Source organism: Hylobates moloch, unplaced genomic scaffold (genome assembly GCF_009828535.3).
Source record: "Hylobates moloch isolate HMO894 unplaced genomic scaffold, HMol_V3 SCAFFOLD_13, whole genome shotgun sequence".
In the NCBI taxonomy this organism is placed as follows: Eukaryota; Metazoa; Chordata; class Mammalia; order Primates; family Hylobatidae; genus Hylobates; species Hylobates moloch.
In genome coordinates this window covers 50045275-50184163 of record NW_026652288.1, presented here as the reverse complement: position 1 = coordinate 50184163, position 138889 = coordinate 50045275, and the positions used below count along the sequence as shown (strand labels likewise).

The 138889-nt window shown below is 46.1% G+C and overlaps 5 protein-coding genes across 9 annotated transcripts in view; 2 read left to right on the top strand and 3 right to left on the bottom strand.

The window, feature by feature from the left end:
• GTSF1 (gametocyte specific factor 1) overlaps window positions 1-11838 on the bottom strand; it is a 34604-nt gene extending 22766 nt beyond the window's left edge. Inside the window, exons 1-2 of one of the 2 annotated variants that reach the window (XM_058426823.1) lie at window positions 11722-11774; window positions 6503-6567 (exon numbers count right to left, since the gene is read on the bottom strand). In XM_058426823.1, the coding sequence (XP_058282806.1) occupies window positions 6503-6509 (7 nt within the window). In that variant the 5' untranslated portion in view covers window positions 6510-6567; window positions 11722-11774. Of the gene's footprint in view, window positions 1-6502; window positions 6568-11721 lie in introns of both variants that reach the window. The other variant, XM_058426827.1, reaches the window with a different exon arrangement.
• Window positions 11839-17264: 5426 nt separating this feature from the next.
• On the top strand, window positions 17265-68969 carry NCKAP1L (NCK associated protein 1 like). Its single transcript, XM_032173492.2, has 31 exons — window positions 17265-17413; window positions 18853-18963; window positions 19992-20084; window positions 27257-27313; window positions 27807-27949; window positions 29087-29177; window positions 29266-29403; window positions 32223-32271; window positions 32368-32524; window positions 36635-36691; window positions 37279-37375; window positions 37917-38026; window positions 38190-38322; window positions 39060-39141; window positions 39323-39381; window positions 39595-39740; window positions 41109-41241; window positions 41543-41662; window positions 43833-43978; window positions 44260-44391; window positions 46959-47177; window positions 48664-48794; window positions 51675-51772; window positions 51904-51997; window positions 52156-52238; window positions 52586-52666; window positions 55856-55949; window positions 56879-56995; window positions 57689-57798; window positions 59633-59722; window positions 63306-68969. Exons 1-31 carry the CDS (start codon window positions 17312-17314, stop codon window positions 63423-63425), a joined length of 3393 nt encoding a protein of 1130 aa, XP_032029383.1. The 5' UTR covers window positions 17265-17311; the 3' UTR covers window positions 63426-68969.
• Window positions 68970-69671: 702 nt separating this feature from the next.
• PDE1B (phosphodiesterase 1B) lies at window positions 69672-99919 on the top strand. Of its 2 annotated transcripts, XM_032173487.2 has the most exons (16): window positions 69672-70506; window positions 70594-70719; window positions 87600-87713; window positions 89856-90038; window positions 90218-90284; window positions 90918-91034; window positions 93291-93431; window positions 93836-93936; window positions 94043-94168; window positions 94296-94397; window positions 95788-95908; window positions 96241-96322; window positions 96666-96774; window positions 97246-97376; window positions 97896-98016; window positions 98535-99919. In XM_032173487.2, exons 2-15 carry the CDS (start codon window positions 70607-70609, stop codon window positions 97997-97999), a joined length of 1611 nt encoding a protein of 536 aa, XP_032029378.1. In that variant the 5' UTR covers window positions 69672-70506; window positions 70594-70606; the 3' UTR covers window positions 98000-98016; window positions 98535-99919. The 2 variants fall into 2 exon arrangements, with proteins under 2 accessions (XP_032029378.1, XP_032029379.1); XM_032173488.2 differs by lacking the exons at window positions 69672-70506; window positions 70594-70719 and adding an exon at window positions 82127-82299.
• A 70-nt stretch (window positions 99920-99989) lies between these two features.
• PPP1R1A (protein phosphatase 1 regulatory inhibitor subunit 1A) lies at window positions 99990-109366 on the bottom strand. Of its 3 annotated transcripts, XR_009209417.1 has the most exons (8): window positions 109112-109353; window positions 104977-105037; window positions 103929-103966; window positions 103411-103474; window positions 102655-102810; window positions 101619-101725; window positions 101379-101453; window positions 100934-101067 (listed from the first exon to the last, which is right to left on the bottom strand). XR_009209417.1 is itself a non-coding variant. In XM_032173491.3 (7 exons), the coding sequence occupies exons 1-7, from the start codon at window positions 109193-109195 to the stop codon at window positions 101062-101064; spliced, it is 516 nt and encodes a 171-aa protein (XP_032029382.1). In that variant the 5' UTR covers window positions 109196-109366; the 3' UTR covers window positions 99990-101061. The 3 variants fall into 3 exon arrangements, 1 of the variants encoding a protein (XP_032029382.1); XM_032173491.3 differs by lacking the exon at window positions 101379-101453 and having other exon boundaries at window positions 99990-101067; window positions 109112-109366; XR_009209418.1 differs by lacking the exons at window positions 104977-105037; window positions 109112-109353 and adding an exon at window positions 104229-104324.
• Window positions 109367-128896: 19530 nt separating this feature from the next.
• Window positions 128897-131018, bottom strand: LOC131380937 (glycosylation-dependent cell adhesion molecule 1-like). Its single transcript, XM_058426203.1, has 4 exons — window positions 130955-131018; window positions 130246-130290; window positions 129253-129462; window positions 128897-129000 (listed from the first exon to the last, which is right to left on the bottom strand). Exons 1-4 carry the CDS (start codon window positions 131016-131018, stop codon window positions 128897-128899), a joined length of 423 nt encoding a protein of 140 aa, XP_058282186.1.
• Between the last annotated feature and the right edge of the window lie 7871 nt (window positions 131019-138889).

The following is a 138889-nucleotide window of genomic DNA, read 5'->3' as shown; positions in this document are numbered from 1 at the left end:
TTTCCCCTCCCTCCCTCCCTCTCCTTCCTTCCTTCCTTCCTTCCTTCCTTCCTTCCTTTCTCCCCTTTCCCTTCCCTTTCCCTTTCTTTTTTTCTTGTCTCCACAGGGTTTTGCCATGTTGCCCAGGCTGGTCCCGAACTCTTGAGCTCAAGGCATTCCCCTGCCTTGGCCCCCCGAAGTGCTGACATTAAAGGCAGAAGCCACCGTGCCCAGCCCCAAATCCTTATATTTTCTTGTAATCTTCCTCCACCCTCCTATCCTCCCAGCACTGAAACTGTCCCTGACACCAGTAGCTCTTAAAGTGTGGTGCGTAGACCAGCAGCATCGGCATCACCTGGGATTTGAGGAAATGCACATTTTGGGCCCCATTACAGACCAACTGAATCAGAAACTCTGGGGGCTGAGGTGCCCTACAGTCTGTTTTAATAAGCCCTACAAATAATTTTAATATCCAATAAAGTTTGAGAACTATTACCCTATACTATAGTTGTCAACATTGTTCCCCAATAATGGACCATGGCCACTACAGTTTTTTTTTTTAATTGAGGTGATTGGCAGATAAATTACATATATTTAAGGTGTACAACATGGTGTTTTGATCCAAGTATACCTTTTGTAATGATTTCCACAATTGAACTAATTAACAAATCTATTGTCTGACACAGTTATCTTTTTTTGTGTGTGTGGTGAGAATGCTTAAGATCTATTCCCTTAGGAAATTTCAAGTATGTAATACATTATTATTAACTATAGTTACCATGCAGTACATTAGGTCTTTAGAACTTATTCATCTTAAACTGAATATTTGTACCTTTTCACCAACATCTATCTCCGTATTTCCCCCAATACACTACAGTTCTTAAGTAGTAACATAGTAGATACTTGATTATTTGACTTGAGAACAGGTATATTTTTTCAGGTGCTGCAGCAACTATATGACATCATCTATCTTGTGAAGAGCATAGGGGAAAAAGAGACTAAAATAATTAGGTTTTTTTGAGCCTGTTTTGTACTGCAGCTACTTGGAAAGACAGAGCAAAAAGGCCTATAAAGTATGGACCAACCACAGGATAGATAAAGATGTGGAACCAGTGGGATATGTTTTGGTGCATATTTTGGTGCATATCTGGGACATGAGTAATGGGCCTTAGCAATTTTTTCCCTTGTAGTTCATACTATGAGTGTAAGGGTTTAAATCTTAAAACCTAATTTTAGGGGATAAACTTTAAAGCCGGAAATTCTTTACTATTCCAGAAATATAACTTAAATTGCCATTTTTTTTGAGACAGGGTCACACTGTGTTGCCCAGCAGTGGCCAATCTCAGCTCACTGCAGCCTCAACTTTCTGAGCTCCATCGATCCTCCCACCTCAGTCTCTTGAGTAGCTGGGACCACAGGCACTCGCCACCATACCTGGCTAATTTTAAATTTTTTTGTTAGAGATGGAGTCTTGCCATGTTGCCTAGGCTGGTCTTGAACTCCTGGGCTCAAGGAACACTCATGCCTTGGCCTCCCAAAGTGCTGCGATTACGGGCATGAGCCACCGTGCCTGGCCTTAAATTACCTTAATAGAACTTATTATTTTATTTTATTTTGAGACAGGGTCTTGCTCTGTCCTTGAGGCTGCTGGAGTGCAGTGGCGTTAACACAGTTCACTGCAGCCTTGACCTCCTGGGTTCAAGTGATCCTCCTTCCTCAGCCTCCTGAGTAGGTGGGGCCATAGGTACATGCTACCATGCTGAGCTAATAGAACTTTTTTAGAGAAGAGAAACTGGTTACCAAAGTTTTTGAAAGGTTGATTTATTCTGATAGAAATATTTAGCCCAGGTTGGGTGGCAGTGGCTCACCCCTGTAATTCCAACACTTAGGGAAGCACAGGTGGGAGGATAGCTTGTGCCCAGGAGTTTGAAACCTGCCTGGACAACATAGCAAGACCTTGCAGTATTCTCCACAAGAAGTAAAGAAAAAAAGACAGAAAAGAGAGAAATATTTAGCTCGGACTACTGAGTCTTTTTTTATCCCATTGAGAAAATATAGATTCTCCACATTCAGCAATCTTGCTTGTAGGTACAGGATGACTACATAGTCAAGATCATACCTATCTTAAAGTGTCCTATAGCTTAACAATAATAAAGTGGAATGAAAGGTTATTTGGAGACATGAGCCTCCTGTTATGGGAACATGGGGGAATAGTTTAGGCTTTGGGAATTCTAGGAAGGCTTTGAGGTAATTACTTTTAAACTCTACTAAAAAAAAATGCATGTGCTTTTATTTTTTTTCCATAAGTTTATTTGGTCTTTCTTGAAGCTTTGACCAAATGTTATGTTAGAAGCCACAAAGTGATGTTTTAACTTCTATTATGCTTTCTTCCGAAGGCCTCAGAATTTCTTAAAGATTTGAGTAGTTCTGGCACCCGTATTTTGAATGACACAGTTGCCTAATAAATGATGTTTTTTTCTCTTAAGACTAGGGTGGCCAACCTGATTAGTCTGGTTGTCCCAGTATCATTATTTTTATTTTTTTTGAGATGGAGTCTTGCTCTGTCACCCAGGCTGGAGTGCAGTAGTGTGATCTTGGCTCACTGCAACCTCTGCCTCCTAGGTTCAAGCAGTTCTCCTGCCTCAGCCTCCAGAGTAGCTGGGATTATAGGCACACACCACCACACCTGGCTAATTTCTTAATTTTTTGTAGAGACAGGGTTTTGCCGTGTTGGCCAGGCTGGTCTCGAACTCCTGATCGCAGGTGATCCACCCTCCTTGGCCTCCCAAAGTACTGGGATTACAGGCAGGATAATTATTGATAGTGAGCCCTTTCATACTCAAAAGTATCCTCGTTTGGAAAAACAACATCATTGTGGTCACGTCAAATAAGACTGTATGGCCTTTTAAGGGAAGATTCTCTATACGTAAAATATGATAAAGAAAGACATTTGATGGGCCAGGTGCGGTGGCTCACGCCTGTAATCCCAGCCCTTTGGGAGGCTGAGGTGGGCAGATCACGAGGTCAGGAGTTCGAGACCAGCCTGACTAACATGGTAAAACCCAGTCTCTACTAAAAATACAAAAATTAGCCAGGCATGGTGACGCGTGCTTGTGATCCCAGCTACTTTGGAGGCTGAGGCACGAGAATCGCTTCAACCCGGGAGGTGGAGGTTGCAGTGAGCCGAGATTGCGCCATTGTACTCCAGCTTCGGCAACAGAGTGACACTCCATCTCAAAAAAAAAAAAAAAAGAAAGACATTTGATGATATTGGGTCGTTATTCTTAGGGAACTTTTTTTTTGTTTTTATAATGTGGTGTCGATATACCAAAGGATAATTTTAAAAACTGAAAATATGTGTAAGGCCTTAGTCAGGAGATGAAAGTAGGCCAGGTACAGTGGCTCGTGCCTGTAATCCCAGCACCCTGTCTCTACAAAAAATTAGCCTGGTGTGGTGGGGTGTGCCTGTAGTTCCAGCTACTCAGGAGGCTGAAGTGGAAGAATTACTTGAGCCCAGGAGGTGAAGTTGAAGTGAGCTGAGATTGCCCCATTGCACTTTTGCCTAGGTGACAGGTAAAGACCTGACTAAAAAAAAAAGAAAAAATTATAAAGTAAGAAGATTATTCTAGAAATAGCCTCCTAAGGGCATAAAATATTCAGCTGACTATAACTTCCTTTAATTGTAAATCTAAATACACCTGAAACAATCACTAAACTAAGCAAAAAAACCGTATCATTATTTTAAAAGGCTTAGCTAGCTCCAATAAAAAAACAATTATGGCTTCAGAGATTTTGGCCTGTCATAAATTGGGTCTTTTAAGCATTAAGTTTAAGCATCAAGTATTTCAATATCTACTAGATGCACAGCAGCAGACTAGTGATGTAACAAGTACAAAGCAACACACGATTCTGACTTCCCTCGTGAGGGTTTGTGGTATGGTTGAGGTTGGAGAAAATTGTCTATATTTAACTGCCATGATAGAAATCACTAAAGAAGATAGGGAAGGTTTAAATGAGGTGAGGAATAAGAGCTGGATTAAAAAAAAAAAAAGCTAGAACAGGAATTTAAACGATTGAAGGGCATGGGGTGACATTTAAAAATGAGCAGTGACAAAGAATAAGGCATATTTAAGATGGGTGTAAGTTGCCTGTTACAGAGTTAGGAAGGTACATTTAGAGCCATGTTCCAGACTCAGCTTTCTATAAAACGCTATCCTTTAAGCGTGGAAAGTTTTGTGTAGAGAACTGATTGAAGAATAATCTGACAGTCATATAGTAAGTGACTTGAAGAAAAAGCAATTGAAAGATGAAGAACCTCATTATGGAATAGCATTATAGCCCACATGACAAGATTTCCCCTACTAATAACAGAAATAGGCAAATAAGCCTTCCAGACTTTTGGTTGGCAAATGAAAATATAAAAACAAGGAAGAATTTAAAAAATCAAATGAAGCTTGTCATAGAAATTAAAATTTTTTAAAAATTTTAAACATTTTTTAGAGGCAGGGTCTCTGTCTATTGCCCAGATTGGAGTACAGTGTTACTGCAGCCTTGAACTCCTAGACTAAAGTGATTCTCCCACCTCAGCCTCTGGAGTAGCTGGGACTACAGGTGTGTGCCACCTTGCCTGGCTGATTTTTAAATTATTTTTATTTTTGTAGAGACAGAGTCTTGCTATGTTGGCCAGGCTGGTCTTGAACTCCTGCCCTCAAGTGATCCTCCCACTTTGGCGTCCCAAGGTGTTGGGATTACAGGCATGAGCCACGGCACCTGGCCAGGAAAAATATTCTTTATTTAAATAAATAAAATCGTGTTAAGATGCCAACAGTACCAAGAGTTGTTACCTAAAACATGCTAGTTAAGATTTCCCTGAAGTTTAAAAAAAACCTCAAAAATAAATATTTTGTCTGCTGGCTATTTAATCTACAACTTCTACATCACTTTTTCTGATTTGCGGGGGGAAAGAGAAGACTGAGGTAGTGTCATTTTGATGGCAAGTGTTTTTTTTGTGTGTATTTTTCTGAAATGAGGTTTCACTCTGTCACCTAGGCTGGAGTACAGTGGCATGAACACAGTTCACTGCAGCCTCAACCTCCTGGGCTCAAGCGATCCTCCTGCCTCAGCCTCTTGTGGGACCACAGGCCTGGCTATTACCCTGTCTGGCTGATTTTTTGATTTTTTTGTGGAGACAGAGGTCTCACGTTGTTGCCCAGGCTGATTTTGAACTCTTGGGCTCATGCAGTCCTCCTGCCTCAGCCTCCCAAAGTGCTGGGATTACAGGCCTGAGCCACTATGCCCAGCTGCAAGTGTTTTTGTGGAAGATCTAAGCTTGATGTGTGTTGGTTAGTAGCATTTCAAATAGATCCCTAGACAGCCCTTTCTCCTAAGACTAATTTAAAGCCATCAGGACTTTCCCTGCATTCTGTTGTAGGTGAAATAGGAAACTGAAATAGAAAATATGGTTTAATTTTTTTAAGATGAAAAGTTTGTCTAAGAATCTTTAAAGGCTTAGGATACATTAGTGATATTAGTTAAAACTATGACATCAGTTTTTTAAAAAAAATTATTTTATCTTTTCTCCAGGACTTGTTTTTAGGACGTTTATCACCCATGGCCTCTTTTTTTCCTTAGGTCTCTTGAGTCGTTGTAGGTGATGACTATAAGAGGAAAATTAGTTGGAATCCAGTACTGGAGAATTAATCTAGATAATCAATTATAGGAGATTAAAGTTACTCTATCAAATGTAATTGATATTACTAAATGTCAGAGTAGAAATCATTGATTTTTTTTTTTTTTTGCTTACTTCTGTTTTGTATAATTATTTTGCACTTTCCCATCTTCCTGTGATTGTGGCAGGTAACTCCATGAATGACTCCTATAACTCTTGGATGTGCCCTTCAAGCTTGTTTAGTTGGCAATCCTCACTTCCTTCATGTACAATATGCTTATTCTTTTCCCTTCACAGTTTTGGAAATTGGTCTTTCATTCTTTGAAAATCTTACACAGAATCAAGAATGTTGTGTATGCAAGTCCTTGATGGGATACAGTCTGAAGCGGAGCCCTTGAGAAGGAATGGAAGTACTCAGGGCTCACCAATACAGATCTTTTACATTCGTAATCGAAGCTTAGGCATCTGCTATGCCTAGGACCTGATGGCTGTCTCACTTTAAGAACCCAGGTTTAGGCCAGGTGCAGTAGCTCATGCCTGTAATCCCAGCACTTTGGGAGGCCGAGGTGGGCAGATAACCTAAGGTCAGGAGTTCAAGACCAGCCCGGCCAACATGGTGAAACCCTGTCTCTACTAAAAATACAAAAATTAACTGGGCATGGTGGCTGGTGCCTGTAATCCCAGCTACTTGGGAGGCTGAGGCAGGAGAATCGCTTGAACCCAGGAGGTGGAGGTTACAGTGAGCCGAGATCACGCCATTGCACTCTCTCTGTCTAAAAAAAAAAAAAAAAAAAAAATCCAGGTTTAAAGGTATTCTGCTCTCTCTTCCAACAATGAAAAGATGGCTTACCTTACCTTTCATAAACCAGCATTTTTGGAGCAAAAGTCTTAAGAAAAAAATGGCGTATGATGCATATTACCTAGAAAGAAGGAAGAAGTAACACAAGTACTTAGTATTTTTATATGTTTGTAGAGAAGGTTAGATGGTAGCAGAGATTTGAGTCTTCCTTCCATAGTTGTTGCTGAGGAGTGGGTGCTTTGCCACCTCCCTTACATTTAGTTATCGTCACATGACTAGTTTTGCCAATGGAACATGAATGAAAGTATTCTTTTCCAGGCTGAGGTGGTTGAAAGGCAGTTGCACCTTCTCCATTCCCTTTGTGGCAGCTTTGGAAGCCAAGTGTGGAAGGTGACACTCACAAGATGGAAAGAGCCTGTGTCCTCAAGTCACCACCACCCACTGAATACTTGTGTTGGGATTTATACAAGAAAACTTCTCTTGTTTTAAGCCATGATATTAACACAATTTGGAATTCATATATAGAAGCTAGCATTGCTCTAACCTACACGTGTATCTGTATTTAATATTAGTCACCCTTGTGAGGGTGATTGTGAGGCAGCCTTGTACAGATGAAGAATATGTGCTTAAGAAGTAACTTCCCTACTATGCAGCCATAAAAAGAATGAAATTATGTACTTTGCAGCAACATGTATGCAGCTAGAGGCCATCATTCAAAGGGAATTAGCACAGGAACAGAAAACCAAATACCACATGTTCTCATGTTTAAGTGGGAGCTAAACATTGAGTACACATGGACACAAAGATGAGAAAAATAGACACTGGGAACTAATATAGGGGGTCGGTTGGAAGGGAGGTGAGGGTTAGAAAACTATTGGGTACTGTGCTCATTTCCTGAGTGAGGGGATCATTCGTACACCAAACACCAGTGACACAAAATTCACCCATGTAACAAACCTGTACAGTGAACCTAAACCTAGACACTGAACCTTAAATAAAAGTCAAAAGGAAAAAAAAAGGGAAGTAACTTCCGTTAAGGTCAGAGCAGATAGTCAAACCTAGATCTGACTGAAGGCTAATGAGGTCTCCATTATAACATGCTGCATCTTAGAGAAAGAGATCACTGGAGATAAGACAAATCCCACCCTTTCGGATTACAAGTTTCAGTTTATACCAGTATTTTTTTTTATGGATAGGAAAGTGACCAGATATTGGTATGATAAGAAGAATCTTTTAAGTGTTCTAAATGATTTTAGATTTTAGTTAGATTCCTTTTTACTGGGTTGCCTCTCTAGAGACAGGTGATATTCTTAGATTTACTATTTTGATTGTTCTTGTGAAGGATTTTGTGGGAAGAATATTAAGACTTAAGTCTTCAGGGCTTTAGTACTTATTACTATGAAGGGCTTAGGGTCCAGGCCTTAATTCATGAGTATATTCACTGTTTCACCTTTGTTCACCTATATTCCAGACATCAGGGTCAGGAATCTGTCAGCATTAGAAAGCTTTTCATTTAGTCCTAAACTTGGAGAAATAACCTTTGGAAGATTAAACGGCTCTGAAATAAAGCAGACCACAAGTTATAGAAGTAGAGTAGGAACTTATTTTTGTTTTTTCTTCCTCTTGTTTGTAAGGCTTCCATAGCTATGCGATATTGGAGTGGGAAAGGAAGCGATAGAATTTTATGCCACTAATCTGCTCCCAAAATGAAAAACTTACCATCATCTACAGCAGTTCTGTTGACACAGCCTCATGTTCCTTGAGCCTTTTTTTTTTTTTTTTTTTTTGACACGGAGTCTTGCTCTGTCGCCCAGGCTGGAGTGCAGTGGCACGATCTCGGCTTACTGCAAGCTCTGCCTCCCGGGTTCAGGACATTCTCCTGCCTCAGCCTCCCAAGTAGCTGGGACTACAGGCGCCCGCCACCACGCCTGGCTAATTTTTTGTATTTTTTAGTAGAGATGGGGTTTCACCGTGTTAGCCAGGATGGTCTCTATCTCCTGACCTCGTGATCCGGCAGTCTCGGCCTCCCAAAGTGCTGGGATTACAGGCGTGAGCCATCGCGCCCAGCCTCCTTGAGCCATTTTATTGGGACCACATGGCTAGCATTATTTTTTCAGTTAGCCATCATTTTTAACTATCTTTGGATTTTTCTTTTTTTTCTTTTTTTTTTTTTTTGAGACAGAGTCTCGCTCTGTGTGGCCCAGGCTGGAGTGCAGTGGCGCAATCTCGGCTCACTGCAAGCTCCGCCTCCCGGGTTCAAGCAATTCTCCTGCCTCAGCCTCTCCGAGTAGCTGGGACTACAGGCGCCCGCCACCATGCCCGGCTAATTTTTTTGTATTTTTAGTAGAGACGGGGTTTCACCGTGGTCTCGATCTCCTGACCTCGTGATCCGCCCGCCTCGGCCTCCCAAAGTGCTGGGATTACAAGCGTGAGCCACCGCGCCCGGCCTCTTTGGATTTTTCTAGAAGGAAAAAGTTCTAGGTTTTTCCCTGTATTTCATCCTCCACCCCTTTCTGGAAATGCTGAAGAGATACCATGTTCCAACATTAAGAACTGCCAGGTGCTACATATGGTCAGAAGCTTGTTTATTTTTATTTATTTATTCATTTGAGATGGAGTCTTGCCCTGTCACCCAGGCTGGAGTGCAGTGGCGCAATCTCGGCTCACTGCAAGTTCCACCTCCCGGGTTCACGCCATTCTCCTGCCTCAGCCTCCCAAGTTGCTGGGACTCCAGGCGCCCGCCACCATGCCCGGGTAATTTTTTGTATTTTTTTTTTAGTAGAGACAGGGTTTCACCATGTTAGCTAGGATGGTCTCGATCTCCTGACCTGGTGATCCGCCCACCTCGGCCTCCCAAAGTGCTGGGATTACAGGCGTGAGACACAGTGCCTGGCCTATTTTTATTTTTTATTTTTAGAGATGAGGTCTTGCCATGTTGTCCAGGCTGGTCTTAAACTCCTGGCCTCAAGCAATCCTCCCACCTCGGCCTTCCAAGATGCTAGGATTACAGGTGTGACCCACTGCACGCAGCCTGATTTTTTTTTTTTTTTTAAACATTAACTTTTTATTTCTGAGGTTATTTTCTCCCTCTAGTGGCTTACAGTTCTTATCAGGAAAACTTACTCTTCTGCCTGACAGGTGGTACTGTAATCTGCTGGCTAGCCTCCTGCGGTTTGGGTCATAAGGACATATTTCTAAGGCTTCTGGCTCCATGAGGACTAAATGGCAGGAACCACAGGTTGTCAAAGAAAAAGACTGACATTTAAGATCAGGTAGTCTTGGCATAGACCTATTTTCTATTATCAAAACAAAAGTAGTATGAAAGATAGGAGTATCTCAAGTCTTACCTATGAAAGTTTCGAGTAACCAAAGCAATAGCCTAGCCAGTTAGATAGTAGGGGAAATTCACTGCTTCCATGCTTTGGAAGGCAAAAAATTAACATTTGAATATATCTTTAGTCTTATAAGTTGTGTTAGATAGAGTGCTTGTCTCTCAAATAAAGTATTAAACAGGCAAAGATCCTTGGAAAACTCATAGTCTGGAGTAAGAGGAATTTTTTTTTTTTTTTTTTTTTTAAGACTGTTTCGCTCTTGTTGGCCAGGCTGGAGTGCAATGGCATGATCTCGGCTCACCACAACCTCTGCCTCCCGGGTTGAAGCAATTCTCCTACCTCAGCCTCCCGAGTAGCTGGGATTACAGGCATGCGCCACGCCTGGCTAATTTTAAATTTTCATTAGAGACGGAGTTTCTCCATACTAGTCACGCTGGTCTTGAACTCCCGACCTCAGGTGATCTGCCTGCCTTGGCCTCCCAAAGTGTTGGGATTACAGGCATGAGCCACCGCGCCAAGCCGATGAAATTTAATACTGTAAGCTTGAGTGCTGGAGAAAGAAAGGCTGGGACAGCTGGTTGCTTTACTATTCAGCATTGGTCCCTCCATCCCTTCTCCAACTTACCTAAATTAAGCTCTTTGCCAGGGAAAGATGCTAATTGTCAGATAGGTCAGCATAGCCACTTTCGATAAAAAGGAATCTGAAGTACGAACAGTACAATGCTTAAGTTCAGGCTACTTTATAATTATAATAATTATTTTTTAGAGATGGGGCCAGGCTGGAGTGCAGTGGCTATTCACAGGTGTGATCATAGCACATGACAGCCTCAAACTCCTGGGCTCAAGCAATCCTCCTTCCTCAGCCTCCTGAGTGGCTGGGACTACAGGTACATGCCAACATGCCCATCTTGGGCTACTTTATAGTTACCTGAGAATGTCAGTCTCAAATTTCTAAAGTTGTAGGTATTAACATATGAAGACTCCTAGAAGTCATCCAAGAATATACCATCTCAAATCTGCTGCATTTTACTGCCAATATAAGGCCTACTTTCTTCCATGGCTAGCTGTCTTTAGCTATCCTAGCAGACTTTCATATTAAGGACTCTCAAGTTTCCAGGCAACAGCTACACCAAGATTTCCGCAAAGCATGGACAGTATAGTTTGATGGGGGAAAAATAAGATCAAGGCAGACTGGAATAAGCAGTAGGGATAGAAAAGTGCTTTAGAATAGTCCATTTCAATTCTGCTTTGCATCATGCCTAGGGCATAGATAAAGGGCACAGAGCTAGACTATTAAATGTCAGATTTTCCTGAGGGCATTTTGGTGACTAAATCCAGGGATTTAGACTCAGATACCTTTCAGGAATACAAGCCAGGGTAGTTGTTTAAAGCTTTCACTGCATATTAATGATTATATTAGAGCCATGAACCCTTATTATAAAGTGAATTGGCTCTCTGGAAAATAAAGGCTGCAGTATAATTCAATGTTGTATACAGCTATCTTTAGATTTTTAAAGATAATGGAAAAATATCTTCAATAACCCAAATGTAGTCTTCAGACAACCCCAAACTCTCATTTTGGCCAGCAGCCTAGAAAAGTATGAAGTTTGACCAGACTGATAAGGCTGGTCTTAATAAATGAAGACTGCTTTAGAATAGGTGGTGAGAATTGGTGACGCTGGGTTATTCACCTGATTATGGATAGCTGAATGGAAGCTAAGACCATTTCGTTTGATATATGTTAGACATGGCCAAAGTATTCCCAACCTTGGTGCCACCTTGACACTTAAACCTAGCCTAAAGGATCTCGAGACCTACCTTATTCTTGAAGCAGTGTCTGTCAAGAATCTGAAGGCAAGTGTGACTTGAAGGCAAAGATGATCCTTTGGTAAGACAAAAATAAGACAAATAGCTGAAGTTTGAGGAGAGGGAAAGCACAGTACCTTTTAGTCAGGTGATGTGAATCAACTTTCCATTCAAGCTACTCAATTCCTCTCTTCCCACCATACGTTCTATGATTTCTCAGAGGTTCGGAAATTTTTGATGTCATAGTTAAGTCTTAGAGAAATGGCTCTCAATCCTGATTGTTCATGAGAATCACTGAGTAGTTTTAAAGTGGCAGGTCCTTTGGTCCCACTCCAAAACTACTGGATCAGAATCTTCAAGAATGGGCTCTGGCTAACTGTGGCTTTAAGAGTGCCACAGGTCTGGCACAGTGACTCACACTTATAATTCTAGCACTTTGGGAGGCCGAGGTAGACAGATTGCTTGAGGCCAGAATTTTGAGACCAGCCTAGGTAACGTAGTGAGACCCCCATCTCTACAAAAACATTTAAAAAATTATCTTGGTGTGGTAGCGTGTGCCTGTAGTCCCAGCTACACGGGAGGCTGAGGCAGGAGGATCACTTGAGCCCAGGAGTTCAAAGCTGCAGTGAGCTATCATGACACAATTGCACTCCATCCTGAGCATCAGAGCAAGACTCTGTCTCTATTTAAAAAAAAAAAAAAAGGCTGGGCGCAGTGGCTCACGCCTGTAATCCCAGCACTTTGGGAGGCCGAGGCGGGCGGATCATGAGGTCAGGAGATCGAGACCATCCTGGCTAACATGGTGAAACCTCATCTCTAATAAAAATACAAAAAAATTAGCTGTGCGTGGTGGCGGGTGCCTGTAGTCCCAGCTGCTGGGGAGACTGAGGCAGGAGAATGGCGTGAACCTGGGAGGCAGAGCTTGTAGTGAGCCGAGATCGTGCCACTGCACTCCAGCCTGGGTGACAGAGTGAGACTCCGTCTCAAAAAAAAAAAAAAAAAGAAAGAGCTCTACAGGGGATTCTAATTTGCAGCTAGGGCTACCAGGCTGTACTTTGGGAATAATTAAGTACTTTTAGAAGGGTTCCTCCAGTTTATGGGAGAAACTGCTGAATGATCTTTTCAATAAGTTTCTCTAAAAACTACCAGTTGGCATAGTTACATTAAATTTTGTTTTTTGAGATGGAGTTTTGCTCTTGTTGTCCAAGCTGGGGTGCAATGGCATGGTCTCGGCTCACTGCAACCTTTGCCTTCCAGGTTCAAGCGATTCTCCTGCCTCAGCCTCCTGAGTAGCTGGGATTACAGGCATGCGCCACCATGCCTGGCTATTTTTTTGTATTTTTAGTAGAAATGAGGTTTCTCCATGTTAGCCAGCTGGTCTTGAACTCCTGACCTCACGTAATCCACCCACCTCGGCCTCCCAAAGTGCTGGGATTACAGGTGTGAGCCAAATTTTTTTTGGGACAGGGTTTTGCTTTGTCTCTCAGGCTGGAGTGCAATGGTGCAATCACAGCTCACTGTAGCCTCAACCTCCTGGGCTCAAGCAATCCTCCTGCCACAGCCTCCCGAGTAGCTGGGACTACAGGTGTGTGCCACCATGCCTGGCTAATTTATGTATTTTTTGTAGGGATGGAGATTCACTATGTTTCCCAGGTTGGTCTTGAACTCCTGGGCTCAAGCCATCTGCCTGCCTCAGCCTCCCAAAGTGCTGGGGTTATAGGTGTGAGCCACTGCGCCCGGCCTAGTTCCATTTTTAAACCTAGAGTTTTTCTTTGTAAGTGTCAAATAGAATCCACAGAAAGTGACAAAACAAGCTCACTACACACTCAAAGATCAAAAGACAAAGCAAAACCCTGTCCCAACTTTACTGTTGACATTCCTAATCCAATGTAGCAGGTCTTGAACCGAACCTTTACATATGCCATATTATTTCATCAGTTCCACAGTTGTATGAGGGATTACCACCGTTTTATAGATTAGGAAACAACTCAGTGGTGATAGATAGCTAAAGTTACAAAGCTAGTAAGTGTTTAGCATTATTAATATTAATCGAGGTAATACATGTTAGCTTGAGTGCTTATAGTACTTCAAATGCTTTGCATGTACAGAGTAAGTAACTAGGCTATAACTTTTAAAATATGCACAATAGCTCCGTGACATAGGAAGTATTATCGATATCATCTTTATTTTACAGACAGGATAAATAGGGTGTGAACTCAAGATATCTGGTTCTTGGTCATTAAATCATAAGGCTCAGCCCACTGTACTCAACTACACTTGAGTCAAATTCTGTCTGATAACAAAGTGTAGGCTTTTCCCATATACCAAGTGCAGGGGAATAAGTGTTTCCAGGTTTCAACAATCTTTTGGTTCAGCTGGCTGGGCAGTATTATATGAAATGGGCAGTTAAGGACAGAACCTGATTTAGATGTAAAGTATGTAGTATAGACCAAGTGTTGTGGGAGTTTGGCAAAACCTAGACTTGGCAATGTTGAGCTAGATCCTGAAGATTGACTAGGATTTGGGTAAGCAAGAAGGAAAGCATGCGTAAGTGAAGTCAGAGAGGCAGACATGAACATAGCACATTCACAGCAGGCTGAGAAGATGGTCCCCACCATGTTGGGGAGTATCTATTAAGGAGCAGAAAATGAGATTGGCCTGGGATGCAGAGTCTTCAGCCACACTTTCAGGATAAAGACAAGAAATTCAAGTGAGGTGGCTCACAAAAAATACAAAAATTAGCCAGACGTGGTGGCCTGCACCTGAAGTCCCAACTACTCAGGAGGCTGAAGTGAGAGGATCTCTTGAGCCTGGGAGGTCAAGGCTGCAGTGAGCCATGATAGCGCTACTGCACTCAAGCCTGGGCAACAGAGCGAGAGCTTGTCTCAGAAAAAAAAAAAAAAAAAAAAAAAAAAAGAATGCAAGTGAGAAAGAGCCGATAGAATTATACTAACCCCACGAAGACCGGTGCTATGCTGCTGCTAAGCTTCCTGGATGTTGGCCTCTTACTGCCTGCTCCATATTCTCCTTGGTAAAGGTAAAAGACCAGTAGAAATCCTACAAATTGCTTTAGTAAAACCTGGGTTTCTTTGATAACAGCAGGTGATTCAAATCTTCATGACCAAGCTCACATTACCTCGAGCCCATAGCTTTCTAGGGACCCAGTCTAGCAAATAGAATGGAAGGCAGATTCTATATTCCTAAAATGCAAATTCTACCTTAGAGGTATTTGAAATTTCATGCGTTAAGTGTTGCCATCTTGCTGCTTCTTTTAAAAATACATTCTCTTTGGAGCATGGATGTTAAGTTTCTTTTTAAAATTAAAAAACATTTAGATTCAGGTGATACACGTGCAGGTTTGTTACATGGGTATATTGTGTGATGCTGAGATTTGGGCTTCTAATGAACCCATCACCCATGCCCAAGTAGCGAACATAGTACTCAAGTTTCTTTTTCTTTCTTGCCTTTATTTATTTAGAGACAGAGTCTTGCTCTATTGACCAGGCTGGAGTGCGGTGTTGAACTCCTGGGCTCAAGCGACCCTCCCACCTCGGCCTCCTGAGGAGCTGGGACTACAGCCATGTACCACCACACCAGGCTAATTTGTTTTATTTTATCTGTAGAGGGGTGGGGGAAGGTCTCACAATGTTGCCCAGGCTGGTCTTGAACTCCTGGCTTCAAGCAATCCTTCTACCTTTGCCTCCCAAAGTGCTGGGATTCTAAGCATGAGCCACTTCACTTGGCCCCAGCTTCTTAAGTAATAATGCTGATCAGCCATGTCTCTCTTCTCCCACTCCCTAGAATTTACTGGGACAATGGGAACTCTGGATATGGAAAATGGGAATGATTGAAAACCCGAGAAAAGGAATTGGCAAGGTGGTGGAAATGAAGAGAACTCTTTTGGATTTATAATTTTTCCTAGGATCTTTCGCTTTGTGTCTTGAAAGAAAGTTGAAATAGAGTTGAAAATTTTCTTGAATTATGGAGTTAAGGCTCATTGGAATGGCAAGAATATTTTAATGCTGAAATTCATTCAAGTCTCTTAAGATTTAAGGGTGATTACTAATTTCCTCTTTTTAATCTTGATTAATTTGGTTCTTCTTCATGGGGCCTATTTCCTAATTTAGTCTTAATAATTCAACAAATAAACCAGCATATTTGTTGAGTGACTATTGTGTCCAAGAGGTATTGTTCTAGATCAGTGTTTTTCAGCATGGAATATTTGTACCAAAACCTCCTACAACAGTGCTTATATAAGTACAGACTTCTAGGCCCCACAACAGACTCGCCTACCTACCAATGCTAATCTCAGAGGACAGGGATTGATCTGTTTCTCAAGCATCCATAAATGCCATGGTACTAGAGCACTGGTTCTCAAACTTGAGTGTGCATTGGAATCACCTGGAGGGATTGTTAAAACACAGAGTGCCTGGACCCACCCCAGAATTTTGGATTCAGTGGTCTGGGGTGGGTCCTAAGAATTTGCATCTCTAACAAGTTTCCGGGTGATGCTGGATCACATTTTGAGAATTACTATGTACTTCTTGAGAATTACTTTGAGAATATTATGTACTGTAGAAGTACTATGCACAGTAGTAGAGCATTGTGAGAAATATAAAAAAGTATTAGAGGCCGGGCATGGTGGCTCATGCCTGTAATTCCAGTACTTTGGGAAGCTGTGGCGGGCGAGTCACCTGAGGTCAGGAGTTCGAGAGCAGCCTGGCCAACACGGTGAAACTCCGTCTCTACTAAAAATACAAAAATTAGCGAGGCGTGGTGGTGGGCGCCTGTAACCGCAGCTACTCTAGAGGCCGAGGCTGGAGAATTGCTTGAGCCTGGGAGGTGGAGGTTGTAGTGAGCAGAGATCATGCCATTGCACTCCAGCCTGGGCAACAAGAGTGGAACTCTGTTTCAAAAAAAAAAAAAAAAGAAAAAGAAAAAAAAGTATTGGATACAATTCCTGTCACTAAGGAGCTTATGCTGTAGTTGGGGGAGATACAACGTACACTATAAACATATAACAAGGAATATATGTATTTGACAATATAAAATATAATACAATATAATATTTGACATTGATGGGGTCTTTAGGAGAAGATGGGATTTGATCTGGGTACTAAAAGATGATGAGGCCGAAGGTTCATAGGCATTCTTGGATATAAAAAAAGGAAAATATAGAGGTGTACAGGGGTGGGGTGGTAGTTACTTGTTTATCTAGCTTAGGGCTTTTTATTTTTATTTTTTATAGAGATGGGGTCTTGCTATGTTGCCCAGGCTGGTCTGGAACTCCTGAGCTCAATGGATCCTCCCACCTTGTCCTTCCAAAGTGCTGGGATTACAGGTGTGAGCCACCACACCCAGCCTGGTATAGAGCTTCGTCTAGGACACTTATGGGGGCATAAGACCAAAAAGGTTGGTGCAGTCTGTGAAGAGCCTTGAAAGTCTGTCCTTCTCCTCAGCTCCACCCACTTCATAGCCTTACCAAAAGTGCTGCACAGCCAGAAAGAGGAAGTCTCCCCTGCTGAGTGTGTAAGAGGAAGCACAAGAAGGCTCTGAGGGCCTGTGAGCCATAATGACTGATTTCACCCGTGAGCCAATTGCAGAGGCAACGGAAGACCAGCGTACCAACCAGGCTGGGTCCCTCCGCCAGAGGGTGTCACCATCTAAGCTGAAAGTGTCTGGGGAGGTCAGACATTGCTGTCTGGTGCTCCTCTCTCAGTGGCCATCATGTCTTTGACATCTGCTTACCAGCATAAATTAGCAGAGAAGCTCACTATCCTGAACGATCGCGGTCAGGGGGTTCTCATCCGTATGTATAACATCAAGAAGGTAAGCATGAACAATGGGACTAGTACTGATTCTTCCAACAATTATAGGACAGGGAACCCTGAGGCGGCAGGTGCAGCAGTTAGACTCCCATCTTTTTTCCACTGCTTTTCCACTGACTATAATCTACATAATCACTCAGATTATATAGGCCAGCCAGTTCAGGAAGGCAGAAGTGGAGGCTTCTTTTCAAGGCTTCCCCTTTCTAGATACGATTCTTGCCCAAATGACGGCATCTGCTTTCCTCTGGGGATGGGGGTGAGGGTGGGGATGGGGAAACAGCAGTTGTATTCCGAGCGACTTGGATAAAGGTCTGGGGTCCAACCTTCTGGGTTTTATTATTTATTGTTGATCCTCTACACTCTGAAGAGATCTGAAGCTGGGTCTCTGGCAAAAACTTCTCTGTGGAAGTGCTTCCCTAAAAGGAAAAAAAATTAGATAATTAGCTATTTAGATTAAAAAGGGTAGGTGTCTTCTGAGCTGCTCCTGGGGTAGTTCATGCTGTGGTGGTTGTGTGTGTGTGTGTGTGTGTGTGTGTGTGTGTGTGTTTAGAATAGGAACTGAGGAATTGAAAGAAGCTGGTGACAAGAGGTGGGCTAGGGGCTGGGCAAACCGTAGGAAGTAGAGAGATAAAGACAGGGGTGTTTATGGGGAGTTCCTGGCATAGAAAATAGGGGACTTTGCGGAGGGAGCTTTTGTGTCTTTTGTAATAAAACAAATCACCAGGAACATGGTTTCTCTGTCACCATGAATCCTGTAAATGCCCTTTGGGATGAGATACTCACATAGTGAACAAAACTGTGACACTGAATCTTGTACAAAGTCTAACTCCTGAGCAGCTGCTTTTCTTGTTCCTTCCGGCTTCAGTTGAGGGGTGGGGAAACAGCTTCCTCTTTGTGCTGGGGCCAAGCAGGCATTAAACTCTACCCATCAAGACAAAATGCCTAGGTTGTTAATTTGCTCTTAGATACTTGGCTTAATGTCTTGGAATTTTTTCTTGACCTACTCTCATGCTTTTTATTTTTATTTATATTTATTTATTTATTTATTTATTTATTTTTGGAGTCTTGCTCTGTCGCCCAGGCTCACTGCAACCTCCGCCTCCTGGGTTCAAGCGATTCTCCTGCCTCAGCCTCTCAAGTACCTGGGACTACAGGTGTGCACCACCATGCCCAGCTAATTTTTGTATTTTTAGTAGAGACGGGGTTTCACCACGTTGGCCAGGCTGGTCTCGAACTCCTGACGTTGTGATCCGCCTGCCTCAGCCTCCCGAAGTGCTGGGATTACAGGTGTGAGCCGCTGCACCCGGCCTCTCATGCTTTTTAAATTAATTCCCAGGTTGCCTTTTCCTAAGACAGATTATGAGAATGAATGTTGCAAGAAGAGGTATGCTTCTGAAGAGGAGGAGAAAGGGTTGAAATATATATGGTTTCTCTCTGCAGACTTGTTCAGACCCCAAATCTAAGCCACCTTTCTTACTGGAAAAGTCCATGGAACCATCTCTCAAGTATATCAACAAGAAATTTCCCATCATAGATGTCCGAAACAGCACGGTGAGAACTTGGTCCTTCTCTCCTTTCTCTGAATAATTCTCTGCTTGAAAGGCTGAAATTCTCCTCTTTTGATGCCTGTCTTCAAACTTGGCAGGGGATGGAGTAGTCTTTTTTATTAATAGTTTTCCAAGGCTCAACCACAGGGCTTCAGGTTGTTGTAGAGCTTTAAGTCTTGAGCATTTTGAGATAAGATGGGATTCTTCCAGCGTAAGCTGGAGTGAATCATCACCCCTTTTCCATTGCAAGATTCATGGGAAAACATTGTTTTTGTACCAGACAGCTCTATCAACTCAGCAGGGTACATGCATTTTATTGTTTCTGTTTCCCACTCATTGTTTCCTTGCTGTTTGTCTTAGATTTATGCATCTAATGGGATATCTCTACTTTTCCCTTATTAAATGTTAACCCTAGATTTTTCACCCATCTTTGTAGCATCTTTGTATTCTGTTTCTTTTGACTTTGATATAAATAGTATATCTGTTCATCTGAAAGGGTCCTCTAGTCAGGATCACATGCAGCCATTCTACCTAGATAGGCAATCTCCTTTGTTTAAAGACCTTCAGAGCACTGAAGCGTTTCTAACTTCCTTTGTCAGTATATTTCAACCCTCTTTCTTTTTATTTTATTTTATTTTTTGAGATGGAGTCTCGCTCTGTCACCCAGGCTGGAGTGCAGTAGCACAATCTTGGCTCACTGCAACCTCTGCTTCCCAGGTTCAAGTGATTCTTCTGACTCAGCCTCTCGAGTAGCTGGGATTACAGGCGCCTGCCACCACACCCAGCTAATTTTTGTATTTTTAATAGAGACGGGGTTTCACCATGTTGGCCAGGGTGGTCTTGAACCCCTGACCTCAGGTGATCCACCTGCCTTGGCCTCCCAAAGTGCTGGGATTACAGGCGTGAGCCACTGCGCCCAGCCTCAACCCTCTTTAAGAATGTTTTGGGTATAACCACTGTTCTTCTTGAGTTATTTGGATCAATTGTCTTATTTTGCACTTTTTATATTGTTTTGTTCTGTGTTTCCCTCAGCAACATTTAGGACCAGTACATCGTGAAAAAGCCGAGATAATTAGATTCCTCACCAACTACTACCAGTCATTTGTGGATGTCATGGAATTTCGGGTGAGCTCTCTTGAGCCCTTTCCAACATAGGCAAGCTCTTTCAGAGGCTATTCTTTCTTTAGATGTTCATGTATTTGCTTAAAACAAGTTCTTGAAAAAATGAGAGAGATGTACTAATATGGAAAGATATCTAAGTTGTATTGTTAAATGAAAGCAAATTTCAAAATAGTATATGATACATCACATTTCTGTTTTAAAAGAGTATATATGTATATGTATTTAGTAAATACCTAGGAAAGATCTAGAATACTTTACATTAAACTGTTAAAAATAACTACCTTTGGGGACTGATTATGACTGGCTTCAATTTACTACGCTATGCATATTTTTTCTATTTTAAAAATTGTGGTAAAATACACGTAACATAAAATTTACCATCTTAACCATTTTTAAGTATACAGTTCAGTGGTACTAAGTATATTAATAATGCAACCATCTTTTCATCTTGTAAACCTGAAACTCTCTGCCCTTTATGCAATAATTCCCCATTTCCCTTTCTCCTCGGCCCCTTGCCATCTCAATTCTACTTTGTTTCTGTGATTTTGACTATTCTAAGTACCTTATGTAAGTAGAATCATAAAGCATTTGTCTTTTTGTGACTGGCTTATTTCATCAGCCTAGTGTCCTTAAGGTTCATCCCTGTTGTAGCATATTGTAGAATTTCCTTTTTAAGCTAAATAATATTCCATTGTATGATTACACTATATTTTGCTTATCTGATTGTATGCTGATGGACATTTAGGTTGCTTCCAAGTTTTAGTTATTGTAAATGATGCTGCTATGAACGTGGGTGTACAAATATATCTTCAAAACCCTACTTTCAATTCTTTTGATTATAAACATGGAAGTGGAAATGCTGGATCATATGATAATTCTATTATTATTATTTTTTGAGATAGGGTCTCACTCTGTTGCCCAGGCTGGAGTGTAGTGGTGCAATCACAGCTCACTGCTGCCTCGACCTCCTGGGCTCAGGTGATCCTCCCACCTCAGCCTCTTGAGTAGCTAGGGCTAAAGGCACATGCCACCACACCTGGCTAATTTTTTGTACTTTTTGTAGAGATGGGGTATCCCCATGTTGGCCAGGGTGGTCTCAAACTCCTGGGCTCAAGCTATCCACCCACCTCGGCCTCCCAAAGGCTGGACTGTGCCGGCCTATTTTTAACTTTTTGAGGAACTGCTATACTGTTTTCCACAGTGGCTGTACTGTTTTACATTCTCACCAACAGTGCATAAGGGCTGTAATTCCTCCACATCCTCGCCAACAACTGTTATTTCACTTTTTTGAGAACAGCCATCCTAATGGGTGTGAGGTATTATCTCATCTAAGTTTTTATTTGCATTTTTGCTAATGATTAGTGATAATGAGCATTTTTCGTGGGCTTATTGGCCATTTATATATCTTCTTTGAAGAAATGTCTGTTTCATTCTTTGACCATTTTTGAATTGGATTTTGTGTGTGTGTTGAGACTTAGGAGTTCTCTATACAGGTTGAGTATTCCTTATGGAAAATTCTTGAGACCAGAAGTGTTTTGAATTTCATATGTTTTCAGATTTCAGAATATTTGCATTAGGCAGTTGAGCATCCCTAATCTGAAAGTCTGAAATTTGAAATGTTTCAATGAGCGTTTCCTTTGAGTGTCATGTTGGTGCTCAACAGGTTTCAGATTTTAGAGCATTTTGGATTTTTGGGTTAGGGAAGCTCAACCTGTATAAGCTATATATCTCTGCATTATTTGAGCTTTAAAAATTTCAAGTATTTTTCCACAATATTTTATTACAAACCTACTGTAAAATTTCTAGTATAGTACAATGAGTATTGTTATACTCTTCTCCTGGATCTCCTAATTGTTAGTATTTTGCCACATTTTCTTATCCTTCTCTATTTTTTAATGAACTATTTGAGTTAGCCTCATACATCATGACATTTCCTTTCCCAAATACTTAAGCATACATTTGCTAAGAGCAAGAATATTTTCTTGCCCAACCCTAATATAATTATCATACTCAGGAAATATAACATTATGGCTGGGTGCTGTGGCTCACGCCTGTAATCCCAACACTTTGGGAGGCTGAGAGGGATGAATCGCTTGAGCCCAGGAGTTTGAGACCAGCCTGGGCAACATCATGAAACCTAATCTACACCAAAAAAAAAAGAAAAAAAAAATTAGCTGGGCGTGGTAGTGAGTGCCTGTAGTCCCAGCTGCTTAGGAGGCTGAGGCAGGAGGATCACTTGAACCTGGGAAGTCAAGGCTGTAGTTAGCCATGATTGTGCCAATGGCCACTGTACTCCAGCCTGGGTGACACAGTGAGACTTTGTCTCCAAAAAAAAAAAAAAAAAAACCCACCCAAACTAATATACAGCCCATATTCACATTTCTCCAGTTGTCTCAAGGATAATACATTGGATTTAGTTATGTCTCCTTCGTCTTTAATCTAGAATGATTTCCAGCCTTTGTCTTGTATGACACTGACCTTTTTGAAGAGTCCAGGCTAGTTATTTTTGAGAATATCCTTCAATCTGAATTTGTCTTATTGTTCATAGTTTTTGGGAGCAATACTACATGGATGATATTTTATTTGAATTTTAAACAATGAGCATGTATTATTTTTATAAACAAAAAATAAAAATTATTTAATATGATGTTTTTGAAAGAAAAATTGATAAGGTATTATTAAAATTTTAAAAATTAATGTAGTAATTTTACCTTTAGAAATTTGTCATAGGGAAACAGAATTTTTTCATGGGGAAATAAAAAAAGGAAACAAATGCAAAGACATATGTATAAGAATATACTCCATTGCATTATTTATGATAGTTATAATGTGATAATTGATATATCCAATAAATAAAGGTTTGGTTAAAAGTTCAGAGTATGTGCCCACAAATGAATATTCTGTAGCTGTTAAAGTATACATATATATATTTATACATATATATTTTTTCTTTTCTTTTTTCTTTTTTTTTTGAGGCGGAGTCTCACTGCGTTGCCCAGGCTGGAGTACAGTGGCGTGATCTTGGCTCACGGCCGCCTCCGCCTTCGGGTTGAAGCTAGTCTCCTGCCTCAGCCTCCTGAGTAGCTGGGATTACAGGCACATGCCACCACTCCTGGTTAATTTTTGTATTTTTAGTAGAGATGGGGGTCTCACCATGTTGGCCAAGCTGGCCTTGAACTCCTGACCTCAAATGATCCACCTGCCTCAGCCTCCCAAAGTGCTGGGATTACAGGCATGAGACACTGCACCCAGCCAGTAATATATTTTTTATATTAATTGGTATAGAAAATGTTCATCGTATGTTGTTTAATGTAAAAGCACATTGCAGTAAGACAGTTTAAGACAGATGTAAGATGTAAGATGTCCCTAAAATGTATATTTACATAGGTAAATATACATATAAAGAAGATTGGAATTTCTGATCGGTGGGATTACAGTTTAAAAAAACTAGTTAAAATTAAACTTGTTGGTATTTTCTAGTTTTTTCTACAATAAACGCATTATTTATGTATTCAAGAAATAATGCAAATTTTAGCCCTCTGAGCAACCCAAGCTTGCGGTGGTGTTATAGTATTTTTTCAGATGATACAAGAATAATGTGTTCTTTGCCTACCCTAGGAAGCAAATCCAGGATATTCAGTAGATCACATAGTGAAGAGAGAAGTGAGGACAAGAAGGACTGTAATGTATGAACGAGGGTCAGGTCGGAGAGTACTCATTGTGGAATTGAGAGTAGTGGTTAGCAAGAGGGTAGGCGCTGGTGGGGGAAGAATGCTGGAAGCACATAAAAAAAGTCTCTTACTGAGAAAAGTTGAAGGGCAAAGGAGATTTTAGAACACTTTCTGGTTGCTGCAGTGGTAAATAAAGTTCTGAGCCCAAGGTGTTTGGTATGGCTTGCTTAGGAAAGGAGGGGAAATAGGAACATTGAAGTATGATGTATTGTTAAGTAGGCCCTGAATTAGACAGACTTGGTTTCAAATCTGAGCTTTACCACTTACAAACTGTATGACTTTAGATAAGAAACTCTTTAAATTCCAGTTTCCTTATCTATAAAATGGAGAAATTAGATTTACTATGTGAGGCGTCTGTGAGAATTAAATGAGATAATGCATGAACAACATCTAGCTTGGTGTTTAGCATATAGTAAGGCAATAGACCAACACATGTTATTTCCATTCCCTTCTGATTCTTGTCTGTAGAGAATAAGACCTGCGTAGTGGCATTGGTTGCGTGAGTGGCTGAAAGTGAATTTCAGCTATATTCCACTGGAATTTGGATGTAGGCTGGAGTTGTAGAAAGGCATTCCTAGCAAATGAGGAAGTATAGACCTAGACAGAGGTCATGTAGCATACAGGGAAAATCAAAAGCTCTGGGTTCAAGTTCTAGTACCATTCCTTACTAGCTCTATGATCTTAGGCAAGTTTCTTTTTTTTTTTTTTTCTGCATTAATTCAGCAAGTATTTATGATGTCATCTGACTCCCTGCCACACTGGGGAAACAAGTGTAGAGACGGGGCACTGCCTGCACAGGGCACATTTTGGGGGACAGCTACCCTGTCGGTGTGTTAGGCAAGTTTCTTAACTGCTCTTGGCCTTGGTTTCCTTATCTGTTAATTTAGACACAGCCTTTTTTTGGAAGATAAGTAAGAAGCACTTTTCCTACACATTTTAATAAATTTTGACAAGTGTATATGCCTGTGTAACCACCACTACAAAGTATTGAATATTTCCATCACCCCAAGGGTTCCTTGTGCCTTTTTTTTTTTTTTCCTTCAGCCAATCCCTACCCTTCACTCCTGGCCCCAGGCAACCACTGATCTACTTTCTAGAACAGATTTTTCTTTTCTAGCAGTTCAAATAAATGGAATCTATACAGCATGTATTCTTTTGTGTCTGGCTCCTCTCACTCAGCATCATGTTTCTGAGATTGATCTACGTTGTTGCATGTATCAGTGATTCAGTGCCCCCGTCCTCCCTTTTTTTTTTTTTTTTTAGATGGAGTTTCACTCTTGTTGCCCAGGCTGGAGTGCAATGGTGCGATCTTGGCTCACTGCAACCTCCGCCCCTGGGGTTCAAGCAATTCTCCTGCCTCAGCCTCCTGAGTAGCTGGGATTACAGGAATGCGCCACCACACCTGGCTAATTTTGTATTTTTAGTAGAGACGGGGTTTCTCCATGTTGGTCAGGCTGGTCTTGAACTCCCGACCTCAGGTGATCTGCCCTCCCAAAGTGCTGGGATTACAGGCGGGAGCCACGGCGCCCGGCCTCAGTCCCCCTTTTTGCTGAGAACTATTCCATTGTATGGGTACAATTTATTTATCCATTTACCTGTTGATAGACATTTGAGTTGTTTCTAGTTTTAGGCCATTATGCGTAAGTTGCTACAAACTTTCAAGTACAAATCTTTGTGGGGACATATTTTTCATTTCACTTGGTTAAATCTAGAAGTTGAATTGCTGAATCGTACGGTAAGAGTATATTTAATTTTATAAGAAACCGCCAAACCTTTTTTCAGAGTTGTTCCATTTTATCCTCCCACCAGTAATATATGAGAGCTTCAGTTTCTCTATATTCTCATCAGCACTTGCTATTATTAGACTTACATTTTAGTTATTCCAGTGGGTTTGTCATGGTATCTTATTGTGGTTTAAATTTGCATTTCCCTGATGGCTAATATCATTGAGCATCTTTTCATGTGCTTATTATATATATATATATATATATATATATATGTATATACTTTTTTTTTTTTTTTTAGACAGAGTCTTGCTCTGTCACCCAGGCTGGAGTGCAGTGGCATGATCTCAGCCCACTGCAACCTCCGCCTCTCAGCTTACTGCAACCTCTGCCTCCCAGGCTCAAACAATTCTCGTGCCTCAGCCTCTTGAGTGGCTGTGATTACAGGCATGTACCGCCACACTCAGCTAATTTTTTTTTTTATTTTTATTTTTAGTAGAGACAGGGTTTTGTCATGTTGGCCAGGCTCTCTTGAACTCCTGGCCTCAAGTGATCCTCCCACCTCAGCCTTCCAAAATGCTGGGATTACAGGTGTGAACCACCATGCTTGGCATCATATTTTTTTTATGGTATTAAGTTCCTGTTCAAATCTTTTGGCAACATATTAAAAAATGTATATATATATATATTTTCTTTATCAATTTTACTTTTTTAGAAATGAAAGTACCAATATTCAGTGGATAAGGCTAGGAACTAGGAACAAAATGAATCAGTGGAAGAAAGGCTGAATGAATTGTGGTATACCATGGGCTATTATGCAGCTATGAAAAAGAATGCATTCATGCTCTAGGAGATGACTCTGAGGACTTTTGGCAAGTAGGAGTGAATGAGCAAAGCAAAATTACAAGCAGGGAATAATATTATCTCAATTTTATAACACAAATAGTGACCAAAAAACCTGTTTCTCTCTCTCCCTTTTCCTTTTATAATCTAATAGTATTATATAAATAGGGAGAAAAATAAGAAAATATTGTAAGAAAAATAAAATAATATCAGGTGTTAAAGTGGTTTACCTGGGCGTTCTTCAGGATGGAGGGTGGGTGCTGATGTTGGGGGAAAGAAATGTCTGCAATAAAAGTGCATATTAATTTAGGTAAAACTATGTGTGAAAAGGAAAAGAATCCCTATCACACTAGAATGAGAGTTAAATGAAGTATATGCAAATTACTTGGTAAGTACCTCACACACAGTGAACTGTCAGTAAATAGAAACTCATGGAAAATTGGATAGTATTCCGATTTGTTAATGATTAACTCCTGAGAAAAGGAGATAGAATCCAGGAACAGACTTACTTTGTGGTTTGTCAATACAAATGGTTTGATTTTTGGCATTTTTGAAGCTACCTATTAGATAATCTACATTTTACAACCTTTTTTAATTTGGAAGATTGCGCACAGGGATGATAAGCTCAGGAAAAGTGTGTGTGATATAATAGAGACTTGTGCCTGTGGAAATGTAGGCATTTGGCAGTGTAGCTGATAGGGGCCCACTGGTGGCTTACTGAGGAGGAATTTCCTCCCTCTTTTTGACAGTGACTTTTCTCTGTTACTTGGTGGCTTGCTAAGACCTCTAAGGGAGAGGTCCCTTTCCCTCAAGTTCTGGTAGTACGTCACCTTCTCTTTGTTTTTTTATTAATTCTTGTCTTCACTTCCACCCCCAGGATCATGTATATGAACTTCTCAACACCATTGATGCCTGCCAGTGCCATTTTGATATCGTAAGATCCTTTGCAATTCTCTTCTATCGTAGAGTCAAAGAAAAGGCCAGGTCTAGGTTGGGAGGTCTAGGTTGGCAGGTCTAGGTCTAGTCACAGGATGGGGTGGGAAGGGACTGGAAGGATGGCTATTTCATTTATTCCTTCTCAGGACTACTATAATTGTTTTGTAAAAAGTGCTGAAGTGAAAATATATTTACATGTTAAGCAGATTGGCAATGTGATTTAATTAATTAAAAAATTACATAAAAATCTTCTTCACCTTTTCCATCTCCTAAAAGCTACCTTATTTCCTGGCCTCCTTGTATCTTGAGCTCACTTTTAGCCCCTGACTTTTGTTCCAATTTTCTTATTCGTCTTTTCAATCCTGTCAGTTCCTACTTCTAAATAGATTCACTCGGAATCTATTGAGCACTGCCCAGAGTGGTTGGGGAAAGAAGGAGATCCAGGTTAATTGGCCATGCTGTCCTTGGGTTCCTATGTATTTTTCTTGTAGAATCTCAACTTTGATTTCACTCGGAGTTACCTGGACTTGATTGTGACTTACACCTCCGTCATTTTACTTCTGTCACGGATTGAAGATCGACGGATACTGATTGGCATGTACAATTGTGCCCATGAGATGCTGCATGGGCATGGGTGAGTTAAGGCGAGAGTATTATGTGAAGAGTCTCATACGTGGTGCTATGATGTAGAGAGTCCCTCATGCAAAGGAAATTGATGCCATGATTTCTTATATGAGAACCTATAATCTACATTGACCCAGGCAAAATAAGGTACACTTTTACATATTCAGTTGACTCTGAAACAACACGGGTTTGAACTACGCGGGTCTACTTTATACATGGATTTTTTTCAACCAAACATGGATTGAAAATGTAGTGTTCATGGGATGTGAAATCCACCTATACAGAGGACTAGCTTTTTAAATGGTGTGGGTTCCGCAGGACTGACTGCGGGACTTCAGTATGCACGGGATATTGGCATACGTGGGAGTCTTGGAACCAATCCCCCTGCTATAATGAGAGACAACTGTGGCTAACTCTTGAATATCTGCTAGTGGATTATTCAATTTGCATCATCTCTGAACAATTTTTAATCCTGGGCTGACTTCTACTCTGATTTTCAGGTTATTACAAAAGGCAAAGAAAATTCTTTTTAGTGTTGGTAGGAATAATATTAGTAAGATAAATCCATTAGAGGTAACTAATGCATGATAATACATTTGAAGCCAAATATAAATGGATTTTGAATTGTCTGCAGTTCTGTCCCCCTCCATTAGTGCAAATGTAAGTATTTAAGGGCTGAAAAAATGAAGACTGGAGGGATCAGAGTGGGTTGTGGCACATCGTTCTATGATGATGTGTATTCCCATGTGCCTACGTGGATACCTAGACACATGCCTTACCCATTAGCTTTGAATATTTATATATCCTTTTGGGTTGTATAACGATTTGGATCTAGGCATATTACTTGATTTTGAACTAATTAACAGATTTATAGAGTACCTATCATGTGTCCAACCCTATTTTTGGTGCTTATAAGGAAAAAAATTTCAAGGACCTGCCCAAAATGAAATGGTTCTATTTAGCCATAGCTTAGTAACCTGAGCCTGGAGTGGGGTATCTTTATATGTAATTTACAGTGTAGTATATATATCTTTGGAGGTGGTGGGGAGTGCCAGCCTATGCACATATCTTTATCCTGTATGCAAACATAAGAGTTCAAGTCATGGGTAAGGGAGGGCTGTAACCCCCCTCCTCTGCTTTCTTCTAGTGACCCCAGTTTTGCCCGTCTGGGTCAGATGGTCTTGGAGTATGACCACCCTCTGAAGAAGCTGACAGAAGAGTTTGGGCCTCACACAAAGGCAGGTTCCCTGACAGTGGAGAATTCCTCAGGCAGAAGTATATTGTCCTCATGATTGCCGCTAAGGTTTCATTTGCTTTTCCCCACAGGCTGTGAGTGGAGCCCTCCTCTCTTTGCATTTCCTCTTTGTCCGAAGGAACCAGGGGGCTGAGCAGTGGCGCAGTGCCCAACTTCTAAGCCTCATCAGCAACCCCCCAGCCATGATTAACCCTGCTAATTCAGATACAGTGAGTGCCCTTTTCCTTTTTTATTTTTTTTATATATATGCTTTTATTTTTCTGTGATTACAAACACAACTGAATATCAAATGCACAAAGTAAGAATTATACGGGGAAAAAAATCAGATACGTTCATATATATATCACCTTTTCAAGGCTATTTCCATCCAGAATAACCTTGGTTTGCCAGGGCCAATAGAAAGAATTCACAAAATCACCTTTAGTCAAATTTCTGTGTTTGCTTTCTTCTATAATTCCAATACCTCCACCATCAAGGACTTGAGATAGCTGCCAAGGTGTTATATAATCAATGCCAGTGTCTTCATTCATTCTACAACGAAGGCTGTCACTTCACACTTGGAAGGTTGCACAGCGGCCTGGCAGAGGCGCTCCTCACTTCCCAGACGATAGGCGACCGGGCAGAGGCGCTCCTCACTTCCCAGACGATAGGCGACCGGGCAGAGGCGCTCCTCACTTCCCAGACGATGGGCGGCCGGGCAGAGGTGCTCCTCATTTCCCAGACGGGGCGGCCAGGCAGAGACGCTCCTCACTTCCTAGACGGAGTGGCGGCCGGACAGAGGCTGTAATCTTAGCACTTTGGGAGGCCAAGGCAGGCGGCTGGGAGGTGGAGGTTGTAGCGAGCCGAGATCACGCCACTGCACTCCAGCCTGGGCAACATTGAGCACTGAGTGAGCGAGACTCCGTCTGTAATCCCAGCACTTCAGGAGACCGAGGCGGGCAGATCACTCGAGGTCAGGAGTTGGAGACCAGCCTGGCCAACACGGTGAAACCCCGTCTCCACCAAAAATACAAAAACCATCCAGGCGTGGTGGTGTGCGCCTGCAATCCCAGGTATTCGGCAGGCCGAGGCAGGAGAATCACGGGAGCCCGAGGCAGGGAGGTTGCAGTGAGCCGAGATTATGCCGCTGCACTCCAGCCTGAGCAACAGAGGGAGACCGTCTCAACAGAAAAAAGAAAGAAAAGAAAGAAAGAAAGAAAGAAGGAAAAAGAAAGAAAGGCTTTTCCTTTTTTTAGTGGAAGCATTCTCTTTGCCAAGGCCATCATCTCTGTAGAGGGTGCTTCTTTCAGGAAATATCAGTACTAAAGAATGCTTTAGTCTTCTTCTAGGGTATGCCTCTAAGTTGAGCACTTCTTGTAGCTAAAAAATCGTGGTTGGTTTGGGGCTTTTGTTTGGATCAGGGTTAGTGGTTTAACAAAAGTGATCTATAAGCAGTTAGCCTGTCCATAGAAGGAATTTAGTAAATATTCATAGAATGAATGAATGGATGAAACAGAGTCATTAGGCACCTATTAAGCCTAGCAGCAACTTGATTTTAGGAATCAATTAACTTATTTTTATTTTTTTGAGACACTGTGTTACTCTGTCACCCAGGCTGGAGTACACTGGCATGATCACTGCTTACTGCAGCCTCCACCTCCTGGGCTCAAGTGATCCTCCCACTTCAGCCTCCTGAGTAGCTGGGACTACAGGTGTGTGTGCCACCATGGTTGGCTAATTTTATTTTATTTAATTTTAATTTTTATTTTTGAGACAGCGTCTCACTCTGTCACCCAGGCTGGAGTGCAGTGGCGTGATCTTGGCTCACTGCAACCTCCCCATCCTGGTTCAAGCAATTCTTCTGTCTCAGCCTCCCAAGTAGCTGGGACTACAGGCACGTGCTGCCACACCTGGGTAATTTTTTTTTTTTTTATCTTTAGTAGAGACAGGGTTTCACCATGTTGGCCAGGCTGGTCTTGAACTCCTGACCTCAAGTGATCTGTGTGTCTTGGCCTCCCAAAGTGCTGGGATTACAGGCATGAGCCACCGTGCCCAGCCTGTTTATTTTTTTGTAGAGACGAGGTATCACTATGTTGCCCAGGCTGGTCTTGAACTCCTGGGCTCAAGTGATCCTCCTGCCTTGGCCTCCCAAAGTGCTGGATTATATGTGTGAGCCACTGTGCCTGGCCAGGAATCAATTAATTAATTAATTAATTAATTAATGTTTTTGTTTGATGACTGTGGGCTCAAAGTCCTTCCCTCAAAGAACTTATAGTCTGGTAGGGAATATATGCCATGTAGTCATAAAAATACAACGGATGGTACATGATTAGTGATAAGTGCCAAACTAGTGATTTACACTTTAAGCAGTGAAAGAACCCAAAGGTTAACCATCACAGGGAGAAATCATGAGAAGGTTTTTGAGTCTTGCTCTCCTCATTTCATTGTTATTAAAAATATCTGAACTGTTGAAGAGAAGTTATGTTAAACCTTTTGGTTGTTCTGACTTCCAGCCCAAGTTCCTCTTTCTTTTCTCAACTGTATTGTTTTTCCCTCACTCCACTTCCCGTGCCTCATCACCTCCATTATTGGCAGGCTTCCCTGCTGTTGGTTTATCAATGTGCCCTAAACTAGTCTGGTAAAATAAAAGTTAGTTTTTTAAAAAAATTAAGAGACAGGGTTTTGCTCTGTTGCCTAGGCTGGAGTGCAGTGATACAATCACAGCTCACTGCAGCCTTGACCTCCTGGGTCCAAGAGATCCTCCTATCTCCTCCTCCTGAGTACCTAGGACTACAGGTGCACACCGCCATGTCTGGCTAATTTTTAAATTTTTTGTAGAGACAAGGTCACACTGTGTTGCCCAGGCTGGTCTTGAACTCCTGGCCTCAAGCTATCCTCCTGCCCCTGCCTCCCAAAGTGTTGGGATTAAAAGCGTTAGCCACCACTCCTGGCCAAAAGTTAGTTTTGATACTCAGATTCTAGCTTGTCCTTTCTCCTTTAGAGGAAGGCCAAGTTAAATAACTGATCATCTTTTCTTCTCTTCTCACAGATGGCCTGTGAGTATCTGTCTGTGGAAGTAATGGAGCGCTGGATTATCAGTAAGTTTAGTGGGATTACATGGGAGTGGATGAAGCAGCATGTTACATGAAGAACAAGTTCTAAAAGTCTTCTCGGCACTGTTTTCCCACCTACAGTTGGGTTTCTTCTTTGTCATGGGTGCCTCAACTCCAATAGCCAGTGCCAGAAGCTGTGGAAGCTGTGTCTGCAGGGCTCCCTGTACATCACCCTTATCCGTGAGGATGTGCTGCAGGTGCACAAAGTCACCGAGGACCTGTTTAGCAGTTTGAAAGGGTGAGAAACACGAGAGCCAAACTGATCTTCCTTGAATAGTTTTTAGCCCCTCCCAACATCCTTTTTCAGTCTCCACAAGTGTTCTCAGATACAGGTGGTAACGATTAATTCTAACTATTGAAGAAGTATACATTAAATACCTACTAATAGCTAAGTGCTTCACTGGGTTTTAGGGATACAATAATGAATAAGATAACATGGAGGTTAAGAGCATAGACTCTGAAACCAGATTGCTTGGGTTTGAATTCAGGCTCTACCACTAGTCGTGTGGCCTTGGGCAAGTTGCTCAAATTTCCCATGCCATTACCTCAATTTCCTCATCTATAAAATGTGGATAATAGTAGTACCTCCCTATGGCCTACCTCATAGGGTTGTTGTGAAGAATAAAAGGGTTATTATTTGTAAAGCAGGTAGAAAAGTTCCTGGTACATTGTAAGTGCCATGTACTTGTTAAAGAAAAAAAAAAGACAGTTTTTGCTCTCGAGGAGTCTATGAATTGGTAGAAAATAAACAAATTGTTTGATAGAGTAAGAGATTATAATGTGTAAACACAAAGTACTGTGGAAGCATTTAGAAGGACACTTAAACTGGCCTCTCAGGATCTGGAAAAACCTGGAGACAGGTAGATCTGAAAGGCTAAACAGTTGAAGAGTGTGTGTATGTGTGTGTGTGTGTGTGTGTGTGAGTAATTGTGTGTGTGTGTGCCTGTGCGTTGGGTAGAAAGGTAGGGGAGTTGCTTGAGGCAAAGAAAGATATTCTAGGCAGAGAAACTATCAAGATTTTTGAGGCAACAAAGAGAATGGCAAGTTCTGAGAAGTTCATGTAGTTCAGTGCATGGGCAGCTGGGTTATAGAAATGAAGATGTTGAGAGATGAATTTGGAGAGGTAAATTAGGATGTTTTATGGTTTGCTATGGAGTTTGAATCCATCCCAAAGAGGATGGGGAACTATTGAGTGATTTCAGACAGGGGAGTGACATGATCATATTTGCATTTTAGAAAAGATCATTCTGGCTGCATGGAAGAAAAGAAATTAGATGGGCAAAACTAGAGGCAGAGATGAATTAAGTAAATTAGGACGAATTGAGGATGATGTGGAGGTTTCTGGCGTGGATATCTGGCATTCCTTGAGATAAGAGAGCATGTGATAAAAGCAAGTTTGTGGGGGAAAGATTGTGTGGTTAGTTTTAAACAGGTTGACTTTGAAATGTCTGTGGGACACTGAAGATAGATGTGTTAGGCCTTCTATTTTATGGTTCTGAAACTTGGGAGTGAGGTCTGGATTCAGATAAAGATTGCTGAGTCGGTAATTAAAGCCAGGAGAGTACTTGAGATTACTCAGGAGCACATGCGGAGTGAGAACAGAATGGGATAAACCTCTGTATATGTTGGTATTTGAGGGCCAGAGAAATCAGTGGGAGATATTGAAAAGAAGAGGGAAAAGAGAAGCCAACAAAGAAAGCATTCCTAGAAGGAAGGACCAGTGATCTGTTAGATGATGTTGAGAGATCAAATAAAATAAGAATTGAAAAAATGTTCATTGGATTTGGCTCTAAAGATGGTTTTAGTGCCCTTCTTGTGAACAACCTGAGTGGTAAAGTTGAAAGCTGGGCTGCAGTGAGTTTAGGAGCAAGTGAGAGATGTGGAATTTAATAAACAACTCTTTCAAAGTTTGACTGTAAAGGGAAGAATAGAGAGAGGTAAAATGAGAAGGAGGAGTGGGTTTAAGGAAAGGGTCAAAATACCAATTTTTTTTTTTCTGGTTGCAAATAAAACATCCAGAAATGTAAAAAGTGCAAAGTGGAAGTTGACTACACTATCACCTCCCAGAACATTTTGATGTGCATCCTCCAGGTGTGTGTGTGTGTGTGTGTGTGTGTGTGTGTATAAACACATAAAGGTGGCGTGTATTTTCAACCTTATGAAAGGAATTTTTAAAAAGCAATGGATCCACACTCTATATTATGTTCTATGGTTTGCTTAAAAAACGTACTATGTTTTGGATATCTTTGAGTATCAGTCTATAGAGACTTATTATTTTTAACAGTTGAATAATATTACATTATGTGGTTGTAACATAATTTATTTACAAAATCCTCTATTGATGGATATTTAAACTGGTTCCATTTTAAAAAATCATTATAAACAATGCTATAATGAACATTCTTAGACATATATCTTTGTGAATCTGTGAATATTTTTTTCTTTTCTTTCTTTTTTTTTTTTTTTTGAGACTTGAGTTTTGCCCTTGTTGCCCAGGCTGGAGTGCAATGGTGCCATCTTGGTTCACTGTAACCTCCACCTCCCGGGTTCGAGCGCTTCTCCTGTTTCAGCCTTCCGAGTAGCTGGGATTACAGGCATGTACCACCACCCCTGGCTAATTTTTTGTATTTTTAGTAGAGACGGGGTTTTACCATGTTGGCCAGGCTGGTCGCGAACTCCTGATCTCAGGTGATCCACCCACCTCGGCCTCCCAAAGTGCTGGGATTACAGGCGTGAGCCACCACGCCTGGCCTTGAATCTGTGAATATTTCTATAGGCTAAATTCTTAGAAGTGGAATTGCTGAAGTAAAGGGTATGTACATTTCAAATTTTAATAGCTCTTACCAAATTGCGCTCTAACCAGTTATTATCAAGAGCCTATAGGAATACTGATTTCTCACACGCTCAACAACAAAGTATTATCATTAAAAACCATTGCCAGAGTTAGAAAGAGTAAATCTGAGATTAATAATTAGAAATTACAGGAGGTGGATTTGGGCATTGAGTACTGCTTCTAAGGAATGGAAGAGATGTTCGAAGGGTGTTCAGTTCTCCATCACTAAGAGCAGCAACTAACTTGTATGATTTATAGTTTAGGGAGTTCTTGACATAAATGATCTAATTTATCTTCATGAAAATTCAAGAATAAGTATTAATATCTTTTTTTATAAATGAGAAAATAGAGGCTCAGTCTCAGTGTCACTCAATAAGAGGTGAAATTAGGACACAATTCCAGGCTTCTGGACTCTTAATCTTTTCTCTTTCCATTGTGCTATGCAGAGATTAAAATAATTATCCAACAGGATTGCTGTGAAGTTGAATCTTGATTTAATTAAGATACTTTCCAACTCCAGACTTCTTTGATTTTGTGCTAGTTCAATAAACTAGTGGTTTGGAGAAGGGAAATGAGAAGTGATGAAGTCCCAATAATGTGGTGGCAATAGTGATATAGGACAAGAGAAAACAAATATAAGGAACATAGAGAGGAAAGAGTCTAAGACAATGCTGGGATTCTGAGCATGGGTCACTAGTAGAAAAAAAGAGATGTGGTTAGGAGAGTCAAATATTGCAGAAAATTAAAAACAATGAAAAGGCCTTCTAATTTGGTGATTCAAAAGTTCACATTGACTTTAGAGAGAGCAGCTGCTTAGTGCTGAAGGCTTTGTGGGATTCAAAGGTCAGTGAGAGGTGAGGAAGTAGAGAGAGTATAGGTGTCTCTTTGGAGAAGTTTGGTGGTGTGGGAAGATAAGCAGAATTCGGTGGATTGTCAGGGTCAGGCAAGGGTCTTCTTAGAATAAGGGAGGCTTTGAAATTATTTGTTGGGAGAAGAGAATAAGCCAGTGGAGAAGGAGAGATTAAAGTATTGAAAAAGACAACTGATAAAGAGAAATTCTAAAAGGAAGTTGGTGGGAATGGGACCCAAGGTAGAGATTGAGTAACTACTTTTACTTGAGAGCAGGGCCTGTGTTATATTTATACACTGCTCCCTTTATCCCCCTCAAACCTGGAAGAGTGCCTTGATTTGAAGGAGTCAAGGCAGGAGCACAGGAAGAGAAGTCTAGCCCCAGCTTTGCCATTAAAGCCCTATGTGACCTTGACAAGTCATTTCCCTTCCCTAGGTATTATTTTCTGTATCTGTAAAATTATGAGGTGGAGTTGAATGATCTCTAAGCTGTGAGTCTTTTATTAATAGGCTAGAGTGAGAAGTAGGGTTTGGAAAGATGCTGCCCGTGAGGGCTGCCCATGCTCCCACCAGGGTATAGGCTGGACTCTCTGAGGACAGGGAAGGTGAGGCAAGGGCCCTAATGGGTAGTATGGTCAACCCCACTGTGCTTGTGTCAATCCTCAGGTACGGCAAGCGAGTGGCAGACATAAAGGAGAGCAAGGAACACGTAATTGCAAACAGGTAAAGGGTGGTGAATGCACTCTCTCAGAGGGGATGGAATAGGAATTTCTTCTCACTTTTGTTCTCACCTAAGCCATGCTTAGTTTCTGTATAGCTTTATTGCCTCAACCCAAGAACTTGCTGCTGCCCCATAAATTCTTTTTTCTTTTTTTTTTTGAGACGGAGTCTCGCTCTGTTGCCCACGCTGGGTGCAATGGCATGATCTCGGCTCACTGCAACCTCCACCTCCTGGGTTCAAGTGATTCTCCTGCCTCAGCCTTCCGAGTAGCTGGGATTACAGGCACCCGCCACCACGCCCAGCTAATTTTTGTATTTTTAGTAGAGACAGGGTTTCGCCATGTTGGCCATGCTGGTCTCCAACTCCTGACCTCAGGTGATCTGCCCACCTCGGCCTCCCAAAGTGCTGGAATTATAGGCAAGAGCCACCACTCCTGGCCCTTTTTTGTTTTTTAAAACAAGTCTAACTTGAGCATTGAACCTTCCTTCTGCCTGACATCCCTTCCTAAATATAGCTTTCTTCTCTGCTGCCTGTGGAGGATTTTTAAGGGTGGGTGAGGTGACAGTCATGTTCCCCTTTACTTCCTTAGTGGCCAGTTTCATTGTCAACGGCGGCAATTTCTGCGGATGGCAGTGAAGGAGCTGGAGACTGTGTTGGCTGATGAACCAGGACTACTGGGTCCCAAGGCAAGAGGAAGAAATGTTGGGAGGGGGATGATGGCCAGTGATAAGAGACTGTGTAGCTACATGGCATTCATGAGATTTTGCCTTTCTGAGTCTTTTTTGATTCATTTGTATGTATATATGCTGGTTCCCTTGAACATTCTTGGAGTACCCCAAAACCTTTTGTATCTCTTTTTTTGGCACTATACATAGTATGTCGTGTATTATAGCTACTTTTATACTTGTCTTATCCTCTATTTGAGTGTGAACTAATTGGAGACAGAGCTTGTTTTTTTGTTTCAAACCACATAAATGCCCAGTAAATATTTCTAAAACTTAATTTGATAGGGAGAGAAGGGTACTAATTGTGAGCCAGTGTCAATTTGTGTACCTGTCTGATCGTGTGTTATATAGTTGAGGTTTTTTGGTGAGTCTGAATGTTTATTATTGACACTGTTGTGGCTACACAATTACATCCATACCTATATTATCAGGGTAGTTTTCTCTGTGCTTTGAAGTCCATTTTTAAAGTTGAAAATTCTAATAGTCTCTACCCTCTCCATAGGCTCTTTTTGCTTTCATGGCCCTGTCCTTCATTCGTGATGAAGTCACCTGGCTGGTTCGCCACACAGAGAATGTCACCAGGACAAAGACACCCGAGGACTATGCTGACTCGTTAGTACTCGACATGGCTAAGAACCTTGTCCTTAGATGGACTGGGGACAGGGAGGCATCAGATGACCTCAGGAGGTCTCAGTTTCTGCCCTGTTATCACTGTGTTTGTCTCAGTTCATATTTCTAGTCTTATTCATCTCTGTTCTCATCCTAAACTTTATAGGAGCATTGCAGAGCTACTTTTCTTGTTGGAGGGGATTAGGTCTCTGGTCCGAAGACACATCAAAGTGATACAGCAATACCACCTTCAGTACTTGGCAAGATTTGATGCTCTTGTGCTCAGTGACATCATTCAGGTATGATGTTTAATTGATTATACTTTGGAAATTTCAGGATGATCCCTAGTGATTTTCCTATTGAAACCACTCTGGCTGAATCTCATGCTCTGTAAATTGGGTGTCAAAAGGTCCAATCTAGGCCAGGCGCGGTGGCTCATGCCTGTAATCCCAGCACTTTGGGAGGCCGAGGCGGGCGGATCACGAGGTCAGGAGATCGAGACCATCCTGGCTAACACGGTGAAACCCCGTCTCTACTAAAAATGCAAAAAAAATTAGCTGGGCATGATGGCAGGCACCTGTAGTCCCAGATACTCAGGAGGCTGAGGCAGGAGAATGGAGTGAACCCAAGAGGCAGAGCTTGCAGTGAGCCAAGATCGCGCCACTGCACTCCAGCCTGGGCGACAGAGTGAGACTCCATCTCAAAAGAAAAAACCAAAACAAACAAACAAACAAAAAAAGGTCCAATCTGCCCCTTCATATTTGTTAAAAGAAAAAGAAAGGACTAATAATCTCAGCAGTCTTTTTTTCCCCACTAAGTGAAATTACATAGAAATAGGGTAGAAAAATAAAGAGAAATTGGATGTTAGAAGGCAGGGAACCCAGGAAGTTTCCTCCATCTCTTGCTTGGCATTTTCTCTCTGTTTTTGGCACTTAGCAATTCTTTCTACCTTCACATGCTGACTGAGCCTCATGGTCCTAGTTTCTGTCCTGGGGAACCTATGCCCACTTGACAGTAACTGCAGCTCCTCTTTTAGAACTTGTCTGTGTGTCCAGAGGAGGAGTCCATCATCATGTCCTCATTCGTCAGTACCCTCTCCTCTCTGAATCTCAAACAAGGTAACTGGAGGGAGGTGGGGGAGGCAGGACATATGTGAGGATGAACATCTTTTATCTGGAAATATTGATCTTTGAGCCAGGAAGTAGGACAAGATATTTTTGAAGAGGATCTACCATTCTATGCAGTTGGATATTGGTGTGCTGTTTATTGTTTCCTTTTATACTTCTGTTTTTCTTGCAGTTGATAATGGAGAGAAATTTGAATTCTCAGGATTGAGGCTGGACTGGTTCCGCCTACAGGTAATGATCTGTTCCTATTAAAGGTTCCCAGCCTCAGATTCTTCCTCCCCCACAATCCCTTCTCTTTTTATCTCCTAAATTTGCTTTATGGAGTGAGTCAACTTTGAAAACTGCCAATTGGACAAGACAGACTCAGGCCAAACTGTAATTCCAAGGCTGGGGGCCCTTTTCATTCATCTTATTTTTCTCCACCTTTCCCAACTCCAACTGCAGGCGTACACTAGTGTGGCTAAGGCCCCTCTGCACCTGCATGAGAACCCTGACCTAGCCAAGGTGATGAACCTCATTGTCTTCCACTCGCGAATGCTGGACTCAGTAGAAAAACTGCTGGTGGAAACTTCTGATCTGTCTACTTTCTGGTATGTGTTGGTTCAGAGCTCTCTTTAAAAAGTTTTATTGTTTCCTTTTTTCATTTTTTTCTCCATTATGCCACTTACTTCAAGGAATTTTTTTAAGTTTTTTTTTTTTTTTTTTTTCAGAGAGACAGGTCTCACTATGTTGCCCAGGCTGGTCTTGAACTCCTGGCCTCAAGCAGTCCTCCTACCTCAGCCTCCTGAGTAGCTGGGATTACAGGCAAGAGCCACCAAGCTCTGAACTAGAGCTCTTTATCAATTCATTTGCTCTCTTGCCTGGCCTCTGTGGAGAACTGTCATTCCCCTAGACAATTGGGAAGTGTTACTTTTTTTGAGATCTCCCTAAGGTGCCTAAACTCCACAGCTCACTTGTGTCAGCTTTTTACCAATAATCTTAAGTGATAGGAATTTGAAGTTTATTCCCTTTTGTTCCGTATTCCCTTTTGTTCTTCTGTGGAAAGCCATTTGAATTTTACATAGTCTTCCCTTCTCTGGGGTAGTTAGCCCATATGTCTAGTTTCAATCTCCTCTCTTTGGAAACTTCTTCAGTTTTTTTTTTGTTTTTTTTTTTTTTACTCTAGGAACATTGTGATTTAAAAGAAACAGGAAAAACTTTGAGTTTTAGTGGACAGGAGTGAAAATAAGTGAGAGGCCTAGAGAATAGGGACTTTGGAGAATGAGCTGAATGATTTTGTCTTCCTTAGATAGCACTGGACGTTTCTAGGTGACCACTGTTGTACATAATTCCACCCTCTGAAGGATCAAACAAGGAGTATGTAGCTTACTCATTCATTCAACAAAATACAATATGCTGTCTGTGCCTTCTGTAAGCAATGTAGTTGGGGAGATATAATACCTATAGGTGAAAAGGACATCAACATAATACTTGCAAATGTAAGAAAGTGTAAAAGAGTACATGAAGTTGAGAGGACATGGGCTGAGGAAAGATCAGTCTCATGGGATTAATTTGAGAAGATTTTCTGGAGCCTGAGTGTTAAATTTTGAGAGGAATGTGAATTAACACCACTGAAGGACTTCTAAATTAGGGGGAATGGCCCAAATCATGCCAAGGTTCTAAGGGAAGAATAGCAAATTTTGTGCAAGGAAAGGGAAGAAGATTATCATTACACTTGCCTGGCGTCCTTTATAGAAGTCTGGAAGGATAAAGTTTCTTGGGTTCCCTTCTATCTTAAGGGTTAGGGAAATTATGGAGGGAGTAGTAAATATCGGTAAATGTTTTTTGAAAGAATGAATATTCACTCCGCCCCAAAGGGACTAGCTCTTAAACTCTATTTTTCTTTTCCTTTATTTTTCACTCACCACTTTACTAACAAGATCTAAATCCTGATTTAAAGTCTTCCCATTTCTCTGCAGCTTTCATCTCCGTATCTTTGAGAAGATGTTTGCCATGACCTTGGAGGAACCTACCATGTTGCGTTATGCCATTGCTTTCCCCCTGATTTGTGCGCACTTTGTCCACTGCACTCATGAGATGTGCCCAGAGGAGGTAGGTATCCTGATCTCCAGACCCTGTCATCTTTCTAGTCACATCTCATCCTTATCACCAAAAACACAATTCCAAGGATTGATTTTGGTCCCAGAAAGGGTATAAACATAGAGGTATGATATGACTCCCTAAACATCTCAGCTTGATGTAGAATGTATCCTGTCTCTGGGCCTGTTTCTTCTTCCGTAGGAATGGGTAGGAATCTTCTGTAAGATTCAGGCAAGGGATGACAGCAGTATTGTGAGGAAGAAGTGGCCGTGCTGGTGATGACAGTCTCTTCTTTGGTCCCTCTTTCCCATAGTACCCCCACCTGAAGAACCATGGTCTTCACCACTGCAACTCCTTCCTGGAAGAGTTGGCCAAGCAGACCAGCAATTGCGTCCTGGAGATCTGTGCTGAGCAGCGAAACCTGAGCGAGCAGGTAGGCTCAGCCCTCTCTATTTCACTCTTCCCTCTGCCGGCCCTCAGTGCCTTCCCCTCTAACTTTGTTTCCCTCTCAGATGCCAAGCTCAGTAACTCTTTCTCTGAAGTAGGGCTAGGGCCTTTCTGTACTTGAGTTTATGGCAGAATTCTTTTCTTAGTGTAGTCCCTTCAGTCTTTCCTCCCTTAGGACTGGATAGAGGTGTCTAAAAATACTCTTATTTGAACAGCTGCACTCCAACAAAATCTGTGCTCTCACTTGAAGAGTTCTGAGAGATGAGTTAACTTTCTAATTTACCCCTCATCTCTTTGCCCTGCATACACATACTAAGGACAGTGGCCCCCAGGTCACCTGTCTTGTCTCATCTTTCTATCTATCTGCATCCTAATCTGTGGCTATCTGGACGTTTTGAGGCACCTCTTCTGTGTTTATCCTCAAGGCTGCTTTCTTGCCTTTTTCTTCTTATTTTTCCCCTCTCCTCCCTTGACTGACTCTTAGCACCTCGTCATAATTAGTTCAACCTAAATTTCAGAAAATTTGAAAATGAGAAGCTTGTTTTGCTGTTGCTTGGGAGTCTTTTGGGTTTTCCAGACTACCCACCTTTCCTGGTTTTGAGTCAGGCTTGGTAATGGGGAGTGTGTGTATGTGTGTGTGTGTGTGTGCGTGCGTGTGCGTGTGTGTGTGTGTGTATACAGATGCACAGTTACATTATTACTTAACCTTTTTATTTTTCATATGCAAATTCCATACAATGGGGATAAAAATACTTTCTTCACAGAAGTGTCATAAGGATGAAATAGAGTACATTTAATATTTGATATACAGCACTCAATAAATGTTGCCTGTTATATTAGTTGGTACTTACTGGGCACAAAGCCCTGTGCTGGGTTTTTGGGTGGGGACCCAGAAGGAAGGTACACAATTCCTGCCCTTGGGGAATGTCCCAGTTTAAGAGAAAAGGGAGTATAAATACATGTTTGAAAGAAATTTAAATAATTAATGCAAGAAGATATGCAAATGAGTATAATTGCAGGTGTATTCATTACTCAATACGCTTAATCTCAGCCAAAAGGCTGAGAAAGCCAAGAAGAGCTCATCAGTCAATATGAATGACTACTACATGCAAGAACACTGGTAAAGAGATTTGCTCTGTGCTGTCTCAGGGATGACTAAAACTTGATGTGAATAATTTTCACACATACCAGAACTTTTGCAGCCAAATGAGTATAGGCTTTCTAAAGTTAACATTCTGAGTTAAATAATTAGTGGCATTGCCATTACTAGTGGAATTACATATTTTGGAACTGCTTTCAGAATCTACTACAGACACATAATCTTTTGCATAATCTCAGGGTTGACACATCTTTTTCCATCAAGGTGGACTTGAGTTTTTTGAAACAGCCAGGAGTTTGGATTTAAAAAAAGAAGGCGTGACTATAAAGTAACAAAACTGATTTCTTTGTGTGGCTCTTATGCTGCTCTCAGAGTGATTTCAACTGAAGAGCTTCCAGACATGCCCTGCTCATGCTCAGCAGCTCTGGAGTAAATGGAGAGAATTCCAGTCACCTTGAAGGAGATGCCTGACTAGGATGTCTGAGTGAAGACAGGAGATGCCGGGTTGATGTTTAAGCTAATTAGCAAGAAATATGATGTGAAAAAGAAAGCGGAAAGACAATGCTGGCCGCATTGTGAACTCCAAATCTTTGGAGGGCTGTGGTGATGTGGGTAATTGTCTCATGAGATAGAATAGGAAGGGATGTAGTACATGAGATAATTGTTCCACCTAGCAAAAAATAACTGTTTTCCCATGTTGGAAGACCCTGCAAAGCACAATTGAGTGGGACTTTTAGATCTTGTTCTTTATACTTGAGTTTTTCCATTAAGAAAGGTTCTCTCAGGATGTGGGTATGGGAGTGAGGTTCTGATCCCCGAAAGACACTGCCATCTTGAGACTTAGAGCCTGTACACGCAGAGATATTTATGACAACTGAAAGAGGTGAGCACATTCTGAATAGGCCCCCATTAAAGAAAGAGGTGCATGGAAGGAAAGAGAGAGGAAGGCAGAAAGATAAAATAACAGACAACAATGGACAACAACCTTTTTATAACTGTCAGATGCCGTTTTAGCAACAAGTTTCCTTTCTCCATTTACCTGTGTTTGTTTCTGAAGCTTCTACCTAAGCACTGTGCCACTACAATCAGCAAAGCCAAGAACAAGAAAACCATGAAGCAGAGGCAGACTCCCAGAAAAGGAGAGCCCGAGAGGGACAAGCCAGGAGCTGAGAGTCACCGGAAGAACCGCAGCATTGTCACCAAGTGAGGACCTGGGCCCTAGACGGCCAGCTGGGTACTGCATCAAAGAAGGCAGGAAAGAGGGAAGGTGACGCAGAAAAAAAAAGAGCACAAGTCATGGTGGGGAATGAGGGGCATGGAAAAGCACTTAAATGTGAATTTTCTACTTTGCCTTTGAAGTCTACATCAATGTGTACTCTTCTAGGCTGAGTATCCCTAGAAACTGGGTCATGGGCCCAACATGTCCTTCCTAGACATTAGCAGACAGTGCCAGACCTGTAATCCAGGCTCATTTTACTTTCTAGCATGGACAAGCTACACCTAAACTTGACAGAATTGGCAGTGACAATGAATCATGTATACAGTTTCTCCGTGTTTGAACATGCTATCTTCCCTTCTGAGTACCTCAGCAGCCACCTGGAGGCCAGACTCAACAGGTATCACTCTTTCTTTGTCCTCTGTTTGGACAGTAGTCCTCACACCATACCATATACCTCTATGTATAGTATGGTGGTCTTCAAAGTTGGGTCCCATTACATTCATCCTGGTGGTCATGCCACACGGTGGAGATTCTGATGCAGTCAGTCAGTCTAGCATAGGTCCCAAGTATCTCTATTAAAAGCAAACAAAAGGAACCCCAAACCTCTATAGGTGGTTTTGATGAACACCCAAAATTGAAACCACTGGTTTAGTAGAATTAGCAAGGCCTTTGCAGTGAGCAGACGTGTGTTGACAACCTGGTGATTAGCTAAGACATTGGAGCAGATCGTCCAACTTATTTGAACCAGTTTCCTTCCTTGTAAAGTAAGGATAATGGTATTTACCTCACTTATGGATAATTGAGAATTACTCGTAATTGAGAATTGGTAGAGAATTAAAGTTAGTAATGAGTGCAAAGCTCCTGACATATGTTAGGCTTTAATAAAGTACATCCCTTGCCTCCACTTTGCCCCTCACTCCATTGCCCCATAAAGTAAGAGGCACACTGGAATTGGGCACTACAGTCTGCAAGTGGGCGAATGGGAGGAAGAATTATTATGAATAAGTCTCAACACTTCTGTGTTTTCTTTTGGAGTATGTAGCTTATTCATTCATTCAACAAATATTTATTGAGCACCTGCTATGTGTCAGGAGTATTCTAAAAGCTGTTTATACAGCAATATACGAAACAAATAAAAACCTCGGCCTCCATGCTTACTTCTAGTGGAGAAGATAGATAAACAAACTAAGAAAGCAGAATACATAGTAGATTAGATAGTGATAAGGGCCAAGCAGAAAAATAAAGCGGGAAAGGGAGATAGGAAGTATGTGCGGTGCTGGTGCTGGTGGTGGTGGTGGCAGAAGTAGGTGTTGCAGTTTTAGATGGAGTGGCCAGGAAAGGCCTCTTTGAGAAAGTAACATTTGAGTAAACCTGTGAGGACACTGAGAAAGCCAGGCACGTGACTATTGGGGAAAGAGCATTCTAGGTAGAGGAAACAGCAAGTGCAAAGGCTCTGAGGCTCGAACATGCCTTCTAGGTTCAAGGGACATGGAGGAAGACAGTGTGTCTGCAGCACTATGAGCCTGGGAGAGACTGGTAGGATGTAAGGTGAGGGAGGTCAGAAAAGTGGCAGATAGTGTATGTGCTTATATGTCATTGTAAGGACTTTGGCTTTTATTCTGAGTGAGATGGGAGATGGGGAGCCTTGGCGGTTTTTGTGCAAAGCTGTAGTAATTAGACTTGACTCAATATTTTACTCTGGCTACATTAGCGGGGGCAAGGACAGAAGCAGGGAAACCAGTTACGAATCTATGTTTTGATTGTCAGAGAAGCAAATTTATTTTTCAATTGAGGTTTTTGCTTGGGTGAAGTTAAATTAGTTTGTTTTCATTACATACACATTAACTATAAGGAAGAAAGTGTCTCAGTTGCATACACAATGTCAGGAAGATGACAGTTTGATAATGGCCCATGTGCAAGCCTTCAGACGCTGGTGGTGGTTTCCAGGCCCTGGAGCAGCATGAGTGTGACATTCAAGTTTCACCCGAATAATCTCTGATACTTGCTTCACTGACATCGTTGTTCCCAAAGCCCTAGGGTTGGCCTAGATGTTTGGCCTCAGTGTTAACTCCAAATTAGATTAGTCTTGCCCTTAGTCTGTCCCTTCTGTATTATTTGCCCTCAAGTGGTACTTGAGAGCCTTTTCCCTTTCATTTGTGGAGCAGACCAGCCCCCACTTTCCCATCCCCTCCCCCTGCCATAAGCATTTTGCCAAAAAACACAAAACAAACAAAAAACTCCTCTTTCCTCTGTGGTTTACATTTTAACAAGGAAAAAAGTCCTTAGTCAGAGGACTGACTCTAACTGTGAAATCTCACATACCTGGGGAAGGTATTTTGAAAGGAGTTGGGGGTCCAGTGGTGAGGGGTCTTGCTGGTGTGCCCCTACAATAATATAGTGTGGATGTGGACAGTTATTCTACCCTTTCTAATGTTGCCTATAGCTGCATGCCAGCCATGCATGATCTCTATTCAGCCCTGGCGTGCCATGGCTACTCAGGATTCTACTATACTTCCAAGGATTTCTAAGCATGGTTTTCCATTTCTGACAGTGATCGGAACTAATTCTTTTCAAGGAGAAAATAGAAATACTGGCACTGGGAATGCAGAGGGTGTGAACTCTCAGGTAGAGTTAGATGGAATTAGAGAGCCCAGGTCTTCTAATACCTGAGCTATTTCTCCAGAGGAGGAAGAAAAGCACAGTAATTAGGGATCAAATGTTACTGGAATCAAGTCCCAGCTCTGCCACTGCCAGCTGTGTGGTCTTCAGCAATGATTTATTATCTCTGTGTCTCAGTTTCCTCATCTATAAAAATGAGGATAATAACTGTCTCTAGCTTATTAGGTTACTATGAGGTTTACATGAGATAATATGTGTAGGAAAATCCTAGCACAGCACCTGGAATACAATATACACTCAATAATTATGATTGTAATTCTAATTTTTTTTTTTTTAATCACCTAGAGCCATTGTGTGGCTGGCTGGCTACAATGCCACGACCCAGGAGATCGTACGGCCTTCTGAGCTGTTGGCAGGAGTCAAAGCATACATTGGTTTCATACAGTCACTGGCCCAGTTTTTGGGTGCAGATGCTTCCAGAGTCATCCGCAACGCCCTCCTGCAGCAGACACAACCACTGGATTCCTGTGGGGAACAGACAATCACCACTCTCTACACAAACTGGTCAGTGTTGCTTAGGCTTTCCCACTGCCTCACTTTGTGTTGGCACTTTTCCCTTTACACAGTAGGACCTCAGGGCCCGAGCATTTTAGCTCCCAGGGTCATAGACTCCCAAATGGAGGGTTGCTTCTCCTTGAGGAATGGAGCAATAACCTGAGACAAGCCCAGATCCCCTTCTGTCCACCACGAAGTTTCCTTCTCACCTTCACTGGAACATCCTTTGGCCTACCCTGCAGTTATTTGACCTTTTCCCTCTAATATCCAATTCTTAACCTTTCTTTTTTGGATTCTTACTGTTTCAATTTCAAATGATCTCTCTTCCTCTTTCCAAAGTTCTCTTATTTCTCTTTTTGCCCTCACTTCTCCTTCTGAAAACCATCTGCCTACTACCATCTCTCTGGAACGTCTCCTTGTCCCCAGATGTGACTATTGTTCTTAATAGAGAAGGGGGCCTCCTCCCCGCAACTGGAGAAGGTGGGAATCAGCACTGTTTCCTTTGACATGCTGAGGAATGGAAAAGAGCTGGATTCCTACCTCCCCAAGCCACTGGGTGGCGCTCTTAACCCAAAATCAGCTCAGCAGGGGACAGGCTGCAAAGAACCCCCCAGAACAAGGGGAAACAAAGTTTACAAATGCAAATGCCAGTTGGGGCCAGGCAGGAAAGGTAAATGGATGTGCCACATGGGCCAGGCAGAGACTTTGAGGAGTTGCAGAGAGAATACCCCTCTAAAGGGAACAGCCACCGCTTAGCTCCACCTGATTGCTGCCCTACTAAATCCTTATTTTTTATGTAAAAATCTGTTTCAAAATTTTGACAAGGAATTTTCCATAGGTACCAGAGAAGGTGATTCAGCCCCTCTTTCCCCGTCAGCCGTTTCAGCGTAAATTCAAAGGAAAAAAAAAGTTCGACTGGGTTTGGCCCACTGGCAGTTAGCTTGTGATGTCTATTAGATACAGACCCAGAGCAAGTGCCTGGGAGAGGCAGGTTGGTCAAGCCCTCCTCAGCCCACATTGGCTGCAGCCCAGCTCCTTTAAGTTTGCCCAGAGGTCAGGAGGAAATATTTGGAGACTGATGACCTGTGCTCACAGGTACCTCTTTGCCCAGGAGGTTTGAGAGTATATTTCAAAGGAGTCTAATTAAGTAGTTGCCAGGTTGAGCCTGTCTTACCTGACAGAGGGTAAGGGTGAGGGGAATACAGCTGTTGGAAAAGAGCAATGGTTGAGGGAAGGGAGTGCATGCTATTGCATTTGACGGTGTAGCAAAATACCCTCCAGGTTAGAGGCGAAGTGGAATTCCAGTACTGCCAGTTGTTTTTGATCCAACAGCTTGGGGTGTTAATTAGAACATTGTGCCATCTTCTTTGAGTTTCTTCTCCCTACCCCAGTCTTTTGCAGAGTTTTTCTTTCTGAGCTCAGTGGTAGTAGTAGGGAATGCTGGTAGGGAGAAGGGATTGGACCCTAATCTATGTTTTCTTGGCCAACCCTGTAGGTACTTGGAAAGTCTGCTTAGACAGGCAAGCAGTGGGACCATCATCCTCTCCCCAGCCATGCAGGCCTTCGTCAGCCTGCCCAGAGAAGGGGAGCGGAACTTCAGTGCAGAGGAGTTCTCTGACATCTCTGGTGAGCTCAGGGCCTGGTCTTCTTGTCAAGGAGCTGAGCCCTTCCTTCAATGCACAGAGAAGAAAAGACTAGGACATGTATTTAGGTTGGTGCAAAAGTAATTTTTGCAATTACTTTTCATTGCAAAAACCACAGTTACTTTTGCATCAACCTAATAGTAAAGGGTAAGGGATAAAGTGTAAGGAGGACACTCTCCTGTTGGAATTATTAAATAGTGGTCTGCTGTCATGGCATCTTCTTCTTCTCCTTCTTCTTTTTTTTTTTGAGATGGAGTCTCGCTCTGTTGCCCAGGGTGGAGTGCAGCAGCACGACCTTGGCTCACTGCAACCTCCGCCTCCCGGGTTCAAGCAATTCTCCCCCCTCAGCCTCTCGAATAGCTGGGACTACAGGCACATGCCACCATGCCGGACTAATTTTTTATATATATATATTTTTAGTAGAGATGGGGTTTCACCATGTTAGCCAGGATGGTCTTGATCTGCTGACCTCGTGATCTGCCTGCCTCAGCCTCCCAAAGTGCTGGGATTACAGGCATGAGCCACCGTGCCCAGCCAGCGTCTTATGCTTTAGGGATACATTTTAGAGTCTTAGCCAGTGTTTGGATTGCTGATGTTTAATAATAACGATGATGAGATGATACATGGCATTTATTGTGGGCTAAGTTCTAAGTGTTTATACATATTAACTCACTTAATGCTCATAACAGCCTTGAGGTATAATAGATACACTTATTCCCGTTTTTCAGAAGAGGACACTGGGACACAGAGAGTTTAAGGAACTTGCCTAAGTCCACACATTCATAAATAGTAGGACTTGGAGTTCAACTCCAGGCAGTCAAACTCCAGGACCTGGGGGCTTAAGCACTGTACAGTGCTGCCTTCCAGTGTCTAGAAGTGCTTTTGTGTCTCAGGGGGAGGCAGGTAAGGAGTGTGTAGTGAATGAGATGGGAAGCCTTTCCCTTTCTCAAGAGGGTTTGAAACCATACAGATCCTTTTTAATAGATTTGTTTTTACCAACTAATTCATGAACTATCCTACTTCTTTCTCCTTCCTCTCACCTCCATATAAATCGGGGATGCTGCATAGTATCTGGGACAGGGAGAAGATGTTCCAGCGATGCTGTCCTCTCCAGTCTTCTTCTTTGGGGGGTGCTAAGAAAGCCAAAGTACACAGTTCTGTTTTCCAGTTCTGCCTCCTTCCCATCATCCCGCCTCCATCAGTAAGCTGACCCTACGCTTTACCTGCTGCAGGTTTCAGATGTCCCCTTCTCATCAACTCTACCCACAAACTGTAGGCAGCCTCTAAAGTCAGCTTTAGGTCTGGCTGACAAATGACAAGCAGCAGGAGGTAATGCTGATTCCCCCTTCTACCACCCCCACCCCAATTTCCCTGGGTTGCCATAGTGATGGGGCAATGCTACTGCAAAAATAGATAGATGGAAAGAGAAGGATGCCCTAGGGTTGCTAGCTGGGGGTAGAGAAGACTGGAGTAAGGAGCTTTGGCAGATCCAAACTGGTAGATCAGTGTGTCTCCTCTCCGTCAGCTACAGAGGGCGATTCAGCTCTTCTTCCTCTCTGTCAGCCATTGCGGCATTATCCAAGTTGATCGGTCAGGAAATCCTTTCATAGTTCTCAGCTCAGTTCTTCCTATTAAAACAGGTTGACTCTAAAAATGTCTAAGATCTACTGTGGACAAGACTCTGTGTCAGTGGCTGTGACCAGTTCCATTTCCTCTGACATTGATGAAAATGGAGATCACTGGTCCTGCCTTGAAAGACTTGAGTGTGGAGCCTTGACTTCCATTTCTCTCTGAACTTTTATTAGCGATATTAAACTTGCCTTTCTTCTACTGTTCTCTTGTTGTTGTTACTTCTGGTCTTTCATGGTTTTCCCTGCTGGGATGGCCCACAGCCAGAGATCATAGCTAGAGCTCCTCCCTATCTGGATTTGTCACTAGTGTTTCTAACATGGGATTTCCCCAGGCAGGTTTTATTTAATTCACAAAGGGCCAGAGCAGGCTGGGTGGCAAGGGATAAAGCACTGGGACTGACTAGAGAAAAGAAGGATTTGGAGGAATAAAGAACTGAGACTCTGGGGGATGTGTGTTGATTATGAAAAAAGAAAAGGTAACTCAAGGAGAGGGAAATTTGGACAGTGGGACACTAAGTAAGGGAAGTAAAGGGAAAAACATACAAAAACCATCAGATCTTGGATGAGGAAATAGTTGTATCTGCTGGGATGCGGTAAGGGGCAGTAAGACATTGCACTAGGCTTCCAGTACCAGCCCCTGCTGTGGTTAAGTGGCCTTGGACAAGCACTTAATCCCCTTGTCTGTAAAACCATGATGATCCTTCCTATGCCACATAATTCAGAGGACTCATAACATCATCATCATAATCCTTTATCCATATATTTTCCAAAGTTTTTATAATGTATCTTATTTACTCTCACATCAATTCTGTGAGTTGTTCATGGCAGATATTCATATCCTCATTTTACAGAGAAGTAAACCAGGCTCAGAGAGGTTCAATGACTTAAGGTCTTACATCTAATAAAACTAGTATAGCTAGTACAGCAAGAGTAAAACCCAAGTGTCGTATAAAGGAATACGGGAAAGTATAGATTCTTATAGGAAAGTAAAGTAATTAGTTATCATTTGTGGTAAGTCTTGGTGTGAGTACCAGTGGAGAGAGGGTAAATGTCCCATGGACTTGCCAGACTTGTCACTTGAATGTAGGATTTTAGGCCATTTTTGCTCCTTGACTTCTCGTTTTCTTTCCTTTCTGGAAAACATTTTAAATATTTAAATTACCCTATAGCTGTTGTACAAATACTCCAGTACCTTCTGAGTCCCATCTGGGGCCTCTGTAATTCTGTTCCAGAGATGCGGGCCTTGGCTGAACTCCTGGGCCCCTATGGCATGAAGTTCCTGAGTGAAAACCTGATGTGGCATGTGACCTCTCAGATTGTGGAGCTGAAGGTATATGGAAACAGTCCCTTGGGGAAAAGATCCTACCTTGAGGAAAGAGGGTGGGTATAGGAGACTGGGGGGGAGACATAACATTGGTCTCTTCTTTTCCTGCTTATTGTCTTTGTGTTCCTGGACTGCAGAAGCTGGTGGTGGAAAACATGGACATACTTGTTCAGATCAGATCCAACTTTAGCAAGCCGGACTTGATGGCTTCCCTGCTGCCCCAGCTGACAGGTAAGCATCCTCTTCCCCTATAGTGAGAAGCAGCTGTGGAATCACATTGCAGATGACAGGGTTTTCAGGAATCTGGAGGCTAGGCTGGGTCTGTAGAATCAAAATCATCACCAATCCCTCTCTAAATTATCTTTTCTAACACCCTTCTTTCTCCTCAGGGGCTGAAAATGTGCTAAAGCGCATGACCATCATTGGGGTTATCCTCAGTTTCAGGGCCATGGCCCAAGAGGGACTTCGGGAGGTGAGTTGGTGGGAAGGGGTCTGCCACAGAGTCACAGATACCTCTGTGGGTGGGGTTTGTATGAGAAGTTGTGGAAGTATTGTGGGAATCAGTTTTAACTTCTGCTTCAGAAGGGGTTGGTGAGCATTGAGAAGAGGGAGCGTAGTTTGGCAGAGATCCTAGAAGATCCCTAGGAATAAATGAGCTTAGGAAACCTAGAGGCATAAGGAGAGGATGGCTTGGAAAGCTGGCTAGGTTCTTATCTAAGCTGAGTGCCCCTCCTTTTTTTTTTTTTTATTTCTACCTATTTTTGAAGGCATTGGTCATGGTCTTGTGGACTCATGGTTTTCTTTTTTTTTTTCCTCCAGGTTTTCTCCTCCCATTGCCCATTTCTTATGGGTCCCATTGAGTGCTTGAAGGAGTTTGTCACACCAGACACAGACATCAAGGTATGGGGGAGTGCAAAGTAGAATCTAATTAGGAGACTTTTGTTGTTGAAAAGGAGGTAGCTAGGATCTTGTAAGGGAGAGCGGGTTCTGAAGAACACCATAGGGATAAGGGCGAGGGTTTGAATAGGAAAACTGGTCAGATGAATATTCTTGGAGAGAAAGAGCAGAGCTGGCGAGATGTAGGGGGATGGAGAGAAGTGGGAGGCTGGGGGACACTTTGAGGGTTGGGGAGACATTACTGGAGGGGGAGGGGTAAAACCTAGGATAGCATCTGTAGGTTTTCACCTGACATGAGCACTGTGCAAATTAGATAAACTATGTGCAAACAAGTCCGCTCTTTAGTCTTGAGGTTAGGTACTGTTTGTGGGAAGATTTGTTCCTTTCATTCCCACCCACCCTGCCTGCCCTCAGTCTTTTATTTTCCTGGCCTTTTCTTCCTCCCATCCTTAAGCTTTCTGGTTCCTCTATGTCTGTATCATCTGCCTCAGACCCCCATTTACTACAGGAGATGGTGAGAGGAAGAAGGGCTTCCGCAGACAATATAAGTTAAGCATCCATTTCCCACCCATCTCCCACCTTTGAGTCATCTCGTCTTTTGAATCATCTGGAACTAAGAAGTATGCTATGGCAGGAAATACAGCTAAAGCCTAGGAATAGAATCCTTCAAATGCATAGGGCAGGCTCCTTCTCTTATAATTGATTCCTTTAACGGAGAGTGGTCTGTGATAACAGGAAACTGGTTAGCAGGAAGAATTAAAGTTATGTGTTAAGAAAATCTTCCTTACTTTGAGATCAAAAGAGTTGTGAAATTTCCCCCTCTATCTGCCTAAAATCTTGAGGGGCAAGTGACTGGGGGCAGTGAGGGGGTAGTGTTTCACTGGGATAGCTGCCCCTCTTGAAAGATCTTTGATTTTAAGCTGAGCCTGGGTTTCTGGCACTTGCTGATGTTGGTCCAAATGCTCTAGACTGTCAGGAGCTTGTCTAGCTGATATCTCCTGGGTAGCTCCAATCTTTAGGCTCTGCCTGCCTGTGAAAATTAGCAGGTAGGGGCAGAGAGGGAGGATGGCCTGTCCATCAGAGATGCTGTTACTGCCTCAGAGGAGCAAGAAGATTAGAAGAAGAAAATATAAAATCCCTTCAACCATCCCTTTCTTCCTCCAGAAAGCCTCATGAACCAGGTTCCTTATCTCCGAGGCCGTGGTTCCACAAACAGTCATTTAGGTAGTAGGGGATTTAAATAAGGGCAGAACAGAAGGTGGCAAAGATTTGGCTTCTGTATCAGTACCACAGGCAAAGTGTGTGTATGTTGGTATGTCTGTGGGATTCTTTTTTTTTTTTCTTGAGACAGAGTCTTGCTGTGTTGCCCAGGCTGGAGTGCAGTGGTGCGATCTCAGTTCACTGCAACCTCTACCTCCTGGATTCAGGCAATTCTCATGCATCAGCCTCCCGAGTTCTTCCTGGAACTTCAGGTTCATGCCACCACACCTGGTTAATTTTTGTATTTTTAGTAAAGACAGGGTTTCACCAGGTGGGCCAGGCTTGTCTCCAACTCCTGGACTCAAGTGATCCGCCCACCTTGGCCTCCCAAAGTGGTGGGATTACAGGCATGAGCCATTGTTCTGGCCAGTCTGTGGGATTACTTGGATAAGGTACTTAGTTGTCCAGTATTAAAACAATTATCCTTGTTCTTTCAAAAAACATTTTTTTAAATCTAAAAAGGGGTCTAGGTACTTAGTATGGGAGTAGGGGCTGTGTCCTGAGAACCTGATTATAAGTACAATGAGAGATTCAGGTGTCAATCAGTCAGTATTTATTGAACGCCTTCTATGTGCTCAGTGTTATGTTAAACACTAGAGAAGATAAAGAGAAATGCAAAACTCCTGACTTTAAGATAAAGGAAGGCCGGGTGCAGTGGCTCACGCCTGTAATCCCAGCACTTTGGGAGGCTGAGGCGGGTGGATCACGAGGTCAGGAGATCAAGACCATCCTGGCTAACACGGTGAAACCCCGTCTCTACTAAAAATACAAAAAAATTAGCCAGGCATGGTGGCGGGCGCCTGTAGTCTCAGCTACTCAGGATGCTGAGGCAGGAGAATGGCGTGAACCTGGGAGGCGGAGCTTGCAGTGAGCCGAGATCATGCCACTGCACTCCAGCCTGGGCGACAGAGCGAGACTCCGTCTCAAAGAAAAAAAAAAAAAAAAAAAGATAAAGGAAGAGGATGTAAAGGCATCACATTTTCTCTGTTAGTCACTAGGGTCGATGCTTTACATGTGTGGTCTAATTTAATCTTCACAACAACTATGTGAGGTAAATGTTATTACGCCAGTTTTATAGATGGGAAAACGAGGGATCAAAGAGGTTAAGTAACTTTTAGTCAAGGTCACACACTTAATAAGTGGTGTTGCTAGGACTTGAACCCAGATCTATCTCACTCCAAAGCTTTTTTCTCCCTTCACTGTGCCATGAGGTTTTAAAAAGCTATCTTATTTGGCAAGATAAGAAGATGAGTCTTGCATTCTATCTAAAAAGATAACTAACACCAGATGCTGTGTGTGATCAATGCTAAGTCAGTGGTACCAACGTAAGGAGGGAAGAGGTGGGTTTGGGCTGAAGCAATCAGGTAGTGCTTCACGGAGAAGATGAGATCTAAGGGATGGACGTAACATAGATACAAATAGAGGAGAAAAAAGGACCCTCAAAAGAGGGAAGCACCTGAACCAGAGTATGGGAGAGGAAGTTGTAGTTTGGGGACAGTGAATAAATTATCCTGGCAGCATTGAATAAAGGGAGTATTTAGGAAAATGAAGTTGAAAAAGTAAATTTGTACGATGGAGTGTCCCAAAGGGTTATTTTCCCTGTAGGATAGGGAGAGCTATGAAGGGAATATATAGAAAAGATAACAATAAACCAGAAGTTTAAAATCTATGATTAGCTGGGCACTGTGGCTCATGCCTGTAATCCCAGCACTTCGGGAGGCTGAGGCAGGAGGATTTCTTGAGCCTAGGAGTTTGAAACCAGCCTGGACAAAATAGCGAGACTCTCTCTCTTTCTCTACATATATATAAAAGTATCTTTTAAAAAAATAAAAAGAATTAAATCTGTGATCCAAGAGTCCTGGCTGCGCATTCCTTCTGTCAAGCCATTATGTCCTGTGAATCTTCTCTAGAATGTTATTTTCTTCTCTCCAGGTGACCCTGAGTATCTTCGAGCTGGCATCTGCTGCAGGTGTGGGCTGTGACATTGACCCAGCCTTGGTGGCTGCCATTGCTAATCTGAAAGCTGGTAAGATTGGGGAAAGGGGGCAAGATTTGGGAAAGGAGGGCTTGGGCCTTATTTTGGGTAGAAAAATGTCAGTGTCAAAGAAGCCTTTATTTGAGATTATATATTCAGAGGATATAAGCTGGGAGTGAAGGAAGAACCCTAACCTTCAGAAAATACTTACATAGGCAATTTAGATTTGTCCTCAGGTTTCAACTAGTTGATCTACATCCTCAGGTTCCAACTAGTTGATCTACCAATCAGCTAAAAAGTACTAAGTGAGAGTCTGTTTGGTGCTCTGCAAGTGCTCAAAGGCATTTACAATCTGGTTGGGAAAATAAGATTAATGCAAATGAAACAATGAGAGAACAATACAAAATAGCGGGTTGTGTGGTATAGCACCCAAATTCCCCATAGTGATTTTATGCTTTCTCCCTCCACATAATCACCTTGACACTGTTTATGGCTTCCCATCTCACACTTAACACTTGTATTTTCCATTACACATTTCCTCTGATTACATTCATACCTATACACACTCAGAACAGGATGAACCAAGGGGCTAGGATTATTAAGACCTTTCAAAATGGCCAGACTTACCCTTCTTCTTTTCTCATGGTGGGTGAGAACCTTTCCTCTTCTTCCTGCCTCTCCACCCTATCAGGCAGTGGACAGGCATCCTAGGGTTGCGTTGTGCATCAGCAGAGCCCTTGGCTGAAAGTTCTGCCCTGTTGCCAGGGAGGCCTCCAGGACTCAGGCCCTTCACTATAGGTGGATGCTAGTCCTGTTTCTTCAGGAAAATTAAGTAATAACTTGCCCATAGGGCTTTATAAAGTGTTTTCATAGATATTTTCTCCTGTGATCCTCACAGCAATTCTGTGAAGTAGGACCCCTGTAACAGATAACTCCTGTTTGCTGACTTTATTCACTTTTCCTCTTTTCCCTCTCACCAGATACTTCATCTCCTGAGGAGGAATATAAGGTGGCCTGCCTGCTCTTGATCTTTCTGGCAGTTTCCCTCCCACTCCTTGCCCCTGACCCTTCTTCCTTTTATAGCATTGAGAAGGATGGTAAGTAAGGGGTAGGTTTGAGAGACCAGTGCTATTCAAGTTAGTGTTCTGGGGTAGACAGAGGAGACAAGAGACACTGGAAAATATAGACTTCTGACTTGGGTGTAAAGTTCTATTTCAAAAAGCACTTGAAGGCTGGACATGGTGGCTCACGCCTGTAATCCTAGCACTTTGGGAGGCCAAGGTGAGGTAGGCAGATCACTTGAGCCCATGAGTTCCAGCCCAGCCTAGGCAACGTGGTGAAATCCTGTTTCTACAAAAATAAACAAACTAGCCAGGCAGGGTGGCCTGTAGTCCCAGCTAGCTGGGAGGCTGAGGTAGGAGGATGGCTTGAGCCCAAGGGGTCAAGGATGCAGTGAGCCATGATTGTGCCACTGCACTCCAGCATGGTGACAGAGCAAGACCCTGTCTTTAAAAAAAAAAAAAAAAAAAGGAAGAAAACACCCCCTATCCTGAAAAACAAAACAAAACAAAACCCTTGAGAATGAGAGAATGAACTATGCGTAATTCGATTTCAATAAGATTTCATAGGAATATCCTGCCTCTAATCTCAAAATGCCTTCTCATCCTTTTGGTGTCAAATACTGGTGGCTCAGCCTGAAAACATGAGAAATTACCAGTTTGGGTCATCCTGGAGTGGCTTACTTTGTCATTTCCTTTTTTTTCTCTCCATCTGTATCAATAATAACCTAGGTTACAACAACAATATTCATTGCTTGACCAAAGCCATCATCCAGGTGTCTGCTGCCCTCTTCACGCTCTACAACAAGAACATTGAAACTCACCTCAAGGAATTTCTAGTGGTGAGTGGGTCTAGGTTATAAAGAATGGAAGATTGCAAAGGGCTGGAATTGGTTTGCCTTAAATCTGTAGACAATTATCGTTGAACAGGCTTTTGAGTCTAACTTCCCACCTAATTCATTCAGTAAAGAGTGAGAAGCTACTGTATGAAAAGCAAGAGTTTCTTCTAAATTTCCTAACAGCTGGTGTTTCAGCCTCTGCTTGAATATTTGGGAAGATCATTGGACAAAGAGTCAGAAAATCTGGTTTTCTGATTTTTGATCTGCCATTAAGTAGTTGTGTGACCTCTGAAGTGCCAAGATTTTGGGGCCTCAGTATTTTCAAATATAAAACAGTGAGATTAAACTGAACCCATGAATTCAGATTAAACCGAATCCATGCACCTTGGTATGCATCAGGGTATCTTGGGGAGCTTGTTAAAATACATATTCCTGATCTTTACACCAGACCTACTGAGTTAGAATATTGTAGGGTAAATCTAGGCCTCTGTGTTTTTAATAAGGCCTCTGGGAGATCAGATGCACATTCAAGTTGTAGAGACACTGAGTTTTATCATCTCTAAGGCCCTTTCTAACTCTGTGCAGACAAATGATCAATGACCACTTCTCAAGCTTTAATGTAAATCAGAATCACCTGGAGAGTTTCTACCTTAGTAGATTAGGGTGGGGCTGAATAATGTGCATTTCTGTTCCCAGGTAATCTTGATGGTGCTTGTCTGGGGATCTCACTAGAACCAATGGTCTAGATTTCTAGGGGCTGGAACTGAAAACTAGGCAGCAGATTCCACTGTAGGTCATATCCAATTTCTTTGAAAAAAATGTTAAAAATTTTAGCCAAAATTTGACTTCCTGTAACTCTCACCATGGATCTTAGTTTTGCCTCTGGGAAACCTCAGAACAAATACAATAGGCCCTAGAATTTTCCATTCTAAATCCTCCACGGAGGAATTTTGTTCATATACTTCTGATACATGGTCCATTCCCCTCTGCCTGCTTGAGCATTCTCAGTAACAGAGAGCTTATTTCTTTGCAAAGTATGGTCCCGATATAAGAACCAGGGCCTCATATGTCTCCTTCCAGGAGGAAACACAGCGGATCATATTGTTCTCTCAGGAATTATACCCTCATCCTGAGAAGTACATGTCAGGGATCATAAGCTTGGTTGGTGTGTCTCTATTTAAGCTGAGGCACCCAACCAGATAGACCTGGCTCTGAGCATCTTAAATGCAAAGAGGATTCACACCAGATCTCTGAGAATGGGTGAGAAGGGAATCCCCCACCCTTGCCTTCCCTTTTATCCTCTTTGTTTGCTAAATGCAGGTCACCTGGGCCTGGGATACAATGAATCATGTTTCTTCTTTGATCCTCTGGGGGTTTGGGGATGATGGAGATGACAGCCATTTGGGAATTGACGGGAGAATACCACGAGCCAGCGCTGTGTCTGAATCAGAGGCTCACTGCCTCTAGTCAGATGGGGAGTCAGCCGTAAACAGCCTGATGACAGTGGTGTCTGGAGGCTGCCTAGGAAAAGAGAGGTTAATCTCCTGGCATACATCACCTCCTTTGCTCTAGGTTGTTTCCCTGCCCCTTGCAATCTCTCCCCTAGCGCTCCTGGCAACCTGTTGTCTGCACTGGGAGGTCAGTGAGATCCAGGCTGGCTTATAGGCAACATGTATCTCTGAAACCTAGGAGATTTGCCACTTTCCCACTCTGAGTCTTCAGGAACATTCCAGCACTTCTTAACTCTCCTCCTTGATCTTTTCTTAACTTCCTGCAGCCTGAAGCCGTTTGATACTGACCTCTATAAAAATCTGCTTTACAAATTCTTCCCTTACAGGTGGCCTCTGTCAGCCTCTTGCAGCTGGGCCAAGAGACTGACAAGCTTAAAACCAGAAATCGAGAATCCGTTTCTCTGCTCATGCGCTTAGTAAGTATCTTATTTAAGTTGGTCTGAGAACAAGGAGCGGAAGGGCCAGAGGGAGACTCCTCTTCAGGGTGTTTGCATCCTTGCCATTCTTGTCACCCAAAAGCATTAACTAAGGACTTAATTCTGCATAACCCTCTGAGTCTAGTCCTCACATTCTGATTAACATTCTAAACTTGTCCTATAATAAGGACTTCTGCAAGACAGGGCCTTCCTGGCCCCTAAGCTGGCTGGGCCCATGTCCTGCAATGTTCCCGAATCTGACCTGATAGGGCAGCTGTGCCCCTTATTGGTAATTACCTGTCCAGTACATGTTTGGTTTCACTTGACAATTTTCTACCACTGCATTTCTTGTTTTTAAGAGTACTATGAAAAGAGTGCTGGATAACACAGAGCTGAACTCAGAGGTTGAGGGGTGGGGTCTCAGAGGAGGGAAAGGATTTTAGTTAAAATGCTGTAAGGCAGGGAGCCTGGTGGGCCATGAATCAGGGAGCTCCTGCTGTCTCTTCTCCTTGCTTCCCCAGCTGTGGGCTTCTCTCTACTCTGGCAGAAAGTTTTGGGAACTCTGACTCAGTTAACTTTAAAAGTTTTTTTCCTCATGACCCTGTTTCCCTCTTCAACACTCTTCCTCACTCTTTTGCTCTGATTCTCCATGTTAGTAATGCACTTAGATATGGACAGGAAGGGCTCTTGCCCTGGGCCCAGTGTTTAAAAGGCCCTTCTTGGGCCTTCCTCTAGTAGAGTGTTCTGGGGCCCTCCTCTGGGGAATGGGAAGGGGTGGAGCCTGTACCCCACCTTGAGGCCCATACGAGAGATATCTGGGGCTCCAAAATACTTTGCTAAGCAGCTTCAGCCCACTTGTAGAGCCTGTGTTAAACTTCTTCCTACTGAGGTGGACCGTCCTACTGGTGGATATACCTCTAGTGCCCAAGGGACGTATGGCTGGAGTTTAGATATGCAGATGAGGAAGTCTACAAGTGCACAGAAAATCCCTCTAACTGAGGGTGGGAGGAGAAGGGGGACTGGGCTGGAAGCTTGTTTCTTCCCTTCACCCTGTTCTGGTGCAGAACTTGGAGGAGTTCAAAAATTCTTAATTCAAACCTGGGCTTCCATAAGACTACAAAGGTACATTGTGAAGGTGGAAAGCTAGAATATACTAGTTTGTTAGCTTGATTTAATTAGTCATATGGTATGCGGACCTCCATCTGTATTCTTGTCCCAGGCCCAGAAATGCTAGGGGCCAGGGATTCCTGGGATTCCCTCCAGGTCTCCTTCTTGAAATACACAGGCACTGAGTGGTATTTATGCCTTAGTTTCTCCAGCTAGAAAAAGGCCTAGGCTGGGCTGGTTAAGGATTATGAGAGAGAGGAGAATGGACATGGGGGTGGATGTATTTGTGTGGGGTGTGTGTGGTGAGGCAAGAGGGCAGAGGAGGTAGATGACGGCAGAGTAAGGACAGTGCCAGTGGTGGTGGGCTATGTGGGGCACAATACATAGAGCAGCAGCATGGCCTTGGCAAGGCAATGAACTCTTCTGAGACTTCGGCTCTCTATCCATTAAAGTGGGTAATAATCCTTATGACAGAGTGGTTAGAATTCATAAGATATTATGCGTGAAAGTGCCTAGTACATAGTAGATGCTCAGCAAATGTTAGTTCCTGCTGTCTGCTGCTCATTTTAGGTTCTGGATGATTTTGGCACGACTCTTCACTTCCTCAGGTAGTTTTCACCCCTGTCAAGTTGGAGGTGATTCTGTATTACCCACCTGTATTCTTACCTCCTTCTGCTTAGACCCCTTCCAGCACCCCAAAATGTGGAAAGTGTTTGCCCCTGTGGCCTTCCAGTGAGGCCAACAGAGTGACAGGAACAGAGCTAGGATCAGGTACTTTTTGTTGGAGGGAGAAACTAGAGGGACTAGTTGCTGCAAAGCAATTTAAATGCAAATGTTTCCACAGAGAAATTGGAAATGACTGAAGGTGAAGGAGCTGTATTCTGAGTTAAGAGGCTACTCATGTAGCCTCAAATTCTGACCAGCACTTCTGTCCCCGGGGTCTTTCTGTTTTGGCTGTCAAGCCTGGGCTGTGCCCGCACCTCAGTGTTGCCAGTCTGTTCCTGGCACAGGTTTCCTGGGGAAAGACATGGCTCTTATAGAATCGTGGAATCCTAAATGCCAGAACCAGACCAGATCCTGGCAATTAGTCCAGTACTTACAAGTCATAGATGAGGAAACTGAAGAACAGGGAGGGAAAGATGACAATCAAGGTCTCCCCTAAAATATATGGCAGATTTGGGACTGGAACCCAGGTTTCTTGGCCATCCCTCTAGGGCTGTTTCCACTCCCGTAAACTTCTGCCACTTGGGAGCCCTGTTATTTTCTTGTGCTTTATGGAGAATAGAAAGTCTTGGGCCAGTGGATTTGCTTGAAGTCATTATTCATTTCCCGGTACCTGAGGGTAGCACCTTGGAGAAGACAGCTCATCTCTTTCCCAGCTGAAGGTTTGAAAGTCTTGCCTAGCAAGAAATTTTTTGATATTTGACCTACCATCAGGGCTACAGTTTTACCAGCAGGTTTCCCTGCCTTCAGCCTGCAGTTTCCGCTCTTTTGCAGCTGTTGTGTGTGGATGTGTTTGAGAATAGGAAAATCTTACGTTTTAAAACTTGAAAGGACTTCAGAGAGAGAAACACGTTAGAGTAGATATGGCAGATTCTCTTTCCTTAGTGAATTTTCAGGATTTGGAGTACCAGATATATTGTGGAGAACCCATCTGTGTGAATTGCCAGAGGATATGGGACACCTCTCCAGAGTGTGTTTTTTAGTCTCATTACCTCTTGGATAAGCAAAGCACTGAAGGAAATACACCCTGCTCCTTCCTCAGGGATGGGGACCCTCCAGTCCACCACTAGGCTATGCTGCTCTTCATGAACATGCCCTGTCCACCCACCTCCCCCTCTCCACCCTCACCCCCACTCTCATTCTTCTCCAGGCATCTTGATCTATCTTCCTGCTTGGCTGTGGGGGCTGCTGGGATTACCGCAGCACACAGGCTTCTAATTAAACTAATTAATCATGCCTGCTCCTTTATGCAGCATCCTTACTGTTCCCTAAGCACTGTACTGAGAGAGGGAGGAGACTGAGGCCCAACACAAGAGGACCCATGTGAATTCCAGGCCCCCTTCCATGGCCTGCAGTGGTGTTTGTTTCTCTCGCTGCAAAGCTTTGCAATTAGCACTTTTATACATCTTTACCTGCATCTGTATGCTGCCCACCCACATGTGATTTAGCATCCAGAATGGGAGAGAATGGGTTTTGCTGCCACTAGGAAAGTGGTTCTCTCCTGCCTTCTGCTTCTGTGCCCTTCACATAGTCCTGATGAGGGGGTCAGGGTCAATGATAATGGAGCTGAAGATGCCACATTGCCTTCCTGGAGCCAAACCAAGTGAGGGAGGAAGAGGGGGGTGTGATTTGGAACCCTGTTCACTTGTAACTCTTAGGGCCTCAGAGGGCCTGGGAACTATGCAAAAGGAACAGGGTGTCACAGACAAATGCCCTACCTGAGGTTCTCATCTCTTGGCCCGATCTCTTCCAGGTGGTGGAGGAGTCATCCTTCCTGACCCTGGACATGCTGGAGTCCTGTTTCCCTTATGTCCTGCTTCGAAATGCCTATCGGGAGGTGTCCCGGGCCTTCCACCTAAACGGAAGCCACTGAGTGCCTGCCAGTACCCACTGAAGAGCCCCTTTGGACCTTCCTAAACCCTTGCCATAGTGGAAGCTGTGGTCACTTTCTCAAGGGGTGGGAATGGGTTGGGGTCACTAAGGAGAGGGTCAGGAGCCAGAGTTGATCAACAGATCTGTGGAAGAATAATCCAGGGCTGAGAAATCGTAGAGCAGTGAGGCAGGCTGGGGGCATGGAGGACAGTCTATGGAAAAAGTTAGGGCGTGGGGCCACATGTGTGAATTTTACAATGAGAAAAGGACTAATGTACAAGTATATTTTCTATCTTCTGGTGACTTGAGCTTGAGCTCTGACAGGCATGGGCCTCTCCGACCTTCATCACTATTCTTAGGATAATGCTGGCGGGCAGAGATGATCAATCATCATATTAAACCGTAATGAGCTTATAATCCTCCCACTGGAGCTGCTATTGTCTCCTGCACATTCATTAGGACCATTATCTTCTCTCTTCCTTTTTCAAATGTGTTCAGCAAACATTCAGCCTGCTCCTACTGCAGAGTAGCAGCAAAAGAGCCCCGCTTTTCCTTTGTGGGGCTCTTCGAGAGGAGTCATTGGGTCTCTTCCTTTGCCCCCAGCTTGACTGCGTTTCCTACTGGGGCAAGGAGGAAGTGCCCTTCAGAGATGTTCACGGCCCGCCTGCTCTACTACATTGTTTGTTACAAGTTCTGTCTTGCTTTAACCCCTCCTGCTTTGATATCTCCACAACCCAGAGCAGAGGGTCAGTTAGTCTCCATCAATTCTAGGTCACATGACAACTGATTGGCGCAGACTCAGGTGGGTTTTCACTCCTGTACCATTTGGAGGTACTGTGCCTTTCATTGGGAGGGACTAATTTAACCCCAAATCCTTTTGTCAGCCTGGGTACAGCTGTTGCTCCAGGCAGGGATTTCTCTTCTGGATCTTCAGTTTCACAGACCTCATTAGGTTGTACGGCCCTGAGAGTGGGTATCCTTGAGGGAGTACAAGCTGTTTCAACTTAGCCCTTTTCTGCGCTAATTAGAATTTCAAGTGTCACAGAGCCTGGGGCATTCAAGATAGCACTAAACTAGGTTTACTTAACTCCTTGGCAGGAAATAGTGGCCCCCATGCGTCACTTCTGTGCACCCACTGCCAGGGAGAAGTGGAGAAACAGATCATATATGTCACAGGTCTAGAGTGGTTGGAATTGACAAATATAATTAGCTAGTTGATTAATTAGGGTCATGTCCATACTTTCATGATGAAAGGGAAGCAGTTGTTGGTTTTCAGCAAAAACGATTCAGCCTTCGTTAAGCCTATTTGATAGCTGTTTTGGGGTTTTGTACATGTGTTTGCTTTTTATTTCTTGAGACCCAGGCTTAGTCAATACTTTCTTAACTTGGCACTCATAATCAACATACAAATTTTTCTTAGCAACAATTGTCTGCTCTTTAGGATGGAAGTGATAGAGAATCCTGCTTCGTGCATCAGCTAATCCTCCTTCCTTGCTATGGGAAGGACTTATGTTCTAAAGGGTGATTCAGTGTCAGGCTTATGAGACTGAGAGTAAAGTTGATGAGGAAGAGAAGGCTCAGAAGTATCTGAACAACTACGCTATATGCTTATATTTTTCTGCTTGAGGGGATAGAGATCCCTCCCCCATCTGCATCTGCATATAGAACTGCTTAAGAGGAGCCTCCCAGAGGACAGCAAGACAAGTTGCTGCGGGGGGGATGGAGGGTAGACAGAATGCCTTTTTATAAAACTGAAAATTTTATTGAGATAGTTAATCTACCTGCACTTGTAAGAAATAATACAGAGAAATTCTATTTTCCTTTACACAGTTTCACTGAATGGTAACATCTAGCAAAACTATAGTATACTGCCACAACCAGGATAACTGACATTGATATAATCTACTGATCTTGTTCAGATTTCCCTCCCCAGTTTTGCTTATGTTCATTTCTGTCTCTGTGTGTGTGCACATATGTGTGTTATCTATTTCTATACAGCTTCATCATGTGTAGGTTTGCGTATCTGCCACTACAGTCAAGATACAGAACAGGCCGGGTGCAGTGGCTCACGCCTGTAATCCCAGCACTTTGGGAGGCCAAGGCAGGTGGATCACCTGAGGTCAGGGGTTTGAGAGCAGCCTGGCCAATATAGCAAAACACTGTCTGTACTAAAAATACAAAAACTAGCAGGGCGTGGTGGTGCGTGCCTGTAGTCCCACTATCCAGGAGGCTGAGGCAGCAGAATCACTTGATCCTGGGAGGCGGAGGTTGCAGTAAGCTGAGATCCTGCCACAGCACTCCAGGCTGAGTGACAGAGTGAGACTCTCTCTCAAAGAATAAATAATAATTTAAAAAAAGATAGAGAACAGTTCCATCACCACAAGGATCCCTCGTATTGCTCTTTTATAGCAATTTTCCCCTCCCACAACCCCCTTCCCCATCTCTAGCTCCTGGTAACACAGATATATTCTCTATTTCTAAAATTTTGTCATTTGATATATCTTTTTGTAAACATATAATTATACACACATATTTCTCTACCACTTATACTTTTTCAAAGTGCTTTCACATCCTTATAGCAATTCTGCAAGGTAGCCAGGGAAGGCTTTCCTATTTCAGGTCAGAAAACAGATTTAGAAATATTAAATGACTTAATGAAGGTCACATGTTTAGCAGTAGAACTAGAACTGGGACCCAAGTCTGATGTTCAGTCCTAGACCTTTTCTACTTGCCCGGTCTGCCTCTTCACAAGGGCAGACTTGGGTTTTAGAATCCAGAGACCTTAGAAGGAGCAAATTGGAGAAGGTGAGGACATGATGGCCTTTACCACCAGAAGCAAAAAGTGAATGTCCAGAGGTGAAGGGACAGAGAAGTAACAGGACCCATCAGCATTTCAGGCAATTTGCTTCCTTTACCAGGAGGGTCTCTGTCCTCTTACAACCTGGGACACAATAAGTTGTGTCCCAGGTTGTAAGTTTGCTTTACTTAGGCCCAAAGGAACTAAAGAATGGATATCAGAAATCTCACCCCAATTGTTTGTCTTACAGGCTCAGAGTAGGTTCTAGCCTCAGCGTTTTCATTAATGTAGTGTTTTCATTAAAATCTCCATTAACTTGCTTGCAGCAATGAGATGGAATTATCCCTCCCACAAGGCCTGGGGCAAGATACTTGCAGAGGTGCTCCCTTTTGTTTGGACAGTAGAAACACTGCCTCCCCTGCCACGGTGTTCAATCCAGTTGGCAGGTGGGCCAACTTCAAAGTGCAGAAGGAACTGGGTGTGGTGGCTCACCCCTGTAATCCCAGCACTTTGGGAGGCAGGCGGATCACTTGAACATAGTGAAACATAGTGAACATAGTGAAACCCCGTCTCTACAAAAATACAAAAAATTAGCTGGGCATGGTGGCTGTTGCCTGTAATCCCAACACTTTGGGAGGCCGAGAGCAGTGGATCTCTTGAGCTAAGGAGGTTGAGACCAGCCTGGTCAACATGGCAAACTCTGTCTCTACAAAAAAATACAAAAATTAGCTGGGCATAGTGGCTCTTGCCTGTAGTCCTAGATACTTGGAAGGCTGAGGTGGGGAGGATCGCTTGAGTCTGGGAGGCAGAGGTTGCAGTGAGCCAAGATGATGCCATTGCACTCCAGTCTGGGCGACAGAGCAAGACCCTGTCTCAAAAAAAAAAAAAAAAAAAGGGTGCAGAAGGTCCAGGGCCTGGCCAAGGGGATGATGCCCTGTAGCACTTTGCTTTGCAGGAAGAGAACAACTCTGCTGTGAATACTAGGATCCAGGAGGGAGGGAGGTCCCAGCTAGGGACAAGACTTCCTTAACCTTAGGTCCTCATGCTTATATCAGTTCTTCTCCAACAAAGTTTGACTTTGAGAAGAAGCTGGCACATGGCTGAAATGCACTCACGCGGTTGGGGGAAGAGTGTTCTTCCAGTCCTCCTCCCCACAGGGCCTCCTGCTTCTCTTAAGTACCTGTCATCAAAGGAGATGAAGATGAATCCCCCTTCAGCCCCCACACCTCAATGAGTTGTCAAGTACTCTCCCTCCCACTTGAATAGGAAGCAGGAGCAGCAGGCCAGGTTGCAGGTTGAGGAAGTCAGAAGTTAACTTGAGCTGAGTTTGCAGCTCTGGAGAGATTGAGGAGCAGACTTTTCTCTTGTCACTTTGGAAGGAGAGGATTGTGAGGCTGCCCCTTTAAATAGCATTCCCGTAGGAGGCAGATCACATCCATCCGTCACCTACTGCCAAAGCATCATTTTTGGTCTCTATCAAACTCAAAGCTTGTTGGAAAGGATTGTGGGGTTAGGGGAGTGAGGAGGCAGAGCCTCCTAGGGGTAGGGGGCAGTTTAGAAGCTGAAAAGGAGAGGAATGAGAAGGAGCCTGGGAAAGGTGGGGGTTGAGGACAAGAGGAAAAGACAGGGAGAGAATAGTTGTCTTTTGAGCCTCTGAGTGGAACAAGTATACCTAATTCTTATCTCTTTAGAGATGCAGCAAGGTAGAAATGGGATTGTATTGCAACAAGAGGAATGAGGTTGAGACCAAACACCAGGATTGGTGACTAAAGAAAGTGAAAGGAACCACAGAGTGAAAAAGGCTGGTAGACTTGGCTCTGGTTTTATCACTTACTCTCTGTGGGACCATATAATTTTTCTGGGTTAGTTTAGTTCTCATTTATTTTTATTTTTACTTTTTCCATCAAACTGTGTTGTCTATGAAGTTTTCCCATTTATTCAATGAAGGGAATTAGAGTAGATGAATTCTAATGTCTCTTTCATGAATAACTTTGTGTGTGTGTGTGTGTGTGTGTGTGTGTGTGTGAATTAGCCTTAAAATGAATCAGGAGCAGGGGGTCTTGGGAGAGCAGGATGTGCCACTGTGTTAACAAGAAATGTTGAGAGAGCCCTCTGGATGTATGTCTTGCCTCTTTCCCACCTATTCTAGTTTAAAGATCTGCCTAAAATTGGAAACTCCTTAGCTCTAATCCTAATTTACTAATTAGAACTCTTTAGCACCATCCTAATTTGCAATTCTTTTGTAGTTTCCAGCCCATTTAATTTTCAGTTGATAAGGAGGAGATTGCTCCCAAATTTTCAGAAATGGACTGTGTAGGAGTGTGACTAAGGTCTCAGATGCAGCCATTTCTTGGCTGGGTCTGTTCTTCCAGCAAGAAGGGAAAAGGGGGATGTGTGCTAAAGGTAGATGCACAGAGGGTGGGAAGTCCCTTTATTCTTTCCACTTTTTTCTCCATCTCTGACTCTGCCATCTCTTTCTGCCTCTGCACTTTCCGGGAGCTGGTTCTGCTGATACTTCTGCTGAATCTAAATGCTGACCTAACTTGGCAATTCTTTTATGTTAGGAGTCTTAGCTGTGACCGTCCATCCGCTTCTTCGCCCTTCCATTTCACTTCTTTTCTCCTTCTTTGACTGGGAGAGGGGGAGTCTCCACTCAGTATTTAGAACAGAGTAAATACCTTCTCCTGATCACTCCTCCTTCCAACCTCCAGAATTTTTTGAAATTAAAATTCACATTCTGGGATCCTGGATTAGTGGCCTGTTTTGGATTTAGTTAGCAGTTAGTGAATATATCTCCACTTTCTGTTGACATAGGAGTTTCCCCAGTGCCAAAGCAGGTGATCATTAAGGGAGAGAGCAATATGGAGCAAGAGAGATGGTTCCTGCGAGTCCTAGGTAGGACTCGGTTGGATGGAGGAGGCTTTGCCCTTTTACAAGGTCTTGAGTTCAAATTCCAGTTCACTCCTTCCACACATGTTTATTAACCAGCTAGGCTGTTTTGTGCTGGGCCTTTAGCTCCTAGATTTCTTTCTCTGAAGACAGAACAGAAAAAATGAGCTGGAAGTGCTTCAGGAGGGGTTTTGATATCAGGAATGCTTTCCTGGCTGTGTAGAGTTATTACCTAGTCAAAGAAGAAGATGTTAAGCCGGGTGCAGTGGCTCACACCTGTAATCCCACCACTTTGGGAGGCCGAAGTGGGTGGATCACGAGGTCAGGAGTTTGAGACCAGCCCGGCTAATATGGTGAAACCCCATCTCTACTAAAAAATACAAAAATTAGCCAGCGTGGTGGCCCGCCCCTGTAGTCCCAGCTACTCGGGAGGCTGAGGCAGGAGAATCGCTGGAACTGGGGAGGCGGAGGTTGCAGTGAGCTGAGATCGCGCCACTGCACTCCAGCCTGGGAGACAGAGACTCCTTCTCAAAAAAAAAAAAAACAAAACCAAAACAACAACAAAAAAAGATGTGGTGCTGCCTGCTCTGGAGAGCTTTGAACTTGGAAGAAATTCCTATCTGCTAGGCAGGCAGGCAGAAGTACCATGGGGAAGGCCACGGTCTTGGAGACAGGTGGGGAAGGTCAAGCTGACAGACCTGAGGCCAAGTGTGGGATGCCAGCACAGCTCAGGGCACACCCTGAACTTTTCCAAGACACAGGTGGGGTCTGGTCTGACTGGGTTCCGAGTCCAAGTCTAGCAGGGGAAGATGTGTGCTCATCCCCTACCCGCACTCACACATGGTACACATAGGCAGCTAGGCACACGTGGATACATGGAACCACAACCACATACACAGAAACTCAAAACACACGGAGAGAACCCACACAACCACCCACACCGAAGTCCTGCCCGCCGCCTCCGCTGCACTCTGTAAACACGCACTCACATCCGCCGGTACAGGGCACACGCAGCCACTCGTCCCCGGCGCTCGTGTGCGTGCGCTCGCCCTTGGGCGCTTCTGTCTGTGTGTGCCCCCGGCTTCCAATCGTTCCTTTGGGAGGGGGAGGAGTGGCTGTGAGGAGTGAGAGACTGGCGGGCAGGCTGAGGAGAAGGGAGGGAGAGCGGAGGGAGGGGGGAACCCGGCCGGGGGAGGAGGAGAGAGGCGAGGAGGCGGCTCTGGCAGCGCGCGGCGGCGGCGGCGGTAGCGGCAGCAGCAGCGGCGGTGCGGAGAGCTTGGACTGGGAGCCCAAAGCTCGGCTGGGCAGCGGGAGAGGAGGAGCCGCAGGAGCTGCAGCTCTGCCAGCTTGGGCCGAGCCTAGAGACACCGGCCTGGCTGGTCCACGCCAGCCGCAGGTGGGAAGGGCCTGGGATGGGGGGCGAGGGTCTCTCGGCTGGGGCTGAAGCTGAGCCGAGGTGCTGTCTCCTCCCTCTGTTCCGTAGACCGTGGCTGAGCATGGAGCTGTCCCCCCGCAGTCCTCCGGAGATGCTGGAGGAGTCAGATTGCCCGTCACCCCTGGAGCTGAAGTCAGCCCCCAGCAAGAAGATGTGGATTAAGCTTCGGTCTCTGTAAGTCCCTGGCCCGGGAATGGGGGGAAGGGACCTTAGGGAGCCTGAGCGGGAGGAGGAGGGGGGATAACTGGAGCGGGGCTGTGGGCTGGTAGATTCTCTTTGGCACACATGTTGGCAGGTGCGAGGAAGCACGGCCCTGACACGCGTGGCCAGGCCACATGTGCAAGGCATGTGCAGAGCAAGCCGGCCAGTTGGAGCGGGCTTAGGAGTTGCAAAGGTAACGATGTGCCTGTGCCTGTGGACCCCAGGCTGACACACGCAGCGCTTAGAGGCAGCACAGTATATGCAGTGTGGCAGGGCTGCAGGAGGGCAGTAGAGGTGCCAGGCTGACTCACACATATCCATGTGCAGAGTTGTGCAGATGTGAGCCACATGACACGTGTGTGCATGAGTGACCGTGGGTCACAGAGGTATGTGGAGTGATTGCACACAGCTGTAGATCTACTGCATGGGAATACTTGTGCCAACCTGTGGGTCATATGTATCTCAGTTGGGATTGGTAGTTTCTGCCTCCCGCACAGGGAATGGGGTGGGGGGCACCCCATGCCTGAGCTGCTCATCTCTTGGGGCCTGGAAACTCACTCTATGTATTAATGATGAGGGGACCCACCTGGAATCTGGAGGGGTGTTGGAGCCCCCACCTGGAAGCTGAAAGAGGTGATGATGGTGAAGAAATATTGATTGACAAAGGCAAGGTAACTGGCTTAATCGAAGCCTTTTTTAAAATATAGGGTCTTCCAGGATCTCCAAGCACATTTGGGCATCTTTTCCTATTGTTGCAGTACCAGGGCATGTGGGGAGGAATAAATGGGGGAAGGAAGAACTCAGGTATCTGATACTCCAGTCCCAGGGAAGGAAAGGAACTTTTCCCCTGCTCCTTAGAAAAAAAAGAGGATTGGGTCAAAGACAAGCCATGCACCATGTTTATCTCCCAGTCAGCTGCTGCCATTGGGAAATCTCCTCAGTCTGTTGATTCTTAATTAGGGAACAAGAGAAGATGTCCCTCTCTCCGAGATGAATCCATGGCCCCAGGAAAGAGGAAACAGATAGGAGACTATGGATGTTTAGAGGGGAAACACAGTAAACATAGCCCTGAACCCAGTTCCTCCTCAATGTTCTCCATAGTGAGCACCGAAGCTTTCTATTTCTGGGTTCTGGGAGAGGGAGAGATGGGGGTAGGGGATGGATAGATGCTTATGTTGTATTGTTCTTTAAATACTTCACCTATGGTGATAAGATGACACCTTTTTATGGCAGATGGATCTGATTTATACACTAGCTACTTGGAGAGGCCTTAGGGAGAACTGAGGCATAGTGGGCAACAAGGCTTGGAATCCAAATGTACTTCTCAATCCCCCTCCTTGGCTGCCTCTGGCCAATCCAATTTGCTGGGCTCTATGAAGCGCAGCCTTGGAATGAGTCCTGGGATGAAGAAATGGAAAACCAGATTGAATTGATTTTTTGTTGGGAGGAGCACCGTGTGATTCTTTTGTTGGGAGGAGCGCTGTGTGATTCTTGACAGAAAATGACGCTGTGTTAATGGTAAATGAGCTGGGGAAAGGGGCAGAGAAGGAAGTAGTTGAAAGGTAAAGAAGGGCCCCATGTCCATAAATGGGAGAATTCAGGATGGCTCCCTTAACACTAGTGGCTCATCATACTTACCTTGCCTCTATTCCAGGTAACAGGGGCCTGCAAAAGAGTGGGTATTACTAGTTTCACTATTTCCCACACATTTCTAACCAAAAGCGTTTCCTGAAAATGAATTATTGTTTCTTCCTTTAGTGTGAGAAGTGCTCAGTGGTGAGAGAAGAGGATTCCCAGAGGGAGGCATGAAACCTGGGAAGAGAAGGGAGTAGAGGCAGCTGTCTCTCCAGAGTGCCTTAGCTGAGATGTCCTTACATGAGATTAGAGTGGACAAGGATCCCTATTCTTATTGATTAGATCATTCTGGTCTTCACTCACTTCAGCAGTCTGGTCCTTAAGAATGCTAGCTTTGTACAATAAATTTATGAGTAAAAAATAAAGCTAGCTACATGTAATATAACTTACCCAAAAAAGTACAATCTCCTGATTATTAATTGGCAGGAATAGATTCCCAGTCTCACGTCCTTAAAGCAGAGAAAGACCTTGATATCAAGGTAGATCCCAACTTGATCTCAGTTGATGGCCTACTGGATTTTGCCTTTTTGAATAGTGGGGAGGCTTTGACTGTCAGATGAAGGGAAATAAAAGGATTTAGGGCTTTGCTGGGTAAGAGGTGGGAGTTTCCCAACTCTCTCAATGGGATGGTTTCTGAATAGGTGAGAAAGATGTTCCCCCTTTTAAGTGGAAATAAAGATCCCCCTGCCCCTTTGGTCAAGGTGGGAAGGGGTTGCTAAGTCTGGAAATAGGAAATAGACATGATTATCTTAGGACTGGCTACTGCGTGGAAATGGAAACGTGGCATATATACTTGTATGTATTTATCTAACTATCTATCTAGATTCTTCTACTCAACACATCGTATTTCCCACCCTCTACCATTTTAATTTCTAATTAGGACATCCAGACATTCTACAGAGAGACTAGGCCTGGTGTTTTTGACTCTGGATAAAAAGCCCACACTAATATAATCGTGCAGGGCAATTTTTTATTGGGAAGAGCATCCAAGAATTCTGTTTCCCACACTAAGACAGTGTCAAAAATAAATTCAGAATCTAATCTGGATCATATGAGCTGAAGAGAATCTCTTAACTGTGTGATTTTACCTCTATCTTCAGGACAATTTCTCTAATTAAGCAAACTCATAAACTGAGGCATGAGAGAGGGTGAAAGAGGCCATCTGGAGATGATGAGTCGGCCAGGATGATTTTCAGCATCTCTCACCCTAAGAGGAAGTATTTGACTTGGCTGTCCACCCTTCTCTGAGATCAGAGGGCTTTAGGGAACAGGAAGAAGACCAGAAGAGATAGAAATGATTTTCTGTGTCTTTTGTGAATCAAGAAAAATGATGAGCAGACATTGGTTTGCCATCCTCAGCTCATTTATTTATCCAACAACTATTTCTTGAGTGCCTTCTATGGACCAGGTGGCATGCTGGATGCCGAGGATACAGCCGGTGGTGGACGAAACAGACATAGTCCCTGTTCCTACAGAGCTTGTAATCTGCTTCAACTCCATCAAGTGGTGTAGAGAGGCAGGGGGCTCTGTATTCCCTGTTTTGCTACACCTAAATATGCGTTCTCTTTTTCTCAAGATGGTACAAACATCACTCTCTTTTCTCTGCTCCATTTTCTCTGGGAATTTTACATTTTACAGATAGAACTTCCCCCTTCCTTTGGGACGGTATAGACATAGTCCCTTTCTCTTCTTCTTTCCCCACATGGTACGCACTCAGGACCCTCAAAGTCTAGGCTCAGTGTTCTATGCTGTGGTTCAAGGTCATCATAGATGAGCTGGAGCAGGGACCCCACTGGGGATTATTTTTGCTTATCGTTGTTTCATCAGAGTCTAGTGTGATACCTTGAACATAACAGGCACTCAGTAAATGCTGTTAAATAAAGGAATGAACAAATGAAATAGTGAATATATGTACATATGTTACGAGGTCCAGTTCTGTCTCTGATTCTGTGGTGCGTGTATACCTCCGTGTTTGTTGAGTGGCGGGGGGAGGAGTAGGAAATGGAGGTGGAGGAAAGGGAGATGATGATGATGTTGTTTTTTTGAGAGGGTGATGCTTAAAAGGTATGGGGTTTAGGGACCTCAGGACAGAGCCTGGAACTGAAGGAGTTACAGAGAGGATCCAGAAACTGTGGCGTTTGGATTGTGTGAATGAGATATGTTAGGATGAAATTGTGAATGCCTGCCTGACATGTATACATATGTGTTTGGGTAAAGGTTGATATGTATGCTGGGGACAGAGCTCCATGAAGATGTGTCTGTTTTTATAAGTGGCATGTGTAATAATAAATATGTTGGGAAGGTGTGCACTTACCTGAATACCTGAAATTGTCCTAGTTATGAGATGATGTATGTGTGTTTGTAGGTAACGGGATAATACCTATGTGTGATCTTGTGTATGTATTTGTGACACTGAGATTTTTTGACATTCCTGGGGAGATCCAGTGGATGGGAGGAAGAAGCTGAGGCTGGGTGCCTCATTGATTTAACTCTGGCTTTTGCCCTCTTTTTTATATGCTCCATGGAGTGATCTTCTATGGTTCTTACCAGTTTTGAAAATCATGCTGCCATTCTCCTTTTTCTGTCCGTGGATGTGGAGCTGCTGTGAAGATTGCAGCATAAACTATGGTTCCCTGGACCTCTGGAGAAAAAGGAGTGCCATTTTTCTCATGCCTTGGTGGGGATAGTTTTTTAGTGCTGTCCTCAGCGGATTAGTCCTTCCGCCTCTGCTTCCAGCCATAGCAAAGGGAATCTCTCCTCCCTCGGTTTCATACCCCACTTTTCCATCAAATGTCTCCTGTCTCTATTTCCTCCATCAGCTTTGTCTTGAATGAGGACTGTGTGGTATCTCTGGGAAGGTAGAGGGTAGAAAATTCCTGCCTTAAGTTGAAGGGAAGGTGCAGAGGTAGGGGATCAAATTCAGCCCCAAGGAAGAACTTCACAAACCTCTGGGCAGGATAGGTGGCTGGAGGGAAGGAAGTAGGGAGGCAGAGTGGTGGTAGCGGAAGGGCATGGGGAATTTTGGGAGACTTGAGTTCGAGTTCACATTCTGCTCTAACAATTACCACTGTGTAATCTTTAAGTCACATAGTCTCTCTGAGTCTCAGTTCTTCATTTAATATCATCATGTAAAAGTAACTTTTAAATGATAAAGCCTGAAGGTCTTTTTCATCATGGGAGAGCTTGCTTTGTGAAGAGGCAGGGAAATGGGAATGGATGGGCAACTATTGGCTGGGATGAGGGAGACAAAGATTCAAGAGGTAGGAATATGAATTACTGAATAGGTCTGAGCCGTGATTGAAGGAGTCTTGTTGATGGTTATCTGGAAGGAGTGAAGGCATGTGTCTGAACTTAGAGACCAGAAGGATAGGTGGGGCTAGAGGAAGGCAATATTATGAAGGATGTGGGCCACTGAGGTCAAAAGAAAGGAGAGGAACTTCCTCCTTATCGTTTTTTTCCCAGTGGTCAAACTGGAAGTGGATGGAGCAATTGCAGTTCTGAGACATGGTGAGTGTGGGAAGCCCAGGGGCTGCCATAGGTGGTTCTATGAACATTGGGGAATTCCCTTCTGACATTTATCCCAAGTCCCTAGGCCTGAGAGTATCATCGGGTATACCACATCCTATTTTAGAAAATCACTGAAGTCTCTTAGAATCCAAACATCACTCTGCTTGTCCAGGAGCCTCAGGAGGTGGTTTGAAAAAAGGCAGAGGATTCCACATTTGAGGTTGCATTTGCCACTTTTGCCCAGAGGAAGGTGAAAGAGGTTGGGGATGCATTGGACTAGAAGGCCAGGTGAGATGCTCAGTAGGAAAGAAGCCTGCACATCTATAACTACATCCTGCCTGGGAGTCCCTGAAATCAAAGGAATGGTAGCTTCCCTATCTCCCAGATTCCCCCGAACTTTTTTTAAAAAAAATCTTTCTGCCACCTTCAGACTGGGATGGAGGAGCAGCAAACCTTGAAAACAGGTCTTCCCTCTCTTTTTGAGTCTTTAAAGGAATCCCTGAGAATCTGTGTCCAACTCCTCTGCTCTCTCTCATTTTCTCTTCTTTGATTCTTCCATCTTCTCCTTCACCTCATCTTTCTCTGGGTTCTCTTTCGCTGTGAGGCTCCCTTTTGCTCTTCTCCCTTGTCCCACTTCCTCTCTCTGTCCCATTCCTTTTGACTTACCCTTTTGCTCTTGCCATCAGTACTTCTCCTCCCTCATCTTGGCTAGGAGTCAGAAAATCCCCGTGGTTCCCTCCCTCACCGAGGGGTTGCTGTGGTGATGGTACAGGATAAGCTGGCTATAGGTGCCCTCTGGGGCCTTAGGAGTCCAGCCCCGACTCCTGTCTTCTGCAAGGCGTGTCTTTTGCCTTCTCAGTGACCTCATCCTCCTAGTCCCTCTGGGGAGGAAGCCAAGTAATTGCCTTTGAATCTCAAGGGGCTGATTTTTCTCAGGCACGGAAGTTGAGTAGCTATTTTCCAACTATCTTCAGGATAGCAGCAGAGTAAGAGGGACAAAACCAGGGCAGCAGGTGGGGTGGAGTTGAGACAACTGGGGAGAATGGAAGTTGTTAGATAATGAAATTGTCCCCTAAGGGAGCAAGACTACATGGTCTGAGAGAACTGGAGGACCATTCCTTCGTTCCTTTGGGAAGGGGCATAGATGGGAATTGAGCAGGGAAAAAAAGAGTGACTGAGAAGGGAAAAGGATAAAATCAACTTGTTATCCATTCAATGCAGGGAGGTCCCTAGTGCCCCTGCTCTTGCCCCTCTGCCCTAGTATCCCCCAATCCTGCAACTGCTCCTCTCCCCTCAGCTGGGGTTGCATCTATGGAGCTTATCGCTGTCTGAGAAGAAAACACCAGGTTCAGATTCCACTTCAGCACTCAGACCTGGCAAAGGTGCACTGAGGGAGCTGTGTTGGGGTTTTGGTAGAGAGGAAGGCTTGGTGGAAAAAGGGTCAGGTTGTTTTTGGGGTAAAGCCTGGGGGCATAGGGCATGGAGAAGAGCTAGAAAGGGGGTGCTTCAGGTGGTGCTGTTGGGTAGAGCCAGACTTCCAGGTCAGTTGATTCCACAGCTGCAGTGAGAAGTCAGATTTGCAAATAATTATGGTGGCTACAGTGGGGTGATTAGGCTGCCAGCTGGTGTTGGCACCATTTAGGTTGGGAAGGGAACTTGGCTGGTGTGGGGTTGAGGGCTGGGGGCTAGGGGCTGGTTGTGGGGAGAGGCTGAGTGATTCTCTGGCAGGCAGGACCTGGGGGAAGTTTTTCCTTTTATTCCTATTTGTTGGCTTCCCTGCTCCCCTGTTTATCCGTTCTTGCATATCTGCTTGGCACCATGTCTCTAGTTCTCTCCTCTGTGCCCACCTTGTTTGGAAACTTCTTGTGGCCTGGACTGAGTGAACACACATGCCAACAGTATTGCCAAACTTCCTAAACCATGAGCATCTCTCTACTAAGCAATTGCTTTAGAAATTCCAATCTGGAAGATGTATAATAAATCAAATTGCACTAGACACCTCAAAGACTTCTTGGTCCCTCCTGTTCTCTCCCCTTCTGCTCTTCTTTGAAATGCCAAGAAAATTTGCTGTTGTTTTTTAAATTGCAGTGAAATAAATTGAAGACAGATATGCAGGAGAACTTCCTGGAAAGTTCATGGAGGTTAGACTGTGGCCTTTCTCTGATAAAGAAAAAAATCTACCCTTCTCCTTTAAGCACTGGGTTAGAGCTGATTTGGGGAAGCAGTGAGCCAGTCAGAAAGGATGAACTCTGGCACTGGGAAATTGAGGCCCAAGCATCCTACTTCTCCAGTGTCTCCAACCCAGTTCCTGAATCTGAGAACCATAAAGGCTACAGAGGAGGAACAGATCCCCAGAGATAGTAAAATTGGGGCAGTGCTGGGACCAGACCCAAATCCTGCTGATCCATAATCTCATGCTGCCCTCATCACACTTGCAGTCAGACTCTTGCCAAGCTTTTAATTTACTTTCCCATCCCAGACTACCTTCAACCTCTGTTAGGCCCCATGGAAGCAGGGCATCTGCTGGGAACAGCTGTTGGGATGTGGTTTGGAGGGCTGGTGGGGTGGTCCATGTGGAGGTGGTTAATGAGCAAAATCAAATGGTGTAGGGAGGGAGAAGAGGGGTGGACAAATGAACCAGAGAAAGAGTTCTTCTGGACTGGGTACTGGGAGCCTCCTCTTCAGTTTGCCTTCCTCTGACCTTCTCACCCACCCCTCCCAATTCCTCCCTCTCTCAAGGGCTGAAGTCTGATGGAAAGGTGACTCATTTGTGTTCTTGGCTGGGAGCTGGGACACCTGGGTTCTTATTGGTCTGGGCTGAGGCTCAAGCTGCTTAGATTATTCCCTTCCTCATGTGATCTGAGTTGTGCTGGGCTGTTGCTAGGAACACCTGTTAGAAACGGCTTCTGGTCAGAAGGCACAGGCACAGGAGGAGTCTGAAAGCAGTCTCTCCCGCTTCTTCAGTGTGTTCCCAGCTTCTCTAATGCAGCACCTTTCAAATCTCCTTTCCTTTCCTCCCTGCCCCCTTAATACCTCCTACCCCTCTTCCTCATCTCCCTCCACCCTCCTGGTTTCTGCCCTTCCCCCACTATCTTCCAATCTTCCCTAGGCCCTGCCCCATTCCCTTTCCTCATCCCACCCCCACCCGTAGCTCCTCTGTCCAGTGCTGAGGGCTCTCTCACCACTGCTGCCATGTCAACAGTGCCTCCCAGGATGGCAACCCAGCTTTGCCACCAGGGGGGCTATTTTTATCTGTGGAGCCACCCCCGCCACAGTGCCCAGCCAGCTGCCAGAACTGGGGCTGTCTGTATAGCAATGGAAGCCAGAAGCCAGGGGAGTGGGGGAGTGGGAATGCTCGGGTGAGGTGGAGAGCTGGTTGTTCTTGGTTTCTGGAGCTTCGTGCTCTACATACTCTGCAGCCTCTGCCTCCACTGCCTCCCCAGGGCCTCTGGAATAAGAAGCCAGAGAGAAGCCCTAAACGTCCAGAGTGGTGGCATCAGGGAGACTAGAGCTTTCCCACAAATATCCAGGTGCCATCTGAGGCCTGGGTGGAAAGTCAGGGGTCCTGGCTGTAAGAGTGGGCATATGGGACTTTGTTTATGAATGACTCAATGAATATTTGCTGAACTAACTAAAGATTTGGACTAAATAATTATCCTTCACATTCATGTATTACTTTAGGGTTCCCAAGGTGTTCTCATACCATATCTCATTAGGTCCTTGTGAAAATTCTGTGAAGCATGTATTATTTACCCACTTTATAGACCAGGAAACTGAAGCTCAGAGTGATTTTCCCAAGGTCACACATAGTAATAAAATCTAGGCAAAAGTTTGTGATTTCTTTTTAAATTCAGTTTTTTCTTTTCAACTGAGCTAGCCAGAAAAGTCTCCTGATTTTAAACTTACGCCCTCTTTCTATTGGAATTAGATGATTTCCTTGGTTCTTTCAATTTCTGAGCTTTTAGGGCTTTGAAGTCAGCCAGTGAATTCCTTTCCAAGCACCCACCCCTTTACCCCCACCCACCCCCACCCCTTTTCTCTTACCAGAGGCAGAGTCTCCCATCCTTTGTTTCCTACCTCAACCTTATTCTTCACTGCAGGCTGGGCAGGCATTAGAGTTGGGTTCCTTTCTGTTTTTAAACCACATTTAAGTGCTAAAGGAAAATCCATACTGGACCCTTTGTTGAGGTCATCACATTTATGTCCTGCCGGCCAGCCAGGTGACAGTCTCCTTAGAGGTAGAGTGTGGGGTGTGTGTATATGTGTGGGTAAGTGTCTATGTGTGAAATTTTTCCTCAGGAAGGGATGATGGTTGATCATTATCCCTCCTTATTAGGAAGAGTAAATAATAATAACAGGCTAGGGCAAAGTATGCAGCATGCATACGTGGGCTGAAGTGGTGAGCAGCCATTCGTCCAACCAGCTTTGGTTCTAATGGATAAGAGACGAGAGGAATGGACAAGATATCCTCTTCGAGGCTTTTCTAGTCTAAGAAATCTTTACTTTTCATTAGGAGAGTTGAGGTTAGCACTTACTTGGCTAGAGTGGCAGGGTCTGGAGTGAGGGTACAAGACGAGGCAGGGAAGCTGGCCTGGGTTGGAGGTTATTAGTATTTCAGGCTGTGTGCTGCCATCTGCCCCCACTCCCAGCCCCATCCTGCAACGCAAGCATGTCCACAGAACATGCCAAATGACCTGTCCTCATCTCCTGGGTGGCATTCAGGGTCTCTGACACTGGGTCTAGTCCTTTCTCTCTAAGAATACTCATCAGCTTGTGGTCATTGTGGGGAGGGTGGTGGTGGGACACAGAGAGAAAGAGATGGGTACAGAGAAAGTGGGTTTCTTCTCTCCCAAGATCTGCAGCAGCCCTGCTTCATCACGGCTACCAGGTGTTCACTAGAGAACAGCCTTAACATATTTGACTTCCACTCCTCTTGTTGAGATCGAAGCCCACTTCCACTTGTCCCAGTACTCAGTGGAGCTGAGAAACAGCAGGTTCCCAAACTTCATTTATTTCTAATTCTTCAAGGCTTTGGCATAATGACAAGGTATTTTAATTTCTTCCTGCTTTTGACGGGTAGGGGTAAAGGGAAAACTTCCTGTCATAAAATCCTAGCTCTTGGCCTGTGTCTTCTCTTTTCCCTTTCTGCTGACATGCTCAACCCCATTAGTTCCTTCTCCTCTTTACCACATCACCCTCAGCCATAGACCTACATCTAAGAGATTGCAGATCCCTGAACTCTTTTCCCCAATGCGTTGGGCTTCACCCGCCGGCTCTTCTCCTTAGCCCCGCCCAACTCCTCAGCTGACCAATCATGGCCCCAGCGTACATGTATTGGTGATGTCATCTCCCAGCCAATCAGGAGGCGGGCTGGGACTGTGTGCGCACGTCCACTTGGAGCTGCAGAGGCTGGGTTCTTCCCTCCCCAACCTTGGCGAAAGCAAAGTCTGAAGGCGGGAGAGGGGGTCCTGGTCCTCAGACCCCTTCTGGGGGCCTCTTTTGGCCCCTCCTGGGCCATCTCATCGCTTCTCCTTACCTCTGAGCTGGATTGACCTCTCTCTGGTTAATTCATGGTTATTCCCCAATTTCCATTTTACAAATGAGAAAACTGGGGCTGGGGGTGTTAATTTGCCCAACCCCTTGGTTTCTATGAGCAAGTTCTCTTGACTTGCATTCTCTGCTTGCGGGTCAGCAAGGCCCTTCCCTCCCTGTTGAGCCGGTCTCTGGATAAGGATCCCCTGACACCTAGCTTCAGGAAGCCCCTCCCTACAGTTTCTTATCTTCTGTGGGAAGTTCATCCCCCTGTCTTGCTTCCATTCTGTGAGGTGGGTTAAAGCTCGTTTTGAAGAATGGCCCCAGAAAAAGACCCTGAGAGGGAGCTGAATCTGCTTAACTCCTTCTGGGGGTTCTTGCAGGGCCCCTTCCCCTCCCGCTACAGACTTCCTCTCCGTGACAGATTCAGGATGGTTCCCTGTCCCTGCACCCTTAAGCCTCTTGCTAACCCCCTTTTTCCCAAAAGAGGAGCCCCACCTCCTCAGAGCAAGGGCCTGGCCTGTGCTATTTCTGTCCTTTCTGGGCTTCTTCTGAGAACAGATTCTTGTTTTCCGTCTGATTCAGATGTGAAACTTTTCCCGCAGCCTCCCCTCTCACCCAGTTCCGGTAGGCTGGGTCTCTGCCTCCCCACTCTCTTCTTCCTGCAGCCAGGCCCCTCCCCAAAGTTCTCTCTGGTCAGTTGCTCAGTTCTACTGGGACCTGGAGGAGGAAGGCAGGGGCCAAAGAGGAAGTTGTCCCCCCTTGGGGGCCCTGGGGCTCCCGGGGTCAGGATTCTGATACTCTGAAGCAGGAAACTTTGATTCCCATGGCAAACCCTGTTCCTGTTCAGAGGAGCCACCTCCAGGGCCCCATCCTCAGGTAGGTGCCAGGGATGAGAAGAGGAAGGGGGGAGGAGGGAGAGGACAGGACAGGTTGCTCATGGATCCACCAGTTATAGTTTAGTGAAGTGGAGAGATCAAGACCTGGCAGTCCCCCATATGTTTTGTGCGTGTGTGTGTGTGTGTGTGTGTGTGTGTGTGTGTGTGTGCCAACTTCACCTTTTACTCTGTGCATCTTGCCCTTTACCTTATTCTCCTCCCATTTCCATCCCCCCCCCCTTTTTAAAATCGCTTCTTCTTGACTATGGCAGGTGACTTATCAGTGTTTCTTCCTTTTCTCTCCTTCCCGACTCCCAACATCCTTAGGACCTCACATTCCTTTGAAATTTCATCTTGTCTTAAGAACCCAAACTGGAAATAGAATTCTTCTCCTGACTCCCATCCCCCATCTTATTCTAAAGTCCTTCAGAGTTAGGATCTCCCCAGACCCACTCAAAGTCTTCATCTCACTGTTCTTCTGCAGGAAGTCCTTCTCTGGCTTCCCTGTCCTAAGCCCCCTACTTATGGTGATCTTTTTGGGAATGTGGGTGCTGGAAGCAGAGGCAGGGGACTTTGGAAATCCCCGGAACACCAGCCGTGGTGAGCCAAAGAAATGAACTGTAGGAGCTGGAGAAGCTGAGCTCTTCTGAGGTGTTGGGGCTATAACTGCCAGAGTCTTTTCCTCCCAACGGCAGCCTAGAGCTAGGAGAGACTGTGGACTGACTTCCAGGAGTCGGGATCTGAGGCTTTTCCAATCATGCCGGGACTGAAGGTAAAGCAGAAAGAAGTGGTGGTGAAACGGGCAGGGATGGAGGTCGAAGGAAAGTTGGGGGAAGCTTCCAGTTTTCCTTGGGGCCAGGTGAGGACTGGACAGGGTTGAGCATCCTGTTCTACAGGGAAAGGTACTTTTACTGTGCCAGATTCCGTGATGGCTGAAACAGAGGGCTTGGATTAAAACTGATGTTGGTGGGATAGAAGGACTTCCTGCAGAAGAACAGTGAGGTGAGGACTTTGAGTGGTCTGGGGAGATCCTAACTCTAAAGGACTTTAGAATAAGAGCGGGTCCTGGCAGGCCAGAAAGTATGGGGTGTGTGTGCGGGGTGGGTTATTTGACTTCAGGAGGGTGCAGTTCAGCACCTGGATCCTTTCAGCTGCTTGAGTCCAGGTCCTCTTCTTAGACTTCTCATTTGTCAAATTTATTCTTTAATCTTTTTTCGCCTCCCTCCCTGCCTCCTTCTGGTGTCTGGATCATGTTTGGTTCAGATTTCAACAGAAGCTATACAAGAGCTCCTGGACAAGATCTGTAAGTGAGGGAGGAGAAACTCGGAGGGAAGCCTATGCTTGAAGTCAACTTACAACCTTACTCTTCTCAGGCTCACTGTTATTTTTAGAAACCCTGGCTCAGAAATCTCCATTGTGAGCTCTGGGAGATAGCCTCACACCTGATTAATTTTCCCCTTTCCGTTTTATTTATTTAATGAACTTTTACTGAGCACGTTCTGTGTGCTCTGAGGATGGAGGCCAAGATAAACAAGCCACTGTCAGCGTCATCAAGACACTCACAGTCTCCTATGGGCCAACCGACAGAATTAATTAAGGTTGGACGGGCTGAGACTGCAGAAGCTATGGTGGAATGGGTTCCAGCCTCTCTAAGCTAACTGCATGATTAGGTTTGTTCTGCCTTAACAGCTTCATTGTTTGGGGACACGGTTAGGTTCCATTAGCTTGAGTTGTAGGCCTTGGCAACCTGCGTGAGATGGATGAGTTGTGTGACCTTAGACAAGTCACTTAACCTCCATCATAAGGAGCTTGTGAAGATTAAATGAAGTTTGTAATTGTAAAGGAAAGATCATGGCTATTATCTTTCTCCCATTCCCTCTGTTAGGGGGCTTCCTAATTACCAGCCTCAATCCAAACCAACTCAGTCTTCTCCATCTGGACTTGGGAGAGAGAAGGTACTTGTTGGATTTGAAGGGAGTGTGGTGTGAGCTGGGTTAGGACCACCATGATTTGATGTTGATCAGTCAATTCCTATTCAAATTACATTTATGGAGACCTTTTGTATGTGCCAGGCCTTTTAATGTATTATATCACTTAATCCTCTTATTACTAGCCCTGTGAAATGTTTATTAGCATCCTTACCATTTTATAGATGAACAAGTTGAGGCTCTAAGATAAACATTCTCAAAGTTTAGTGTATATTAGAATAACCTGGGGTGTTTTTAAAATGCAGATTGGGCTCGGAACTGTGGCTCACACCTGTAATGCTAACACTTTGGGAGGCCTCAAGCTGAGGATTGCTTAAGCCCAGGAGCTTGAGGTTACAGTGAGCTATGATCATGCCACTTCTAGATCTTGTCCAGGAGCTCTTGTATAGCTTCTGTTGAAATCTGTTGAGCCAAACATGATCCAGACACCAGAAGGAGGTGGGGAGGGAGGGAAAGGAAGATTAAAGAATAAATATGACAAATGAGAAGTCTAAGAAGAGGATCTGGACTAAAGTGGCTGAAAGGATCCAGGTGCTGAACAAATAACACCCCCCACACCCATATTTTCTGGCCTGGCAGGACCTTCTCTTATTGTAAAGTCTTTTGGAGTTAAGACCTCCCCAGACCCACTCAAAGTCCTCACCTCACTGTTCTTCTGCAGGAAGTCCAGAGCTATGATCTGGGTGACCTTGTCCCTTAAAAAAAAAAAAAAAGAAAAAGCAGGCTGGGTGCAGTGGCTCGTGTCTGTAATCCCAGCACTTTGGGAGGATGAGGTGGGAGGATCACTTGAGGCCAGAAGTTTGAGAACAACCTGGGCAACATAGCAGGACCTCATCTCTACAAAAAATAAAAAAAAATTAGCCGGGCATGGTAGCACATGCCTGTAGTCCGAGCTACTCAGGAGGCTGAGGCAGGAGGATTGATTAAGCCCGGCAGGTGGAGGCAGTTGTGCCAATGCACTCCAGCCTGGGCGACAAAGTGAGATCCTGTCTCAAAGTAAAAAAAAAAAAAAAGCAGATCCCTGGACTGTATCCTCAGAAATGCTGATTCAGCAGCTGTGGAATGAGACCTAGAATCTATATTTTTTACACGGATCCAAGGTGATTCTGATGCTGGTGGGCTACAGACCACATTTTAAAAAGTACTGATTAAGAGTTAGTAACTTGTTCAAAGGTTCACAGCAGGAAGTACTAGCTTTGAATCCAGGATTCCTGCCTCCCAGACTGGTGCTGCTGCTGGATACATCTCACCAAAGCTGCCTCCTGAGCCTTGGTTTCTGCATTGTAAATGGAAATGGCAATTCCTTCCCTGCCTCCCTCCTTCATAGGCCCATTGTGAGGATAAAATGAGATAATGTAGGAGAAAGCGCTTTTAAAAATGTAGAGCTGGCAGCATTGTTAGCGATTATGCAAATATATGCAAATGAGTGCCGTGGGTGTGGCTGCTCACTTTGGGAGCCAGTGCTGGGATGTGGGTTTCAAAAGGTGGGTCGAGAAGGGAACTGGAAGAACTTTGGTGATGGGCATTGACCCCTGGGGAAAGTTTTTGTAAAAAGGGCCGAATGAAGCAGAAGGCTGGGGTGGGAATCTGGGGGAGAGAGAGAACTATAGGCAGAAGAAGAGGCCCTCCTTCCTTTTTGGGTCTTATGTCCCCAGATTTGAGGGTCCCTGGCTATGGGGACTGATCGGCAGAGGGAAAGCCCCAGCTTGTGCCTGGGCACCAAAGGCAAAGCATACGTCTTTGTTCTGTGATCTCTGGGTGGGGTACTCTGGGAGACACTGGCTCATAGCCCCTTTCCAGCTCATTTAGCTGGGAAAGCCTTTTATGATATCTCGCCTCTATTCCTCCTCCCTAATGAAGCTGGAGCTGGGGCTGAGCTTTACTGAAATCATCCTCTTACTTGTTAAACAACCTGCTGTTTCCACATGGAGATGGTGCAGCAGGAAGGCTGAAAGTGAGATTTGAGGATAGCCAACCAAGGAGGCTGCAGTGCCGTCCTCCAACTTCTTTATCACTTTCCCTTCTGTCCCATTTGCTCTCAGACGTGTCATCCAGGACTGCTAGGCCCTGAGGTGAGGACTGGCCTGTGATGCTTCCTGGGGCTGGCTATTTTGGGCACCCCATTCCAAAGCTGCCGAGACCCCGGGATTCTAGAGCTACTTCTTTTCAGGAACGCCATTGTTCTCCCTCCCCCGGCATCCCTGGGAATTGATGCTAATTTCAGCCTTTGATCCCTGACTCATTCTCTTCTCCTCCCTGACTCATAGGGTGACCTTGGGTTTTTGAAGCCCCTCTCAGTGGGGAATTATGATGGCCACCATTTCAGCCCTGGGTTGGTTTTAGGTGGGTGGGGCAGGGTGAGGGAAAGGAGAGAAAGGAATGTTTAACTGCTTTCATTAAAATCACCATCTGAAGAGCTTTGTTTGCTTTGTGACTGCCTGGGCTGAACTCACCAGGCTTCTGAGAAGTCTCCCAGTTAATCAACAAACCCCAGAATTCATAAGTGTAAAACATGAGGTTCCTTCAGGCAAAGCATCCAGTGAATGAGATCCCTGGGCCCACCCCACCACTTTTATCCTGGAAGAAGCTTCAGTGGGGACAGAGGCAGGGGGTGGGTACAGTAACTCTGTCAGAGGTTCTCTCTGGTGTAAGACTGGAAAGGCAGGGGTTAACCCGGCTTTGTCCTGGTTGATGGATTCTGGAATCATAATCCATTAGCTTTGCCTGCGTGGAGAGAGGCCAGGTGAAAGCATTCAGATTTGTCTTTGTTCTGTGCTTTTGCCATCCCTGCCAGGCACAGAGGGGCTGTGGACATGTAACCCCCACCCCCCACACCATGACCAAGAGACAATGAAATACTCTTGGGGGCTATCTTGATTGCTATTGATCCCAAAGCCCTCTCCCATGGGGGAAATAAGCAGTTTCAACTCTTGGTGATTCAGGCTATGAAACAGATCATCCTAAAAACATCACTCCAGGGGCTTGTACCTGCCTAATTCTGCTGGGCCCTGGTATTTTAAACAAGACTAAACACTGACTAAAGAGAGCGTTTGGAGAAGTCAGATGGTGGTGGGGATGGTGGAGTCAGGAAAACCTGGCACTAAACTTTGGGTGTAGATAAACAATACAGGCAGTGGCAAATAGCCTGAGATTAAAAAAGAAACATTAGCTGCTATTATTATTAATGTTAGAATGATTAACTATTTACGAAAGACTGAGGATGTTTCTGTAAAATGTACCTTATTAGGGAGTATCCCGTTCTCATGATAAGGTAGCTGTGCCTAAGCAGCCTCTCTGTATCTGCTCCCTGCAGACTGCGCTACATGGTGAAGCAGCTGGAGAATGGGGAGATAAACATTGAGGAGCTGAAGAAAAATCTGGAGTACACAGCTTCTCTGCTGGAAGCCGTCTACATAGATGAGACACGGTGAGAGAGACCGACAGAGGAGAAAGATGTCAGACATAGTGTTCCAGAGAGAGGGGTTAAGACAAAGATAGACACATGTGGCATGGACAGAGGCCGGAAGAAAGAGAGAGGGTGGACCAGATATAAAGAGCTCTAGGTAGTGGCTCACACCTGTAATCCTAGCACTTTGGAGGCCAAGGTGGGTGGATTCTTTGAGCCCAGGAGTTTGAGACCAGCCTGGGCAACATGGTGAGACCCTGTTTCTACAAAAAATACAAAAAAAAAAAGAAATTAGCCAGGCATGGTGGCATGCTCTTGTAGTTCTAGCTACTTGGGAGGCTGAGGTGGAAGGATGGCTTGAGCCCAGGAGGCTTGAGCCCAGGAGGCAGAGGTTGCAGTGAGCTGAGATTGAGCTGCTGCACTCCAGCCTGGGTGACAGAGCAAGACTCTGTCTCAAAAATAAATAAATAAATAAATAAATAAATAAATAAATAAATAAATAAATAAAGAGCTCCAGGTATCCAGGAAGAAATAGTGGTAAGAGATAAAGAAGCAGAGGCAGACATAGAGATGCAGAGATAGAGACAAACGCAGATATCAAGAAGGACAGAAGACTGCTTCAGAGTTGGAAGGGACCTTAAAGCTCATCTGTTCCACTGTGGAATACCTCTAGATGTGTGCTGCCCAACATGGGAGCCACCATTCTGGGTGGCTATTGAGCACCTCAAATGTGGCAAGTATGAACTGAGATGTGTACGTAAAATACATGACGGATTTCAAAGACTTACAAAAAAGAATGTAAGATATTCATATATATATGGTTTTTTTTTGTTTTTGTTTTGAGACAAAGTTTACTCTTGTTGCCCAGGCTGAAGGGCAATGGTGCGATCTTGGCTCACTGCAACCTCCGCCTCTGGGGTTCAAGCAATTCTCCTGCCTCAGCCTCCTGAGTAGCTGGGATTATAGGCATGTGCCACTACACCCAGCTAATTTTTGCATTTTTAGTAGAGATGGGGTTTCTCCATGTTGGTCAGGCTGGTCTCGAACTCCCAACCTCAGGTGATCTGCCCGCCTTGGCCTCCTAAAGTCCTGGGATTACAGGCATGAGCTACTGCGCCCAGCTGATATCTCATTAATATATTTTATAAGGCTGGGCGTGATGGCTCATGCCTGTAATCCCAGCACTTTGGCAAGTTGAGGCAGGCTGATTGCTTGAGCCCAGGAATTCGAGACCAGCCTGGGCAACATGATGAAACCCTGTCTCTACAAAAAATTAAAGAATTAGCTGGGCATGGTGGTGTGCACCTGTAGTCCCCGCTACTTGGGAGGCTGAGAGGGGAGGATCACCTGAATCTGGGGAGGTTGAGGTTGCAGTGAGCTGTGATCACACCACTGCACTCCACTCTGGGTGATAAAGTGAAAACCTGTCTAAAAATACACACACACACACACACACACACACAAACACACACACACACACACAGTTGGTTTCATGTCGAAATGATATTTTGGCGGTATTAGGTAAAATAAAATTTATTGCTGGGCACGGTGGCTGACGCCTATAATTCCAGCACTTTGGGAGGCCGAGGCGGATGGATCAACTGAGGTCAGGAGTTTAAGACCAGCCTGGGGTGGTGGTGTGCACCTGTAATCCCAGCTACTCAGGAGGCTGAGGCAGGAGAATCGCTTGAACCCGGGAGGCGGAGGTTGCAGTGAGCCAAGATCGCGCCACTGCACTCCGGCCTGGGCAACGGAGTGAGACTCCGTCTCAAAAAAAGAAAAAAATTATCATTAAAGTGAATTTCACCTGTTTCTCTTTTCCTTTTTAATGTGGCCTACTAGACAATTTAAAATTTCATATATGCAGCTTGCATTTTATTTCTATTGGATGGTGCTGCTCTATAGCATCCCTGAAAGATGCATTCCATTTCCTGCTTAAACACTCCCATAGTTGGGTTGCTCACTACCTCACATAGAGACCTGTTTCATTATTGGAGATGTTAGATAAAGAAATAAAAAGATATAGCAAAAGAAAGGAAACAGGGTTGAAGACAGAGAGCTGGCATGAGAGTTACTAAATATGGGGTATGGCTGGGTACAGGGTCTCTAGGCTGTGGAAGCACCTGCTGTCTTTCCTCTGTGACTCCCCTTCTGGGGTCTCAGGCAAATCTTGGACACGGACGACGAGCTGCAGGAGCTGCGGTCAGATGCGGTGCCTTCGGAGGTGCGGGACTGGCTGGCCTCCACCTTCACCCAGCAGGCCCGGGCCAAAGGCCGCCGAGCAGAGGAGAAGCCCAAGTTCCGAAGCATTGTGCACGCTGTGCAGGCTGGGATCTTCGTGGAACGGTGAGGCTCGCCCACACTCAGCCTCCCTCTGTCTTTAGCTGTGCCCCTCTTTCCCAGCCACCCTGGTCTTCCATGACCACCAGCCGTATGATCCCATGGCTCATCCCCACATCCCCAGCTGGCCAGACCTCCACTCCCAGACCTTCATATGTGGGCTTCTTCTCATTGTTCTCTCTTAGGATGTTCCGGAGAACATACACCTCTGTGGGCCCCACTTACTCTACTGCGGTTCTCAACTGTCTCAAGGTGATCTCTGGGTTTTTGGGAAAGAGGAGAAGGTTAGGGGATGGAATAGCCACTGGGACGTCTAGACCCTGTTTATGGCATGATTTTTGCCTGCCTTTTTTTTTTTTTTTTTGAGATGGAGTCTCGCTCTTGTCACTCAGGTTGGAGTGCAGTGGCGTGATCTCGGCTCACTGCAACCTCTGACTCCCTGCAAGTGATTCTCCTGCCTCAGCCTCCTGAGTAGCTGGGATTGCAGGTGCCTGCCACCACGCCCAGCTAATTTTTGTAGTTTTATTGGAGATGGGGTTTCATCATGTTGGCCAGGCTGGTCTTGAACTCTTGACCTCAAGTGTTCTGCCCACCTCGGCCTCCCAAAGTATTGGGATTACAGGCGTGAGCCACTGCGCCCAGCCTGCCTTCCCTTTTAACTGTTGTTCCCACATTCATCAAAACTGCTTTTGCCCAGTATAGGAGCAAACGCCTGCCTTCCTGTCTCTCCTGTACTGAGAGAGATACGGGAAGAAAGAGGCACACTTCACCATCTCTTTGCTTTCCTATTTACCAAGACTTTGTACTCATGGGAAGTCCTTCTTGAAGTCTAACTTCAACCCTTGCTGCTGCTGGAAAGCAACATAATCTATTGTTTTTCCACAGAACCTGGATCTCTGGTGCTTTGATGTCTTTTCCTTGAACCGGGCAGCAGATGACCATGCCCTGAGGACCATTGTTTTTGAGTTGCTGACTCGGCATAACCTCATCAGCCGCTTCAAGGTTGGGCAGCATCCTACCTCTACCTCCAGGCAGGATTCTCCACTCCTCTCATGCCTGTTCTAAAAGCCTCCCAACAAACAGATTCCGTAGATCCCCTCACTCAGTCTCAACATCAGGGAAGTCTCCCCACACCCACGCCCAGCCTAGCCTTTCTTTCTCTCGCTGCAGTCTTAGTTCCAGACTTCATTAATTGCTTTCTAGGGGGAGACTCTAGGTCTGCAATCATCTAGCCTGGGATTCTGCTCTCTCCCGCTTTGCTTTTTCCCCCCAACTTGTCCTCTCTAGGCTGACTTGCAGTGTGGACACTGGAGGCCTGGGGTTCACATGCTGTCAGCCAGTGCCCTTTGGGACTAGAATCCATGTGTTTCCTGGATAAAATTGGCCACTCCTTCCCCTGTCCCCCAGTTCTGGTCTCTGTGCAAGGAATTATATGGAGAAGGTCAGCTCTTGACAGGGCTGGGGTGGGCTTGTATGACAGGGGGACGGTGTGTGAACTTCATTTGCTCTTCGGCTTGTCTGGATGGGAAGAATTATATGAGATTAAAGTCCTTCCTAGATCCTGTACCGGGAGGGAGCATCTTTTGGGAGGGAAAAAGTGCCAGGAAAAAAACAAAACACTGTCACATGGACAAATCACATTTGGAAGTAGAGGGTGAGGGAGGTTGAAGAGCCATAATGGGGATATTGGGTCAGCACTTTGGGGAGCAGTAGATGTTAAAGGTGAAGGGAAATGTGGATGATCTGAAGGGCCATAGAGAGAGGTGGTCAAAGGAGTCCAGGTGGAGGGTCCCCTCCCAGGCCAGCTTCGGGAGGTCATTCCATCCATCCTCTGCCTCCACTTCACTAGAACAAATTATTTGTGCATGTGAGCCCTTCCTTCACCCTTGACTCCTCCTTTTACAACAACTCCCTAGGGAGTTTCCAAAACTTTCCTGAGATGCTCAGTTGAAATTTTCTTAAGGGCCTTCTGGAAGCCTGTTCTGCAATTTTACTTTCTTCTTTCCAATCCTGCCCTCTCCAGGACAGAGAATAGTAGGGCTCTCTTTTTCCTAAGACTTTTCCCAGCTCATGTTTCCCCAAACTGGCTCTCAGACTTTAGTCACTAGATTCCCCTAAACTCTGCCTCCTTACCTGGAAGGACTGGGTTTGGGGGACCTCAAGAGTAGCTGTTTTGGGTGAGGTTTGGCCCAGTCCCAGTCTGCTTTGCTCCAAGGCAGTTAGAGGAAGGAGGGGGTGCTTCTTGTTTTAGTTTTCTCTGATGGTAGGGCCAGTAGCAGCTGCCCTTCTCAAACTCCACAATCTCTTCCTGGGCACTTAGCCCCTCCCCTACTCCTCCCTTTTTCTTCCCTTCCCTCCAGGGACGCCATGGCAACGCAAAAGCAAGGGCAGTTGTCATGGAAACAGTCCTTTAAAATTTCCTGAATTTGGGGCACAGCCCTCCAGGGGTGCGGGTGGGGGATGTTAGGGTCTGACTGACTAGTGGTGCTTCTTCTGTGTCGCTGTCACTGTATTGCTCATCTCTACAGAAACCTCCCGAGTCCTGAACCTTCGTCCCCTCCTAGCCTCAACAGATTCAGGGACAGATCACCAGTCCTGTCCTCTGGGAGTCTTGAGCCTTTTGAAGGAGGCAGACACCCTAAGGGCATACACAGAGACAGGGACCGAATGCAGAGTAGCCAGACAGAGCTCTGGCTCCTGGTGCTTTTGTGTGTGTTCTGTGGGACTGAGGGTGTGGGTACTGGTGCATGTCGAGGGTAGGTGGTCAGGGAGGGCTTCTCAAAGGAGAGGGTAACCCACATTTGGCTGGAAGAGTCCTCTCTAGGTCATCTTCTTCATTCCCTTACTTCCGAGCCCTTCTTCATGGTTTTGGGTTTGGGGATGGAGTGGGGTGTTTGGAAGGTAGGAGGGAAGCTTTCTTTCATTTTCTTGGAAATCTCCAGGGAAATAATAATAATTATAGCTATTCTTTAGAGAGCATTTACTAAATGCCTTGTACTTATCTCATTAATTTCCAGGTAGGTGGTATTATCTTCATTCTTCAATTAAGTATCTGAGGCACAGAGAGGCATGTGACTTGTCCAAGGTTGCACAGCCAGCAGGTGGTAGAGGGAGGATATGAGCCAGATTCACCTAACTAGTCCTGTGCTCTCTCCCTATGCCACACTGCCTTCTAAAGAAAGTTGTTGATCTTGGTCTGTAGTCACCACCATTCCTGCGGATCCCTGATATATCTCCATTTCCCCCAACCCCCCGCAGATTCCCACTGTGTTTTTGATGAGTTTCCTGGATGCCTTGGAGACAGGCTACGGGAAGTACAAGAATCCTTACCACAACCAGATCCACGCAGCCGATGTTACCCAGACAGTCCATTGCTTCTTGCTCCGCACAGGGATGGTGGTAGGTGCCCTGGAGATGATTCTTCTGTGATTCAGGGCCTATGGCTACAGAACTGAGAGGTCTAGACTGTACTCCCATTTCCATTTCTCCTTTGGTTCTTCTTGGGCACTCCAAAGCCTTTACAGAGTCAAACTGGATTAACTCACTCTAGAGAATTCCCAGGTAGACTAAAAGTTGTTGGACAGTGCTAGGGACATATGGTGGGATGCAGTGGGAATGTTGCCGGTTCCGATGGAGGAAGGTCCTTGGCCATTCCAGGAGCTGAGAAACCTGGCTGCATTAACCAAGAGCTGGCCTGGAAGCATGGAAGGGATGGGATGAGTGATCTAGCCTGTGTGTGGAGGTTCTTGGGCAGTGACCAGCAGGCGTCACCCCTCTCTCATTCTTTCTCTTTCCTCCTGTAGCACTGCCTGTCGGAGATTGAGCTCCTGGCCATCATCTTTGCTGCAGCTATCCATGATTATGAGCACACGGGCACTACCAACAGCTTCCACATCCAGACCAAGTGAGGGGCGGGGATGTGGCAGGGGCGGGAGGGGCCAAGCGGAGGTGGAGAGGTTGCCAGAGTCCCTCCTTACAGGGGGTGGCCATGATGACCTTTGGCTTTGTAGGTCGGAATGTGCCATCCTGTACAACGATCGTTCAGTGCTGGAGAATCACCACATCAGCTCTGTTTTCCGATTGATGCAGGATGATGAGATGAACATTTTCATCAACCTCACCAAGGATGAGTTTGTGTGAGCAGAAGCCAGTACTTGGCATCCCTAAGAGACTCCCTCGCCACAAACTCCATTTTCCACTTCCTGGACCTCCTGCCCAGCAGCGCTGAGGGGGCTGATTGCTTCTCTTTTTATGTCCACTCAGAGAGCTCCGGGCCCTGGTCATTGAGATGGTGTTGGCCACAGACATGTCCTGCCATTTCCAGCAAGTGAAGACCATGAAGACAGCCTTGCAACAGCTGGAGAGGTGGCATCTGGTGGGGTGTGGCTGGGGCCAGGCCAGAGGGAGGGGTGTGTGAACTGGGGGGTATACACAAGGGTAGTTGGTGTGCCAGGTCTTTACCTGGCTGTAGAGACTCCACTGGCTTCAGGTATCAGACTGCCTCTCTGTGTAAGAGTGTGTGTGTGTGTGTGTGTCCTTACGTTTACTCACAGCCTTGGTAGCTGATCCACTGGAGAGTGCTTTGGGCTGGGAATCTAAGATGGGGGTTCTCATCACAGCTCTGGGACAGGCTTACTCTGGAATGTTGGGACATTCATTCAACCCTTCTGCCCCAGTTTTATTACCTCTGAAATGGCGAAAATGATAGGCCTCCCCCCACAACAGCTTGCCCCTAGTTCCTAGTCTCGTAGGGCTATTGGGAGAGTCATATGAGGTTTGAAAAAATGCATAGAACAAATGCCATAATTACATCTAATGTTGCTTAAAAGTGAGTGGGAATGTATAAATGTGTGTGAGAGTGGACCGTGTGTGTGTGTGTGTGTGTGTGTCCTGAAGGTGTGTGTTAATCTCTGTGTATGGCGTTTATGTGTGGGATGCAGTGTCACAGCGGGTCATTGTTGAGGGTATAATAATAATTACTACTATTCTAAATAATATCTACTGAGCACTTATTATGTGCTAGACACTCTCCTGAATACTTATTTGTTGTTTGTCACTTAATTCTCAGAACCACTCGATATGTGGTAGGGTTGTTATTTCCATTTTAGAGTTGAAGAAAATGAAATATGGAAATTTTAAGTTACTTGCTCAGTGTCACACAGCTAACATGTGGTAGGTATAGATGTGAACCCAGGCCCTTTGATTCTAAGAGCCTGGGCTCTCAGCTACTAACCTGTGCTGCTACCTAAACATATATAAGTGTGTGTGTGTCTGTGTGTGGGGGGTGTGTGTGTGTGTGTGTGTGTGTGTGTGTAGCTTTGGAGGGTGTTTGAAGTTATGTGAGGCTGGGCGTGGTGGCTCATGCCTATAATTCCAGCACTTTGGGAGGCCGAGGCAGGTGGATAGCTTGAGGTCAGGAATTTGAGACCAGCCTGGCCAACACGGTGAAACCCTGTCTCTACCAAAAAAATACAAAAATTAGCTGGGTGTGGTGGCATGCACGCCTGTAGTCCCAGCTATTCGGAAGGCTGAGGTGGGAGAATCACTTGAACCCAGGTGACAGAGGTTGCAGTGAGCTGAGATTGTGTCACTGCACTCCAGCCTGGGCAACAGAGTGAGACCCTGTCTCAAAAAAAAAAAAAAAAAAAAAAGGAAGAAGTTATGTGATAGGGTGTGCATAGGAAGTTAGGGAATGGTCCTAACTTCCTTTTCCTAAAAGATCAGTCTCCCTTCCCTTGCCATCTGCCCCAACCAGGATTGACAAGCCCAAGGCCCTGTCTCTACTTCTCCATGCTGCTGACATCAGCCACCCAACCAAGCAGTGGTTGGTCCACAGCCGTTGGACCAAGGCCCTCATGGAGGAATTCTTCCGTCAGGTAGCATGGCATCTTTGCCTTCCCTGTGCCTATGGGGGCCTTCTCTCCCCTTTCGCCCTCCAAGCTCCCCACTCCTATTCCACATCCTTCTTTTGCTACCTGTAGTCTCTGACCGGATCCCAAATCCTTGGGGTAAAATCCCATTATCCTAAAAGCCTAACAATAGTTGCATTTCATTTGCATATATTTCATTTGCATATTACTAATTTCCGGGTCAACGGTGCAGAAATTTCACACAACAACCCCCTACCCCCGCCACCTGCCACCTGTACCCCAGATCTGGTAGGTCTGAGGTATCCTCTCCAGCTTTCCTACCCTGTTCTCTCCTCTAGGGTGACAAGGAGGCAGAGTTGGGCCTGCCCTTTTCTCCACTCTGTGACCGCACTTCCACTCTAGTGGCACAGTCTCAGATAGGTGAGTGTCCTCTCCTGCAGGAAGGGGAGGACTGGGAAGGGGAAAAGATGCTGCCTGGGTCAGGATTGCTCCAAGTCCTCAACCCCCCAAACCATTCTTCCTGTAGAGGAAAGCCTACTGTGCTAGAGCATGGGGTCCTGGGATAGGGGGCCAGGGGGCTGCAATGGCAGGGAGGAGCTCTCTGGGGCACCAAGACATCATCCCAAAGCCTGCCCTGCACTCCAGATTACCTCTCCACCCTCTTTCCTAAGCAGCCAGGGGTCCTGGCCATGCCAGCTGCATGCTCTGCCTAGCCCTCCAGATAATAGTAAGACATCTCCGTGGCATTGGTCCTCCGCTGCAGGGTTCATCGACTTCATTGTGGAGCCCACATTCTCTGTGCTGACTGACGTGGCAGAGAAGAGTGTTCAGCCCCTGGCGGATGAGGACTCCAAGTCTAAAAACCAGCCCAGGTGAGGGTGGCTGGGGTAGCCAGATATCCTGATTTAGGAAGGCAGTGGTAGGGAGGGATTTGGACTCACAGAGAGGACCGACTCACAGCCATGGTGGGGTGGTGGGGAGGCAGGCTGCTTCAAGCTTGGGAGTCCCTCTGCCGTCAGGGGCAGAAGAATGGGATCAGAAGGGTGTGACCTGTACCTATGCTCCCCTTCACCACATTTTTGTTTCTTCCATTAGCTGTCTTTCTGCCTTCTGGCTAATCTTGTTTTAATTTTCCTTCTACCAGGAGGGAAGATGTGGAGAAGGAGGGGTGAAATGAGGGGGAGAGGGACAGGGACTTGGGGAATATCTAGTAGAGGAAAAGAGGAAGACAAAGTTCCCTGAACCTTCTCCTGGTCTTCCATGTCCTGCACTCCCAGGGCTAAGGTGGTTCTGGAGTGGGCTGGGGCTTACCTCTTGGGGTTGTTGGGGGGTTCTGCTTCTAGCTTTCAGTGGCGCCAACCCTCTCTGGATGTGGAAGTGGGAGACCCCAACCCTGATGTGGTCAGCTTTCGTTCCACCTGGGTCAAGCGTATTCAGGAGAACAAGCAGAAATGGAAGGAACGGGCGGCAAGTGGTGGGTGCCGTGGCAGAGGGTAGGGGTGAGAACTTGTGTGGGTGGATCATGGAGCACTAGGAGGTCCGTTTTTCTTAAGCCCCTGGGGAAACCCTTCGCTGGACTCCTTGAGTTAGGAATGGAGCTGATCAGACCAGTTAGATCACAGGAAAGACTGGCTGAGTGGCCTGGAATGTTCTAAGAATGGGGGCTGTAGAGATGATAGAGACAGTCGGATATTCCACAACCCAAGAGTCCCTGTGCACACTGTGGTCCCTGTAAATGGTGCCCCTGTAGATTTGGCTGATTTGGTGGCCCTGGCTGGGAAATCTCTTCCTGTGTGAGGGGGTGGTAGGGTGGTGTTGAGGGTTCTGAGTTTCAGCAAGGCTAGAGAGGCTCTTCCCAAGTGGGGATGGGTTGAATGTAGTTCAGCTTGAAGGCAGGTTGATGGATGAGAATCCCTTACATTTCTCCACATACTCCTTGGGTTCTGGGGAAGAATACTTCTTGGCCTAATACTTCCTTTATGCTCCTCTACAGGCATCACCAACCAGATGTCCATTGACGAGCTGTCCCCCTGTGAAGAAGAGGCCCCCCCATCCCCTGCCGAAGATGAACACAACCAAAATGGGAATCTGGATTAGCCCTGGGGCTGGCCCAGGTGAGCCTGTTGTGGTGGAGGGTGTAGGAGAGCTGGTGTCTATCGTGGCATCTTTGTTGGGTCATCTCTGAGCTCCAGTGGATGCGACATTCTCTCTCCCTCTTTTGAGCAGTAAAATGGGGGAAGCGAAGACATAGAATGGAGCCAAAGTGTGGGTAGGGCAGGGAAATCCTCCCACCCTCTTCTGTCCCCCCGTCCCTCCCTGCAGGAACAAAGGAGGTCGTTTCTCAGAACAGCAGCAGAACAGGGTGGGCCCATGCCAGGTGACAGCTAACCTGCACCACACTTTAGGGAGGGTTAGGGAAAAGGAGCCCAGCCAGGGCACACGGCTTAGTGAGGGCAGCTGAACGTGACTTCGACTTCAGCCCCTATTCACCCCCTTGGCTAGGCACCCTTCTGAAGGGAATTTTTGCACAACTCTACTCGGGACTGAGTGGGGATCAGGACTTGGAGAAGGAAGGTCAGGTTGGAGGTGAAGGCAAAGCTCAGGGCACTGAAGTTTCTCCCTCTTTCCCCAGGTCTTCATTGAGTCCAAAGTGTTTGATGTCATCAGCACCATCCATCAGGACTGGCTCCCCCATCTGCTCCAAGGGAGCATGGTCGTGGAAGAAACAACCCACCTGAAGGCCAAATGCCAGAGATTTGGGGTTGGGGAAGGGCCCTTCCCCACCTGACACCCATTGGGGTGCACTTTAATGTCCCGGCAGCAAGACTGGGGAACTTCAGGCTCCCAGTGGTCACTGTGCCCATCCCTCAGCCTCTGGATTCTCTTCATGGCCAGGTGGCTGCCAGGGAGCGGGGAGCTTCCTGGAGGCTTCCCAGGGCCTTGGGGAAGGGTCAGAGATGCCAGCCCCCTGGGACCTCCCCCATCCTTTTTGCCTCCAAGTTTCTAAGCAATACATTTTGGGGGTTCCCTCGGCCCCCCACCCCAGATCTTAGCTGGCAGGTCTGGGTCCCCCTTTTCCTCCCCTGGGAAGGGCTGGAATAGGATAGAAAGCTGGGGGTTTTCAGAGCCCTATGTGTGGGGAGGGGAGTGGGTTCCTCCAGGGTATGGTACCTTTCTAGGACCTGGGAATGGGGTGGGTAGGACATCCTCTTCACCCCAGAATTGCGCTGCTTCAGCCCCATCTCCAGCCTGATCCTCTGCAATCTTCCTTCTCTCCCTTTCTGATAGAGTGACTGGGGAAAAAGGAGCCATTGTGACCAGGGACTGTGGGAGGCCTTTCCTGGGACCTTCCTTGGGACTGGTCTGGGCCCCTGGGGCTTGTCGCCTGCCCTGGCTGAGTCCCGAGCCCTTTGCCTCCTTCCTCTCCCCTGGGGCTGGGAGGCTTCATCCGACCAATGTCTGTAAAGTGCTTTGAGGATCTCCCCAGCAAAGCACCTTCAGAATGTATCGACACCAGCTGGGTTAGGGTCAAGGGTGCCTGGGGAGGGTGAGTAATCCTGCGTTGCTAAAAGAGAGGATCTGTCCCCTCCTTTCCACGTCCCAGAACTGGCCCAGCTGCAGGCACTAAGAAGCTCCTCCCCTGAGACAAGTGAGGGGTAGTGGGTGAAAGGCAGATGGACGAGGGGCTCAGGGCTGCTGCCTTCCTGTCCTCTGGAGAGAACCCAGCCAGGCGCGGTGCCCCTTCCTCTCCTCAGGCTCCTCCTTGCCCCCACCTTGCCCCAGGAAAGGCCAAAGTCCAGGTGACTGCCCTCCTTCTTTCTTGTAAATACCAACCATGCATTTGTACAGTGGGCCCTGTTCATGCGAAATCCACATCCATGGTCTCCTAGACCTGCTACCCTGGTACTTCCACCCTACCCCACCCCAAGTAGGGCAGAGACGCATGTGACTCACCCCTGCCCTTGGTCTCCCAGACCCCTGCTATAGCCAGAGAACAATAAAGAAGGGAGACCAGGCCTGACTGTGTGTGTTCACTGGGTGCAAGTTGACCAAGCATCTTCACATACATACACTCTTTCCAGCGTGATAAAATCTGGGTGAGGCGTTCTCCCTCATATATATATATATATTTAGGTATGTATCTGGGCAAGCTGAGGCCCAGGAGGAGGCCCTGAGGGCTCACAGTAGCTGCATGGCAGAAGTGGGACCTGACGCTTCTCAGGCTCTGCTCTTTCCTCTGTACCACATGCTTCAGCAGGGAGGGGGAAAAGAATCTTGCCTTCCCTCCTTTCCTCTCTCCCACTACCTGGGAAAATCAAAAACAGCAGCAGGAGAGAGGCCTGGCCGTGGATCTGAGACAGTTTCTTCTCTTATGCTTGGTTTTTGTCTTATCTGGGCCCCTCAGTGTCTAGGACAAGGGAACCCTTCCAGTCTCCAGCATGGGCCTCTTCATTAATAGCCACTGTGTTCTCTATCCATTGTTGCTAACGGGTTGATATAAGGGACAGCGGTCCCACAGCTGGAAGAGGGAACACATCCTGAAGCTTGGGAATCCAAAAGGAAGGCAGCTGAGGCTTGGAGGGCAGGCGAGGAGGTATCCGCACACCACCACACCCTCTTTCCCATGGGCCAAGTGCCATGGTGCAGTTCCCCTTTTGTCCAGCAGATGGAGCCCACCGCACAGTCACAGCTGGACACGGCACAAGCCTTACAGCGCCGAGTCTTCCAGCTGCAGGGCAGGCCTGTGAGGTGGTCGGATCGTTCCTCAATAAGAAAAGAGAACCTGGGGCTTTTCTTCCTTCTTGGCACCCTGGAAATTAGTCCTCCCACCTATCTGACCCTCATCTCTCTTCCCACAGCAAGTAAAGTCAGGGCTAAGGGAAGAACTCTTCCCTGCTCAAGGCTTCTGCCTAGCTCCTGTTTCTGCCTTCCCAGAGGCAGCTTGGCAGGAGGGTGGGGGCTACGGAGAGGGCAGGGCAAGAAGGCAGGGAGAAAGGATTCTCCCAGTTGGGAAAGAAGGAAAGTGCCAAGGACCTAACACCAAATTTATCACTTTTTAAAAACAAGAGATTTTCCCCAAAAGTGAAGGAGTAAGAAACAAATCCGGTGTCCATGCATTCCCAAACTGCAGTCTTGATCCCAAGATACCTCCTCCTCTCTCAGACCTGTTATGGGGGAAAGGGGACAGAAAGAGAAGGTGAGAGGCTAGAGGGTCATTTTGTCCCTTCCCCTTCTGGCCATCCCATTTGTCAACATCTAATGTCTCCGAAAGCTTGTTCTGATGTCTGAGAGCAGTGCTTCCTGTGTCCAGTCTATGCAGGGGGCTGCGGATTATGAAATCAAAGCTCAGGAAGTTATCTCATCAATGCATCCTCCAGGCAGGGAGAGCCACTGCCCACTTCAGCTGGGCAGGTGAGGATCTCCCTTCGGGTTCCAAATCCCCTTTATCAAAAAATCCACGGCCTACTGCTCTCACCCATTCCAGGAGCCAGAAGTCCTACACAAAGTCTAATCTCAATCCTTCTTGCTGCAGCTATCCATTTCTTTTTGTCTGTCAGAGGAGATACAAGTCCTTTTACCATAAAGAATAACTTTTTAGGGACTGAAGCTGGTTCTTTGTTTTCCTTTTCCTAGACTCCAAATATTAGCCCTTTGCCTTTGTCGACAATATTAGCCTCCTCTCCTGTGACCTGGCAGCCCAGCCCTGGGGTCTTACCAAGTTGGCCCCCTTGGAATCCAATGGTTGTATACGGGTTGAGGCTTCCTTTGTGCTGGGTTCCTTACTGCCTCTCTCCTGAGTTTTAGGGATGGATTCTGCAGGCTCTGGGGAGGGAAAATAGGGGTGGGAGGAAGAGGTGGCATTCATAAAGGTGTTGGGGAGGGAACTGCTTCTCCTCACTGCATCCACACCCCAGTGGCCCCTGAGAGGGCCCCAGGACCAAGTTGGGTGCAATCAGGCAAGACCAACAGGGTTTTCTTTGATCACAATTACTACTATAGGTTCACTTTTAAAAAATCTTCAATCAAATTGGAAAGAATAAACCCTCTACAAACAGTTTAAAAAACAAAACTCAATATGTGTCTAAACCCGACATGAACTCATAGGAGGCTATTTTTAGTCTTTATTCTGCTTAGTGAGACCATTCACTGGATTGCAGAAATATTATGTGTTTGATTGTAGGGTTCTCTGCTGGGAATACTATGCGATACACAGTTTATGTACTATATCTTCATAAAATTGGAAGCGTTCTGAATTCTGGAATATATCTAGGATAAGGGACATAGCGTACTGCTACCAGCTTCCACATATTGCATGCTCTGTATGTGTGAGGTGCTGTGCCAAGAGCCAGTCTCATTTAATAGTCACACACAACCCACTGCAACAGGCACCCTCATTATCATTTTATACCCTGAGGTTAAGTCGTTCAAGGCCTCTCGGCTGGTAAGGTAGCAAGTGGCAGAGCCAGGATTCTAGTCTGTGATTGCTGTTCCCATGAAGGTGGGTTTCCCCCATGTAGCCACAGTGGGGCTCTGAGGTTCAAGTTGGGAGGGCTTGGTGTCACTCAGTAAGGAAAAGTGAAGATTCAAATGTATGCCGAACATGCAAACAGATCCATATCCTTGAGACAGTTTTTGCCTACTACTAGGCCTCTCCCAGGCTCCACCTCTTTCCCTTCCCCGCAGTGGGTAAGGCTCGCCTCCTGCTGGACTGGGAAATAGGATGCCTGGGGCCCTCCCCAGCCTGAACATACTTTTTGCTGTCCCAGAGGTGCCCAGCCTTGACTCCACTTCTGTGTCTGGGATCCCAGGTGGGCGGGACTCCTGGGTTCCTGTGCTCTCAGCGGCCCCCTCAGGCTCCTCTCCTTGCTGCTGTTGCCCCAGGTGATGTTCAACCATCATCTGGAGCTCTGGGGACACAGAGAAAGGGAGGGAACACGGGATATGACTGCCTAGCGTCTCCCCTGTGGGCCCCCAGATTCAACAGCCCCACTAAAGGCTCAGCACACATTGCTGGGTGTCTGACTTTCCCATCCACTGAGATCTGAACAAGGAGGGGACATTAGCTGGCAATAAGGAGGAATGAAAACTAGACCATAAAAAGTACTCTTTTTCACAGATAAGGGAGGCACAGGAGAAGGGCCTTTAAGAACAAGGGATACTCCTCACTTGCTGGGATACGTGGTCTTCCCTGGGGGAAGGTGGAAAGGCTCAATTTGGATTCAAGAAAAATTTGGGTATCTTGTACATGTTGCGCACTGCGCCGGTGAGTTCACATATATTATTTTATCTGCCATAATGAGGTAGTATTCAAGGCTCAGTAAGTTAAGCAGTTTCTCCCAGGTCACCCAGCTAGTCAGTGGCAAAACTGGGATTTCAGCCTCAGTTCCTCTAGCAACAGTTCTACCATAATAAAGGCAGATTTAACGACCTCCCTTCCAGAGGGCATTCGGTCTCCTCTTCAGCTTCAGGCACAGAAGAGAAAAAGGGATGGGAGGGGTCTCGCAAACCTTTCATTGTGGGTGTGAGCCTTGTCATCTTCTTCCGTTGCCGTGGAGACATTGCCAAAGTGGACTGTGAAGGGCACAGAGCACAGATGGGTGCCAACCCCCCCTTGCTCTCCAGCTCCCCCCTGCCCTCTAACCCCCCATGCCCTCCAGCCCCCCTTGCCTTCCTCCTCTGCCTTGCCAGGCTTTTGGATTGGAGCCTGGGGTAGGTGCGAGCTTCAAAAAGTGGGGGAAGAAAACTCCTGCTTCCTCAACCACCTCGACAATGGGAGCAAGGAGACTGTGAGTGTGTGAGTGTGTGTGTATGAGAGAGAGTGTGTGTGTGTGTGTGTGAGAGTGTGAGCGAGTGTGTGTGTGTGTGGTGCATGTGTATATGTTCACTCATGCACATTTGGGGGGTAGAGGTACAGGGAAGTGGGAGTCAAAAAGATCCTAGAGATGGGCGGCAGGGTTTTAAGGAATAATCCCCTAATGAATGTGGGGGTTCTTTGGGCTGGGCTTAGTGGGATGGGCCAGCTCACCTTGAGATGTGGGTTGGGGATCCGGTCTTCATCTATCTCTGAAGGGAACAGGGAAAGGAGAGGGTGATAAGGACAGGAAACCAGGGATCCCCATAGAGCTGACTTCTCAGGGGAGGGGATTCTGCAGCCATGCTCCTCCTGATCTGTCCCTCACATCTGCCCCCAGGCTCTTGGCCCTCATGGCTGCCCCAGACCTCCTCCCCGAAGCTCCTCTCCTGTGCTTCCGCTGCCTCCATCCCCCTGCATCTAGTCCTGTCCTTGGCTCTGTGGTCAATCTGCGTCTGCATCTTTGCCTCAGACCTGGAGATCCCCAAAGGCAGGATCTGTAGTCTTTTTGCTTTTTTTCTTCCTCTGAAGTATCCATGTCTCTTTCTCTTTCCAATCATTCCCCACCCCAGGGTCAGCCAGAACTAAGCCCTGCATAGGAGGGAACAGTGATAGAGAACAGTCAATTTACTCTGTGCAGGGTCTGGAAGGTATAGCTGGAGGCAAGCTGGAGATCCTGGCATCCTGAACCCCAGCCTCGCTTCTTAGCCTGACCCCCTCTCTTCCACACTCCTGTCAAGCTCTCTACCATTCTCTGAGAACTCGTTTTCTCCCCAGACCTTGATGGGGATGCTGGTGACCAGAATCTCAGCTGCTCCCTGAGCTGCTTCTAACCTTCCCCTCCCCTTCTGGGGGCTGTGAAGAGCTGGTGGAGGCGGTCCCTCCCCCTCACAGATGACACTGCCTCTGGGGGTGGGGGTGGCAGCATCTCAGTTGCTGGAGAAACCTGGAAGGCTGTTGTCGCAGCGACCGGCACTCAGTTGACCACCCCAATTCCTGGGGGGCTTAGGAGCCAGGTGGTCTCCCTCCCTTTCCTAGCGCTGCTCCATCTTTCCAAAAGCAAAGGATATTCTGCAATCTAGCCACCACCTTCCTGCCTTCAGGACTGAGGACATCCCCGCCTTCTCAGAGCGGTTCTTCTTCCATCTAGTACTCATCTTCTCATTGGGACCCACTGCCATAGTGGCCCCCACGCCCTTCAGCAACCTATCCCTTGGCTTACCTGGGGATGACTGGTCACTGGTCAGCACGAGGGTGGCAGGGGTGGGGCGGCGCCTCCGAATCTGAGGGAAGGTGGGAAATGGGGAAGAGGTCAAGTACATGTGGAAGCATCAAAGTCCCATCCAAAATCACTCAGTAACATAATCCAGGCTAGCCTACTTAACACACCTCAAAAAATGCCATGTTAATGCAGCTGGAGGCCATTATCCTAAGCAAACTTATGCAGAAACAGAAAACCAAATACTGCATGTTCTCACTTATAAGTGGGAGCTAAACATTGAGTACTCATGGACATAAAGATAGGAACAATAGACACTGGGAAATACAAGACAGGGAGGGAGGAGGGCAAGGGCTGAAAAACTACCTATTGGGTACTATGTTTACTCTCTGGGTCAATCATACCCCAGACTTCAGCACCATGTAATAAACCTTTGTAACAAACTTGCACGTGTACCCCTCTGAATCTAAAATAAAAGTTGAAAAAAAAATGCCATGTTACACTGGTGAACCAGGGTGAACATCCCTGGGCTCCTCCTCCTCCTCTGGGGAGAGCTAATCCTAAGGATCCAGAAGACCACCTCTCCTCCCTGCATGCCCCCATTCCCCTGTTCTGTCTCTCCACCTCCCCCTGGTCCTGGCCCCAGCTCTCCATCTAAGCATATCTGCTCTGATGCATTGATCTCTGGCTTGCTGTCCTTCCGTCCATCCTGGATCAATGGTCAGAAATAACTTAAGAGGGCACAGGGCTTTCTCTCAGTGTTCTAACCCACTCCCCAAGCAGACGTTAACATTTTGTGGGACAGCGCCTGGAGAGAGCATCCTTTTCAAGTGCCCCCCAGCCTGGGAGGACAGCACAGAGGAGGATCTGAGTGTGCATCTCCTCTGGCCTGTGCCCCTCACTCCCTAATGTCCTCTCTATCCTTGGATACATTGCCTTTCTGATTTGTCAAGAAATAGGGTTGGGGGAATCCTTGTCATGGTAAATACAATATCAATACAAGGAGGAGCCCTAGGCAGGACCCTGGTCAGGGACCAAAGCTTAGCTGAAAAATCTTATCCTAGGCTCCAGATCCTAGTCTAAGAAATTAACATATAAAGCTGACTGACTGCCCTGCCTTTGAGCCCCCTTTCCCCCCACTGTTGTTCTTTTGTCACGCTGCCAATAAAGTTGATTGTTGTTGAAGTCAGTTCAAGGACTCCTGGGAGGTGTAGTTTTTCCCCTTTCTCTGGAGGCTTTAGAGGCTTGGAAGCAAGTGGAAGGATGGGGGTTAGAGGATGACCCTCTAGGTTAGCAGTGGGGAGGGAAGGCAAATGGGGCTGGGAAAAGGGCTAAAATTATCCCGGGCTGAGAGGAGTAGGGCGAGGACACTGAATGATCAAACCCTTATCTTTGCGTGTCCATTATTTAGAATCATCACCACTGGCCGTGGGGGGGGATGACGGAGGTGAACACTGCCCCTCTCTATGCCCAGAAAAGCGGGGGGTACTGGCTATGGTAAGATGGGCTGTTTAAGCCTAAGGGGGGAACTCTTTCCAAAGAAGAAACAGGATGCACAGAATGGGGGTATGTGGGGGTAGGGCATCATTTTCCCAGGAGAATTCAGTGGCATCTGTTTCTGGTGACATTTCAAGGTCCCCGCAGTACCAGTCCTTTGTGTATGTGTGTAAGCGTGCACAGGGATGAGCCGCACAGACATTAACTGTGAGTCGTCTCTGGACATTCCTGATACACATGGGCTGGGGACCATCTGTTTCATGTATATGGGGTGGGGGCCATCCTTTAACTAGAAGACTCCTCTACTTCTTTCCATCCTGGAGGGGCAGGGTGTGGTGGTGGTAGAAGAAGGAAAGAGACAGGGAGGGTGGAGTGGCGATCAGTGGGTTGGGATAACATCAGAGTGGGGAGCCCAAGAAAGAGACTGCAAGTATGACAGAGGGCAGCAGGGCTGTCTGGTCTTGGACAAGTCACTTCTTAACCTATGCCTTTGCTTTGGGCAAAGTTTCTAAGCACTCAGAGTCCTTGGGAATTGTGATATCCTTACAGTAGATAGGAGGAAAGTCAGACTTCTGAGGTATCTCCCAGGCACCTGAACCAGTGGGAAATAAGTAGATGGTCTCTTTTCTTTTTCTCATACCTATCCCAAATCCTAGCTCTCAGGAGCATGTGATAACTTCGCCTCGATTTCTTTCCAAAGCAGTCATGCCAAGGATCTGGAAGCTGTGGGCACCCCTCCACCGCCTGCCACTCTGTGCTGTATAACTCAGAGCTTCCAACTCCTTTTGCCCTCCCATGTTGGTCTGGGTTAGGAGCACCTGCCAAGCCTGGAGTTTTGCCTAACACAGCAGGAGGGGCTGAGGTTAGGCCACAGGAAGAATTTCAGGCCTAAGAGACACAAATTCTGAAGATTAGTGAAAGTAGGCCCAAGTCCTGGCTCTCTTTTTTCCCTCTGACTCCTCAGGATTGCCTTGTGCCCCTCCCTTGTCTCCTAGATCTCTGAACCAGCTGGCCTTCCCCCTCTGCCTCCCTACCCACCTACTACACCTGCCTCCTCCAACACCCAGCAGATACAGGTGTCAGGCCCTGTCTGTGCCAGTGGGAGGCAGTTCTCCTTGGAACTGCATCCCCAACCTCCACAGTCCAGACTCTTGAGCCCTTTTTCCTGGGTCTGAGGTTATCCTGGCTGATGCTCTGCCTCCAGGCATAGCAGCCTTTCCCCTGACTCCCAGGGAACACAACCCATGCTGATGGCTCTCCGTCCTCCTCATCCTCTACAGATTTGTGAGGCTTCACCAAGATCCTTCCCGTAGTCACACCTTAGAGCTCTGAGGCGGTGGCTCACCCCAGGCCAGAGAGAGGACGGAGAGGCAGGTACTTAACCCTACCTCCACATTGGGAAGCTGAAGTGGTAGGGAGAGTGTGTACCCCTGCCCCCCTCCCTTCACATCAGACCTTACTCTACCAAACAGCTGGAGCAACAAAAATGACAAAAAACACTCTCTCCACCTCATCCCAAGAGGTCACAAAGTTTTTTTCAGGTGGGGGGTGGCCAGCCAGAGCCTGGCAGCTTGTTGGGAGAAACAGAGAACTGACCTTGTGGGAAACTGATATTCTTTAGGAATGGGAATGTCTAGGCAAATGGACAGAGATTACAGAGATGGAGCAATAGGCAAATAAGCAAATATTTGGCAAACAAGCAGTAGTAAGGACCACGGGTGGCCACCCTCTCCACACATACGCTCACTCTCACCGAGGCATACACTTGCTCACACACTCTCATACACTGCCCCCTCTGCCAGGCTGCTCTGAGCTAAAAATAGACCAGGCTAGGAGGCTGGGCCAGGGCCCTGGACTCCCACCCCTTGAGCCAAGGCTGTCACAGTGCTTCTCCCTTGCATATTGTTCAGCTCGGACCCTAGCCCCTGGAAAGACTCCACCTCTGGCCTCCCAGTGCTGCTGGCTCAGTCCCACCTGGACTCCCCACTCCAAAGGGCAGGAGTTGGGAATAAGGGCCATGTGCGGAGACTTGAAGAAGGGAGCCTCAGCCTACAACTCGACCACCCGTCTCCCCTCTCCCTGGAGCCCCAGCCCTCAGTCCCTTCCTGTTATCACTTTCGGAGCCCAGCAAGGTGGCCCCCAGTTAGGAGGGGACACGGAGAGCTGTTTCTCCTCTTCCAGCTCCCACCCTTCTAGGCTCCCTCTCCATTACCGACCCCCTCCCCAGGCCCCTCCCGCACTGCTGCTGATTCCCTTCAGCGCCACCACCAAGCTCAGAAACTCTAGTGGGGGTTGACTGGGTGGGGGATGCAGGGTTGTTTAAGGAGGGAGGGGTCGTGTCCTCAAGCAGGCCCCCTCCCCCAGGGCTGGGGAGGAAGAGAGCGACTGTCGCGGGGCCAGGCATCGAGTGGAGGCGCTCTTCCTTCGGTCAGTCTCAAAGAAGCACAGATTCGAGATGTGGCTCCGACGGTGGGGGAGGGGACAGAAGACCCCCCCACCCCGGCGCCCAGCAAACTGAGCGTTCGTCCTCAAAAGGGCGCACTGCTAAGGGAGGACTAGGCAGGGATCCTGGGTCCCACCAGTCCAGGGGTCCCTCGTCCTTGGCTGGGCGAGTGCCCTGCCGCCCCGCCCTGCTCCGCACCTGCTCCGCCGCCTCGGGGTCAAGGTGCGGCTCCAGCAGCGGGACCGTGAACTGGATCTTTCGGGGGCTATTGTCTTGCTCCATGGCTGGGGCGGCGGCCGCTGGGCCCGCGCTGCGGCGGGAGGGAAGGCGGCGGGACTCGGGGCTGGGGCGGGCGCGCTCCCTCTCCGCTCCGCTCCGGCCCCGGCCCCAGCCCGGCGCGCTCGGCTCCCGGCTCCCAGCACAGCGCTCCCAGCTCGCGGCTCCGGGGACTCTGCCGCCGCCGATTGGCTCCGCACCCGCCCCTCCCGGCCCCCTCCCCCTCCCCCAGCCCGGAACCTTAACCCCGTCGTGCCTGCACTGGCGGCTGCGGGGGTCACCGCCCCGCGGGCCGCCGAGTCCGGGCGTGGCCCGGGAGCCGTCATAGTGGACAGCTCAGGCAGATACCTGTGTCCTCGGAGTTTTGGGCAGGGCGTTGGGGTGGGGAGTGGCTAGGAAGAACTTCTAGCCGGAGCAGCTTATTGGGGCTAGGAAAGTAGAGGGGCGCTGCAGGAGAGGAGACTGTAAATGCGAGAGGAAGATTGCATTTATGATTTTAAAGGGGGTTGTATTATAGAGAAAAGATGGAAAGGGGATTTAGGCATGCAGCAGGAGGGAGTAAGGTTAGACCTCGAGAAGGACTTTCCCTTGAAAGGAAAACACTAGGCGGAGGTAAAAACTTGGAGGGAAATACGAAGTCTGCACACCCGTCCTGTGACCCCTCAGTGCCAGGGAGAGGAAACTGAAGACTTCAGAGGGTCTCCGGAAGGCGCGTGTCTCTTGAAGTGCCTGTGGGAGTGGGTGGAGGGCTTGGGGAGAGAAGACCATCTGGGACTCGGCAAAAGGACTAACGAGGGTGGGGAGCCAATCCTGCTTGTGAAATCGAGTTCACTTTCTGCTTGCTAAATTAGGGGATGGTAAAGTAGGTGAAAGGCCTGCAAGGGGAAAATGCCTGCGGATGGAGAGAGAAACTCCTTTGGTGGGGTGGCTTGTTTACGGATAGGGTTGGTTTCCAATTTCACTATTGGCAGGATACTGAAAACGAGCTGCTGTAACTGAAGGAATGGAGGTTAGACTATGGGAAGAACTGACTAGTTTGGTGGAAGACTAAGATGCCAGTCAATATGAGCCAGTGAGGGAGACAGGATATTCACAGGAGTTGGTGTGCTCGGTCTAAGGACTGGGGATCACTAGACGGGGGAGGGGATGTGCTGGACACTGGGGAGGGGTAGGGCTGGATGCATCTTTTCGGGAGGAGAAGGTGGAGAGAAGAACTGGGGATGGGGAGGAGGGCACAGGGAGTCCTGGAAGAGGAGAAGAGGTCTGTCTCTTTAGCCTTAAACCAAGCAACTGGCAAGTTCCATACAGATTCATGCCTGGTTCTTGGAGAACCGTATGGTCATCTTCTCCTCTAAGGTGTCAGCCTCAACTCTCAGTTGCCTCCTCACCTGGGCAGCCCTTCCCGGACCTTGATTTCACAAGGCCCCTTCCCCTCTAACCTCCCAAAATAACTTGTCCTGCCCTCCCCCGAGCCATATCTTTTTACACATGTCAGGCTCAGTTTTCTCAGGGTAAGGCTGGGGTTATGGGGACCCAGTGGGCCAGCTGGACCTCTGTCTGCATGTTAACTGGCCCCTGTTCTGCTGTCACTTGGACTCCAGGATTGACTCCTTACACCCAGCCTGCACTTGCAGGGCCCCTTTGCTCTCTGGTGTGGCAGGGCCAGATGGAAAACAGCTGGTTGGGCTTCCCTGTCTCCATTCCCAACCTTTGCACAGATCCCCCCACAAGAAGTGACAGTGGAGAAAGAGATCGTGAAGGCCCTGAAGCAGAGAGGATAAGGGTTGGGGGCTAGGGAGATACCTGGCCCATTAGGGCCCAGTTGCTTGCTCTGGCCTCCTTCCTACTCACCCCACCTCCTAACCACACATCCACAGAGCAGGATCCCAAATATCCTCTAAATAGGTGACTTGTCTATTCCCCATCCCATTCTACCAGGACCGTGGGATGTGAAGCCAGGATTCCCGCATCCCTATGTCTGGGGACTCAGGCTTCTTTCATGAGCCTCCATCTCATTTGTAAAACAGACAGAGGATCCCACCTCTAGGGTTGAGTATCATCTCGGGTAGAGTACCTGGTGCATAGAAGGTCTCGGTTAATTGTAGCTGCTGGTTTTATTGTTATCTCCTGGCAGGACAGCAGAGTCGAGGGGTGGTCACCTCTCGGAGTGGTTACCTGTCCACCCCCACCCCAGACATCCAGGCTGCCTAGTCCTCTTTTGTATTCCCTGCTCTCCCTCAAACTTTGGTCTGGTCATGGAAATTCCTCCCCAAGTCTCTCACCCACCCTTATGTTGCCTTCTCAAGTCCCAGATTCTCAGAGTCCTTTGTCCTGAAAGCCACGGGTAAGGAGAGAGACCAAGAGAGCTTGAGCTCTGGAGAGATGGCTGATGAGGGGCTGCGTGGGAAGAGGGGTCCTGGCAGCAGCTGGTGCTGGGGTAGAGGCAGTGGAGGAGAGAGGAGAGAGGAGGGAGAGGGAAGAGGGATGGCTCCCAGTACTGGCTTTGGGAGGAGGAGACTGGGGAAAGTGGGCGAAGCGTTTATGGGTAGCAGGGAGGTGGAGTGTGGCTGGGTGCAGCCTTTGGTGCCGGGTAAGCTGGAATGGGTCTGTCTGTGAAGGTGTGTGTTTATTGTCGTTCTGACTTTTATTTATGTCCATAGCTATGTGAGTGCCTGTTAGGCCGGTGGGTGTATGAAGGTATGGGTTGCTCACACACAGGCCTGGGGCACTGCAAAGGGCCTGATGCCTGCTCTTGGAAGCTTTCCTAGAGTGAGTAAGAGTTAGAGCCTGCCTCATCCCAACTCCTTCCCTCAGCTTGCATGTTTCTATGTTCGGCGCCTGTGTTCACAGCCCTGCTGCAGTCACAGCCTGGGCTGGAGGAGCAGCAGCTGTATGTGGTGCACTGCTGGCTCCATGAAATATTTAAAGATACAGGGATGTGACTGGGTGATGCAGTCACTTAATGACTCTCACCCTCCCCTATTTTCGGCGCTGGACTCTGCGTTAATGGGGCTGCTCTTTGTCGCTCTCAGCACTTTCTGCTTTTATCTATCCACCCTTCTCACCCCCACTAACCCTCACAACCACCCAGGAGGGAGGGCAGGTATTAGGGTGTTTATTTTGCTTCTCGAGGGGAGGGTGGTATAGAAAGGTGTTGCTAAGATGGGCCACCTGGGCCAGGATATGAAAGGTCAGGGTTCAATTCCTCCATCTGCTACCAACTCTCTGGGTGACTCGGGGGTTGCTCCCCCAACCCCCAACCAGACTCAGTTTCCTTATCTTCAAAATGAAGGGGACCAGGTGACTAGGCACGTTTCTTCTGCTCTAATATTCTGTTATTCTGAGTGAGGGTGCTCCTGTCACACAGCCAGGATGTCTCAGAAACAGGGTTAGAACCCAGGAGCCCCAGGACCTTATCTGTATCTTTGCCTTTCTCCCTGCCTGGCCGGTGTGGCAGAGGCACACTCCGGCTTGTTGCAAACATGATGCACACATGCTTTTCATACACACAGCTCTGAGGAGATAAGGGCAAAGACTGCTGTTATACACCCAAAGGAGCAGCGACCCCATCCAAGTGGTCCCCCAGGAAGCCATATGCTCATGCCAACATGCTACAGTTTCTCAAACGTTTCTGGAAACTCTTGGAATCATCTCAGAGTTTGAGGCATATGCTCTGAAAATCCCCATGGGGGGGGCGGTGAATCATTGTCTTTTAGGGTGGCTTTGCTCCTTTGGAAATGACCAAGAGCCTTTAGGAGCCAACCCTTGTGAAGACAGAGGGAGGCCAGGTGGGGAGTGAGACTTCATCTGGAAAATAGATGTGGGTCCTGGGCAGTGAGACTGTGTGTCCTGCGGGGGTTTGAGCCCGTCTAGAAGACTCCCCTGCAAGAAATTTCCAGAGCTTCTCGTGAGCCCCAGAAGCAGCATTGGAGTAGATGGGTGGCCTCCTAGGGGATGACTTGGAAGTCCAGCCTCCTCTGACTGTGTAAGTCCTGGTTTGCCTGTGAGAAAAGCCCAGAGTTGCAATTCTGTCAGGCTTGAGTGCACACCCTCCCCTGCAGCTGGCAGTCTTGGGAATGGGGCCAGAGCTGGTGATTCAAACAGAGGGGATGCTCATTTTCAAAGTGCTTTGCCTCTTCATGAACCCCCAAATCCACCGGTAGGGTGAAAGAGACTTCAAGAACAGCCAGTTGAACCCTTCAGGCTAGAGAGGAGAAATCAAGGTAATGGGGAGGACAGCTCTTCCAAGGACCAGAAGCCAGGCCAGCACTTTCCTCAGTAAACCAGATTTGGTGGCTATGGCAGGGTAATGGCTGAACCTAAAGCAAGGTCATGGCTAGGTGACCTCTTGAGATGCACTTTTTTTTTTTTTTTTTTTTTTGAGACAGTCTCACTCTGTAGCCAGGCTGGAGTGACTGCAACTCGACCCCTGGTTCAACGTATTCTCTGACCTCCCGAAAGGATTGCCCACATCCACCACCTCACTAGACGGGGTTTTCCCATGTTGGCCAGGATGGTCTCGGAGATGCATTTTAACACTATGATCATCAGCAGTCCAGAAGACCCAATACCTAGCTAGTAGCTAGCTTCTAGCTAGCCCCTTCTATCCCCAGCCCTCTAAAAGGTTAAATTTATTCTTTTAACGAATATTTATTGGATATTCCTATGTGTCAGATATTATGCTAAGTGCTGGGGATACAGTGGAGCATAAAAGAGATAGTCTGTCCGCTGACACACAGCTTATGGCCTAGCAGGAGCCAGGGCAGTGGTGGGTGAGTCATGATCAGCCACGAGTTACAAAAGTGGAAGCACAATATGCTACAGAATCAGGGGCATCAGGAAGGAGGTCAGCGTGACCTCTGACTGCAGAGACCCTCTTCTGCCCCTCCACACTAACTCCTGTCAGCATTGTGGTTAAACACCCAGCCTCTGGAGAAGTCTGCCTAAGGCCAAATCCTAGCTCTGCCACTTAGCAGCTTTGTAACTCTGGGCAAGGTGCTTAACCTCTCTGAGCCTCAATGTTCTCACCCCTAAAACTGGATTAACAATAGGTATCCCTATTATAATAATATATAGTGAGAGGTAGGATGAGATAATGTCCATAATGTGCTTAGTGCCCCTTAAACACTTGCAACTGTTGTCTCCTTTGATTCTTGAAAAAAAAAAAAGGGCTGAAGAATGGGGATTTCAGTGCTTTCAGAATTTGGGGGGAAGTTGTCTACAGAAGCACAGCTCCTGCCTCTTTTCAGCCAGGTCCTGCTTCTCCCCAGCCTTGTTGGATCAGCTATTCTTGATGTCCAGCTGTGTCCTCATCAGCATGGACAATCATCCTGTTTTGCTAATTAACACCCGCCCTGTTAATGATTAAATCTAATGTCTTTGACTTGCGGGTGGGAGGATGGAAAATTCCCCAGCCACAGGACGGGATGACGGTAGATTTCCAGGAATGGGAGGGCAAGGGCCCCTTGGGCTCTGGACATGTTCCTCTAGGTGACCGGGGAGCAGATGCCTGCTTTTCTCTTGGGGCTGCTCAGCAGGGGAGTGTGTATAGGGGGTTCATTTGAAAGTTACAGCCCAGCCCTCCTTCCCCGGTCCTCGCAGGCTTGGAAGAGGGTACCGGGCCCCAGCCCCAGCCCAAACCTTGCATTCCTCTTGCCAAGGGTTAGCCATTGCTTGTTGCTGTGGCTGGAGCATGGGGTGAGAAGTGAGAAGTCCCTAGGACTGCTGTAACAAAGTGCCACTAACTGGGTGGCTTAAAGAACAGAAATTAATTCTCTCACAATTCCGGAGGCCAAGAGTCTGAATTCAAGGTATCAGCAGTGCCATAGACTTTAGGGAAGAATTCTGTGTGCCTCTTTCAGCTTTTAGTGGCTCTGGTATTCCTTGGCTTATGGCAGCATAACTCTGATTTCTGCCTCTATCTTCATGCAGCCTTCTTCCCTCTTTTTTTTTTTTTTTTTTTTTTTTTTTTTTGAGACAGGGTCTTGCTCTGTGGCCCAGGCAGGAGTGAGTGCAGTGGTGTGATCTCAGCTCCCGGCAATCTCTGCCTTCCAGTTCACATGATCTGCCCCCCTCAGCCTCCCAAGTAGCTGAGACCACAGGCATGCTCCACCACGCCTGGCTATATTTTGTATTTTTAGGAAAGACAGGTTTTCACCATGTTTGTCAGGCTGGTCTCAAACTCCTGACCTCAGGTGATCCACCCACCTTGGCCTCCTAAAGTGTTGGGATTACAGGCGTGAGCCACCGTGCCCGGTCCTTCTTCCCTCTTGTGTGTCTGTGTTCTCTCCTCTTCTAACAAGGACCCCAGTCATTGAATTTAGGGCCCACCCCAAATCCAGTATTATTTCATCTTGAAATTGTAATTAATTACATTAGCAAAGAACTTATTTCTGTATTCTGAGATTTTGGGTGGACATGAACTTTTGGGAGACACTAATCAACCCACTACAGATCGTGAGAGTGCCTGACAGGGCAGGGAGATGGTGAGTGCTCTAGGATTAGGATAGGGGGTCCTGCCAGAGCAGGCATAGGAGGCCAGTAGCCTTCTGTCTCTCTCCCCTCCCCAAGAAGAGGAGGATGTGTTGAGAATCCCTGGTTGGGGTTGGGCTGGTCTCAAGAGGCCTTAAAGAGGAGGCTACTGGTGGTGAAGAGGGGGAAGAGATGGGAGCAGCGGTGTTCTAGACTAGAGAAAAGAAGGCTGAGAGGAGGACTTGGAAGGGAAAACCTTGGGTCCCTGTAATTTAGTCCCAGTGGGAGGGGAGACTGTAACATGTGTGATGAACAATCACAACTTGTCGTATGATGAAAAAATGAAGTTGCATTTTGCTTACATAGTCCAAGATGCATTTTGGTTTCGTGATACTTCTTGTTTCCCAGCATTCCTTTATACTTTATTGCAGGGGTGGACAGGGGTAAAGTTTTCCTTGCTTCTGGGCGAAAACCCAGGAAAGCCTCTGAACCTTGCTGCTCGCTCTCGGGTGAGGGATAGTCTCTCTTCAGAAATTACAACAACCAGGCCAATATATGAATCAAAACCTGAAACCATTTAGCGTCACTTCTCCAGGTTGCTGGGCCCTGCTTCAGTCAGAAGCTTGTGTGGGAAAGCAGGGAGTGAGTGGCTGGGTCTGCTCTGCTTCTCTGTCCTGCTCTCCCTCCTGCTCTGCCCCCAGCCCGGCCTTTCCCCCGCCCTCGCTAGAAGCTGTTTCAGAGTGAGGTGTGTTGGTGAGGGGCGGGTGGTGCAGAGCCGACCGGCAGGGGTAGATCAGTTTTGAGATCAGTGGGTACTCAGCCTCCTCCATCAGCTGGTACCACCCTCAGACCTTTTCTCTGTGTTCTCTGGTGATTATTCTCTGACGGGGGTTTTCCTGGGTCCTCAGGGTTCACCTCGCCTGTGTCCCAGGAGTTGAGACTCCTTCCTCAGCTGCTGGGGTCCTTTTGTTCATTGAGGTAGCCCTACTGCACAGGATCCAAGATGGATCCAGGGGAATGCACTGGTCTTCTTCTCAGGGGCCCGTAGCTGGTTCTGCCCTGATTAGGCAAACCCTGTGGTGCAAGGTGTCTCAGCAGCAGCTCTGCTGGAATGCCCACATGTCCCCAGTCCTCTCTCTCCTTCTAAACTTCTGGGAAGTACCCAGACTCCAGAACACTCTGTTCCTAATGCTGGGGGCCACATTCTCAGCTCTTCGGGTAACCCGTGCAGGCATCTCACTGGGTTTGCTCTAAGGGAGTAGGCGCCTCTCTCCTTCCTTGGGAGGGAGGGGATGGGGCTAACAGCATAGTTTTCTCCATACATTGCCTCCTCGCAGAATCCTCCCTCCCCTCCATACTATGACCCTCTTTTATATTCTTGATCTGGCTGAGGGGGTCAGAAACTAGTTTTTAACATTTTTCATATGATTTGGTGCCTCGGTTTGAAATTTCCTTTGTTGTATCTTGGCGCCTGGAAATTATACTTTTATATCCTCTTACAAAAGGAACTGGGTTTAAGACTGTGCCAGGAGGGAGGGGTGTCAGGCTCTAAGTCTACACTAGCAACTTCGCTTCTCTTTGTCAGGGAAAGCTGGACACAAAACAAACATTCCATCCCAGAGGTGGAATGGCCAGCAGAGGGCAGCAGATCCTGCTTAAAACCCTGCTTCCCTCCTTGGACTCATTGGTGCTAGATTATTTCATTCAATCTCCAGAGGCCACATGTTCCCCAGGTGCTGGGGCTCAGCTCTCATGGCATCTCAATCAGTTCCCTGGCATTAGCCCCGCTTCCTGGCTCTCTGCAGTCTAACTACCATTCTTCCTTTTTGAAGTATCAAAAATGAATCAGTCTGCATTTGATGCTAACAGCCGGGTACTAAGCACCTATGCTGCAATGAGTGCAGAGATCAAAGCCATACTCTCTGCCCTGGAGAAGCCCAGCTGGTGAGGGAGACTTGTGAACAGACACTAAGAGCTGCAAAATAGTAACTGCTGTTGTAGAGGCAGAAATAAGGACTTTGGGAGCATTGAGGAAGAGGCAGCCTGAGGAAGTAGAGAAGGTTTGCAGAGGAGGGCGAATTGGAGTTAGGCTTTCTTTTTTTTTTTAATTTAAAGTTGAGTAGGACTTCAGGGAAGAATAATGTGAGAATAAGGGGGAAGCAGATTGACGCATTTTTGGTGGACAAGGGAGGTGAAATTAGCAAGGGAGGCGGAGAGAGGGTAGCAAAGAGTGGTGCTGCTACGGCAGTATTTGGAGACTAAGGGGAGACTGGGGTCTTGGGGGACCCTTGGGGAGACACCTTAGCAGAAGAAGAGCTTCATTTTCCTCTCCCAGTTTCCAGGAAGAGGGTCTGAGGCTCTGGGGCTGCAAGGATTTTATTGAACTTAGAGGTTATTGGAAGAAATGGAGGGGGATGGGAGCCTTGAACTCTTCAGAGAAGCAACACTTGAAGGATTTGATGTTGTTTAGCTGGGAGAAGAGAAGATTCAATGTTGTGTAGTTGAGTGGGTGAGCTTGGCATAACAGAAGGAGTGAGAGCATGGGCTTTAGATGGAGTCAGTCCGGCCTTGGAACAAATCCTGATTATTCCAATATTCCAGTGACCTTGGGCTGGTTGCTTTACTTCTCTGAGCTTATTTCCTTATCGAAGAAGTAGGAATAATAATAATTCCTACATCTTAGAGATGTTTCAAGTATTGAATGGGATAATATACACAAAACTCTTAGCACAGTTCCTGGTTAGTTCTCATTAAATGGTATTATTTACTGTTAGAATGATCGTCTTTAGATGTTTTAAGGGTTGTCATGTGGAAATAAGAACCCACTTACCTGTGCTGCCCCACCAGGCTGAACAAGTTAGAGGGAGACAAGTTTGACTGGCAGGGAGGCAGAAGGCCCCATCTGAGCCACCAGGGCCTAGAAGAAGCTGCCTCATGCAGAAGGAGTTCTCTGCTGATGGAGGGATCCAGGCAGAAGCTGTCCGGGGGCTCTTTCCAAATCAATGCTTCGGGATCCTGGGTTGTTCTGAAATTACGCATCAGTCTATAAGTGAAAGATTCTGTGATTCCACTTGAAAGAAAAGGGCCCCTGGGACAGGAGAGAAGGAGCTGGCAGTAGAAAGAATCAGTGCTTTGCTAGTGGAGAGCCCCATAATCTGAGGCCTCAACTGTTTTGTCTCCTTGGGTGAGGGAGGACTTGTGGGGGGCTCTATGGAGGCTGTCCTGGCCCTCTTCCTACCTCCCTGTGATGGAACTCCATATTCTGTGTAGGAAGTTTGGGAGTGAAGGGGGACATTCTTTTTTTGATAAGACCCTTTCCCACCCGCAATAAGAGAAAGTCCCCATTTTGGAGTCCCCCTACCTGAACATGTGTTGAGAAGGCCTTTCTGTGCTATAGCTTCAGGCTTCTTCACTTCAGGCTTCCCCTGATGCCGGGTTAGGTTCTGTGGGCAGGTGACCTTCTCCTCACTTCTGCAGGAATCCTGTAGAGGTGAGGGGGGAGAGCACTGGGCTTTTGAGCAAGAAGGCTTCTCAGCCCCTCCCAGCATCGTTTTCTTCTAACCACTCTGGGAAAGGGAGACCCTTATCTGCTGCCCCTTCCCTGTGCCCATTTCCATTAGAGGGGAGGACTTTGCTCCCTTCCTCACACGGGGGTGGGTGTCAGAGTGAACCCTTCTAGCCTCTTGCTGTTCCTTACTTGCTCTTTTCTAGAAAAAAAGTAGCTAATTTTGCTGATCACTCATTCATTTGTTTATTCAATTCACTCATGAATTCAATTCAAATTCATTCATTGAACTTCAACTCTTTGCCCAGTAATTACTGTTTAAGGTACTGGAGAGAAAATAATGAATAATAATGATTGATACGTTCCCAGGTTTCATGGAGCTTACATTTTTGTGAGGTAAAAAAGTATATAAATGAGTAAATAAATGTATAAATAGGAAAATTTCAGAGCATAGGAAATGCAATGAGGGGCATAAACAAGGCGAGGGGACAGAAGTAACTGGGGGGAGGATGGGTGGGAGTGGCCAGGGAAGCTCTCTGATAAGATGACATTTGAACCAAGACCTGAAGGGTGAGAGGGAGTCAGCTATGCAGACAGCAAGAGGAAGAGGATTCTAAGCAGAGTGAACAAGGATGAAACTGGGAAAGAGGCTGGTGTGTCCAAGGACCGTGAAGGGCGCCAGCATGGTCATGCTGTATTGGGCAGGAGAGCAGAATGAGATGAGGTTGGGGGGATATTTGGAAGCCAGACCACACAGGGCCTTGTAGACCCCTGGTAGAGAGTTTGGATTTTATTCGAAGTGTAATGGGAACCACCTGATAATTTTAAGAAGCAGACATGATCTGATATATACTTTGAAAAGACCACTTGTCTGGTTACTGACGGAGCCTGGATTGTACGGGCTGAGAGTGGAGGCAGCGAGGTTACTCAGAAAGCCATTGCAGAGGTTCGGGTGGTCAACAATGGAAGTGGAAACAGGGTGGTGGCAGAGAGATGGGGAGAGAGGGGTGAAGTCAGGATATATTTCAGAGATAGAATCTATAGCCTTGTTGGTGAATTGATTGTGGGGATTGAGGGAAAGGCAGAAATCAAGATTGACTCTTAGGTTTTTGGTTAGAGTAATTAAGTATGTGGGTGTGATACTTAACGAGACAGGACGATGAGGTGAATAGGTCTATTAAGGCATTAGTTCCGGGGTAGTAACAAGATTATAATGGCACAGCTTCAACAGAACAGAAGTTAAACAGAGATAATTTGGTGGCTCCACAATATTCTGGACATTCTATCTTGTTACCCTTTCTTTTCAACATGTAGCTTCCATTTAGTGGCCTAAGAAGGCTGCTCTAGCTCCTATGCCTTTATCTCATTCCAGTCAGCATGAAGGATTTAGAAAGGAGAAAGGGAGGACACACTCTTTCTGTCAAGGGCACCACCCGTAATTTGCCCTTATTGCATTTGTTCATATCCTCCTGGCTGAAACCTGGTCACACGGCCACATCTGTCTGTAAGGAAGCTTGGGAAATGCAGTTATTAGCTACATGGAAAAAATGGCAGGATCAGCGAATCGGAGGTCCGGATCAGGTCAAAGAATTGTTCCAACTGGACTTCTACTGTAATGGAGATAGAAGGGCAGGAAGTTGTGGACAGAGGGTGGGATTCTTGAATTTAGGATTTTGGAAGTGGCTGTAGTGACGCGTAGGCTGAGGTACAAAGGTTAAGGACTGAGAAGCCAGAGTGTTGGGGGGGTCATCGGCATGAACACTGACCATCCTCAAAAATGAGGACAGGAGCAAGTGGCAAGAGGAAGACCAGGTGCTGAGGTTAGGGGCTCCCTGTAAGGGAGAGGGGTTGGTAGGAGGGGGCAGCATGTATTCTGAGCTCCAAAGAAGGGGAGATTTTAGAACAGAAGAGGAATGGTTTAGAAGCGGCAGCAGAGAACAAGGAGGAAAATCCTTCTTCCCACCTTCTGATTCTGAGGCAGTTGGTGGCTAAAGGAGAAAGCAGTTTCCACTTGAGAGTGTAATAGAGGTTGTTAGAGTCTCAGAAAATCTGAAATTATTATTATTATTATTATTATTTTTTTAAAGGACAGGTTCTTACTCTCTCACCTAGGCTGGAGTACAGTGGCATGACTGTAGCTCACTGCAGCCTTGAATTCCTGGGCTTACATGATCCTCCCACCTCAGCCTCTGAAGTAGCTGGGGCTACAGGCACGTGCCACCACGCCCAGCTAATTGTTTTTATTTTAGAGACAGGGTCTTGCTATGTTGCCTCGTCTGGTCTTGAAAACCTGGTCTCAAGCGATCCTCCCACCTTGGCCTTCCAAAGCTCTAGAATTACAGGCATGAGCCACCACACCTGGCCTTAAAATGTTATTTTAGATTAGGCAATATCGGTTGAAAGATGGGAGAAGAAAGAAGAAAAAAGGGAGATTAAGCAACAGAGAGAAAATTCAAAACAAGACGTTGGGAATATCAAGGAATTTACTGACCACCGATTAGGAATTCTAGAGGGCATAGTAAAAGGATTTGGCAGAGAGAGACTGGGCAGAGAGAGACTGGGCAGAGAGAATTGGGCTAGATTTGGGGCTGACAGAGCCAAACAGGGTTGGGTTTCTGGATAACAAATATATCTGAAAGCTTTGGCTTGGTCCTGGAAGTGACTGTGGTCAACAGAGAGACAGGACCCGAGGATCTTGGTTGCCCACCTTTCTACAAGAGGAATCAGGACAAGGAATAGACCTTGGTGCCGACCTGAATGGTTTCAAGGCCTTTGGTGACTGATTCGTGTGGCTTAAGGGGGGATGTGAGTGGTGGCTAATCCCATGGGAGATATGTGGGAGCAGAATAACTAACGGCCCCACAAAGATGTCCACATCAGAAATCACAGAATCTGTGAGTGTGTTGGGTTACATTGACAACAGAGAATTAAGGTTGCAGATTGAACTGAGGTTGCTAATCAGCTGGTCTTAAAATAGGGAAATTCTCCTAGATTATCTGGGTGGGCCCGGTGTAATCTCAAGCATCCGTAAATATGGACAAAGGACTCCAAAGAGAGAACTAGATTGATGGCAGGGTGAGAAGCCTTGGCTGGATGGGGCTGGCTTTGCAAATGGAGGAATGGGGCCATGGGCCAAAGACTGTGGACAGCCTTTAGAAGCTGGAAAGGGCAAGTAAATGAATTCTCCCCTAGAGGCTCCAGAAAGGAACGCAGCCCTGCCTGCTGACATGCCTTGATTTTAGCCCAGTGAGACCCATCTGGAACTCCTGAACTACAGAACTGTAAAATAATTAATTTGTGTTGTTTTAAGCTGGTAAATTTGTGGTAATTTGTAATTAGAAAATTAATACAAGATGAAAGGCTCTCTTCTGGGTGACTGCTCCTTCCCGCAGGGTGAGATGCTATGACAGCTGGTGAGACAGAACATTTATTATACCACGTTTCACCAGGGGGTGGAGTTAATGCATCAACAGGAATGTTCCTCAATAGCTTTGCCTCTTTCTCTCATGCCCTCTCTCACGAGGGTGCACACTTGGACAAGACTTCACCTTCCTACCTCTCCCCTGGGGGATGCCTGCTGTTTCTCTCACTGTTTAGTGGCTCAGGCAGCAGGACAGAGAGAAGGCCCCTTTTGGGCTTTTGTCTCGATAGCATTCTCCAGCTCAGCCTTGCCAGAGAAGTCAGAGTGCTGTGGGTTCCCTGGCACTTGTCTGGCTGTTAACACAACCGATGCTTTGGTTTCCTTTTTGCTCCCTGTTCTCTGGACACCTTCTCCATTGGCCAGACTCAGAGGGGCAGACGGATGACGTGCTGGTGGCCCTCCCTGGAGCTGTGATGGTGAAGCCAAAGACTGGCCTTGGGGGACCCAAATACAGTGGATTTTAACAGCAAACGTTCTAAAGGTAACTCTGACCTGCAGCTGCGTGGGTGCAGCTGAGGCTGGAATGAAATTATTCCAATTCCACTTGGGTACAGAGCATAAGGCTGTGAAATTCTGGCTTCGGCTGATGTGTGCTAATATTTAGTAGGTGATGCTAGGTTGGCTGTCCAACTGATTGTCTAGTTTGGTTTCTTTTATGTCATTGTTCACTTTTTTCCTAGTTTTCATTTAACATTTTTCTCTTGTTCTTTTTTCTCACCCACAGATGCAGGTCCCAATGTCTGCTTTGTTTTGAACTGCATTTAGGGTGGCAGGAAGACTCGGGAGGGATTTTGTTTATGGCCTGATCACAGGCTCCTGGGATTATTTCCTACCATATAGTCTCAAAGTGGCTTGGGGTTGTACATTTATGAAGCTCCAGCCAGGGTTTCAGATTTCAGAGTTCCACCGTGGGATTAACCACAGAGGTGTGGTCAATTTCATACAGATAAAAATAATGGGATCCTTTATGTGGAGGAAATGTCACTGGGTGAAAGTGAAGAAAAACTCCATGGAATTACTATAAACTTGAAGAGTACGGGAGAAATGAACAAGTCCTGTACCTGGAAAACTCTTTAGAAATCATATTTTCCTAAGAATCAAGGAAACGTGGGGTTCATATAAGGTACAAGTCTTGGTCTTATAGTAAGAAAAGTCAGACAGAAAGGGAAAAGAAAAAAGAGGGCCGTTCTGTTGATTGAGTTGGGAGAAAAGATGAGATTTTCTCACGAGAAAGTTTGAGTTCGTAGAGCCCATGCTTGAGATACATTAAAAGAGAAGGGAAATGGCTCCATGCCTAAATAGTTTCAAGGATGGAACTAGAAAAGCAGAATATTTATTTATTTCTAGATCAGGGAGGGTGAATGGGACCCGGAGAGATTTAACAACGATGCAAAACAGTTTGAGGCCGCTAGAGGGAGCGTTGACCCAGTCACTTGCACAGAGTGAGGGAAGACGACCAGGAAGTTCAGTGGTGAAACATTATTAGGTAAGTTTCAAAGGAATGCAGGTTTTTTTTTTTTTGTTTTTTTGTTTTTTTAATGGGGGTTTGGGGGCTGTTATTGCCCATGTCCTGAGGAAGCATGCCACAGAATTACTGAAAAGATGAAATACACTCTAAAGGGAATTCATGTTGAAATAAATAGATCTAGTCACATCTGAGAGTCTGTTTTCCAAACATTTTTAATTTTTTAATTGGCAAATCATAGTTGTATACATTTAAGGGGTACAATGTGATGTTTCAATATATGTATACATTGTGGTATGATTGAATCAAGCTTAAACTTCTAAATATCATAAGATGATAGAAATATCCTAAGCCCCCATTTTGAGAGAAGAGGCAGTATACATGACCCCACCCTCTGAAGGCAAACTTAATGCCAACATTAGTCACTCCACGAGAGATTTCTCCCACTTGTGAAGTCAAGGCTTTCTCTCTTCTTGCAGATACCACTTGGTTTCTGCCACAGCATGATGCTGGCATTAGCCATGGGATTCCTGCACAGCTCAAGTGCCCCATGTGTCTTTTGAGCCTTGAGGAGGAGACCGACATGGAGATGCCTTGCCATCCCCTCTTCCGTTGCAACTGAACCTTCTCCGGCTAAGCAAGACAAATTCCTCCCGCTATGCTGCCGTGAGCTGCTCACTGATAATGACATGTAGGAGGAGTACAGATGAGATGAGGCCCACAAGCAGCAGCAGAAGTGTGGCTGGAGAACCCGCATGGAGCCAGGTACACCTGAGGCACTGCGGCTGAGCACTGGCCCTCCATGAGGCACTGCGGCTGAGCACTGGCCCTCCATGACATCTTTCTCCTGCACCTTGAACCTGTGTAAAAGGTTTTTTTTCTTCCACCTTCTACCCCTGCAAAAAAAAAAAAAAAAAAAAAAAAAAAAAAAAACCCTTAAAAGCACCACAAAAAACCACGAACTAGGGCCTGGGCACTTATTGCTCTGGGGCCTGAGAATGTGCTTGTGTTTTTGAGTTTGGTTGGTGTGGAGCTGGTTCGTGGTATTTCACGTATCCTAGTTACTCTAACTTTGAAAAGGAGGGAACCATGAGCTCCTTGGGGTTGGATTAAGTCAACCTTGTAGATGCTAGAGGAGCTACTCACATTTCAGGGGGAAAAAGACCAGGATGTAGCTAGTCCCCTGCCTCCAGGCATAGCAGCCTTTCCCCTGACTCCCAGGGAACATGCCCCATGCTGGTGGCTCTGTGTCCTCCTCATCCTCTACAGTTTCGTGAGGCTTCACCACGATCCTTCCCGTAGTCACACCTTAGAGGTCTAGGCGGTGGCTCACCCCAGGCCAGAGAGAGGATGGAGATGCAGGTACCTAACCCTATCTCCACATTGGGAAGCTAAAGTGATAGGGAGAGTTTGTGTACCCCCCCTTTCCCTTCCAGATCTTATTCTACCAAACAGCTGGAGCAACAAAAATGACAAAAACCACTCCCAGGCTGGGCGCGGTGGCTCACGCCTGTAATCTCAGCACTTTGGGAAGCCCAGGCGTGCGGATCACGAGGTCAAGAGATTGAGACCATCCTGGCTAACATGGTAAAACCCCGTCTCTACTTAAAATACAAAAATTAGCTGGGCATGGTGGCCCGTGCCTGTAGTCCTAACTACTCGGGAGGCTGAGGCAGGAGAATTGCTTGAACCCAGGAGGTGGAGGTTGCAGTGAGCTGAGATCACGCCACTGCACTCCAGCCTGGTGACAGAGAGAGACTCCGTCTAAAAAAAAAGAGAAGAAAAAGAAAAAAGAAAACAAAACCACTCTCTCCACCCCATCCCAACAGGTCACAAAGTTTTTCATGTTTGAAGGCCCAGGCAGAGCCTGGCAGCTGGTTGGGGGAGACAGAATGAGTTTTTGGAAATGGATTTTCTATTTATTTATTTAGAGACATAGCCTTGCTCTGTCACCCTGGGCTGGAGGGTAGTGGCGCAATCATATCTCACAGCAGCATTGAACTCCTGGGCTCAAGCGACCCTTCTGTGTCAGCCACCCAAGTAGCTGGGACTACATGTGTGTACCACCATGCCCAACTAATTATATATATATATAATATATATATATATTTTTTCTTTTAAATAAGGATGGGGGTCTTGCTGTATTGCTCAGGCTGCTCTTAAACTCCTGGCCTCAAGTGATCCTACCACTTTGGCCTCCTAAAGTGTTGGGATTACAGGCGAGAGCCACCATGCCTGGCTGGGAAATGAATTTTCTTTAAGAATGGAGATGTCTAGACAAATGGACATACCTAGATGACTTTTGAATGAGACTCTAGGCTAAGGATGAGTAAAACATTGGGAGGGGAGGAATTTTGGACTTTACTTTTCTTGCATTGAAAGAGTGTATTTCAATTTTGTTCTTTGTTCCTTTTGAAATTAGGAGGATCGCTTGAGCCCATGAGGTAGAGGTTGCAGTGAGCAGAGATTGTGCCACTGCATTCCAGCTTGGGTGACAGAATGACAGAATGAGACCCTGCCTAAAAAAAAAAAAAAAAAACAAGAAAGAAAGAAAGAAAAATTAGAAGAGGGTTTATGTTCAAATTTAGGACTTTTTTTTTTGCTTGTGTGGAATTATTTGATCTTTTATGCTGCTACATAGTACTTATTTGTAACCCTCAAGTGAGCTCTACTGAATAACGTGACTGAGCAGATTGGAGAGAGGAAATAGAGTCTAGGGAACGGTACAGTCTTGGAGTTAATTTGTATCCTATTTGAACTCAATTCAGAGGCTTGGGTACCAACAGTAAACTTGTCAAGCCACCAATTTCAGGAGGAAAGAACTGTGGTGAGGAGCTGTACTTTAATTTTTTTCATCTGAAAATGGAGATAACAAACTTTTTAAGTCTTTTGCAGGGGCTAAATTGGTAAATATGTATAAAGCATTTGCAACTAGGGCCTGCCACATAGTGCGAGCTACTGTATATTAAATCAGTGGGCATATGGTAAGGCCACTTTTTAAGGCCACAAATGGCCAAATAGCTGCAGGGTAGAAGACCACTCTGATGTGCTGCTGGTCTTCTCTCCCTCACCCCTCCAATCACAGCTGTGGCTGATCGCAGATCTCAGGCTCACCTGTTAAGCACAAAGCCTTCAGAAGAGAAAGCTCTCTCTCTTATGTGACTCTGTGTTGGGGGCGTTCTTTCCTATCCCCTCCCAACAAGAAGAGCAGGTTGGAGGGAATACTTCCCAGCCTACCTTTCCATTCCTTCCTTCCTCCTCCCTGGGGAAGAGTAGTTGATCTTACAGATGAGAGCCTGATAGTGGCTTCTCCAGCCCTGTTTCTGTTCATTCAGTGAGTCAGTCGGGGTTGTGAATGTGAGCAGGGGCCCTTTAGCCTGAGGTCTCCTATCCAGTTTCCACAGACAGCCCTGCGCTGTGGGCTGTGGCACAGCTGTCTAGCCATTAATAAGATGGATGCTTTGATCCTCACTGGGTAACAACTCTCATATCCTTTTCTGTCAATACAGAAACTGAACTGGAGGATCAAAAGGATGAATCTGGGGCTTCTTAATCTGCAAGACACTTCCATGTTCCTAATATCACCCACTCAGGAAACTTTCCTCCAGTTTTTTTCCCCTGAATTCCACAGGCTCCTACCTTCCCTCCTCTGTCATTTTGAAAATAATTTTTGCCTTATCTTAAGCTATATCTTGAGAAAGACCCATAATAGAACTTTCGATCTAGCTTGGGAGATGTTTTTGGTGGAGTTGTGTGTTCTTCCACTGGGGGGAAGGTGGGTAAACTAGGGAAAGTGGACATGTGGCAACTTTCTATACTAGGAGAAAGCAAAGGGAGGAAGTAGATTATTTTATCTGCCTCCAGGTCTGAACGTATTTCCAGATTTTCCTGGGCCAGGACAGACCAGCTCTGCATTGCAGTAGGTCATTTGCTCTGTTGATCTTCTGAGCACATCTTTTTATGTGTCCTGGAGGTAGGACACCAGAGATCAGAGGTATTTCCCTTCCTGCCATCCTACCTGCCGCTTGAGTGACAGCTTCCCTTCATCTGTAAGACAGAAACCTTCATTTTTCCCATGGTCTTCTTTACCCATTGAATCTCATGTGCTGTTACAGTGAGAACCGGCCAGGGTTGGGAGGAGATTGGCACATATTAGGTAGATGCGCCTGGCACACAGTAAGCACATGGGGGATGTTTGTCGAGTGGGGGCATGGGAGTCATCCACTCTGTGGTGAAGCAGAAATTTTGGCAGATGAGGGTGTAGAGGAAGAGGATGGAGAGAAGACAAGAGGTTACAGGATGAGACGCTGGGAGCACAGAGTGTAGTCCAAAAATGTGCTGGGAAAGGAACAGGGAACTTGGAGAACTAGGAGAGGGCAGGGTCCTGGAAAGTTAGTGAGGAGAAGTTTCTAGAAGGGGTAATTGTGTCCAGTTCTACAGAGGAGGCTGGATGGGTGCAGATGGTAGACTGTAGGGGCATGAGGTGTGCACAGGAGCTGAGGGGCATGGGGCAGTGCATTGGTGAGGTGGGGGCAGCGGTGAGGAGGGTCAGGACTTTGCAGAGGATGTTTTGGGTTGTGGAGACATGAGCAGGTTTGTAAGCTTAGATGGATGAGAGGTTTAAACTCAAAGGGATAGGGTAACTAAGAAAGAAGCCCAGTAGAGTGGGGGCATCTTGCCTCTCTTCCTGAGCCCAGCAAAGCCACCACAGAGTCAGACTTGGGACACAACGCTTTAATGCACGAATTTGAGGAGCTGAAAGATGGTTTTGGGATATGGCCTCTCCCACAGCCCAGCCTGGAATTCAGGCACCCTCATCATTAGGGCCTCATGACATCATTGGCGCTAGGGATTAGGTTTTTCAGATAGTTTGATTCCTTTCGACGCTTTGTCCAGATTCTTCCAGATTTTATGGCCCAGTTTGGCAAGTTTTCCCTCTGAGGTGGTTGCTGAGGAGTGTTGGGAGGGAAATGTCAAGTTAAGGCTGGTTCCCTTCCACCCTCTCCCCTCCACCCCAGCAACAGCCTTTCATAGGGCTGGCCATCAATGCTTCATTTGACTCACACTTACATTTAGTTCTTGTTCCTCCACAGCCTCCTTTCTCTTTCTCACCCCACCGATTTCCGCCCAAGTAGCTCCCACCCCCCTTCCTTTTCCTGCTTAATACCTACCCAGGGGCTTCCCCCTTCCCTGGCTCATACCAGCCCTGGGAGCCAGTTCTGCAGTCTCTTCTAATTGGAGCTTAACATTTTTGAAATTGTCCTCTTGGGATATAGGCTTTTGACTCTTTGCTCTTTTGACAGCATTCTCTTTGGAAACCAACTCTTCTTTGGAGATGAAGGGCTCCTTAGAGAGGTCTTCATTGGAAACATGGTCCTTTTTGGGGTGGCTTCTAGGGATGACCTGGGCAGCTGGAACCAGGAAGATAAAGGCAATGGGGGGCAGAGTGAGAGCACATGGTGAGAAGCAGTCAGCCATCCTATGTCATGTCCCTTAACATGTGGAGGCTATCAGGGTTGAGTCATTGCCTAATTAACGTACAAGTAGGACTGAGGTCCCATACCAGAATCCAAATCTATGAGCACCTGAAAGGCACATGTCTGATTCTGAATGCCATTGATTAGGAATTCCACTTTCCCCAGTAAATTTACCTTCCCAATGAGAAGAGATTAACTTTGCAAACATAGGTCCCATCGTCTGGCCCATTGGAGGAGTTCAGTAAATATTGTTTTATTTTTTTCTTCTGAGTTCTGGGTATTGCTTGAATCTGCCTTCTCTGGCTTCTCCAAGGTAGATTGGGGGAAGCTAGCCTGAGATTAAACCATGTCTACGGATAATACACCAAGCAGAATCCTGCAGCGTTCATGGCTTCTGGGCTGTGGCAGTGGGGAGCCTGGAATGGATGAGCCACTCCAACATCCTCACCTCCATGAGCTGAAACCCTTTACCTGCTAGCACTTGGGTGTGAGCTGTAGTCCCCACTCCTATCTCCAATGACTAGCCAGCAAAAGGGGCTGTTCAAATGATTCCTGGCCCTCACATCTTGGCCAATTAGTGCAGCAGGGAAGATTAAGGTTCAATACTAGGAGGGCTTATCTTTGCTCCACTTCTTTCCCAGAGGGAGAATTCATCATTTACTGGACAATCTTTTACCACCACCGACTTACTCTAAAGGATGCCAGCATGAGACTTACAGGCATCTGCAGGCTGAGTCTCCGAGTGAATTTCACCTTCTGGCTCTGAAAAAGAAGAGGTTAAAGTCTTCAGAGGTCTCAAGAGAGTTAACATACAAGTTTTTCCCTCTGTAACCCCTCCTGCCCCAGCATTCTCAATCTTCCTTACCCTGCTTTACATCCTCCTTAGCATTTCAAACATACTTTGTAATTTACTTAATATGTTCATTGTTTGTTACTGTCTCTTAGAATGTAATTTCAATGATGACTGAGTGTCTATTCTATTCGTGTATCCAAGTCCTTAGAACTATGTGTCTGGCACAGAGTTAGTGCTCAGTAAGTAGCTATGGAATGAATGTGTGTGTACATATTGTACAGAGGGAGGCACAGAAGTCCAGAGAAAGGTAGTGACTCTGCCTGGATTATCCAGCATCACCAGAGGCTGGAATCTGATCTGAACCTCCATTGACCCACAGTGCATCCTGATTTGGCCCCTCTGGCTCCAGCTCCAGGCTTTCTAGGTTGCAGAATTCCCGGGATCGTATGCCCTAGTCCCTCACCTCCTTACCTAGGTCATCCCAGGTGTGAACTTTTGGTTCTGCAGCTTTCCACCTCTCCACACAGCTTATTACAAGGATTAAGGAAGGCCCTTTCTAGTGCTGAGGTCTCTCCAGCTGACAGCTCAATAACCTTTAGGGGACCGAGAGGTGTGGAAGGAGGCCAGATTCACCATCAAGGATGGCGAGAGAGGTGGAGGCTAGGCTGGCCAGCAGCAGGACCATGAAGAACTTCATGGTGGAGCTGTAGCAGGATCAGTTTTTCCTGGGGGAGGCTGCTTAGAGTTGCTGAAGAGGCAGCCTGGCAGGGGCTTTATTTATTTTGGGGTAGGGATGGACTCTGGGGAAACTGGACCTGGGAACATACTAGGTTTCCCCTCCTGGGTTTCCCATTCTGAATAGGTTTGTTTTTGGGAACTGGAGTTTCTGGGAAACCGGTTAACTGGAAAGTAAGGCCCCCAGCCTTCCCCCTGGCTCGGACCGTGCCGAAGGTGTGTCGGCTCCAGGCTTCATCCCCAGAAGTCCTTGGAGTAAGGACATGGGTGTGAGTTTCCCTCTTTCATGCTACTCATTACTGTGTAATTTTACTTTCATTAGTATGATCATTTAATTAACATCTGTCTCCTCCAGAAGAATGAAACTTCCAAAATGGCTGGGATTATATCTGTTTTGCTTGCCATTGTTTTTCTAGTACCTAGCAGGTATCTGGCACATAGTAGAGTCCTAGGAAATATTAGTGGAGTGAATGAATCAAGGAATGGTCAGGCTGTCCTCTAGGGCAGTGGTCCCCATCCTTTTTAGCACCAGGGACCAGTTTCATGGAAGACAATTTTTCCACGGCCAGGGGGAGGATGGGGATAGTTTCAGGATGAAACTGTTTCACCTCAGATCATCAGGCACTAGTTAGATTAGCGTGCAACCCAGATCCCTTGCATGTGCAGTTCACAATAGGGTTTGCACTCCTGTGAGAATCTAATGCTGCTACTGATCTGCCAGGAGGCACATCATGGTGGTAACACTCACTTGGCTATTGCACACCTCCTGCTGTGTGGCCCGGTTCCTAACAGGCCACAGACCAGTACCAGTCCGTGACCTGGGGGTTGGGAACCCCTGCTCTAGGGTGCAGATAAAACTCCCCATCAGTTCAGGAATGAAGGAGTAAAGAGGCAGGTACAGAAATTCCGACTATATGCCAGGTAGTGTCCTGAGTTTGTTCCTATGGGATATCTCATTTAATTCATGATAGTTTGGGAGGTATGTGTTATTTACCAAGGAAAAAAAACCTGATGTTCATAGAGGTGAGATTACTTGCATAAGGCCACATATATGGGTGGATTTGAACCCAGGTCAGTCTAACTCTACATCTAGGGTCTAGTGGCTCTAAAAGCGGACAAGATGGAGCAGTGGGATGGCCAGAGAGGCATCTGGAGAGCAGATGAGGGTTGTGCGTAGGGCCTGGGTCTTGGTCGTGGGCCTAGGAACTGATCTAGTTGTTCTCGTGTCCTCCTCCAGCTGGAAGTTTGATATTTTCTCTGAAACCTCTCCAAGAAGGAGAAGGCTGCTATACCCTAACACTGAGTCTCTTATCCTCAGCATGGGGCATGGCTTGCTGGGCATGTGGGTAGGTAAGGTAACGACTAGAGACCACAGTTGGCTGTGCTAGCCAGTGTGAGGCCTTTGCCGGGGAGAGCCCTAAGGGACTGGCAGTTGTCCTCCAATTGTTCCAGCAAAGCTCTTTCCTTAGGCAAGGTGGTGCAGTGAAGGAAGTTTGTCTTGGGCTGCCTCCAACCACCCCTTCCTCCCTGACTTCCCCTCTCACCAGCAACCTCTCCTCCCATAGCCCAGGGCACTTGGGAACAGGACGGGGGCAGATGAGGGCATTCACAGCAAGTCTATGAGGGTAGGGTTTCAGCGCTGCAAGCTTATTTCCTAATATACATAATTCACATGTTGAGGCTCTCATCATCTCCAGACTAGGCTATTTTAGTTTTTCACTGCTCTTCTGGCTTCCAGTCTGTCTCCACTACGGTCCATTCTTCATGCTAATGCTGGAGGGATCTCACGAAGTTCATGCCACTTCTGTACTCAAAAGTCTTTAATCACTATCCATCACCATGTGATAAAGTCCAAACTCCTTGGTCTTCCACCTTCACAGCCTCATTTCCTACCCCGTGAATTATTCCCTACTCCTGGAGTGTTATACTTGGGTTCATGCCGTTGCTCTGTCAGGAATCTCTTTCCTCTCCATCTGCCTGCTATGTTCCCATAGCATGATCCAGATCAGATGTTATCTCTTCCCTGGAGTGAACACAACCTTCTCACCATCCCTCCTCCTTTGGTTAGTCACTCACCTCTGTGGTTGCTTGACGCATTGTTGATATCTTTATCTTTTCATTATTACATTCCACTATTATTTATTAAGTGCCTGCCATGCAGCAAGATTTGGAGATAGAATGGTGAACAAAATCACCTGGACCCTGGCCTTAGGCCTTTATTGTCTAGCACTTATCACACTCTATTGTAATGATCTGTTTTGAAATCTATTGCTGCTACTGGTCAGTTACCATGTTGAGGACAGGAGCCATAGCTTACTTGTCTCTGAATCCCAATTTATTTAGCGCAGATCTTAACTCTTGCTAAGTTTCCAGTCTGGTTTTGTCAAATGAGTCAATGTGCCTTTTCAAAGATGGCCCCTGGGGGATATGTTTGTTCAAGAAGTATCTCTTTAGTGTGTGTTGCAGGGGACTTCTGAGAGACCTTCTCCTGCATTCAACAAGAATATCTGCCCTACACCAGGTATGGTGTGGGTGCTTAAGTTCCAATGCTGAGCAAAACAGACCAGGTCCCTCCTCTCCCAGGTAAGAATGCCAGATAAAATGTAAGTCACCCAGATAAATATGAATTTCACAGAAATAATGAAAATGTTGTCAATATGCCTCAAATATTGCGCAGTACCTAAGTATGTCTTAAATATATCTGGAATTGCATTTAACTGGGTGTTCTGTGTTTATCTGCTAAATTTGGCTCTGAAGGTTCCAGACCAGCCTCAGACTTGGATTAGAAGCAGGCAAGGCTTTCCGTGTCCATCCTTCCTGATCTGTCCTTCTCAGAGCCCAGTCTCATCCTGGGTACTCAGTTACGGGAAAGATGTCCTAGAGAGGTGACCACGTGGCTGCCACACCTCTAACTCCCTTCTGAGAAACGAGGTCACATGGTTCTTTGCACAGAAGATGCCAGACTTTGGGTCAGATGTTTTTGTTACCCTAACCACTCCTATTTGTGAGGAAGTCTGGGCTTATTCAGAGGTAACAATCAACAGGCTGGACAGAAGGGAGGCCATGGCCTCTCAGGAGACCTGTCCATTTCCAGGGCTTTCTACTGGATAGTTCCTAACCAAGCGGATGAGGTCACTCTCAGTAAAGTTTGAGTCAGAGAGACAGAGAGAAAGAAAACTCAGAGATGTAAAAACAGTAGAAGAAGAGAGAGGCCAGGATAGAGGGAGGGAGAGGTGAAGACTCCTGTCTAGGGGACCCTCTGGGCCTCAAGCTATGACAAAGTGACTGTCCACAGAGCAGCTGGAGGGGCTCACAGCCCAGCTAGTCTCTGCTTGGTACTCCGTGAAGCCTGCTGAGATGGCGTCCTGATCTTCCTTCCTTCCTTCTGTCACGTAATGGAACCTGAGTGAGTCTTGTAAACTTGAAAAAGCCTATTTTTAAAGCTCCACCCACCCCACCTCAAGCATCATTAGTTTTTAGTGAGGACGCCTGGGTCCAAGACTCAGCTCTGCCACGGACTCACTCTGCAGTCCTCCACCAGCAGCCGCAGCCGCAACCCCCGCCCCACCGCCACCTCTCTGGACTTCATCCTTTTCCTCAGCAAAGAGAGGGAGAGTCCAGATGGATCTCCAAGGATGTGTAGGACTCCTGTTCCAGGACCTGACACCCTCTTGGAACAGGGGTGGAAAACTTCTTGGGAGATTTTTATTTCAAGAAGAACAGCATGAGGCTGGTTGTTCTCAAACTTCACAACCAGCTGGGGAGTGCATTTGAATCCCCTTTCCTCTCCATTTAGTAGGCCTGGGATGCAGCCCAGGAACCCACATTTAAAGAGCAGCATCCAGGGCAGTTCTGATGCTGAGAACAGGACTACCCTAGGCCGACACAATGGCTTCTACACAAAAGCTCGAACTTCTTTTCTGGTAAGGATTTTGGGAGGTAGAGTCTGTTGTTTTGGTTGTGTGAGTGTGTGAGTGTGAAAGTGTGAGTGTGTCTGTGTGAGTGTGTGTGTGTGTGAGAGTGTGTGTGTGTGTGTGTGTGTGTGAGAGAGAGAGAGAGAGAGAGATAAGGGGGGACATCACCATGGGGGTTGCTGCCCTGGGTCAGTGGGGCGGGAGAAGAGAAGGGGGAAAAGGAGACCAACATTCTGTGATGTCCGACCTTGAGCCAGGTACAGGATTATTTAACTCTTATAATAATCTACAGGGTAGTATTGATAGTCTCCGACAGATTGGGAAAACTGAGGCTCAGAGAGGTTAAGTAAATTTACCAAAGTGACATAACGGCGACTGGTGTGGCTGGGATTTGAACCTGGAACTGCTTGGCTCTGATTCTCGTGCTCTTCCCATAATGTCCCACCCACACCAAGCATCACTAGAGTCAATGTCACAGTACAGCAGCCATAAATCCTTGGCTTCCCGGAGGAACTCCATTTCACACATTCTGTGCTGTTTCCCACATATCCATTGACTATTCTAGGAAATCAATATTTCTGCCTCCAAACACTTCCCAAACTTCACCTCATCCCCTGTTACTAGAATAGGGAGGAAAAAAAGCCTTCGACAGGGGAGCTCAGTAGGTAACACAGCCAGAGGGAGCAGGTCCACATTAGAGATGGGAGAGTCATTAGAGAAAGGAGTCAGGAGAGAGCCATCACAGGGGGGATAACTGCAGAGAGGTTCCACTGCTGTGGGACCCTGGTGTAGGTGGGAAGGTGAGCAGCTTCTGTCTTGTTCCCAGTCTGGATCTAGCAGTTCTTTCTGAGTGAGTCTCTATTGCCTTCTTCAGGGTCCATTGCTGTCATGTCCATTCCAGCTATATCCAGTTTATCCACAAGAAGCTCTGAGCCAGACTTGGCTCAGCCTGGGCAGTCTGTGAAAACACACTCTCTCTCCATCTGCAAGATGGGGCCTTGGGAATGTTACCCACGTGGGCTAGCTGCTCAGTGTCCCACATACAGCCCCATGAGCCGGGTTGGGAGTGAGTGAGTGGCTGTGGATGTGGAGCTGGATGGGCCAGCTACACGGAAAGCTGCAGTTCCTGGCATGCCTCGTGATCACTCACCCATCCATGGGGAGGCTTCTTCCTTTCCTCTTCAAGCCCTTAGAAGCCACCCATCAAATTACATAAACAATTCCCAAATTGGATGCTTCGTGTCAATAGCTCCGGTCAGTGGGGTTATATTCCAGTGTGAGGACTGCAAGCTGTGAGAAGGGGCCACAGCAAATCAGGAGGGTTGGAGGGTAGACACCCTGAAGGCCAGGGCACCTGTCCTTCCCACTTGCACATCAGGAGAGGAAATGCAAATGGCAGAGTACACCGTCAAAGGATGGAGGTTGTTCTTGGGGAAGACTGAAGATCAAAAATTTTGGAATTCTGAATCTGGAAGGAATCGTGTGACTTGTGAATCCACAGAGAGGACTCTAAGTAAGGGAAAAGCAAAACACGTTGTGGTTGTGACCTATCATGGTCACATCTATGTGTTAGGGAGACTTGTATTCCTGCTAATTCCCTCCCGGGTGTGGGGAGGAGGGTTTGACACTGGGGCCCTTGTTTAGGGATGTACAGGCTTCATAACATAGACTTCAGATGCAACCCAGAGCATCCAATTTCCTACATAGTCTGAGGTAGGATGCTCTTACCAGGGAATAATGGGCAGTCCAATTCTGTTGGCTCAAAAAATGAAAAAGGCATATCTCATGATGCAAGAACACTAGAGGTAGGCTTGGTAAATTCAGCAGCTTAATGAATTCACGAAGGACTTAGATTCTTTCCATTTCTCTATCCTATTCTTCTCTGTCCAAGAGGCTGGTCTTCTGGCTATCTCTCTTCAGGTAGCAAGCTGGCTGCTGCCATACCAGGTATCACATCCTCACAATGTCCAGAGGCAGAAAGACGACCTTCTCTTCCTGTGTTACCTTTTATGATCAAGAGAATCCTTTCTTGGGAGTCTTGATAGCATACTCTCTCTCATGTCTTGCTAGCCAGAATGGCATCACCTGTCTTTGTGTGACATGTCAACCAGTCTTTGGCAAAGGCAATGGGACCACTTCGATTGGCTCTGGCTGACTGTGATTCATCTCCTGATGGGGCCTGCCTCCCCAGAAACACATGGCCATGAGAAAGTGGCATAGGGAATAAAATCAATCTGTCCACAAGGAGAAAGGGAGGTGCAGCTGTTAAAAAGGCAACCAACAGCATTTAATGGGCATATTCAACAGTCTGAACCCGGGGTTCAAATATGTAATTGTTCTATTTTCCTTTAATGACTGCCTTAAAAATGCTCCAGGGAACCTCCATTTCTAATCCTTTAATAATATCTCTGGTATATTCTATAGGTAAGTCCAATTTAACATTTCAATTTCACATCCAATTCAACACTCACTTTCTCCACCTCCTTTTTCTTCCTTCTCTGCTCCTCCCCCCATGTTTAAGCAAGGAGAGAATCAATGAAAAGAAATAAACATCCCTTATCTGATTGCTCTCAGACTCTCTCTTCTCTTGGCTAGTGCTGCTTCTCGGGCCAAGATTGGCTGATCATGTCCTGTTTGTGGCAAGATTCCAAATGATGGCTGTCTCAAGGAAGGGGTGCATATGTGAATCTTTGGGCACCTGCGGGCTCCCTACTGTACAGTTTTCTCTTTCAACCACCCTAAGAAGCCATTCAGCAGTCCACCCTATATCTTCTCACATCGGGGGGGTCCGCTTGTCAAGCGACTTCCCCTTTTGAGTGGGATGCCAACAAGATGGCTCAAGCCACAAGATCTGTTTAATCCACAGGAAACTCTTGCCCTCTTTCCGTACCAATCAGTATAAAAGGCTGCTCATCGCACTCCTCGCTTCCCTCTAGTCTTCTATTTTTTCCTCTGTTTGAGCAGGCACAGAGGGCAGATCAGCAAGTCCGCTGTGCAAGCAGGTGTTGAATTTGGAATGAGATTTCATTCTCCCTTTTGGCAGGCACCAAGCCCTTGCTGCTTGGCTTGAGGGTGGAGGGAAGGGATGACAACTCATGACCCTGATAAATCTCCAGTGTTTTCCTTCTCACTCCTGTTCTTAACACATACTGGGGAGTAGGGTGATGGTGACAGGACAAATTCTGTGACTTCTGAATCAATCCTGAGGGATGTGTCTGGTAACTTCGTGTTGGCTCTCTTTAGGTTGTAGAGTACTCAGCGCTTTACTGTTTTCAACTTGTAGCTATAGTTACAATAGAGATTTTATTTGGCATCTTTCCAAATCATCCCCCCACCCTAGCCTTTCAAGTAGCTGGGACTAAAGGTACATACCACCATGCCTGACAAATTAAAAAAATTCTGGGGGGGATAGAGACAGGTTTCTCTATGTTTCCCAGACTGGTCTTGAACTCCTGGCCTCCAGCGATCCTCCCACCTTGGCCTCCCAAAGCATTGGGATTAGAAGTGTGACACATGCGCCTGGCTTTATTCAGCATCTTATTTTAGGTGTCTGCTACAGTTCCACTTTTGGCTGTCCATCGTTTATAAACACTGTTCATCACATATACATACTTAAAATTTTTTGTGCTAGATGAAACACATTGCCTCCATCTCTAAAAGAAGATACTTGAAAGTTTTTCATCTGTTTGCTGTACCTAATTGCAGATCCAGATCTCAAGCCTAGTTGTAATTCCTTGATGTCCTATGACCTATGTTTAAAAGGTGTTATACATCATCAAAACATCCAGTATACAATAGTGGCGAAGGAAGACTATAACATAATGAAAAGTTCCATCAAAAAAGGAGTGATGGGAAATTTCTCCAGTAACCAGTGATTCACAGTAAATATTCTGCTGGGCAGAAATAGCAAGGGTGCCCT

Bases quoted from the DNA above. Each gene is read 5' to 3' on its own strand.
- NCKAP1L (XM_032173492.2), top strand. From the start codon at position 17,312: ATGTCTTTGACATCTGCTTACCAGCATAAATTAGCAGAGAAGCTCACT. The intron at 32,525-36,634 runs GTGAGAAACACG...GTCAATCCTCAG, and splicing joins CTGTTTAGCAGTTTGAAAGG to GTACGGCAAGCGAGTGGCAG. The intron at 39,142-39,322 runs GTAACTGGAGGG...TTTTTCTTGCAG, and splicing joins CTCTCTGAATCTCAAACAAG to TTGATAATGGAGAGAAATTT.
- PDE1B (XM_032173487.2), top strand. From the start codon at position 70,607: ATGGAGCTGTCCCCCCGCAGTCCTCCGGAGATGCTGGAGGAGTCAGAT. The intron at 87,714-89,855 runs GTGAGAGAGACC...CTGGGGTCTCAG, and splicing joins GTCTACATAGATGAGACACG to GCAAATCTTGGACACGGACG. The intron at 96,775-97,245 runs GTGAGGGTGGCT...TTCTGCTTCTAG, and splicing joins AAGTCTAAAAACCAGCCCAG to CTTTCAGTGGCGCCAACCCT.
- PPP1R1A (XM_032173491.3), bottom strand. From the start codon at position 109,195: ATGGAGCAAGACAATAGCCCCCGAAAGATCCAGTTCACGGTCCCGCTG. The intron at 105,038-109,111 runs GTGCGGAGCAGG...ACCTTCCCTCAG, and splicing joins ACCCCGAGGCGGCGGAGCAG to ATTCGGAGGCGCCGCCCCAC. The intron at 101,726-102,654 runs GTATGTTCAGGC...TTCCCTCCCCAG, and splicing joins CACCTCTGGGACAGCAAAAA to AGCCTGCAGAATCCATCCCT.
- LOC131380937 (XM_058426203.1), bottom strand. From the start codon at position 131,018: ATGAAGTTCTTCATGGTCCTGCTGCTGGCCAGCCTAGCCTCCACCTCT. The intron at 129,463-130,245 runs GTAAGTCTCATG...TCCTGGTTCCAG, and splicing joins GACTCAGCCTGCAGATGCCT to CTGCCCAGGTCATCCCTAGA. The intron at 129,001-129,252 runs GTATGAGCCAGG...AACACTCCTCAG, and splicing joins AGAACTGGCTCCCAGGGCTG to CAACCACCTCAGAGGGAAAA.